General features: G+C 44.5%; 5 protein-coding genes across 6 annotated transcripts in view; 3 read left to right on the forward strand and 2 right to left on the reverse strand.

Annotated features, from left to right (window-relative positions):
- Positions 1-12,240, forward strand: part of tube1 (tubulin, epsilon 1) — a 54,754-nt gene extending 42,514 nt beyond the window's left edge. Inside the window, exons 9-12 of the mRNA XM_070554586.1 lie at positions 6,486-6,626; positions 11,302-11,442; positions 11,625-11,799; positions 12,031-12,240. Of these exons, the coding sequence (XP_070410687.1) occupies positions 6,486-6,626; positions 11,302-11,442; positions 11,625-11,799; positions 12,031-12,201 (628 nt within the window). The 3' untranslated portion in view covers positions 12,202-12,240. The remainder of the gene's footprint in view (positions 1-6,485; positions 6,627-11,301; positions 11,443-11,624; positions 11,800-12,030) is intronic.
- A 1,680-nt stretch (positions 12,241-13,920) lies between these two features.
- Positions 13,921-77,844, reverse strand: ccn6 (cellular communication network factor 6). Its single transcript, XM_054732428.2, has 5 exons — positions 77,660-77,844; positions 37,322-37,586; positions 14,785-15,018; positions 14,449-14,642; positions 13,921-14,377 (listed from the first exon to the last, which is right to left on the reverse strand). The coding sequence occupies exons 1-5, from the start codon at positions 77,702-77,704 to the stop codon at positions 14,096-14,098; spliced, it is 1,020 nt and encodes a 339-aa protein (XP_054588403.1). The 5' UTR covers positions 77,705-77,844; the 3' UTR covers positions 13,921-14,095.
- Positions 38,535-41,622, forward strand: LOC139071870 (uncharacterized). Its single transcript, XM_070555212.1, has 2 exons — positions 38,535-39,526; positions 39,622-41,622. Exon 1 carries the CDS (start codon positions 38,669-38,671, stop codon positions 39,359-39,361), a length of 693 nt encoding a protein of 230 aa, XP_070411313.1. The 5' UTR covers positions 38,535-38,668; the 3' UTR covers positions 39,362-39,526; positions 39,622-41,622.
- A 26,320-nt stretch (positions 77,845-104,164) lies between the features above and the next one.
- Positions 104,165-144,179, forward strand: part of si:dkey-119m7.4 (solute carrier family 22 member 6-A) — a 44,462-nt gene continuing 4,447 nt past the window's right edge. Inside the window, exons 1-9 of one of the 2 annotated variants that reach the window (XM_054732436.2) lie at positions 104,165-104,716; positions 108,360-108,463; positions 108,575-108,729; positions 114,728-114,896; positions 122,184-122,307; positions 122,866-122,969; positions 129,357-129,568; positions 129,681-129,789; positions 130,860-130,990. In XM_054732436.2, the coding sequence (XP_054588411.1) occupies positions 104,354-104,716; positions 108,360-108,463; positions 108,575-108,729; positions 114,728-114,896; positions 122,184-122,307; positions 122,866-122,969; positions 129,357-129,568; positions 129,681-129,789; positions 130,860-130,974 (1,455 nt within the window). In that variant the 5' untranslated portion in view covers positions 104,165-104,353 and the 3' untranslated portion in view covers positions 130,975-130,990. The remainder of the gene's footprint in view (positions 104,717-108,359; positions 108,464-108,574; positions 108,730-114,727; positions 114,897-122,183; positions 122,308-122,865; positions 122,970-129,356; positions 129,569-129,680; positions 129,790-130,859; positions 130,991-144,179) is intronic. The other variant, XM_015953880.3, reaches the window with a different exon arrangement.
- Positions 134,030-137,345, reverse strand: LOC139071650 (uncharacterized). The gene is made up of 4 exons (XM_070554453.1): positions 137,273-137,345; positions 135,933-136,026; positions 135,740-135,866; positions 134,030-135,685 (listed from the first exon to the last, which is right to left on the reverse strand). The coding sequence occupies exons 1-4, from the start codon at positions 137,343-137,345 to the stop codon at positions 134,045-134,047; spliced, it is 1,935 nt and encodes a 644-aa protein (XP_070410554.1). The 3' UTR covers positions 134,030-134,044.

The following is a 144,179-nucleotide window of genomic DNA, read 5'->3' on the forward strand; positions in this document are numbered from 1 at the left end:
AACTGTGGATTTTAAACAGTTTATAGAGTAATCTGAAACTCTTGAAAAATATTTTATCAGTTCTATTGAATGGGAGAGAGAGGATTGTGAATGCTGTAGAAAGAGTAACATCATCTGCATGAAGACTGATCTTATGTTCTATTTTCTGACATTTAATGCCTTTAATACATGTTGTTTGCCTAATTGCTCAATAAAGATAGCAAAAAGTGAGGGGGAGAGTGGGCATCCATGCCTGGTCCCCTCTGAAGACAGAAGCTAGCTGATATTTGGTCGTTCGTCCTGACACGTGCTGTTGGCGAACTGTATAATGTTTGTAGCCAGTTTATGAAGAAGTTCCCAAAATTAAATTTATGTAAAATTGCAAATAAGAACTTCCAGTTAACTCTATCAAAGCCTGTTCTGCATCTAGAGATAATGTACTAGTTTCTATGTTTCTACTGTAAGAGAAATATATTAAATTATGTAAGTTAGTGGATGATTGTCTACCCTTAATGAAACCAGTTTGGTCAGGGTGTATAATGAAGGGGGTTACCTTCTCTAATCTTTTTGCCAGGGCTTTACAAATTATTTTGAAATCAACATTAATAAGAGAAATTGGGCGATAGCTGGTAGGAAATGCAGGGTCTTTGCCTGGTTTTAACAAGAGACTAATATTGAGACCAATATCCTACCTATGTGCATTCCGAGGAGGAGCCAGAGCCGGGAGACCTGGGGATGGACTGTCCAATCTGTGGGGCAGAAGTTGCTGAGGTATTCAAACAACTACACAGCGACTGAGCCCTGGGGGTGGATGAGATTCGTCCTGGTATCTCAAGGCTATGGATGTGGTAGGGCTGTCATGGTTGACACGTCTCTGCATTATTGCGTGGTCATCAGGGGCAGTTCCTGTGGAGTGGCAGACCGGGGTGGTGGTCCCCATCTTTAAGAAGGGTGACCGGAGGGTGTGTTCCAACTATAGGGAGATCACATTCCTCAGCCTCCCTGGAAAGGTCTACTCCAAGGTACTGGAGAGGAGGGTCCGATCGATAGTTGAATCTCAGATAGAGGAGGAGCAATGTGGTTTTCGTCCTGGCCGTGGAACTGTGGACCAGCTCTATACCCTTGCAAGGGTGATGGAGGGGGCATGGGAGTTTGCCCAACCAATCCACATGTGTTTTGTGGATCTGGAGAAGGCTTATGACCGTGTCCCCAGGGGCACCCTGTGGGGGACGCTCCAGGAGTATGGGGTGGGTGGCCTTTTGTTAAGGGCCATTCAGTCCCTTTACCAGAGGAGCGTGAGTTTGGTCCGCATAGCCGGTAGTAAGTCGGACCTGTTCCCGGTGAGGGTTGGACTCCACCAGGGCTGCCCTTTGTCACCGGTTCTGTTCATAACCTTTATGGACAGGATTTCTAGGCGCAGCCGTGGTGTGGAGTGTGTCGAGTTTGGTGGCAGGAGAATTTCGTCTGCTTTTTGCGGATGATGTGGTCCTCCTAGCTTCACCCAGCTCTGACCTTCAGCTCTTGCTGGGTAGGTTCGCGGCCGAGTGTGAAGCGGCTGGGATGAGGATCAGCACCTCCAAATCTGAGACCATGGTTCTCAACCAGTAAAGGGTGGCTTGCCAACTCCGGATCGGGAGAGAGGTCCTACCTCAAGTGGAGGAGTTTAAGTATCTCGGGGTCTTGTTCACGAGTGAGGGTAGGAGGGATCGGGAGATCGACAGGCGGATTGGTTTGGCGTCTGCAGTGATGCGGACGCTGAGCCGATCTGTCGTGGTGAAGAGGGAGCTGAGCCAGAAAGCCGGGCTCTCGATTTACCGGTCGATCTACGTCCCAGTCCTCACCTATGGTCATGAGCTTTGGGTAATGACCGAAAGAACGAGATCGCGGATACAAGCGGCCGAAATGAGTTTCCTCCGTAGGGTGGCCGGGCTCAGCCTTAGAGATAGGGTGAGGAGCTCGGACATTCGGGAGGGACTCGGAGTAGAACCGCTGCTCCTCCGGATCGAAAGGAGTCAGTTGAGGTGATTTGGGCATCTGGTCAGGATGCCTCCTGGACGCCTCCCTGGGGAGGTGTTTCGGGCATGTCCTACCGGAAGGAGGCCCCCGGGTCGACCCAGGACACGTTGGAGAGGTTACATCTCCAATCTGGTCCGGGAACGCCTTGGGGTCCTGCCGGAGGAGCTGGTGGAGGTGGCCGGGGAGAGGACGGTCTGGAGCTCCCTAGTTGGGATGCTGCTCCCGCGACCCGGATAAGTGGAGAAAGACAACAAACTACTACTAATATTGGCTGAATTCATGTTTGGTCATAGCCTTCCACTCTCTTCGATTTCCCTCACCATTCTAAAGAATGTTGGAGCCAGAATGATACAGAACTCTTTGTAGAACTCTGCTGGGAACCTGTCTGGACCTGGAGCCTTCCTACTGGGCATCAATTGAAGGGCTTCCTGAAGCTCAGCTGAGGTTAGTGGCGAGTCCAGGACTGTAACTTGGCTGTCTGATAATTTAGGAAGTGTTATCCTGTCAAGGAACTCATTGATCTCGTTATCTGATGGGTTTATCTGTGGTGAGTACAAAGTTTGGTAAAAGTCTCTGAAAGTGTTGTTTATTCTTTCAGGATCATAAACTATATTCCCGTTTGAGTCTTTAACAGCAGATATGGTAGTTTTATCTTTATTAATTTTTATCTGGTTAGCTAAAGTTTTTCCTAATTTTTTACTATGTTCAAAGTTTTCTATTCTAATTCTATTCTATTCGAATTCCATGAAGTTCTAATTTAGCTTTACGTAATTCTCTCATTAACTCTTCTTCTGTGGATGCCTCTAAAGACTTGATGATTTCTTCTAACTCCTGAAAACGTTTGTTTTCCGTTTTTTTCTTATGTGATGAGAAAGAGATTATTTTACCTCTCATCACTGCCTTTCCTGCCTCCCAGAGAACAGATGCTGATGTTCCAGGCAGGTCATTATGTTCTAAATATAAAGCCCACTCCTTTTTAAAAAAATCTATAAAACCTTCGTCTTTAAGCAGTGATGTATTAAACCTCCAGTTTTTGCTTGGTGGGATTGTCTTTTTATTTACCAGAGTTAAAGAAACGGGAGCATGGTCGCTGACAACTATGGGGTGTATCTGTGTCTGAAATGTCAGCCAACAGTGAGCTGTTGACTAGAAAATAATCCAAACGTGAGTGACCCTAACAGGCTTGGCACTTAATGTGTGGTGACCTCTGACCTTAAGGCCTTTCCCACATCACATGTCCCTCCCTTCCAAGGAATTGGGGTTTCGGGCAGACTTCTCTTCAAGTTTTTGGACCAAACTAGAGAGGCCACTTGGATGTAGAAGATGGTGATATGTCCAAGAGAAACAAAAGTTGCAGATGAAGAGGGGGGTTATCCAAACAAACACCACACACGGCAGAGACGCCAGCATACATTCCAATCGGAGAATTGTAATCCAAACATAGCGACATCCACAGGAAGAAACCAACACCGTATTAAAGACCAGGAGGACAGGAACACTGGAACCCCGGTGAATATTCCAGAACAATCTAGGAGAGGAAGCCGAAGGCAGTAGATGACAGTGATGTTTTGTACGGTAGAGCTCACAACATTATTGCCATCATTATGGCGCTTACACTTTAGCTTCGGTACGGTCAGAGGTTTGGTGGGGCTGGATGGCGTAAGCATAAGGACTGATGTCCAGTGCGCAGGGTGTGAGTGCCAAGGTACAACCCTGGTCCGCTGCAGTGAAGCAGAGGCATTCGCAAAGTGAAAGAGACATGATAGAAACATCTGACCCAGTGTCTAAGATAGCATCACAGGTTAGCGACTCTTCTAGAGTCACAGGGATGTAAGGTTTCCGGTTTGGACCTTTACGGATGATTTTACACAATAGTGTATGTTTCTCAAGTTTGTCCAGCGGGAAGGGGTTACTTGACCTGCCGACAAGTGCTGAGGATGGTTGAAAACCAGTATTGATGGGCGTGACCTCACCAGACACCACTGGGGCCATAGGTTGTGTCGGCCCAAGCAGGGCATGTGGCCCACTTGGCTAATGGGCCATTCCCATCTGTACCGGGTCGGTCGGGTAGCGTAGGTTGTTTACATATCTGGGTGGCCTGGTATTTTTCCGGGCCAACCAAGGCTCATTCTCAGCCCTCTTCTCGAGGGGGTCTGCTTCAGGCCGACCAGGGCCAACACACCCACTGCTGACAGCACATTCACACCTTCCATTAGAGCAAGCCTCTGATTGGTGGGTAGAATCAGCCCACAAGGGCTTAAGACAAGGATGTGTGGAATCAACCGGGCCAGGCTGGGGCAGACTGGGGCTACCCGGCCCGGGCCGACCCGGTACAGATGGGAATGGCCCATAAGCGACCCACTGAGACAGTGCCAGATAGGCCAGTCCACCCCTGCACGCCAGCCATGTCTGTAGGCTTTTTATCTTATATAGTTCATAAAAATGAATGTCATACTATATTTCTAAACTAATGATGACACAGAACACATAATGATGAATGATGGTTGAAACAAGATAACTGAGACAATAAATGAAATGATGGAAAGTAAGCTTAGATGTTATGTAGCAAAACCTGATTAAATGTCAGAAAACAGTCTGGCTGTTTGGTTTAACAAGCTGTCAATTAATAAAACCATCCCACACCAGTGTACAGAATCTATGAACCCTTGTGGTGAAGGATCCCGGTGATCCAGGGGCCGGAGGCCTGTACGGACAGGCTGCTGATGGAGTTGACTTCTGTGGTATTCGAAGCTTGTAGTTCCACCTCAAACAATGCTGGTCTGGGATACCCTCACGGGGAATGCTGGCGGTCAGATGAAGTTTTGCATCTGATTCAGCGTTGCAGTTTTGCAAAGAAGGTTTGACCTTGAAGGATGGTTCCCTAGGCTTTACTGACCCAATCAGTTGAACTGGACAGCTTGCTAGAACTCAAAGATTCCAGTAAGTAAATTTTCTTTTATAAACTGTTGTTTATTATTTTGGCCAAATCTGAATTTGACAAGTGGGCGGTTATCGAAGACATCAGACACCACTCCTTTCTCAAACACTTAAGAGAGGTTATTTCACCTAATGTGGAGTAAAAATGTTAAACATTCATAATCATATTATTAATGTGTGAATGCACTCATCAACAAATCATTATTAAATTCCACCAAACAGATGAATCAGGTGTAAATAATATCTGAAAGAAGTCATTATAGGAATGAACTTTCATAAACACATTCATAATCGACCTCCTGGTGTCAGGCTGGCACCACCTGTATGTTAAAGAAAGTTCACGTTCGGCCATTTGATTAAATACAGGCCTTGAGCCACGCTGCAGCTGCTATGAGGCAAGGACCTTGGGTCATCTAGCGGGGATTGGAGGAGAACTGCTGCTGCTCCTGTGTGCTAATTTGTTTCATGTGATGTCATAAATGGGAACTTTTTGAAACGGCTCCTTTTCCAAAAGCACTACTAAGCGTGACTAGGGTTGGTGTGGTTCAGTCTTGGTGCTGTAGCGTACCCAAAGGCCAAGTATTTACATCACAAATGACCAGAAACTAACTTTTGATACATTTAAATTTCTTGGAATAAACATCTGCAACTATCTTCAATGGAAAATGAATACAGAACAAATCCACAAGAAAGCTCTACAACGGCTTTTCCATCTCAGGCAGTTGAAGCAGTTTAAAGTACGTCGTCATCATTTACGCCTGTTCTACACGGCTATTGTTGAAAGCATTCTTACCTCATCCATTACTGTATGGTACAGCGCACTGGACAAGCTCTCCAGGAAAAAATTAGAACCAATCATCACCACAGCATCCGAACTCACTGGAACGCCTCTCCCCTACTTGGATCTCCTTCACCACTAGACACTACAGTGTGTTGCAGCATTCTCTCTGACACCTCTCATCCTGCACGTCCTGCTTTCCAGCTGCGGCCCTCTGGTAGACGATATAGGTCAATTGCTTCAAGAACAACTTGGTTTACGAACAGTTTTATTCCCACTGCCATACGATTTCTAAATGACGAGGGTCGCTAAGCTTGTCTGATCTTCTACAGTATTGTGTGTTATGTGTCTCAATGTGTCTAAGTGTATGTATTAACGGAACCACGCTCTGTTCAAACCATGTACTGGAAAAATGTTCCACCGGCTTGCTGTGTGGCCATTAAAGTAATCTGAATCTGAATTCTTGTTGGGTTCTTTACTCACGTACCGAGCTGTTAAAGGCTGAGTAGTGCTGTTGGAAAAATGGCTCTAGACGCCCGTGGTTCCTAGAACCACACATGGTAGAATGTATTGTCATGTTTGGAGTGTTTATAGTGGCAGTAGAGATCCAACTGGAAGCACAAAAGAATGAAAAAGATGATTTTTGCAGAATATGTTCCCTTCAGGAAAGGGAGTGAAGAAGAGTCCCTCATGGGGGAAAAGTTTTGCTTCAACCTCTCTGTTTTATTTCTCCAAGCTTTTTTTTGGTCCTTTATGTTTGTTTCCTTTTTTGCAGCTCTACACGTTTTGAGGGTTCTCTTAACATGGATCTGAATGAGATTGCAATGAACCTGGTTCCATTTCCTCGTTTGCACTACCTGGTGCCCAGCCTCACCCCTCTGTACTCTTTGGCAGATGTCAGCATCCCCACTAAAAGGTTTGCATCTTTCTGTCACTGTAACGTATTTTACTTGTCATGCTGGAACGGGCCAATCAAAAGGCTGTTGGTTGGATCTCAGCCTCCCCACCACATGCCAAGGTGTTCTTGGACAAGGCTCTGAGACTAACTGATTGCAATAAGTTGTAATAAAATTTAAGTAATTATGAAATGCCAATCATTTACACTCTTCTCCAATAAGAGAACTGGCAGATTAAATTAAAGCGTCACTTCAATTCTAGTTTTTCAATTCAATTCAGTTTATTTACATAACAACAAATCAGGACCAGAGTCGTCTCAAAGCACTTCACATAATAAACATTCCAATACAGGTCGGTTCATTAAGCCAATCAGAAAAAAAAATCCTATATAAGGAACCCAGCAGGTCGCATCGAGTCACTGACTCGTGTCAGAGTCTTTACAGCAATCCTCATACCAAGCAAGCATGCAGCGACAGTGGAGAGGAAAACTCCCTTTTAACAGGAAGAAACCTCCAGAGAATCCTGGCTCAGTATAAGCAGCCATCCTCCACGACTCACTGGGGATGGAGAAGACAGAGCACACACGCACACACACACACACACACACACACACACACACACACCAAGCAATGTGTCTATGGTTATATTGTGATTTCTTAGTAAATATTCTGTTTGGTGAGAGATTATTGTATTTATCCTCGTGAATCTATAATTAAACGGGTAAACTAGTAGTAGCACATTCAACGTCAAGGAAAGCAAAAAGTTATTATCAGGAGAGGGAGAATGTTTAAGTGGTTAGCAGCAGTGTGCTAGACGATGGCCCCCTCCATGAGGCCACCACAGCTCAGCAGAACATCATTGTAGCTTCTTCTGGGGAGAAAAACACTTAGAGAGAAAATAAAGTTAACAGCTGAAATAGCAGGAAATAATACAGTTAAAGAGCAGATTGTAGAAGAAAGCAGTAGAGTGTGAAAAGTGGTCAGTGTGTCCTCCAGCAGTCTAAGCCTATAGCAGCATAACTACAGAGATAACCATTTAATTGCCCCATTCTGAGAAGCAGAGGGCAGCGATGGAAAGGAAAACTCCCTTTGGACAGAAAAGCCTCTTTCATAAAACGCCATCAGTTTGCAGCAAATAATAATAATAATACATTTTATTTGGAGCACCTATCAACAAAGTCGAGGTGTATTAGTTAAGTTGATGATTGTCAGATTTACACCTCGTTTCATCAGGGGAACGGTCTCTCTTTGATGTCTCTAGTGTCTTAAGAGGTTGTCTTGGTTTGCAGCAAACTAGCTGCATGCTAATGAGGTCAAACAGAGCTCATTATTTTTCATCCCAATAGCAAGCAGTGCGCAGAATCCGAAGTTGGTCTGGGCTATCTCTCCCTTTCTGAAGCCAGTTGTCACTAGCTTGGGGGTGAGAATTGACTCTGGACTTAAATTTGATGCTCCCATCAACTTCGTGATCCGATCCAGTTTTTTCTGTCAGCGACGCCTATCCAAAATCAAACGTATGCTGTCGAGAGTCTACCTAGAGCGGGTACTCCATGCATTTGTAATCTCTAGATCAGATTATTGCAGTTCCCTCTATGCTGGGCTTGGTCAGTCATCACTGTGTCGTCTTCAGAACAGCACCGCCAGGTTTCTGACTGAGGCCAGGAAGTGGGATCACATCAGTCCTGTGCTGGCCTCCCTACACCGTCTTCCTGTTTTTTATTGGGCACGTATTAAACTCCTGGTTTTTGTGTTTAATTTCTTTCAGGTAGACGCCCCTCCTTACTTAGCGGTGCTCCAGAAGAGGCATTTGTCTGCCGCTGTTTCTGAGATTGTCACCTCATGCCACATTGGCCTCTTTTGACCCAGGCTCTAACTAAGTTGGGAAGGCTAGTCTCCTATCAAAAGCTACGTCCTGCTGCCTCGTGTCTATAAGGAGGCTTTCTCCTCACTGGCCAATTTATACTAACATTATAAATGGCAGCCTGCGTTCATGTTCAGTTCCGATTTCTGTGAAAGATGCAGCGATACAGCCGATAATGAAAAAGTCAGGCTCTGATATGTCTGTTTTGTAAAATTATACGCCCATCTCTAAACTTCCTTAAAACTCTAAATTGCTGAAAAAGGTCGTCTATCAGCAGTTGGTGTCTTTTAGACGTTTCGGAGATGTTTGAGATGTTACAGTTTCGATTTAGGGCTGGATATAGCACAGAGTCTGCACTGTTGATGGTGTTAAATGATATCTTTGTAGCTATAGATCAGAGTGAAGCTAGGGTGCTGTTGTGATTGGACTTAACAGCAGTCTTTGACACAGTCGACCCTGACATTCTGCTGGATCGCCTGGAGCGAAGGGTCAGGATCACAGGGTCGGCTATTGAGTGACTGCCGTCATATCTCTTGGGTAGGAGGTTTTGTGTCATGGTGGGCGATGCTGTGTCACCTTGCTGACTTATGGCATAGAGTGTGAGGAAATAACGATCTTCCCACATAATCCAGTCCTCTCTGACCACTTTCTGATAACCTTTGAGTTTTTTATAACTGAGTTCTCGAGACATGAAAGTAAATTTCACTATAGTCGGTCTCTATCTGACAACACAGTTACATCTTTTAAATCAACTGTTCCATCTTTACTGTCCTCAGCATCTCAGAGGAACGTAGCAGAGGGCAATATTTTCAGTTCTAGCCCCTCACAAATTGATGCCTTAGTTCATCATGTGAATTCCTCTTTACGTGTGGCATTAGATGATGTTGCCCCTTTAAAAAAGAAGGTAATTAGGGACAGGAAGTTGGCTCCCTGGTTTAATTCTCATTTACGAGCCTTAAAACAAAACTCTAGGAAATTGGAGAGAACATGGCGCTCTACGCACCACGAGGAGGCCTACCTATCCTGGAAAAATAGTCTTGTGCTTTATAAAAATAAGCTTCGACTGTCTCGCTTAGCAGGAGGAGGTAGGACCCAAAATGCAGAAGCCCAGAATGACTCGAGGCAAGAGCAGTTGAAAAGTAGGTAAAATCCTTTTATTAAGGTGGAAACACAAAATCACTTAGAGATGCAAGAGTAATCCAGAAAACTGAAAATCAGGAAGCCAAAAAACAAAAGCTCAGTTATGAGCACAAAGACTAGAACCTGACGAGGGAACAAAACAACGCTGACTCACAACGATGGACCGACAAACACTGAGGGACAAGACGGGCTTTTAAACACAGAGGGAGGTGATCAGAGGAACAGGTGACAGGTGTGAGGGGTGAGATCTGGAGGGAAGGCAGGCGCATTAAATAAACTAAATGGGAGAAAGAACTAAGCAGGAGGGAAGGTAAACATTATCCTATAAAACACGGAATAACTAAACCTAGAGACTAAGGGCAAATATAAACAACTAATAACTAGAGGGAAGCCTAGTGGGAGCTGGGAATAATAATGGGACATAAGAGGAGAACCTGGAGAACAGGAGGAGGCTGGGGACAGACGGACACAGAACATGACATCGACAAACTAGAACTGATTATTCCTCAGCGTTAATTGAGGAGAATAAGAATAATCCTACATTTCTTTTCAGTACAGTTGCTAAACTTACTCAGAATCACAGCTCTGAGCCATCTATTCCCTTAGCCCTCAGCAGCAATGACTTCATGGGATTTTTACAAGTAAAATTAATTCTATTAGAAACAAAATCTTTAGCATCCTCCCTAATGTGATTTCTTCTTCCTCAGTAAGTGAGGCAGCATCAGAGGTGACTGTAGAACCTCATCTGTGCTTGAACCGTTTTGATCCAGTTGAGCTTTCAGAGTTATCAAAAATATTAGCTTCATCTAAACCTTCAACTTGCATTTTGGATCCAGTCCCAACCAAATTATTTAAAGATGCATTTCCTTCGGTTACTGCCCCCATTCTAGATATAATCAATCTATCCTTAGTAGGTGGAACAACAAGCTCCAAATACCACAGGAGTCAACTCCATCAGCAGCCTGTCCATGCCCCTGGAGCACCGGGAGCCTTCACCACAGGGGTTGCTAGATTGTGCACACTGGTGTGGGATGGTTTTATTTACTGATAGCTTGTTAAACCAGACAGTCGGACTGATTTTAAAACCCAGACATCAGTTTTCTAAGATACTTAATCAGGTTCTGCTACACAACATCTAAGCTCATATCCATCATCCCATTCATTGTCTCAGTCATCTTGTTTCAACCATCATTCATCATCGTGTGTTCTGTGTCGTCATCAGTAGTACAAATATAGTATTACATTCATTTTATAAACTACTTTTGCCTCTGACTCAAATTATTGTGAAGTGTTCTGAATCCCTGGTCTCACCGTAATGACCTGGTTTCATCATCAATCAAATAACAGATCAACAATATTGATCATTCATATTTATATGGAATATCACATCTTATTGATCATTCGTTAAAAGTAAACACTTGCATCACGTTACAGTTTGGTTTGCACCGGGGCCCAGCTGTCCACTGTAGTTTGATCAACTCTGACACTTAGCTGCTCTTTATTAGTAAATATTATTTTCTAAGCTAAAAGTTATAAGATAAATATGATACACATTTCGGGAACTATGATCCTCCCATCATGTGAACGGCCTCTTTTGTTTTTGTGAAGCGCCTCATGATTTTTATCTTGAGAGGCGCTAGAGAAATGATATTTTCTTCTTCTTCTTCTTTCCTCTGCTTCTCTTGTGCATGTAGGCTGGATCAGATGTTTAGCGACGCCTTCAGTAAAGACCACCAGCTAATCCGAGCCAATCTAAAACACAGTCTCTTCTTAGCATCTGCGCTCATGGTCCGGGGCGACGTGCACATGTCTGATCTTCGCAGAAACATCGAGAGGTCAGAATACAGCTCACACACACACACACACACACACACCCATTTACCCACGATACCTCCTTCAGCAGCAGCGATTCACGACCGCTTCATTCACAACCATCTGGCTCCTTTGCTGCTCTTCTAATGTGTTGCATGGGAGTCAACTCATGTGTGTCAGAGGACAAATGTGCTCTCGTCCTCAGGTTGAGATCCTCGCTCCCATTTGTCTCATGGAATCAGGAAGGCTGGAAGACTGGACTGTGTTCTGTACCACCTGTAGGCCACTCCCACTCAATGTTAGCTCTGAGCAACAACACCTGTGTGAAGGCCACGTTCATGGAGTTGAGGGACAGTTTTACCAAGCTCTACAAGAAGAAGGTGATGTTCTACCTGAACCTCCTCCAGGTCCTCATGTGGGGTTTGTGCTGTACATGTTTCTGTATGCTGGAGTGTTTTGTTTTCACGTGTGGTCTGGCCAGTGCTTCATATAAAACTACTAGAGTAGATGAACAGCTTTAGGTTGGTCTTTGTTCTGGTAGTTGCAGCTTGCCTCAGAAGCTGACAGTGTGTTCGTGAACACCAGCTAAACTGACGCTTTTGCTATTTCAGGCTCACTTACATCACTACCTGCATGTGGATGGGATGGAGCAGAGCATCTTCTCAGAGGCCCTTTCCTCTCTCACTGGACTGATCGAAGACTATCACCATCTGGATGTCTCTAAGAGTAGACTGCAGCGTGATACTCCCAGACTCAGGATTGCCACAGGAAGTAGCTCGTAGCATTAAACCTCTGACAGTTAAAGGCTTTGGTGCAAATTATCCTTCTTTCTTTGTAGTTTTTTTGACTTGATGAAAAGTATTTCTACTTCCACAAAATAAAGAAAAACAAACAAGAATCAGTCATTATTTAATGCCCTTTTAACAGATGTGGACAAAATAGTTGGTTCCCTTCAGTCAGTGAAAACACACAATGGTCACAGAAATACCTTGAATCGGACTAAAGTATTAATAAAAATCCCATAAAATTTAACCGATGACAGTCGAAGCATGGCTGAACATCAATGTTTAACAGAAGGAACGTGTTAATTCAAGGTGTGTCCATTACTTAGCATCACAGGTGTCTCCAACCTTGTAATCAGCCAGAGGGCCTAAATATATATATATATATATAGATGTGTGTATATATATATATATATATATATACACATCTATATATATATATATACATACACATCTATATATATATATATATATATATAGATGTGTATGTATATATATATATATATATATATATATATATATATATATATATATAGATGTGTATGTATATATATATATATATACATACACATCTATATATATATATATATATATATAGATGTGTATATATATATATATATATATATATATATATATATATATATATATATATATATATATATATTTAGGCCCTCTGGCTGATTACAAGGTTGGAGATACCAGTATATATATATATATACACACACACACACTATATATAAATATAGGGCTCCGGGTAGTATCTCCAAGCAGCTAGATGTTCCTCTGACTACAGCTGTACATATTCAGAGATACCAGATCCATGGGACTGTAGCCTCTCTCTGGACGTGGCTGCAGGAGGAAAACTGATGACAAATTAAAGAGACGAAAAATCTGAATGGTAACAAAAGAGCCCAGAAAAACTTACAGAGATCCATGGTGAACTTCAAGCTCAAGGAACATCAGTGTCAGATCTCACCATCCATCAACGTTTAAACCAAAGTGGACTACACTGGAGAACACCAAGGAGGACGTCATTGTTGAAAACAAATGACAAAAAAGCCAGACCACAAAGCTTCAAAGCCACAACACTTTTGGGAGAATGTCCTCTGGACCTTTCAGCCAAGGCACATCAGCTCTGTGTTCACAGACGGCAAAATGAAGCATGTCAAGATAAGAACACCGTCCCAACTGTGAAACATGGAGGAGGCTCTGTCATGGTCTGGGGCTGCTTTGCTGCACCTGGAACAGGGTGTCTTGGATCTGTGCAGGGTACAATCAAGTCTCCAGACTATCAAGGGATTCTAGAGAGTACACACACCTTTGTATGAATGAATGATGGATTCACACACACACACACACATTTGCTAAGGACATGCAAACACTAAAACCCTGAGAACTGTAGAAAGCCGACTGGAAGGAGAACTCTTGAGTAACAAGTGAAACCATAAGTCAGTGTTCTCTGTAACCTGATGACTAGATCCAAGTTGTTCAGAACCGACACGTTTGAGGCTGAAACAACCAAAATAACAACAAACTAACAATGACTTCATAGAAAGGACAAACATGCAAATACGTTTTGGTTTCATATGAACATCGTGTAGGATGAGTGTTAGACCAGACTGTGTGTTTTCTTCCACACACTACCCACTGAGCTTTAACCAACCAAATGAGGTCGCTTTTCAAAGCACACTTTGGTGCTCACCATTTAGATGTCTACCAGTTGGATTTAAAGGTATGGTGTGCATTAGGGGAAGGGTTATGGTATAGGTGAGACATAATGTAGTCACAAACATGAAGGGAAGTCAATGGATGGTCCTCACTATGATAGGACAGATATGTCTGGTGTCGTTGTAGACGTGAGACATACGTTTGTGAGTTTCTGCATCTCCGTTGCTTACAGCAGCCACAGGTCGGAGAACATGTCACCTGGATCACTGCACTTCCTCTGGCACACACATGATGTAATCCATTGCATCTTCCACTGTGTGCTTGACCCCCCCTTGCAGGTGAAGTTGACCTTGATCACTCTGGACTTGTTGGGGACGCAGCAGCGCTGATCTGTGCAAACACCACAGTAGGTGGGTCGGAACTTCTTGGTGCTGGTGCAGCTAGAGAGAATCAGCTTCTCCGCCTTTTTGGCTTGGACTTTTGGTTGGCACGTTTTTCCCACTGTTATCTAAGTGATGTGAGAGAGCACTGATTGGTGGATTCAGGACACACAAGTACACACACTTAGCTGGCAATTACCTTCACACCCATGAGCAGGCTCTGGTCACACGGTCGCAGCAGGCAAAGGCGGCGGTCCTTCCTCATCTCACATTTACTGTTGTTGTTTTCCACTCGAGTCGAGATGCCCAGGCCACAGGACTTCGAGCAGGGGCTCCAGGGTGTAGTCTGGACCAAGCAGTTGTTCTTCCGGTCCCAGCGAGGCTTCCTGTATGCTTTAAGTATGAAATGAGTATTGTGTCAACACTATCCAACAAAGAGCACTGATCAGGCCCTCTGACATGTTGAGACTTTGTGATCACAACTCAATGCAACCTTTTACCTGCCTACAGGTAACTAGTGTTCAGAATGACGCACCTGACATGTAGGTGGTATCTTGTTTGTTCTTTGGGCTCTGACCACTGCGAAGACCAGCCGGCTTGTTGTCCAACATCAGGTCAGAACTAGAAAGACCTGCTGGCTTCTGGATGAAAGCAGGTGTACAACCGATAGCCCCGGCAATACAGGTGCACTTATAAAGCGGGCTGGGCTGGAAGGCTTCTCCGTTTTCATAGTGGGCCCCATTGAGGTCACAGCCAACTGCCACCATGTCTAGGGAAAGGACGGGAAATGTGTCAGCACTGCAGGCTTCACTGTATTCTCTCTGGATTTAGTGTTTTTAGAGCTGGTTTAACCATCAAGCATGACTCCTGAACGATGAAGCACACTAGTTAGAAGATTGAACACAACATTTACATGATAAGTGACCTGTACCTGTACAACGCTCTTCTGACTGCAAAGTGCTTTACACTACAGTGAACCTTCCATTCACTCACACATTCACACACCGTTGATGATGATGAGTTATGTACCCTGTGGCACAGTGACATAGGGGAGGCGAAACTCGTACAGATGTAAGTGTCCCAGAGTCAGGAGCATGCACTGGGCTGAAATCCAGATGCAGCTGGATTCCTGCCAGGTAGACGCAGAACTGTGTTTCAGTTGTGAAACAACTGAAAGGTGAGTGTTGTTACTTTATTGTCCAGGCTGTGGGTGACAACAGAAAGTGCTACGTTCTATCCAGGTGTTACTTTAGCTCATCATCCTCACCTGTCCGGATGCCATACATCAACATTCAACCAAGGTCAACGCTAAAATAAGAGGCTAGATTGTGTTTCTACACTTTTACATCGCTTGTTCCACCCATGTCCTGTTGATGTGGTTCAGGCGAGGCTCTACGTTGGGGAAGAGGGGGCATTGCATCCTCAAATTAACTTCATGGCCCATTGTAAATAACAGTGTTATGTTTGTCCACACTGCTTACCGTTGTTGCAGTTACTTGGATTGTCCAGTAGGTCTCACTGTGGTTCTTTTGGACACTCTCGCTCTCGGTTCTGCATGCATGTGTTCATGTTTGCAGCTTTTACATGACAGCCACACTGGACTGGTGTAGCATACCCAAAGGTCATGTATTTAGATAAAAAATGACCAGAAGTTTACTTTTAATTTCCAGACAAACTGCATCACACATCCAGGGTCACATCACATCTATCTGGCCTCCAAACAAGGAAAGCGAGGATCTAAAATGTTGCAACTAAACCAGTTAGCCATATTGAGTGCTGGAAGACAAGGTCTCATGCAGGAGTCGAGACGGTCTGCACTCTCACTCTGAATAAAGTTAATCTTCCCGTAATCATAAATGACTTTTTATAATGTGATGATTTCAAAACATCCCTCAGACGTGTCAGACGTCCAGCCTTCCTTCAGATACAAAGACTCTTTGTGAGAGAACGTTATGTGAGGTGAATATTAACATTAATACCAAGCCCTCATATTACTGGTATGAAACTGAAGCCAACTCAGAAGTGACAAAAAATGCAGTTCCAGCCTCATCCACTAGGAGCTGGTGTCAAATCCTCATTGACTCCCATGTTAAAAATACAAATTTCACAGCAGAAATAAACATGTTTACAGCCTGGTTCCAAAACATGTTTTAGGTTGTCCTAACGGTTGTAGCTAGGTAGCTACAGCCGTTAGCTTAACTCCCACCTCCGCGTTAGCTTTGGGTTAGCTTGTAGCTACATCGCTTCAGTTCGACGGGTGTCGTCATTTGATCCCAGCCTTACAGCCCCACCCTCAGCTCCACCTCTTTTCCCTTTTATGGAATTGTCTGGGCTTGACGGAACCTGTGACACGGTCAAAATGGCGGTGGTGGCCACCTCCCATTTTATCACAAAAACTTATAATTGGAGCCTATGGAAACGAAATGTCCAGTATATATGTCGATGATTCATACGTATCTTATTATAATGTGTATGAATGTAAATATTGATTAACTTGTTAAATGAAACACATACTGATTTGGTGTAGAGAAGATCTAAAATGGATCATTGTAAGAGCAATATTCATTTTTAAGCCATCATTGAAGCACAGGTTATTCAAACATTTGATTTAAACATCTTGTTCATTTAATGATTATAAATGGTCTATATTTGATATAGCGCCTTCTAGAGTCCTGGAACCCCCCAAGGCGCTTTACAACACAACCAGTCATTCACCCATTCACACACACATTCACACACTGGTGGGGATGAGCTACGATGTAGCCACAGCTGCCCTGGGGCGCACTGACAGAGGCGAGGCTGCCGAGCACAGGCGCCACCGGTCCCTCCGACCACCACCAGCAGGCAACGTGGGTTAAGTGTCTTGCCCAAGGACACAACGACAGCGACAGACTGAGCGGGGCTCGAACCTGCAACCTTCCGATTACGGGGCGAGCGCTTAACTCCTGTGCCACCGTCGCCCCGATTATTTAAACTTATAAGCTGTAAAGGCACGTAGGAACTTCGAGGAGGTTAGCTTTTATTCCTAGTGAGGTTGCAGCTGTCTGGCTTCTGCATCAGGCCAGGGTGAGATTTTTTTGTCTTCTGGTACAGAAACCAGAACTGGGCAGAACGTTCTGGATTTGGAGGCCAGACAGATGGTGGGTTTATGTCTGCAAATGAAAGGTTACTTTCTGGTATATTTGTTGGTGTTACATCTATAAAACAACACTTCTTAAAAGTGACCTCACTTCCTATTTTCCCCAGTTCCTCCAGAGCTCCAAGTTACAGACAAGCTCAGAGCTCATGCTGCATGACCATCTAATAGAGAACCAACCAGGTTTTACAGTGCAATAATGTTAGCAGCATATGGAGGTGTCAGAGTGGTTGGTATTAATCTGATAACTTGTTAAATTACATCCAACAAACAGCCAGATGTATTTAATAAACCAGACATCACCTTTCTGAGTCACTTAGAAAACTCTTAAACACACCAGGTCATGTTTCATCACAGTTCATTCATGGTCTCATTTAACATCACTGTGTCACCATTTGTAATCATTAGCCTTTCGTCATCATTAATATAGTCATAAATAGATTTTTATAAACTATATTTTTGTTTTTGTGTCAGATTATTATAAAGTGTTGTTTCCCTGAATTAACCAAAGTTTAATCAGCAATCTAATAATAAAGGTTCAATAATATTGATCATCCATATTTTCATTGAATATTACATTTTATTGAATACCTTTATATTCTATTGACAATTTGTGAAAGGTAACCACTTACTAAACGTTAGACTGTGCACACCAATATGCACGCACACACACACACATTTCCTTTTACTGTTAGCCGTATCATTAGTAGAACAGGGTTAGATGGTTTGCCTGGCACAATGTTGATCGAAGACCACTTTTGCCAGCTGTTGTTGGCTTTTGCATCACACCACTCACGGATTCACGGAGAATTCTGTAAAATCAAAGATAAAATGTTAACTCCTCTACAATAATTGTTGACCTGTTGCACTAATAGTCACACTTGTGTTGCACAATATCTTGCTACATCTGAGCCAGCCTAATGCCTGGTTCATGCTTCTCCGTCAGCTCCGCAAGGGACAGACACGCACGGATTGACGGAAGCGTTTTGCTCTCATACTTCTCCGTCTCCTGGAGAGTGTTGCAAAGCAATTCCGCGCCAGGACAACAGAGGGCGTAGCGCTGTTCTGTGGTATCGTGTGTTTATATTGTGTTTCTTGTGTATATAAGAGACTTTTAACACGGACATATTTGTCTCTCATCCTCCTCCACCTCTTCGTGCGCTCCCCACCTCTAAACCCACGTTTCCTGTCATTTCCGTCCACAAATAAAACGCTTGCTGCACATCTTTTCACTCCTCCAGTCACGGGAGAATGAAACGTTCATATTTTTAGAGTTTTTTTCGCGAGGTGTTCTTCAAGCTTCTCAGTGTCTGCCGCTAGTTATCCTCGGCTCTCGTTGCAATGGCGGCGCTGTAAACAACAGCGGCGTCCTGACCAATCACAAGCTTGCGTAATCCGTCTCGTTCGACGGATGTTTAAAAAAGTGGGCTCGACTCCGTACGTACTTGCGTGCCTGCCGGAGCCCTACGCAAGGACGCATAATGGCGTTGCGTGTCTCCGCACTGACGCAGACGGAGAAGCATAAATCAGGCTTAATTATTGCAATTTTCTGTGAGTTATTAAACAAATTCAGTATTATTGTCTAGATGAGTATTCCCTAAAGCACAATAAAATATGTATTAACTAATGCTGCAGTGTTATTCCAAAAAGATCAAATGAATGAACAATAAATTAATTTTAAATAACTTGAGTTCTTGGTCTGGGCCACTGTTGTAGGTTTGATGTGCAGGCCCGAGCTGGAGGGACCGCCTTCATTCCAAACTGTGAGTAGTGGGCTGTTTGAAGTAGTAGGGCCCCAACATGGTTGCAAACCCCCTTTTCCTGCCACACAGCTACAGGAAAACGCCACCAGACGCCCACTGTCAACAGCTACTGATATCTGTGCAAAAAATAATGGAAAAAGCAACGTTGCTAGAAAATAAATGTAGAAACACAAAGTGCTCGGTAGCAAGGAGAACATGGAACTTGTGGTGTCTTAGCTCAAACCTCTACTTTGTGGGGCTCCTGGTTTTCCTTTGTGAGCGGTTCTTAGCTCTCACAAACATGTGGCCATCTAATATATCTGATACTACGAAGACAAACATGTGTACAGAGCACACAATACAAGACAAAACTGCTAGGCTAACTGACGACAGTATTTAGCTAAATGAAAGCCATGCAACCATCAAACAGAACGAACTGATGCTACAATGCTGCCAGTAGACTACACTAAATGGTTGAGTTAGGCTGTGTCTGTCATACGATATCTAAAATATTTATGTTTTAATACTAAATAACAATGCTAATGCTTCATAACTATAAATCACAATTCAGTCTAAGCTAGTTTGGCTAACGTGATAGCCCTCCACTTACCTTGGTATTTTTCAATAAACTGCTTTTGAAAAAAATGTTATCCTTTTTTTTTTCATTTCAGTTCCTTTAGTGAAGGTTTGTTTCTCAACAAATCTTTCCACATCGCCAACAGAAATACTCGGCAAGTAGGGATGCACCGATCCAGTTTTCACTTCCGATTCGATTTCCGTACCTGAATTTAGATACCTACTGATGCCGATACTATTCCAACACTAGAGGTCTATTTGCTTTAATATCAGTATGATTATTATTATCTTACGGTTGATTTCATGAGGCTATAATAAACTCTTCTCTACACTCAAGTATATGTACTTGAGAAAGCCCTACAAGCAAGAGTCCAACAGCACCACGTCCCAAAAGGTAACTTTTGGTTAGAAAACAGCAAAATGTCCATCCTGAAAAAAAAAGCAACTTTAATGTTTTAAATGAATGTTCATTAAATTTCATAGCAGGGTTACTAGATACTAGTGCAATATAGACACTCAAAGAAACAGACCCTGTCATGAACCAAACAGCCCAGACACCAGCCTCGTTGCAGCAGCTGCTGTAAGACTATATTGGGCTGGCTGCTGTTCTTCCCGTTCGTCCTTCTGTGAAGGCGTTGATGTTGACGGCGTTGGCGCAACAGTGTCTTCCGCCGCATCTTCTACCTCGTCTTCGGGTCGTGTCTCCTCCGGGTCTTGCTCGGGCCCGGCCTCTGGCTCTGCTGACTCAAGCAGGCTTACGGCTGTCGGACGGCTGCCTGAATAGCCCGACAGAAGCTGGCGTTAACGTGACGTAACCAATGTAACAGTCTTTGTTTAAGATAAATATTGTCACTATTTTTAGTTAATTCATAAATATTGAAATAAACTGTAGATAGGAGTCCTTTCTACAAATTCTATCATAGGGCATTTGTACATTTTATTTTTTATTTATTTATTTTTTATTTTGTCCCTCTGTCTGGGCCCCATCCAGCCAATCAGGCCCTAGGCACGTGCCTACTTTGCCTTTGCGTTAATCCGGCTCTGTTTGGATGACTACTGCCTGGGTGCCTTGTGCCGGTTCATCATGTTGCTGCAGAATTTTGTCACACAGACTGCTAAAGCTACTCTTCTTTGTGCTTGGAGGCGAACCAGCTTCCATGCAAGCAACCTTCTCTGCTGGCTCTGGTTCTGGCTTCCTTGTCCTTGCTGATGCTTTGGCCAGCGCTGGCTCCATCTTCTCAAGCTCTCGCTTCAGGAGATCCTTTGCCGTCCTGGCAGTTTCTCCCGCTGTAAAGAATCTGACACAAAAAACAAAACGGTTGAGTACAACTTTATTTGTTTCTGCTGCAAGAGCCTGGCCTGCATGCAAATACCCAGACCCATGCAGACAATACACATCATATTTAACTTTTTCTATTTAAAACTTATCCAATATTAGTAAATAATGCATTAATAAAATATGCCTCACCTGTCCTTGTATCGAGCTTCCAGTAAAGTGGCAACAGCGTAGAGGAATCCACTTCCGATGCTGCTGAATTGCCTGTTGACAGGTTGAAGGCGCGTGATTTTCATTGTTTTGATGCCACTTTCGGTACTGTTCTCCTCGGCTGGCAGGCGTTTTAAAACAGAGATGGCTGGGATTACGTCAGCTGCAGTTGAGGTCGCTGAGCTGATTTTCCTTGTTAACTCCTCGAAGGGTTCCAGCACGGTCACGGTGTTTTCCAGTAAACCCCACTGCTTGGCTGATAATGTTGCCGGTAAGTTGTGGTCGGCAGCATAAGCACAAAGAGCTCACTTCTCTGTCAGAAGGCGCTTGACCATATAAGAATGAGCTATTCCATCTTGTCTGGACATCTTGAACAAGACGAGCTGGGGTGGTCGTGGTTTCTGCACCTTGCATTTCACACTGCAGGTCTTCCCAGCGAGACTGCACCAGTTGTGGATGCTTGAAATGTGCAACAATCTTTCGGCGGTTTGCTAATGCATCGGTGACACTGCGTTGTGACATCAGCCCCTCGTGCACAACTAGCTGCAGCGTGTGAGCAAAACATTCCAGACTAGGAGCTGCTATGTCTTCCAAAGCAGCTCCTATGTTGCTTGCATTGTCCCATAGAATGACATGTGTAACACACTAGTGTGGAGTCCCATTAGAAAGTGTAAAGGCTGAAATGAGGAAAAGTGACACTGCTGTCTTTCTGTTGGTTGCAATTACAACACCAGGCCACAGGGTGGCGCCTTGAATAGTGAGGCAGAGTAGCAGGGTTAAGCTTGGTTTATGCTTGACGCATTCACTTTCCACGCGGTGATGCGGCTCGCGGATGGAACGCGCTTCACAACTCACAGCGTTTATGATTCATGCGGCTCGTCTCTGCGGTGAGCCAATATTCTCCCAAACTGTAGGGGGCAGCATGGAGCTCTACAGCATGCATCCAACACTACACCGTAGTAGAAGTAGAAATTACTGTTTACAACATGGCATTCCAGCATTTTTAACAGCGTCCTCGTCTTTTCCGACAGTGCGAGCTATTTCTCTCCAAGAATTATTAACAACATGTTGATCACGGTGATCTCTGAGAGCTGAGTCATACAAATCTCTGTATTTACGAGCCTCTGCCATACTAGTTCTTGCCGGTCCGCCATGTTTTTCCGCGTCCGTCCGTCCGCGTGGTTAGAAATTTTCCGAGGTGCGCGCTGCGGAAATCTTGGGCCGTGCGGAGACGCGGTGGAGGGGCGTGGTTGTTAAAATGACGCAAAATGGCGCAACTTTTCCGCGCGCAGCCGTGCGGACCTCACGGACGCGTCAAGCATAAACCAACCTTTAGAGGTCCCCTTCTCCAATTTGGCGGGAGCAAGGCAAAGACTAACAGCACCTGTTGTCTCATCTTTTTCCTGTTTTACAGGAACAGTTAATCTTGTCAACAGGCCCAACTCCTGGGGCTTGTTACACATGCACTTTTTCCAGAGGAATCCCCCAGTTATTTAGCATCTCGGTAATGGCGGCTGTGATTGAAACTCGGTTGTGTGAACCCCTGCACTTTTTCACCTGAATCACTGCACTACAGAAGCTATGTGTATCTGAGTTAACTCAATACACTGTAAGACTTATCAGTGACATTGGGCAGACATCTGAAATCCTAATATCTGTGGTAAAGCTCAGGGCTGGAACTTCTTTTAGCTTATCGGCTAACTTGGTTGACACTCGGTTGTATAGTTCAGGTAGCGCAGTCTCTGATAAATATGTCCTGGAAGGTAAACTGTACCTTGTCTGCAAGTGTTCAATCAGGCTGCAAAATCCCTCGTTTTCCACCACCGATAACGGTTGGTCATCGAGTATGATGAAGTTGAGCAGCTTCTCTGTAATCCCTTTGGCTTTTGCGTTGTCTGCGGAAAGTTTACTTTGCTTTTTAAATGACTCCAGAAGTGATTCTTGGCGTCCTTTTTCTTCTTTCTCTCCCCTAGTTAAAAGTCCTCGTGCTCTCTCGGGTGGTGTTTTTCAAATGTTTGAAAGTTGCGACAGAGGTTCCACCTCTCGGAACAACAGCTTTGCAAACATTGCACGTTGCTGCCTTGCTTTTCGGCGTTTCGAGTGTACAATATTTCCACACTGCGGACATGGTGTGTTTAAAAGTTCGGCGTTACTCATGCTAACCCGCTACCTGTAAACCACAGTGTGAGTGGACTTCCTGAAATGAGGTGCGTAGCCAATTGTGGTAGAGCCCTTCCAGCCAATCAGAGGTGAGAAAGGCAGGATCTTCCCTGGACATCCTACGATTCCAAATAACATGCCCGAGATCACTTAGGATCCCAAAAGACATAACTCTGGATCGGAAATTTGTCCAAGTTGGGTCGGAATTTTCCAATCCGTGAATTAAGTCTATATCAGAGTCCCATACAGATACTGGATCGGATTGGCCCCATCCCTGTTGGCAAGGCTGGAAGTGGAAACACGATCCATGCTGAATTAAGTCTAACAGAGAGGAACGAGATAACCTGACGAAGACACACTGCCAGATTTTGTGGAAAAAATCTATTACCATGTTTTTGTTTCGTAGAATCTACATTGTCATCCGTCCGTCAGGGGGCCCTGTGGGTGCTCTGGGGTACCAGGCCCTCTTATATGGGCTGTTAGGTCCCTGTATGACCGGTGTCAGAGCTTGGTCCGCATTGCCAGCAGTAAGTCGGGCTTGCTTCCGATGAGAGCTGGACCCTTTGTCACAGAATCTCTTCATGACCTTTATGGACAGGATTTCTAGGGGCAGCAAAGGTGTGGATGGGATCTGTTTTGGAAACCTGAGGATCAAGTCTCTGCTTTTTGCAGAAGATGTGGTCCTGTTGGCTTCATTAGAACGTGATCTCCGGCTCTCATTTGAGCGGTTCACAGCCAAGTGCAAGAAGTGCTCGCTGCAGAACCACAAAGGCGGAATTGCACCAGAAGGTGGAGCTGCACCAGAGTCAGCCCCGCCCATTCCATCAGAGTCAGTCCAATTCCTTCCAGTTGTCAGACTTGATAGCATTCTGGAACCAAAGAGGGTGTTATAGCTAATATCATCTAAAATGCAAGATTGAGGACGGAGTTGAGAAGTTAATTGAACAGATTTTGTAAAGGTTCCTTATAATTAAAAATCTAACTTTTGGAACTTTTTACCGTGTTAAATTGTAGGTCAGGTTTTCACAGCATCTGTCTGCATTCCTTCGTGGGGGTTTGTAGCCGCTCAAGGCTACCAGGGCGTCAGATTCGGATAACAAGACTTTATTTGGGTCAGGCTGAGATAATTTTCCTCTGTGCCTTCAGTCTTTAAGCTGATCATTCCAGTCCTTCAGTGAAGCCAATTTTGGGTTTTTTTAAACTTGTCCATACCGTCCGGTGACTCTCTCCGAGATGACATCCATTTTGCGCACTAATACCGGTATCGCAGCTAGAACATTGTCCAGCTTACGATTCACCCCAAGTAACGTCCCAGTCTGTGAGGTCTCCACACGGACGGTGCTCTCCGTGGGTGCGGGTCGCCCTCCAATCGCTCCCGTCTTCCCAAATTTCAAGAAAACCAGATATCTTCCCACTCCAATCAGGAGAAATCCAGTGATCATCAGGCCGAATATCCACACGTCTTCGATGTCCTCAATGGACAGCTGGGAGAGGCATATGATCTTCCATTCCCTCCAGGAATCCAGCATATACCCCGCCGGGTGTGTCCCCTGTGGACATGTGGGAGCCCCCTGCTCCGTTCTCATTGTTGAAAAAATCTTATCAATCGTGTTGAATGACCAGTTTATCAAATCCATTGTTAAAAATAGGGTTTTCCGGAAGAAACGCAGAGAAGCGCTCCGTGGGCAGACAGGACAAAGAGCCTTGGGAAAAAAAGATAAGGGAGCGAAAAACAATCATTTATTGGTATACCGTTTAAAATATAATAACTAATGTGTTTGTTTTTTTATTTATTTGTTTATTTAGCCAGTGTGAGTCCATTTGTGAGCAGAGTTTTGCCTTGGCCCCCAAAATGCCTTGAAACGACCCTGGGTCTGTGACTGAGTTTTGAAGGTGACCTGAATTTAGGGTGACCAGATCCCAACTTGCCAAATGGTGGACAGAGATACTCAGTGTGGGACAATGTAAAGTTCCAATCTAATGAGAAGAAACAAACAAACAAAACGTATATTCTGCCTTTTAGCCCAGTTCCTCTCAAGTTATCACAACATAACTCAGGCTCTTTTGGGCCTTCTGTAGTGGCTCTGATCATTTTAATAATATAGATCGTCCCACAATAATAAACACATGCAGGTTTAAGCAGCTTTTCAGAGTTTTCATTCAATGTTTTCCACAACAGTATGACAGTAAAAGTGCTAGTAATATTATTTAGATCTATTTATGTTTGTTTTGAATTAATTTCCCACTAAAATCAGCATCTCATAGAAAAAATATCCATACTTTTTTGCTATATTTTTCATAATTCAGAAACAAAAGTTTTTTTAAACATGACAACAAATCTCTTCTGATTTTAGGTGAGAGAATAAACATCAGATTCTAATCTCTAAAAAATCTGATCTAATCTAATTATAGACTTTCTTAGAGTTACTTTTTGCCTCAAATATCTGAGAATAAGTGATCAAAACTTCCATTTATTCTCATTATTTCTTCACTGTGCTTTAACAGCCTCAGCGTGTACGCAGGTATCTGAAACCGCAGCACCTTGTCTGTGTTAGAGCCTCCATTGTGTTTATCACGGACCTGTCTAATTACTGGAAAACCTGCTTCTGACCTCTTCATATCAGACTCCGCGCTGAGACATGAAGAACGACGCAGAAACAACAAAGACTCTGTCGAGTATCTCTGAACACCTCCAAATCTGAGACCATGGTTCTCGACCGGAAAAGGGTGGCTTGCCAACTCCGGGTCGGGGGAGTGGTCCTACCTCAAGTGGAGGAGTTTAAGTATCTCGGGGTCTTGTTCACGAGTGAGGGTAGGAGGGATCGGGAGATCGACAGGCGGATTGGTTCGGCGTCAGCAGTGATGCGGACGCTGAGCCGATCTGTCGTGGTGAAGAGGGAGCTGAGCCAGAAAGCCAGGCTCTCGATTTACCGGTCGATCTACGTCCCAATCCTCACCTATGGTCATGAGCTTTGGGTAATGACCGAAAGAACGAGATCGCGGATACAAGCGGCCGAAATGAGTTTCCTCCGTAGGGTGGCCGGGCTCAGCCTTAGAGATAGGGTGAGGAGCTCGGACATTAGGGAGGGACTCGGAGTAGAACCGCTGCTCCTCCGGATCGAAAGGAGTCAGCTGAGGTAGTTTGAGCATCTGGTCAGGATGCCTCCTGGACGCCTCCCCGGGGAGGTGTTTCGGGCATGTCCTGCCGGCAGGAGGCCCCCGGGTCGACCCAGGACACGTTGGAGAGGTTACATCTCCAATCTGGTCCGGGAACGCCTTGGGGTCCTGTCGGAGGAGCTGGTGGAGGTGGCCGGGGAGAGGACGGCCTGGAGCTCCCTAGTTGGGATCCTGCCCCCGGGACCTGGACCCGAATAAGCGGAGGAAGATGACGACGGCGTTTAATTCACGACTTTGCAGCATTTTCTCCTCCGTGCTCTCTCACGCTTGTTTTGGTGGTTCGGGCACGCTCCACACACGCTCCGGATCTGCGTTAAAGTCCCGCCTCTGTTTGACTGACAGCGACAGCCAGATTTCTCCACAGTTTCTTCTATAAATAAGATTGAAACTCTAAACGGGAAACTGCGAGACATGAGTCTCAATTTGTTGGGCATGTGAAAAGTCATGAAAATGAAGGACTGTCCCGCACAAAGCGAGACATCTGATCACCCTATCTGAATTGTATCAGATGTATAAATATTACATGTGTATAATTATTGCTTTATACAAATAAAAACATGTAGTGGAGATAAATCTACCTACATTTTACTTTCAAGCTTTGTTTTCTTGTTTTTATTGAACTATTTTCCTGTCCTGTCTGTCTCTCATCTTCCTGCATCTCCTCTAAACTCTCCAGAAAATCTGCTGCCTGGATTCTTACTTTTTCACCTCATCAGTTACTTTTGAGCAGATCAAAGGATCTCCTGACCGCAAAGCGTGGTGCGCGTTTCGATGCTGCGTCGGTGAGGTGAAATCACCGCAGCACACGATGAGCGGAGCGCGTCAGGAATGGTTAAAAGACAGAGTACCAGAGGATATAAACAGATATGAACGGTCATGGGTTAATAATAATGTTGTGTTGCGCCACCTTGAGAATGCATCGGGCGCCGGACGCAGTGGGCGCACCAACGATCAGCACTCTGCGCCCTCTCCGCTCAACAGAACCCCGCTACGCTGAGAGTCCATAAATATTGTAATATAGGCAGAAACTGGATCTCTCCCTGAAAGATATCTAGCCCCATAAGTCGATCCCTGCTCCTGGTTGAAAAACCGGACATTTTGCTCAACGTAGGAAACAAGTGGACATGTCCGGGGGAAAGAAGATGTATGGTCAGTTTACAATAGCACCAACCGTAGATATGTACCAACTAGCGAGAAAAGCTATTTTTGATCTTTTTCAGCAGCGGTTTTCGGTGCACCGCTGCGGATACAGCACCCCTGTAGTGGCACAACGCTGCAACTGCAGTTAAAATAACATCCATATAGCTGGGGCAGAGTGAAATCAGGCTGGGGCGGCACAAAAATAGCTGGAGGCGGCCGCCACGCAAATTTGAACGCAGGAAAAACCCTGGTCCTGCACTCTCTGCGTAAAAGCCTAGCTGCACTCCTCAACCTACTCGAAGCTCCTACAGGACTTTACAACTTAAAAGTTAAAATAATCACATGTGATGAATTAACATGATGTTTAAATAAAAGGTTTGAATAATCTGTGCTTCAATCAATGAATTTGAAATGAATATTGTTCTTACAATGATCCATTTATATCACAAATCAGTGTGTAATGATTTAACAAGTTACTCGTTGTTTACACTCAAACACATTACAATAAGATACTCATTAAGGTTAATATTCACCTCACATAAGAGTTTTAAACATTCTCATTCACTAAGTGTTAACAAACTTTTGTATCTGAAGAAGGCGTGGCTTTCTGAGGGATGTTAGTAAATACTCAGAAACGTGTCAAATTCTGATTGGCCAAACTTGGCCAGAACGTATAATGTGGTGGTTTATTAAAACAGGAACTACTTCCTGATGAGTTCAGTTTCTAGCTGGCTCTTGAACTGACCAATTTGGGAACAAGCGTCTTTGAGACATCTCTTCTGACCTACAGTCAAAAGCCTCTTTGCAAGCTGATACAGCCAAACAGCTCTTTTAAGAGCCAAACATCCACGTTGGACGCTGTAAGCATTCCAGCTTCCTGTTGTGACTCGGAGACATCTCAAGACCGGACGGGTCGTATCGGAGCTAATCTACGCCTTCGGGTAAATTGAGGTCGAGGTTCACCGGACTTCTGACGGTCCTGGATCTGCACTGGGGGTCTCCTCAAGGGTAGTAGACACAACAGATCGCATCTGATGGCTTTTATAAGTAAACAACTCTCTAGTTATAACAAATAAATTCTTTTACAACCCAGGCTTCACGATTTCTTTCAAATTCAAAGAATGGTTTTGCTAACACATCAAGCTTTCATTGCATTTCTGCACATTAAATCACTCCATATCCATTACACCACATCTCATTATTCACATGTTGTCATGTGTAAATTATTAGTTTAGGAAAAAGAATTAAATTAATTTTATAAACCATATACTGACTCTGACTTAATTAATACGAAGTGTGTTTATGGTCCCTGAAGAAGCAAAGAACCCAAGAATCTTCTGATTAACATTCAAAGATCAATCATATTTTTATGGAATAGGGGTTGCATGACTTAACTTTTTTTAAAGTCGACAGTCAAGTAATGAAAATCGAGTCGACTTTGACAAGTCGTTGATGACATCATACACCCAAAGTGGCGCGGGGGTGGTGGTGGTGCGGGGGGGGTGGGTGGTGGGTGGGTGGGTGGGGGGGGGTTCGCTGGAGTTTTTGACAATTAAAATTGCGCCCACATTTTCAAAGTTAAACACATTTCTTTTAACAACGGTAGTTTCTGCTTCAGCCCTCCCCCCCCTCCCCCTGCTTCAGCCCTCTCCCCCCTCCCCCTGCTTCAGCCCTCTCCCCCCTCCCCCTGCGCAGCGGCCACAAACTCACTGATGCGCCTGCAGCCTCTCGGAGTTCCTGCTGCTCTAAACATTAAAATAATTATTTCATTTTCTGTTCCTCACTTCTGATTACCTTCAATGGTGTCTGTTTGTTGCAACCAGCAGGTACAAAAACTAACTTGTTTTTATTTGACTATTTTTCTGTCCTGCCTGTTTATTATCTTCCTGCATCTCCTCTCAATCCTAAAGAGAAACTGCTACCTGGGTTCATATATATTCACCTTATGAGTTACCTTTGAACTGCAGTTCTAAAAGATCTACCGACCGCAAAAACAGCGGAGTGTGTGCTGCTCGCCAGCCGCATCAGTGAGGAGGGTCACTGGAGGACAAGGTGATGCGCCCCGCTCCACAGCAGCGAAAAGCATCAGACACAAATAAAAGAATAAAAGACAGAAAACATAAAAGGAAATGAGGCGACATGAACGATCGCGTGTTAAATTAGTTTTTGAGGTGGCGAAACCTGATTTGATAACGTTACTGTGGCCGTGCTCAGGACGCAGATGTCTGGAGCGCGTCAACAATCAGAGCTTTGCATGCACAAGCTGGTTAAGGTTAGGATGGGGGTGAGGGGAAGGTTAAAATGCAAGAGGGTAAAGGTCACATTTTGGTCAAATGTCCGTTTTACGGCGGGTGTCAGTACCGACGCTCTGGCACAGCGCATCGCCTCCCAACGCGCAGGAGCTCGTCACCTGCTGCCTTTTCCGAGGACTGCATCTTGCCGGTCATTATCACGTGACAGCGACTAGTCGATGACAGGCATAAAAAGTCACTACAGAGCAGAGAAGTCGACTAGTCGACTAGTTCATACAACCCCTAATATGGAATCATCACACCTTATTGGTCATAATTAACTAATGTATTCCACTACACTCTAAATCCGAGACCATGGTCTTGAGTCACAAAAGGGTGGAATGCCTTCTCCGGGTTGAAGATTGGATGCGCTCATGAAGGCAGGCGTAGTGATCAAACATCCCTCTACCTCAGGTCAACATCTGTAGTTGTTTTAGTAGGGATGGGAACCTTTGACATTTGAATCGATACGGTACGAATTCCCGGTACCTCCGAATTTATACCGGTACTTAACGGTATTGATTTTCGATTATTTTAAGTGTTTCATAATTATTTAAATCTCTTTTTTAATTACATATATATTATCTTCCCAATATTTAACCATAATTGATAAATATCATGATAAATAACAGACAGCTGTTTGTATTTTATCATCGTGGTGTTGTACAAAATTCTTCCACATGAGAACCTTTAACAACAACAGTTTCTAAATGATGCAAAAACAAACCCAGCTCCATGTACTCCTAATCCTCTTCTAATCCCTCTGGAATAACTCTGATGAGGAGACCATGTATTATAAACTACAAATGAAACTAAAACAAACTTCGATACCATATAACAGTTTGTATTTTAATGTTGTGGTGTTTCACTAACAAACCCAGCTCCATGTACTCCTGTTCCTCTCCTTTCCCCTCTGGACCAACTGTGTGATGGTGGGTTCTTGTAGTTTTATAAACTGTGTGATGGTGGGTCCTTGTAGTTTTATAAACTGTGTGATGGTGGGTTCTTGTAGTTTATAAACTGTGTGATGGTGGGTTCTTGTAGTTTATAAACTGTGTGATGGTGGGTCCTTGTAGTTTATAAACTGTGTGATAGTGGGTTCTTGTAGTTTATAAACTGTGTGATGGTGGGTCCTTGTAGTTTATAAACTGTGTGATGGTGGGTCCTTGTAGTTTTATAAACTGTGTGATGGTGGGTTCTTGTAGTTTTATTAACTGTGTGATGGTGGGTCCTTGTAGTTTTATAAACTGTGTGATGGTGTTTCCTTGTAGTTTATAAACTGTGTGATGGTGGGTCCTTATAGTTTATAAACTGTGTGATGGTGGGTCCTTGTAGTTTATAAACTGTGTGATGGTGGGTCCTTGTAGTTTATAAACTGTGTGACGGTGGGTCATTGTAGTTTATAAACTGTGTGATGGTGGGTCCTTGTATTTTATAAACTGTGTGATGGTGGATTCTTGTAGTTTATAAACTGTGTGATGGTGGGTCCTTGTAGTTTATAAACTGTGTGATGGTGGGTCCTTGTAGTTTTATAAACTGTTTGATGGTGGGTCCTTGTAGTTTTATAAAATGTGTGATGGTGGGTTCTTGTAGTTTTATTAACTGTGTGATGGTGGGTCCTTGTAGTTTTATAAACTGTGTGATGGTGGGTCCTTGTAGTTTATAAACTGTGTGATGGTGGGTTCTTGTAGTTTTATAAACTGTGTGATGGTGGGTCCTTGTAGTTTATAAACTGTGTGATGGTGGGTCCTTGTAGTTTATAAACTGTGTGATGGTGGGTCCTTGTAGTTTTATAAACTGTGTGATGGTGGGTTCTTGTAGTTTATAAACTGTGTGATGGTGGGTCCTTGTAGTTTATAAACTGTGTGATGGTGGGTTCTTGTAGTTTTATAAACTGTGTGATGGTGGGTCCTTGTAGTTTATAAACTATGTGATGGTGGGTCCTTGTAGTTTTATAAACTGTGTGATGGTGGGTCCTTGTAGTTTTATAAACTGTGTGATGGTGGGTTCTTGTAGTCTTATAAACTGTGTGATAGTGGGTCCTTGTAGTTTATAAACTGTGTGATGGTGGGTCCTTGTAGTCTATAAACTGTGTGATGGTGGGTTCATGTAGTTTTATAAACTGTGTGATAGTGGGTCCTTGTAGTTTATAAACTGTGTGATGGTGGGTTCTTGTAGTTTTATAAACTGTGTGATGGTGGGTCCTTGTAGTTTATAAACTGTGTGATGGTGGGTCCTTGTAGTTTTATAAACTGTGTGATGGTGGGTCCTTGTAGTTTATAAACTGTGTGATGGTGGGTCCTTGTAGTTTATAAACTGTGTGATGGTGGGTTCTTGTAGTTTTATAAGCTGTGTGATGGTGGGTCCTTGTAGTTTATAAACTGTGTGATGGTGGGTTCTTGTAGTTTTACAAGCTGTGTGATGACGGGTCCTTGTAGTTTTATAAACTGTGTGATGGTGGGTTCTTGTAGTTTTATAAACTGTGTGATGGTGGGTCCTTGTAGTTTTATAAACCGTGTGATGGTGGGTCCTTGTAGTTTTATAAACGGTGTGATGGTGGTCCTTGTAGTTTTATGTAAATTACCAATGGTCAAATTTTCACCTACTAAATGACCAGAACGTAACTTTTCATTTGCAGACACAACTGTTATTTATAAGCACTTATCACGGACATAGAATCTCGAAGTGCTTCACATAGATCAAAATAAATCATAAAATCATAACAATCTCAAAATAGACATAACATCAGAAAAAATAATGTCAGAAATAAGCGACTTTACAACTTATAAGTTGGAATAATCATGAGTTGAACGAACAAAATGTTTAAATCAAATGTTTGAATTGACTGACGTCTTCAAATTGAATATTGTTCCTGCAATGATCCATTTCAGATCTTAACTACTCCAGATTAGTAGGTGTTGATTTAACAGGTTACCGTAAATCCTCTAATACAGGCCCGGGCCTGTATTTGACTCAAGCTCATCAAGCTCCAGGCCTTTATTGGAAAGAGGGCCAGTATTAGAGGCAGGCCTCCATTTCTATTTGAGCAAAATGAACTAATGGTTCGCTGGAGTTTTTGACAATTAAAATTGCGTCCACATTTTCAAAGTTAAACACATTTCTTTTAACAACGGTAGTTTCTGCTTCAGCCCTCTCCCCCCTCCCCCTGCGCAGCGGCCGCAAACTCACTGATGCACCTGCAGCCTCTCGGAGTTCCTGCTGCTCTAAACATTAAAATAATTATTTCATTTTCTGTTCCTCACTTCTGATTACCTTCAATGGTGTCTGTTTGTTGCAACCACCAGGTACAAAAACTAACTTGTTTTTATTTGGCTATTTTTCTGTCCTGCCTGTTTATTATCTTCCTGCATCTCCTCTCAGTCCTAAAGAGAAACTGCTACCTGGGTTCATATATATTCACCTCATGAGTTACCTTTGAACTGCAGTTCTAAAAGATCTACCGACCGCTAAAACAGCAGAGTGCCGCTGCTCGCCGGCCACATCAGTTAGGTGCGTCACTGGAGGACAAAACAGGTGTGTGTGTGTGATTTCTATAACAACAGCAGCGAAACGCATCAGGCACAAATAAAAGAATAAAAGACAGAAAACATAAAAGGAAATGAGCCGACATGAACGATCGCGTGTTAAATTAGTTTGTGAGGTGGCGACACCTGATTTGATAATGTTACTGTGGCCGTGCTCAGGACACAGATGTCTGGAGCGCGTCAACAATCAGAGCTTTGCATGTGCAAGCTGGTTAAGGTTAGGATGGGGGTGAGGGGAAGGTACAATTGCAAGAGGGTAAACGTCACAATTTGGTTAAATGCCCGTTTTACGGCGGGTGTCGGTACCGACGCTCTGGCACAGCGTGTTGTCTCCCGACGCGCAGGAGCTTGTCACCTGCTGACAGCAGGCTGCTGTCTTTTCCGTGGACTGCATCTTGCCGGTCATTGTCACGTGACAGCGACTAGTCGATGACGGGCATAAAAAGTCACTATAGAGCGGTGAAGTCGACTAGTGACTAGTTCATACAACCCCTGCTACTGCTCCCCAGTGTTCTGCAGCATAATCAGCACGTTCTCTTTGAACATGATTTCAAATTTTAACCTCCTCTTCGGCTCCGCACGGTTTAAGTTACCCTCGCGGTCTATCACTGGCAAATCAAAAGTGAGACGATGACACAACCGCCCCCCGTACTTGCTTGTTACCACATTCCACCCGGCCACAATTAAAAAAACGGCCATTATTCACCTCCGCCGACTCCGACACCGGCCAAAATATGATACCCGGCCATTAATTGAATACAGGCCAATATTAGAGGATTTACGGTAATCTAATCTCATACACAGTATAATAAGATAATTATTAATGATAACATCCACTTCACATAACATTCTCATTCACACAAAGAGTTAACCATCTTTGTATCTGAAGGAAGGAGGGACGTTCTGCCCTCAAACGTGTCAAATTCTGATTTACCAAATTTATAAACAATGGTATTTAATAAAACCGGCATTACTTTCTGATTAATTCAGTTTCCAGCTGACTTCCGATTCGGCCAGTGTGCTTTAGATGATTGTGACTGAGACAGCTAGTCAAGTCTAACTCAGAATGTTTTCCCCTGCCTGTTTTGGATCTCAATGAGATCTTGGATCATCTACCAAGAAAGTTCTGCGTAAACCATTCTACCCAGATCAGTACTCATCATCGGACAAGTTTGGGAGCTTGACCTGGGTGTTGGATGACCAGAGAAGATCTGGCACGAGGTTTTATGGAACATTCATAAGTCGTGTGAGGTTCATTATTATTCAGTTCAAAGTGATGCGCCGTTTTCATTGGTCCAAAGACAGACTTGTCCGACCCAACAGACATATTGGTGTTCTACTTTTGGTACACTCATCCAGATTAGTAGGACCTCTGACCTCTGTACCGCTTTGTTTCTACCCTGGTGGTGATGAGCTACGATGTAGCCACAGCTACCCTGGGGCACACTGACATAGGCGAGGCTGCTGAACACGGGTGCCACCGGTCCCACCAACCACCACCAGCAGGTAAGGTGGGTTATGTGTCTTGCCCAAGGACACAACAGCAGAATTCTCTGGTTGGAGCCGGAGTCAAACCTGCAACTGTACAATTACTGAACAACCCAACTATCTTCTGAGCTACTGCTGCCCCTCCAAGATATAAAGCACGGGGCACATCAAAACAAAACCATTAAAAACATTTTAAAATATATAAAACAAAATGGGGGAAAGGAAAAAATTTAGATTAAAAAAATGTGAAGAAAAAAAAAGAAAAACGCAATCATGGCATCTTGATGAAGACAGAATTGAAAGAAACAGCATGAGGAGAAGGTACTCATGAAAAATGAGCAGAAGGTCACCTCAAAACCAGCCTGAACAAGTGAGTCTTCAGCTGCTTTTAAAGGAGACCACTGAGTCCAGTGATCTCAGGCTCAGGGGGAGAGAGGTCCAGAGTCTGGGGGCCACAGCAGCAGATGATCTGTCACCTTTGACCTTTAGCCTGGTGCTGCACAACCAGTAGGCTTTGATCACTGGACCTCAGGGACCTGCTGGGGGTGTAGGGACTAAGAAGATCACCAATGTAAGATGGTGCTTGTCCATGTAAGGCCCTATAGACCAGAACCAGGATCTTGAATGAACCCTGAAGTTGACTGGCAGCCAGTGAAGCTGGAGGAGAAGCGGGGTGATGTGGGGGTGTTTGGAGGACTTGGTCAGAAGCCGAGCACAGGCGTTCTGAACCACCTGTAGACGGTTCAGGGAGGTTCTGCTCAGACACGTGAAAAGAGAGTTCAGACCAAAATGACCATAGCCCTTTTTTTTTTCACTCATTAGGCGCAGGATCGCTCGCTACCCTCGCTCACAGCAAGCTGGGCTTTCTATTGTGGTGGCTCTCTCACACGGGCCCTCACCTACATTAGCTGGTTATGTGGTGAATTACAACATTAGAAATCCTAATGTTTTAATTCAATTCAATTAAAGTTTATTTCTATAACAACAAATCAGGACCAGAGTCGTCTCAAGGACCTTCACACAGTAAACATTCCAGTACAGGTCAGGTCATTAAGCCAATCAGTAACAAGTTTCCTATACAAGGAACCCAGCAGGTTGCATCGAGTCACTGACTAGTGTCAGAGTCTTTACAGCAATCCTCACACTAAGCAAGCATGTAGCGACGGTGGAGAGGAAAACTCCCTTTTAACAGGAAGAAACCTCCAGAGAATCCTGGCTCAGTATAAGCAGCCATCCTCCACGACTCACTGGGGATCGAGAAGACAGAGCAGACACACACACACACACACACACACACACACACACACACACACACACACACACACACACACACACACACACACACACACACACACACACACACACACACACACACACACACACACACACACACACACACACACACACACACACACACACACACACACACACACACATGCTTCACTGGTGTGTTTATTGTGTTTATGTGCTGAAACGAGTCAAACCCCTTCTCCACTTAATCAGGTTACTGGTACGGAAGCCTGGAAAATTCCTCAACCTTATTCTTCCCAACTGACTGATCTGATTTAACAGGGTAGACTTTAATAATGCCACAGCGGGGCCATGCCCTCATACAGCAGCACACACACTTCGAAAATAATAACAAGATTACAGTAAAACTGATTCCAGCCATGTTTGCTTATATAACGTCAATAACTTCATGCTGATGAACACATGAACATAATCGTTTGTGTGGTGGATGCAATTAAATCATGACGGTAGCTGAACATGATAGATGTCTTCTTGGCAGGAAATGATAGCTGGTGATATTGTGAATGGCATGATGTTGATAACCCCTGGTGTTTAGGAATTACTGAGACATGGAAGTATGCATCCTTCAGGTTTCTGCATATGAACCAGCCTTTTAGGTGCATGTAATCCAAACCTTTTCATTCACAGTGAGCATGCTGAATTGCATCACTGCAATAAAACGGGGGGGATCACCCCCCCCCCATACTCTTTTTCAAGAAAATACCACCTTTGGAACTAGCTTTTATCCTTTTTGTAATTTTTACTGTAAGTTTTTTATTCTATTTTTAGCTTTGACATCAGTACAGACAGCAAAGTAGGAAGTATTTATGACAGTAAGGCTTTGATTTGGATCGAGAGGCTCTTTCTGATTTTCATCTTGATGGACAAGTAAAAAAAATACTTTCTTCTTCTACGTCTTCAGTGTTGTCCTGCTGCTAACGTGTGTCACACTGACCCATCTAAGCACTGACTCACTGCTTTACCTGCTTTGTTGGGTCCTCCTGTCACCTACTTTGACATCATTTAGAGAAATTCACTCACATGCACACACGCCGACCTCATATCTTGGTTTATCTGATGAGAAGTCACAGTACATGCCCTTGTGTGGATCACACACATCCCTCTCATTGCAGGACTCTCCAATCTGCCGTGCACAGCTCTTGCAACAGCCACAGCCATCCAGGACAGAGCTCACCCCGGGGGAGCAATAAGACCTCTCGCCACATTTGCAGGGCCACTGGCAGAACTGGCGACGTTCAACTGGAGCCTTCCCTCTTTGGGGGGGCAGCTGATGGCCACTGACATTCTGTTGAAAGGGGAAAAACAAAATGTTGTTTGAATTTGCTTCACATTATGATGCAGCTTTCAGACACACTGAATTGGCATTTATCTTAACACGAGAACTCCCAGTGCCAACTGGCACTATCACCCCCCCACCCCAGCTCAGGGGTAGGGAACCTGTAGCTCTTCTGATGACTGCATGTGGCTCTCAGATAATTCACAGAAACCACAGTGTTAAGCATAAAAAACATTCTTGTGCATTTTAACAGCCATCCATTTTCTACCGCACCTGTTTCAGCAACACGTTCTCACTCCCAGCGCGTCAAAAACAAACACTTGGTCAGCCACCCTCCGCGTCAAACCCCTGATGCCAAACGTGCTCTTTTTCATCACTTATGTGCGAAATGGGGGTTTTCTCCTTTCTGACTGCAGATCCTAATGCAGCGTAAAACTGACGCGGTGGGATGTCCGCTGATGCGGCACCGAACCAGCTCATTTAACCACACCTAAACCTTAACCTTTCACTATTTATAACCTTCCCCCACCCTCATCCTAACCTTCACCCTCTTGCTACCTAAAACGTTACTCTCACTGTGACCAAGCGTTTGTTTCCCATGCATTCGGACTGAATTTTCGGATTTGCCGCCCAGGCAAGGGTTACAAATACCCCCTACTTCTAGCCTGCACCTTGGTAGTTGAAACCTCCCCGTTGCGGGTACAAACCCAACTAATTTTATGTGGGAAACAAACGCTTGGTCACTGTTAGGGTAACGTGTTAGCTATTAAGATGGTTAAGGTTAGGATGGGGTGAGGGGAAGGTTAAATAACAAGAGGATGAGGTTAGGGCGAGGTACAATGAGCTCGTTTGGTGCCCCGACAGGAGACATCCCGTTGCATCAGTTTTACGCTGCATTGGGATCTGCAGTCAGAAAGGAGAAAACCCCTTTTTCGCACATAAGTAACAAAAAAGGGCACTTTTGGCATCAATGAGCTAGAGGTGATGAGAAAATGTTGGTCTTATTTAAAATTGCACACATTTAGTTGTATCCAGTGTTTAAAACATATATATGGCTCTCATGAAAATACATTTCAAAATATTTGGCTTTCATGGCTCTCTCAGCCAAAAAGGTTCCTGACCCCTGCTTCCAACCTCCCCTGTTTCCCTCGGACCAAGTAAGTGCCGCCTCTTCGGTTCCACAGTTTCTCCGTGGGGCCCGGCGTATGTGGACACAGACCGTCGCGGCCCTGGGACGTACGGCCGAGCGCAACAAGACAGTTGCTGACCGGCACAGACGTCCTGCTCCTCAGTACGTTCCTGGACAACGGGTGTGGCTGTCCGCCAGGGACATACGCCTGAGAGCCTCCAACCGGAAGCTCTCTCCTCGTTTCATTGGTCCCTACACCATTGCTGCAGTCCCTAGCCCCTCCACTGTCCGTTTAAACCTTCCTTCCTCCCTTAGGGTCCACCCTGTGTTTCATGTGTCCCTCGTCAAGCCTGTTTTGTCTAGCACCCTGTGTCCCTCTCCTGTTCCTCCTCCTCGTTTCTTTGAAGGTGGCCTGGTTTATCCGGTCCGGCGGCTCCTCAACGTTCGTCCCCGGGGACGGGGACGGCAATACCTTGTTGACTGGGAGGGTTTTGGCCCCGAGGACAGGTCATGGGTCCCTGGGTCTTTCATTACGGACCCTTCTCTCATCACAGATTTTGAGACCTCCAGGGCCTCGTCTTCTTCCTCCTCCTCCTCCTCCTCCTCCTCCTCCTCCTCCTCCTCCTCTGCTAGGCCGCCAGGGGGCGGCCGTTGAGGAGGGGGGTACTGTCAGGATCTGGGGTGAGTCTGCACATTCCTCTAATCACCTTAAGTCGTTGCAGGTGGGCGGCTCCGGAGAGCGGCCAGCTGCGGTGATTTCCCTCATCAACTACAAGGAGCTGGAGATCACTTCACCTCGCCGGAAGATTACTCACCTTGGGTAGCTCTTGCCACTATAGAAAACTACAGCTTTTTTCTTGCCTTATATTTGTCCGTCGTTGTTGTTTTTGATGCCCTCTGCCTTCCCTTCACCAGGAATTCTCACCACGAACCTTTTCTACAATAACCTGGTTTTCATCTCCAAGCCTGATCTCCCTCCTCACCCGAACTGACCCGCTCTCCCACCGCTCACCTCCCTTGGATTTTGGATTCGCGCTGACGTTTCTCACCCCAGTCCTGGCTACCCTCCCAAGCTCTGGATTTCAGCCCCCACAGTAAGATCCACTACAAACGGAGTCCTGCAAATTCTATTCCCCGCTGCCCAACCCTGACAGTGTTTGTCTCAACAGACCCAGCCCTGGAGCTGTGCTCAACATCACCGCCACACCTGGCGGTGCACCTTTAGTTCTCCTTAAAATAAAACATTTATTTTTTCCTACCTACGTCTCCTAGTGTGAATTCTGCATGTCTTGGGTCAGGAAACTTCCCTCAGTCATGACACCGGATCTCCCACACCGGATACGTTTAATGGAGCCAGTTGGGGGATTTATTTAGGTTTTCCCTGTTTTTAACATAACTGACCTGTGTAGCACCTCCTTTTTAATCTAGTATATTTTTATCTGTATGTTTTTAGATAAATTAAATAAAGGCCATTATTGTATTTAAGAACACCAGTCTGTTGCTCTGTGGGTGCACGGACCTACGTCCTTTTAGTTCCCTGGAGCCTACTGGCTCTGCGGTGGTGTTTGTTATGTTATGAGATAGTTCAGGAAGAACTCAATTACCCAGAAGGCAAGACAACAAGGGGGAGAACGCCATGGATGATACAGGAGCGGTGGCTGGTGTTAAATAAAAGATCTGAAAAGGAGTTTTCACGCCTCGTTTGCTTATTATAAGATTAAGCAAGACAACACAACGTTTGTCACACAGGACTTGACTTCATTAACACAGTTAACCAGAGTCGTGACAGAGGCACCATTCCCAGGACACAGTGGTGAGTAGATCTGGCAGTCATCAGCATAAAAATGAAACTCAGCACCACGGAAGACGGACCCCAGCAGAAGCAAATAAATGGCAAATAGGAGTGGACAAAGAGCTGAGCCCTGCAGAACCCCCCAACGCAGAGCCCCCCAGGAGGAAAACACTTCCGCCATTTTCACACAAAACCTCCTACCATGGAGGTATGACGGAAACCATTAAAGTGGTCCCCACCCACGGCTCCAACCGATTAAGCAAAATATCTTGGTCAGTCGTATCAACGGCTGCAGTTGGATCTAATAACAGCAGCATACACACACATATATGTGCTTTTTCTCCTAATGACAACAGGCATTGTGTTTCCTGCATTGAGCAGACTCATGTGGAGCATGCATCACCATTAAAACCATTGTTTGTTTGCCTTAACAGTAACTCTGGAAAGATTGGGTCAGTGTCTCTCTGATTCTTGTTAGCTGAACATCTGATAATGTCTCCTTCGGTACCCCAGGGCACAGACGTCAAACTCAGGCCTTCGAGCCAAATTTGGCCCGCTGTCTGTTATTTGGCCCGCAAGATCAAATATCAAATACATATTAAAGTGGCCCGCTGGCCGATTTTGCTGCAAAGACTACAAATCCCATAGTGCTTTGCGGCGTTAGCGCATCTGACGAAGCTCCCCCTCCTTTTTGTTTACATTCATTAGCATCCATGCTGCTAGCATCAGCATCTGCAGCGATACCTCCTCAGTCTTGGACGAACTGCAAACATTCCTCTTAGTTCACTCAGCGATTAGCTGACTTTGAAGCCCAGAAATGAATTTTAACAGCTCAGTAATCTGTTCGACGCAGAAAGCTCACCAACCAACCTCCTGATGGAGCTGGTTTAACTTCAGTTTAGCAACACGCCCAAGTCAGTATGACTCTACGGTTGCTGTAGTGTTTCATCTTCCTTCCCTGACCTACTGACCAACCGCATGGTCCAGCTGCTCAGATGCTCTCCATGTTCAGCAGCACTTATCTATGTGAGCACCTGTTGTCTGTGATGAAGATGAACAGAACAACACGGCTCCTTCCTCAGCTCAGAGCCAACCCCATTGGTGCAGGTGTCTGGCTGGAACAGGTGAGCATCACAGTAAGTCAGAGGGGAGCACACTGGGCTGGATTATTTAGGTTTTTATGCACTTTTTCTGCTCCAAAGCATGAAAGTTAATAGGTGAGATTTTGCATTTTCATATAAGAGAGTTGCTGTTTTGTGGGTTTTGTTGTTGGCCCGTGAAAAAATATTTAATCTATTTTAAAACAGGAACTGGAAAGATTACGGATACATAAATAGAATAGAAATAGATTAGAAAATCGCTTTATTGACCCTCAGTGGGGAAAGCTTGGTGTCACAGCAGCAACAACGTTCATTACAGGAGTAAAAAATAAGAATAAAGAGTAAACAACAAGAAAACCTAAAACAAATACTTCAGAGATTCAAAATATGAAAGATTTCAAAATTGCAGAATTTTTACACAAATTAAGGAACGGAAAAAAAAGATTGAGACATAAGTAGCACATCCCACAGAATTGTGTTTTTTCTTTCAAATTTGCTTTGGTTACTCCACATTCAGTTACTGCAAACTAAGTTTGCTTCCAAATGAAGCGGTTCAACCACGCAGATCTGTAGATTAAGGAAAATGTGCACACATGCTGTCACTTTTTCAAAGGTCCTCGTGGCAGGGGTGAGGTGGTGCTCACTCCTCACCCCTGCCACGAGGACCCAAGGGATAAACCGTCAACCCTGCTCAGTGGCCTGCTTTCCTCGCGGGGTCACACCCATCAGGACAGTGGGAGGGTCATAACTTTACCTGTGGAGTTACTCCACCCTTTTTCCCAAGTCTGGGCTCCTCTTTCACACTGGCTTCAGCATCTCCTCAAGAAGGGAGAGTGCTGATTATTCATGACCTCCGGAGCTCGTTGCTGACCTGCACACAGCCACAGTAACATGCTCAAAGTGGCGCCAGCAAAAACAACAACCTAACACACGATTCTTTGTTTCTGCTCATATTTTCTGTCTTTTACTCACGTCTGACACGCGCCGCCTCAGCACAGCTCATAACCCGTGCTCTGGTGGCATCACCTCTGCCTCGGCTGTGGCACAGAGATGTATACACCACAATGTGTCAAAAAAGAATTTATGACCCTTTGATCTATCTGTCAACTTATGATTTTTATCCTTTGATGTTTAATTTATTAACTTGTTGTTTTATTAGGACTTTGATCTTTATGTCAGGAAAGGACTTATGATAGGATGTCATTTGATAGTGACTCATTTCCCTCTGGGATTAATAAAGTATCTTTGAATTGACATAATCAACTTCCACACTACAGTCACCAGCCGTGACCCCTCCTCGCTCCACACGTCTGGTAAGGAGATCATTAGAGTTAGACTTGCAGATGAGAAATGAGTTTCACATTCGATCCAAGAAAGACACCTCCTCCACCACATCACTGCAGGAAAATGTCCATAAACCTTTCAAGGAGCAAGTTCAAGGGGCAGAACCAGTTATCTGTGCTGAATGGCCAGGGTGCTAAAATCACCTGCTGAATCACACTGACTTCAACGAACCGATGGACACACACACACACACACACACACACACACACACACACACACACACACACACACACACACACACACAGAACCAGAATCTGATAATAGTCTTTTACGTGCACAACCAGAACCATTTGAGTTATTTTAAGTGAATAATAAAGCCTGGTTTATGCTTCTCCGTCAGCTCCGCAAGGGACAGACACGCACGGATTGACGGAAGCGTTTTGCTCTCCTACTTCTCCGTCTCCTGGGGAGTGTTGCAAAGCAATTGCCCGGCAGGACAACAGAGGGCGTAGCGCTGTTCTGTGGTATCCTGTCATGTATCGGTCCAAGATCGTGTGTTTATGTTGTGTTTTTTGTGTATATAAGAGACTTTTAACACGGACGTATTTGTCTCTCATTCTCCCACCTCTTCATGCGCTCACCACCTCTAAACCCACGTTTCCTGTCATTTCCGTCCACAAATAAAATGCTTGCTGCGCATCTTTTCACTCCTCCAGTCACGGGAGGATGAAACGTTCATATTTTTAGAGTTTTTTCGCGAGGTATTCTTCAAGCTTCTCCGTGTCTGCCGCTAGTTAAACTCGGCTCTCTTTGCAATGGCGGCGCTGTAAACAACAGCGGCATCCTGACCAATCACAAGCTTGCGTAATCCGTCTCGTTCGATGGATGTTTAAAAAAGTGGGCTCGACTCCGTACGTACTTGCGTGCCTGCCGGAGCCCTACGCAAGGACGGATAATGGCGTTGCATGTCTCCACACTGACGCAGACGGAGAAGCATAAATCAGGCTTTACTCTGGTGTGTGTGTGTGTGTGTGTGTGTGTAATGAATTATTATGATACGTAAAGTTTTGCTCCTGCTTCAACTTATTACCCCACGTGGATACCTTACTAATTTGCTGACTTGTGTGCTTCCAAAGAGATTATGCCAGACTGTTGAAACCATAGACTGTTCTTCGGAGTGGGGTTTGTACCTCACCACTGTTGGCCTCTTCCGGGGGGAACTACACCTTCCCTTGTCATCGGGGTCCCTTTAGGACTCTGGTTTGTTCAACGCCAGGCGGTCTCTGCACGGACCACTGTACCATTGAAAAGGGGGGATATGTAACAGAAAGAATGACTCTTATTTTTCCCTCCTCTGCACAGGACTAGTCTGCATGATATGGTCTCAAGGTCTCATGCATTCCTTCTAACCTGCTTATTTTCAGCTCAACAGAAGAATGAAGAATGAACTCTTTTCTTTTAATTAATCATAGAACTCTATTTTAATAAAGCTAATGCATCAAAGTGTTAGTCAATGAATAAGATGTGACCGATCTCTGAAATCAAAATATTAATTACTTTATTATGATCCTATAGAATATAATAAGTAATATGACTTTAAATGTTCCAACAGGACTCATTTCACGTAGCGTTAAAAGACATGACACATTCCTTTCACTGATCCAATCAGAATCTGACAGATCTGACGGAGGCGTGGTTCTGATGGTGTTTGGTAATTTTTCATTCGACAATAAACCATAACATCCGAAGTATAAAACTATGCCACGTCATCTCTAACGCCAGTTCAAAGCGTTCCAGAGAAAGTGACGGAGTGGCCAATCCTGACCTCTGCTCTTCAACCGAAAGAACCAACGACAAGCTGAAAAATGTGTTTATTCCAACTGCGGCAACAGTTTTTTTCAGAATAAGAGCTGAACCATCAAGACCCAGGCTTGGGTCTCACCAGACGCCAAAAAACTGTTGTGTACCCGGAAGTAACTCACAGAATGGACTGATCGGAACTGCTGCTTTTCCTACCGGCTCAGTTCCAGAGAGGGTCAAGCTGGACCTCAATATTCCTGATCTGAAGGGTAGGTAGACCGGCAAATGGTGTTGCATGTGTTTATGAACCTCCTAACCAAAGCTTAATGCAAAGACATCACCTTCAGTTCCCGTCAGAACTAATCGCTTCTTCGGATTTGCTGGTTCTGATTAACATCACACGTCATCCATTCACCGTCTCATCCACTATGGTTACACCACACATTTAGTTTTAAAGTCAGTCTAGTTAAATTTTTAGTAATAAAATTCTTAACTTTTAAAGGGACTTTAGGGAGTTTTGAATTTTTATGCTCGCGATTGCCCCCTCAGGCCAAAAGCGTAACGGCAGCTTCAATAGGAGGCTCGTGCATGAGGCGCGCATGCTGTACGTGCACACTCCTTAACGAAAATAACAGCTGAGACGAAGCTCTGTGAAGCTGATGGGGGTCAGCTTCACAGAGCTCTGAGAGCTGACAGTCCCTTGTGTGTGTGTGTGTGTGTGTGTGTGTGTGTGCGTGTGTGTGTGTGTGTGTGTGTGTGTGTGTGTGTGTGTGTGTGTGTGTGTGTGTGTGTGTGTGTGTGTGTGTGTGTGTGTGTGTGTGTGTGTGTGTGATCCTGGTGAAGGAAACTAGAACCAAGCTGCTAAAGGAAGAACAGCGAACAGGTGATGCTTGAATAACTAAACTGTGTTATAGAGTCTGACAGCTGCTGGGAAGAATGGGCTCCTTCTTATACTATGGGTGTCAGCTTAGACAACACCCTCTCCTCCCCAGCCAGCAAGCTGGACTTCCCTGGACAGTCCAGAACAGAGCTGACCTGTCCCCGTCTCGATTCCAGCCGTAACGGATGGTGCTGGGTCGTACGAGGAGTCTCATGGAAATGTGGGGAAAGTCTTCAAACTCCAGACGACGTCTGTTGGCTGCCCTGAACCTTCTCACTGGATCGAATGAAAATGGCCGACAGAAAGAAGGTCCATTTGTGTCAACAGCCACGCTCCGGCGTGTCACCGTTGTCTGGAAGAAAACAGAAATAGTTATGTTGCTTGTTACACTTGATCCAAGTAAATAAATAATTTAAGACCGGAGGTGTCAAAAGACCATGCAGCATCTGTCCACAATAATTACTTAGTCTGGCTTTTAGACATATCTCATATTTATACAGCAGAGTTAGGATTTTAAGGTTTAAAATATATGTATAGAAATAAAAAATGACGTGTTTTGAGGTAGAACGGACATTTTATATAAGTTGTAATAGAAAATGGCTGGACTGGGGTGTCAACATGCTTATGAAAGTGCTGCCATGTGTGTGAACAGGGCTGCTTTAGCATAAACCATAAATGTAATGTTCTTTACTTCTGAGGGGAGGCCTCTGTTCTGGTAGGGAGCTGCATCCCTTATGAAGAATACCTAGGAGCCCCTGTTTAGCAGGACACATCCACCGTCTGTCTCTGGTGTGACACTCTGCAATCAGTAAAACACATAGAAAATGTAATCCGATTACAATAAAAGCTGGACCTTATGCTTAACATAGAAACTATACGTTTATATAAATCAGTGATGATGTGGTGGGCCACTAGAAAGTTCCTCTAGCTGCACATAAGTAACAGGATGCAGGCTGGAGCGACTATATGTTTTTGTTCATGTAGAATAGAATAGAATAGAACAGAACAGAACAAAAAATAGAACAATAGAATAGAATAGAATAGAACAGAACAGAACAGAACATAAAATAGAACAATAGAATAGAATTATAGAATAAAACTGAATATAGAATAAAATAGAAAATAATAGAATTATAGAACATAAAATAGAACAATAGAATAGAATAGAATTATAGAATAAAACTGAATATAGAATAGAATAATAGACTAGAATAGTAGAATAGAACAGAACAGAGCAGATGAATAGAATAGAACAGAACAGAATAATGGAATAGAACAGAACAGAACATAAAATAGAACAATAGAATATTATAGAATAGAATTATAAAATAAAACATAATATAATGTAGAATAGAATAGAATAATAGACTAGAATAATAGAATAGAAAAGAATAGAATAATGGAACATAAAATAGAACAACAGAATAGAATAGAATTAGATAATAAAACTGAATATAGAATAGAATAGAATAATTGACTAGAATAGTAGAATAGAACAGAACAGAACAGATGGATAGAATAGAATAGAATAGAATAGAATAGAATAGAATAGAATAGAATAGAATAGAATAGAATAATATACTAGAATAGTAGAACAGAACAGAACAGATGAATAGAATAGAACAGAACAGAATAATGGAATAGAACAGAACAGAAAATAGAACAATAGAATATTATAGAATACAATAGAATTATAAAATAAAACTGAATATAATGTAGAATAGAATAGAATAATAGACTAGAATTGTAGAATAAAATAGAACAGAACAGAACAGAACAGATGAATAGAATAGACTAATAGAATGGAATAGAATAGAATAATAGAATAAAACAGAACAGCATAGAATGGAACTATAGAATAGAATTATAGCATAAAATTGAATCATAGAATAGAACAGAATAGAATAATAGAATTGAATAATAGAATAGAATAGAAGAGTGTATTTATACACATAGGCAGTAATCTAGTATTATTACCTTCCACCACTAAAACCACTAAAAAAAGAAGAAAAACGGGTTCCAACTATGCAGCATGCTGCAAGAGACACATACCATGTAACTCCGGTATAGCACCAGTATTAAACACGTACTCAGACTGAGATGGTCATGTTTGCACCGAGTGGTGCTCTTGCAGTTACTCAGTCGTTGATGCGTGGCTTTTCATATGATGCAAAGGATGTTGTTTCCACTTTGGGTGTTAAGATTGAGTCTCAGCTCAATTTTGATGTTCAAGTCAATAATTTGGTTGGAGTTTGTTGTCCTAAGGAAGCTTTACAAGGTAAAATCCTTTTTGAACAGGGATGACTTCCAGAAGCGTATCCAGCATTTACGACATCTCGTTTAGGCTACTGCAATGGTCTTTTCTTGGGTGTTAATCATAGATGTATTGCTAGGCTGCAGCTCGTCTCCTGACTGGCACATGTAGGGTTGATCATATCGCTCCAGTTCTTGCCTCTCTACACTGGATCCCAGTTAAGTTCCATGTGCAGTTTAAGATTTTGGTTTTAGCTTACAAGCGTTTGAATGGACTTGCTCCTAGCTATTAATCTGAACTGCTCATGCCATATGTTCCATCTCGTGGGTTGCATTCGGCTGACCAGCGTAGGTTGAGTGTACCTAACCCAGGGGTTGGCAATCACAGAGCCATTATTACCCGTTTCCCACAGTAAAGAAAACAACGGGAGCCACAGCAGCACTTCCACTTGGGCCCACCGTAAGACAGCCGAGAGCTGCTTTAACTGATCACAACAGGTGGCAGCGACCCATACCGTTCACTCAAGTATGTGAAAGTTATCTTTCAACAGAAGATGATTGATAAAACAGTTTGTATAAATGGATCCAGAAGTTGTAGCCGTCTGTGCCTACAGTGTTTTTCACCTGTTAGTGGTTTCAATAGCAGGTGCTGCTTTTTGACACCTCACACGTCTCCTTTTAAAACACGTTTTGTCATGTTCTGTGTCCCTCTGGTCCCCAGCTCTCTCTAGGTTTCCCTCATGTCTCCCCCTAGTCACTCCCTGGCAGTTCCTATTTGATTTTGTATTAGTTGTTTATATTTGCCCTTAGTCTTTAGGTTTAGTTATTCCGTGTTTTATAGGTTAATGTTTATGTTCCCTCCTGCTTAGTTCTTTCCCCCATTTAGGTTATTGATGGCACCTGTCTTCCCTCCAGATCTCACTCCTCACACCTGTCACCTGTTCCCCTGATCCCCTCCATCTGTGTTTAAAAACCCTGTCTTGTCCCTCAGTGTGTGTCGGTCCATTGTCTTCTGTCAGCGTTGTTTTTGTCCCCCTCTAGTTACTATAGATGCTGGCTCATGTGAGAGCTTTTGTTTTTTGTCTACAGAACTTTAGATTTTTGACCTCGTGTCCTACAGTCTTTGTTTTTTCAGTTCTCATCCTAATAAAAGGATTTTTTATTTAAACGACCTCTCCTGCCTCGAGTTGTGGTGTTCTGCGTTTTGGGTCCAATCCTCCTGCGCTCGCAGCGTGACACGTTTAAACTGTTCAGAACACAAACCCAGGCTCTGTCTCGTTGGATTGTTGTAATTCAACTTTGTAATGAATGAAACGTTACATTAAACAATGTTAAAGGTGACAAAAGGATCTGATTAGTTTGTTTTCTCCGCATTTACAGTGACAGAGATAACGGCGCAGAGCACATGGCTGTGGTGTTAATCAGGTTTAACGTTTCTGTTTACAACAAGTCATAGAATAACTTTTCTAATTTTACAGTGTGTTCAACATCATGCTCTGTGTACTTACAACATGTTTACAGTGAACGTACAACATGTTTACAGTGTACTTACAACATGTCTACAGTGTACTGACGACATTTTTACAGTGTACGTACAACATGTTTACAGTGAACTTACAACATGTTTACAGTGTACTTACAACTTGTTTACAGTGTACGTACAACATGTTTACAGTGTACGTACAACATGTTTACAGTGTACTTACGACATGTTTACAGTGTACTTACGACATGTTTACAGTGTACGTACAACATGTTTACAGTATACTTACAACATGTTTACAGTGTACTTACAACATGTTTACAGTGTACGTACAGCATGTTTACAGTGTACTTACGACATGTTTACAGTGTACTTACAACATGTTTACAGTGTACTTACGACATGTTTACAGTGTACTTACGACATGTTTACAGTGTACGTACGACATGTTTACAGTATACTTACAACATGTTTACAGTGTACTTACAACATGTTTACAGTGTACGTACGACATGTTTACAGTGTACTTACAACATGTTTACAGTGTACGTACAACATGTTTACAGTGTACTTACGACATGTTTACAGTGTACTTACAACATGTTTACAGTGTACATACAATATGTTTACAGTATACTTACAACATGTTTACAGTGTACTTACAAAATGTTTACAGTATACTTACAACATGTTTACAGTGTACGTACAGCATGTTTACAGTGCACGTACAACATGTTTACAGTGTACGCACAACATGTTTACAGTGTACTTACAACATGTTTACAGTGTACGTACAACATGTTTACAGTGTACTTACAACATGTTTACAGTGTACGTACAACATGTTTACAGTGTACGCACAACATGTTTACAGTGTACTTACGACATGGTTACAGTGTAGTTACGACATGTTTACAGTGTACTTACGACATGTTTACAGTGTACTTACAACATGTTTACAGTGTACTTACGACATGTTTACAGTGTACTTACGACATGTTTACAGTGTACGTACAACATGTTTACAGTGTACTTACAACATGTTTACAGTGTACTTACGACATGATTACAGTATACTTACGACATGTTTACAATGTACGTACCGTGTGTTTACAGTGCACGTACAACATGTTTACAGTGTACGTACAGCATGTTTACAGTGCACGTACAACATGTTTACAGTGTACGTACAACATGTTTACAGTGCACTTACAACATGTTTACAGTGTACTTACAACATGTTTACAGTGTACTTACAACATGTGTACAGTGTATTTACAACATGTTTACAGTGTACTCACGACATGTTTACAGTGCACTTACGACATGTTTACAGTGTACTTACAACATGTTTACAGTGTATTTACAACATGTTTACGGTGCACTTACAACATGTTTACAGAGTAAAGTGATGTTAAATGCTCTACAGTAATGAATAATGAGTTAACACAAATGTTCATGCCAGATCTTATTTATACTAGATTAGTCTATTTGTGGGATTTAATTATGATTTATTGATAAGTATATTCTAGGCATGCTTCCATCAGGTTTCTTGCTGCCGATCACCGATACTGATTTCTAAGAGTGCTGATCACCGATATTGATAACATGGATTGACCATACGTTTTCTATGAAGCTCTGAGTGCTACATGATCTGGGAATAAAGGAACAATAACATCACCTTAAATGGCCTGTATTAAAGTATCATTCCGGAGTTTTCCCTTTACAGAAATTATGTATAATCTGTCCATAATCCATAAAAGTGATTGTCTCATCATGTACTGTGATATAATGTAAGAAATACGTCTGTTTTGTTGCCAAGCACGCCCCCTGCCCCGCAGAGCTCCAAGCAAAAGGAAACTGAGCGCCAACCAGAACTAACCAATAGCGTCAGACTACCTCTCACATACTTCAAATGTAAGGAATACCTCGGCTGATGCAGAGTTGATGAACTTTTCACGGACATTTTTCTGCTCTGCACTAGGGGTTGTACGAACTAGTCGACTAGTCGACTTCACGGCTCTGTAGTGACTTTTTATGCCTGTCATCAACTAGTCGTTGTCACGTGATAATGACTGACAAGATGCAGTCCTCGGAAAAGACAGCAGGTGATGAGCCCCTGCGCGTCTGGATCGAGGCGGAGGTGACGCGCTGTGCGGTACTGACACCGGCGGTAAAACGGATATTTAACCAAACTGTGACATTTTCCCTCTTGCAATTAAAACTTCCCTTCACCCCCATCCTAATCTTAACCAGTTTGTGCATGCAAAGCTCTGATCGTTGACGTGCGCTCCAGACATTGCGTCCTGAGCACCGCCAAATCAGGTGTCACCACCTCAAAAACAAATTAAACATGCGATCGTTCATGTCGGCTCATTTCCTTTCATGTTTTCTGTCTGTTATTTGTGCCTGATGCATTTCGCTGCTGCGGAGCGAGGCGCATCACCTGTTGTCCTCCGGTGACGCACCCCCAAGATTCCACTATCTCCACTCCGCTCCGGCATGAACTCCGCAGCAAAAACGGTCCCGTTGTAGTCGGCCGGCGAGCAGCGGCACTCCGCTGTTTTTGCGGTCGGTAGATCTTTTAGAACTGCAGTTCAAAGGTAACTCATGAGGTGAATATATATGAACCCAGGTAGCAGTTTCTCTTTAGGATTGAGAGGAGATGCAGGAAGATAATAAACAGACAGGACAGAAAAATAGTCAAATAAAAACAAGTTAGTTTTTGTACCTGATTGTTGCAACAAACAAACACCACTGAAGGTAATCAGAAGTGAGGAACAGAAAATGAAATAATTATTTTAATGTTTAGAGCAGCAGGAACTCCGAGAGGCTGCAGGCGCATCAGTGAGTTTGCGGCTGCTGCGCAGGGGGAGGGGGGAGGGGCTGAAGCAGGGGGAGGGGGGAGAGGGCTGAAGCAGGATGCAGAAACTACCGTTGTTAAAAGAGATGTTAACTTAGAAAATGTGGGCGCAATTTTAATTGTCAAAAACTCCAGCGAACCTCCCGACCGACCCCCTGCCTCCCCCCCCCCTCCCCCCCCCCCCCCCCCGCTTCCGGCGTATGACGTCATCAACGACTAGTCGAAGTCGACTCGACTTTCATTACTTGACTGTCGACTTTAAAAAAAATAAAGTCGTGCAGGCCCTACTCTGCACACCTATTCCACCTTCCTAAGGATCCACTGATTTTCCTCTTTCCTGTTCACTCTCTCTCTTTACATTTTTAATTACAATTGTCTATTTTTGCTCTTTTTAAACATTTTTAATCATTTTCCAAATTCTTTTTTATATTTTACTTTTTTTAGAAGCGCCTCGTGATTTTTATCTTGAGAGGCGCTATAGAAAAGATTTTTTCTTTCTTACAAGTCTCTAAAATAAAAATATATGAGAACACAACATGAGATGAGAATAATAAAACAATGTGTTTTTTTCTGTTAGTCGGTACAGAAGCACATTTATAAACAGAAACGTGAATTCATCATCTTAAAAAAATGGAGATTATTCGTGTGATATGCTTGTCTGCCACTAGATGATGCCATCGGAAAAGAGAAATACTCCGGAAAGAGACTTTAAATTAGACAACAAATGTTTAAAAAACTACTTGCAGCACAATCAGTGTGTTTGTTTGTGACCAGTACTTCTAAGCCTCCTGCTCACAGCCCAGTTTTAGAGCTGAAAATGTCTCTGATGAGACGCAATAACCAGAAAAGTCCAGATGTTTTCATGATGATCCTGTCCAGGATGACTGAGGATCTACACCTACACGCTGAAGCACGAAGACTGAAACACTTAAACGTAGCTGCTGTCAGTAACATTCCAGCAGATTTAAAACTTTAAAAGCTCCAAACACAACTAGCCCAACAAACAGCCCAGATGGGAAACAAGGCCATTTAAATTGTAATAAATTAAGATACAATGATATATGAACTTTATTTTACAAGAGCATCTGACCTTCTCTGGTGTCTGCAGGAAAAAACAAACCCTTGAACAAATGTAGTTGAGGACCCCTGGAATAAATAAAACAATAGGCAAAATTTCCTACATGGAATTTGAACTCACAACCTCCATCCTGTGAGCACGTTCACGCAGGGCAGCTCTTCTAAAACAAAGTTCAAGTATTATTTTATCTTAATGTATCAAAAACCAAAAATTGCTTTGTTTACAATCTAACCTGGTTTGATTGTAGCTGTGCTCGGGGAATGCAAACCATCACTGACACTTGGGACATGAAACTCCAAAGGCCCCCAATTGGGAGGCGCCAGGGCCCAAAGGGTTAATCAGGTTCTGCTACATAACATCTAAGCTCACATCCATCATCCCATTCATTATCTCAGTTATCTTGTTTCAACCATCATTCATCATCATGTGTTCTGTGTTGTCATCAGTACTACAATTATAGTATTACATTAATTTTACAAACTACTTTTGCCTCTGACTCAAATTATTGTAAAGTGTTCTGAATCCCTGGTCTCACCGTAATGACCTGGTTTCATCATCAATCAAATATTAACTGATCAATAATACTGATAATCCATAGTTATATGGAATATCACATCTTATTGATCAGTTAATAAAAGTAACCACTTCCATCACGTTACAATCAGAATATCAAACCTGATTTGAATAAGATGCTTAACCAACCGTGTGTAACGGAGCTAACAAGCTGCTACGTCCTAAAGCAGGACAACACTCGATAAAGCGGGCCTCCAGGACCAGGACCGCGTGTCCCCGTTAACGACATGTCTTTTAGTTTACTAAAAAGAAACACAGTTGTTTGGGAAAAGCTGTTAAATGAAAGCTGGCAGTTAATTAAAGAAAGATGTCTCAAAATCTCCCGGTAGCAAAGTAATAGCATGTGTTAACCGCTAGTGATACCATAGAACTACACACTTTAGGTACAGATGATGGTTGAGTTGACTGAATAGTTGGTGTTGGAGTATCAGTCAATGTGTAAAGCTGGATTCATAGTGTCCAAGACTTGAGAAGAGTCCTGCGATAAGTGAGAAGGGCCTAGCTTGGAGCTAGGGGTTGTATGAACTAGTTGACTTCACTGCTCTGTAGTGACTTTTTATGCCTCTCATCGACTAGTCGCTGTCACGTGATAATGACCGGCAAGATGCAGTCCTCGGAAAAGACAGCAGGTGACGAGCCCCTGGGCGTTGGGAGGCGACGCGTTGTGCCAGAGCGTCGGTATCTGACGCCCGCCGTAAAACGGACATTTGACCGAATTGTGACCTTTACCCTCTCTTTTTTTTTTACCTTTACCCTCTTGCAATTTAACCTTCCCCTCACCCCCATCCTAGCATTAACCAGCTTGCGCATGCAAAGCTCTGATCGTTGACGCGCTCCAGACATCTGCGTCCTGAGCACCGCCACAGTAACATTACCAAATCAGGTGTCGCCACCTCAAAAACTAATTTAACACGCGATCGTTCATGTCGGCTCATTTCCTTTTATGTTTTCTGTCTTTCATTTGTGCCTGATGCGTTTTGCTGCTGTGGAGCGGGGCGCATCACCTGTTTTGTCCTCCAGTGACGCACCTCACCGGTGCGGCCGGCGGTCAGCGCGCACTCCGCTGTTTTTGCGGTCGGTAGATATTTTAGAACTGCAGTTCAAAGGTAACTCATAAGGTGAATATATATGAACCCAGGTAGCAGTTTCTCTTTAGGATTGAGAGGAGATGCAGGAAGATAATAAACAGGCAGGACAGAAAAATAGTCAAATAAAAACAAGTTAGTTTTTGTACCTGCTGGTTGCAACAAACAGACACCATTGAAGGTAATCAGAAGTGAGGAACAGAAATTAAATGATTCTTTCAATGTTTAGAGCAGCAGGAACTCTGAGAGGCTGCAGGCGTATCAACGGGGGGGGGGGGGGGGGGGGGGCAAGATGCAGAAACTACTGTTGTTAAAAGAAATGTCTGTCAACCTAGGAAATGTGGGTGCAATTTTAACTGTTAAAACTCCAGCCACCCCCCACACTCAGTTTTAGCCGTTTCAGGTGTGTGACGTCATCAACAAACTAGTCGAAGTCGACTCGATTTTCATTACTTGACGGTCGACTTAAAAAAAAAAGACTGTCATGCAGCCCCTACTTGGAGCTAGGGCTAGCCTAGCAGACTTTTGTTCTATGACAGTATGCGGGTGCGTTTGGTTTAAATATGGCCGAGGCTGGAAGAGGTGGAGCTCATGTTCAAAGGGTGATGGCGAGCAGGTTGGAGGAAGAAGGGCTCCACCTTACGATATTTTTACGAGAGGTTTCCCAGAAAATCACATTTTTACACTTTCTAATTTACATAAAAATAGGTCACACATGGCTTTGACACCTACTTTTGACCACCCCAGCTGTTTTATTCATCAACAACAACAAGGAAATTGTTGGTTTAGACTCCTAGTCTCCTTTAACTAGTTTGCCTTTGTCTATCTAGACAATATTCTCATCTACTCCCAGGATCCAACCCAACACCAATGCTACGTCCGACCGGTCCTTCAGCCTTCATTCGTCAGAGCAGAAAAGAGCAAGTTTCACAAGTCGTCCAACGCCTTCCTGGGTTACATCTTTGAGGGAGGGCAGGTGTGCACTGATCCAGAGAACCTTCTTGGACTGGCCCATCCAGGAGAACCACAAACTACCACAACGTTTCCTAGAGTTTGCTCATTTTCACAGAAGATTCATTCAGAATTACAGCCAAGCAGTCTCACCTCTGACATCACTCACCACTGTTAAGACGCCCTTTTCCTGGTCAACAGCGGACAAGAAAGCCTTCCTAACCATTAAAGTTCTGTTCTCCAAGCCAGACCCCCTCAAACAAGTCACTCTAGAGGTGGATGCCTTAGATTCGGTGATTGGTGCACTTTTCTCACAGTCCTCCAGCAAAGACGCCATCTTTGTATTAGCTGTCTATAAACGCCACCCTTCTGCATTATTTTCTCACAGCCTCACTCCAGCTGAAGGAGGTCAGGGACCGAGAACTGCTAGCTATAAAACCTGCTCTAGAGGAGTGGTGTCATTCGTTGGGGGGTGTGAAACATCTGGCCACGATGTGGACTGATCATAAGAACCCGTCCTACTTACTGTCTCTCCAGATCGCCCATGTAGGGGAGGAGGATCCCGCACCCATCCTTCCTCTGCTCCTGGAACATCGAGGACCTTGTCACCAAGGCTCAACAGCAGGAACCTGATCCAGGAACTGGGCCACCTGGACGTACTTTTGTTCCTTCCTCAGTTCGAGTCAAACTTCTCCACTGGTACAACTCTTCTTTATTCTCCTATCATCAGCCGGATGGTGGTGTTAATCTCCTGCAAATTCTGGTGGCCCGCACTACATAAGGATGTCCGCGAGTATACTCTTCCCGCCCTGGATGTGGATGGCCACCCAGCTTACCTCATCTGCCGCATTGTGGACTCCCATCAGCGGGGCTGAGGTGTTCGGGACCTCGTTGATTGAAAGGGGTATGGTCCAGAGGATCGCCAGTGACTTATCTGCTCCTTAGTTCTCAACCTCTCCCTGATGGTGGATTTTGAGGCCTCCTTTCCTCGGGCTGCTGAGTGGTGGCCGTTGGGGGACGGGGTGGCGTCAGGTCTGGCTTGGTTCATATCTGCTTCACCAGGCTCACACTGTGGTGACACACACCCACATAGTCAAGCTCCTCCCTATATTACTGAACTGTTAAAGCCTTATGCTCCAACCCGAGCCCTCAGGTCCACACACCAGAACCTTCTAGAACAGGGGTGTCAAACATACGCCCCGCGGGCCGAATTTGGTTGGGTTAAATTTGGCCCACGAGATGGTTGTATAAACTTTATTTTTATACTTTACAATGTAGAGTGAAAATAAACTCTAATTTTTCAATAAAAAACCTGCTGTTCCCAATACGTTCACTAGATGGTGTAATTTGATTGTGTTAAGCAAGCAAGCCGTTTATCCTCAGCCAGAGCAAGTACGTCAACCAAGTGCAACAGGTGTTCTGACAAGTTACTTTGTTTTGCCCCTGATATCTAATCCAGCGTCTACATTTTGTGCTTCAACCCAAGATGTCTCTGTCAAAAAGGAGAAAAGTGGACACAGAGTGCAGGTCGTTCCAAGAAAAATGGACATCCCCCTATTTTTTCATGGAAGTGAACGGAAAAGCTGTCTGTTTGGTGTGTTCACAGCACGTTGCAGTGCTGAAAGAATATAACCTTCGTCGCCGAAAAATATGACAAATTTGGAGGACAGCGGAGAAGAGAGAAGGTGAATGAACTGTTGGCCGGACTGAAGAAACAGCAGTCTGCGTTTACTCACAGCTGAGATATTAGTGATGCTAAAGTGTAAGCTAGCCTCCTGATTGCTAATGAAATTGTAGTGGCTTCAAAACCATTTAGTGAGGGGAAATATTTAAAAACGTACATGATGAAGGCAGTGGAGATCGTGTGCCCTGAAAAGCGCCAAGCTTTTGCAAATATCAGCCTGACCAGAAACACAATTCGACAGGATTTCCGATATTTAAGCGGATTTGGACTGCCAATTGAAGGAAAAAGTAACGTCCTTTATTACTTTTCCAGTTGCTATTAATGAAAGCACGGACATTACAGATGTTGCTCAACTGGCGATTTTCATCCGTGGAGTTGATGACACGTTGACCGTCACCGAGGAGATTGATGGATACAACAACAGCAGCTGATATTTTCACTGCACTCGTTGGAGTCCTGGACAGGGTCGGAGTGCAGTGGTCATCCCACGCTGTAAGCCTCGCTACAGATGGTGCGCCCTCAATGACTGGGAGAAAAGCAGGTATTAATTTACCGGTCCGGCCCACTTGGAACTAGATTTTCCTCAATGTGGCCCCAGAGCTAAAATGAGTTTGACACCCCTGCTCTAGAAGTTCCAAAGACCAGATATAAAAGTCCAGGTGATCGCTCCCTCCAGACTGTTGCACCCCGACTTTGGAATGGTCTTCCTTTATCCTTAAGTAGGGTTGACAGTCTGGACACTTTTAGAGAACAGCTGAAGACCCTTTTCTTTAAAGCTGCTTTTACATAAATCTGTATTTTCTTATTTTAACTCAGATTTGTATCATCTTTCATTTGTTTTATGGTGTTTTAAAATTACATTTTTTCTGTCTGTTTTGAGATCATTATCTGTTGTTTTGATATGTGTGAAGCACTTTGTGACTCTACGGCTGTGATAAGTGCTATAGAAATAAAATGTACTTGCAGTACTTCACCACTGAGTCAGCAGACGAACGCTCCATGCAGCTGTGGCGAATCTACAATCACACACTTGAGAATAAATGACCATCCGATGCCGAATCGTTATCCAGTGTGGTAAAGTCTGTGTGCTGGCTTTCTCCTTTAGACTCCTGTGAATCTCCTCAAGTTGTTAATCCTCCTTGTTGTCTCTCATAGTTTCTCCATGTTTCTTGTGATCAGTTATCTCCATCGTTCTCAAAGTAAACGCTCTCTGGAAATTTCACTCCACATTGGTTGCAGCCTCTTCTTCTCTTCTAAGTCTGATCAGCTACACCTTCTCATTGGACCCTAACCTGCCAAAACCTCCCGTGCGTCACCTGCCTGCCCTCCGACCGTTACTGTACCCTCTACTGCACACTGGAAGCTTCAACGGTGCGGAACAGCAACTATATATATATATATATATATATATATATATATATATATATATATATATATATATATATATATATATATATATATATATATACCGTAAATCCTCTAATACAGGCCCGGGCCTGTGTTTGACTCAAGCTCATCAAGCTGCAGGCCTTTATTGGAAGGAGGGCCAGAATTAGAGGCAGGCCTCTATTTCTATTTGAACAAAATGAACTAATGGTTCGCTGGAGTTTTTGACAATTAAAATTGCGCCCACATTTTCAAAGTTAAACACATTTCTTTTAACAACGGTAGTTTCTGCTTCAGCCCTCTCCCCCCTCCCCCTGCACAGCAGCCGCAAACTCACTGATGCGCCTGCAGCCTCTCAGAATTCCTGCTGCTCTAAACATTAAAATAATTATTTCATTTTCTGTTCCTCACTTCTGATTACCTTCAATGGTGTCTGTTTGTTGCAACCACCAGGTACAAAAACTAACTTGTTTTTATTTGACTATTTTTCTGTCCTGCCTGTTTATTATCTTCCTGCATCTCCTCTCAATCCTAAAGAAAAACCGCTACCTGGGTTCATATATATTCACCTTATGAGTTACCTTTGAACTGCAGTTCTAAAAGATCCACCGACCGCAAAAACAGCGGGGTGCTCGCTGCTTGGCGGCCGCATCAGTGATCGGTGCGTCAGAGGACAAGGTGATGCGCCCCGCTCCACAGCAGCGAAACGCATCAGGTGCAAATAAAAGACAGAAAACATTAAAGGAAATGAGCCGACATGAACGATCGCGTGTCAGTACCGATGCTCTGGCACAGCGCGTTGCCCCCCCCCCCCCCCCCCGAGCGCAGGAGCTTGTCACCTGCTGACAGCAGGCTGCTGTCTTTTCCGAGGGCTGCATCTTTCCGGTCATTATCACGTGACAGCGACTAGTCGATGACAGGCATAAAAGTCACTATAGTGAAGTCGACTAGTTCATACAACCCCTGCTACTGCTCCCCAGAGTGTTCTGCAGCATAATCAGCACGTTCTCTTTGAACTTGATATGAAATTTTCGCCTCCTCTTCGTCTCCGCACGGTTAAAGTTACCCTCGCGGTCTATCACTGACAAATCAAAAGTGAGACGGATGACATAACCCCCCCCCCCCCGTACTTGCTTGTTACCACATTCCAGCCGGCCACAATAAAATAACGGCCATTATTCACCTCCGCCGACTCCGGCACCGGCCAAAATATGAGACCCGGTCGTTAATTGAATACAGGCCAATATTAGAGGATTTACGGTATATATATATATATATAAATCCCGACTGTCAGACATAAATGAACACGTCGCAAAAGGCGCATGGGTGATGGACCCGTTTCTTCCAAAAGAAGAGGATGTGGATTATCTTCAGGAGGAGGACAAGCTCATGGATATCAAGTCAAATTCTCTCTTGAAGAAATTCTATGAGGAATATGGACACATGCAGTTTTGACATGGAGTTGCTCAAAGACTTGCGCTTCACGCAACGACCAGATTCATCCTGCCGTTCGTGGAGGTGGCCGGCCCTGTGTGGTCGGGTCCTGACATGTATGCTGCCGGGGAGAAGGCAGGAACATGCAGCAATGCCTGACTCGGGTTCGGGGCCTCGGGTAGACCTTGGCTCCTCTGCTGTCCCATCACAGGGGAGGGGGAAGTCCAGGAGGGGGAGGACCCAACCTTACCTTGATGTCCTATGTCTTTTATAGTCCGTAAGTTGTGCAAATGTAGGGATGGGCGTAGATATTCTGCTGGGGTGGGAATGGGTTGGTGCCCTCGGACTTCGTGAGGTTCTGTGATGCTGCTGCTTTGGGCCCTGGCAGGGTGGGCTGGGGTCTTCGTGCTCTGGGTGCCATTTTGACAACAGAGGTGCCTATTGGGGCCAGTGGGGGAGCTGGTTCCTTGGAGGGCTAAGCCCAACCAGCCATCCCTCCCTATCCCCACAAATTTCTCTCCTCCTGCTCCCTCACATCATCACACAAACATGCTCATAGGACCTTGGAGGGTGGACAAGTCAGGGAGTGCGGGTATGGACCCCATTTCCGCATCCCTGTGGCAACCTGCCCCCCAATTTTATCTGCACCTTAAACACTTCCACCAACGACATTCCATGCAAACACACACTTAGGGCCTTGGGAGTGAGCACATCCAACGGCATTTGGCAGGGGGACTTCTCAGCCTCATCCCAAGTGCCGGTGCCCACGTCCAATTTTAAACTGCACTTAGACACTGAGGGCTGTGGGTGCAAGGCATCAGCTGGCATAGGCTAGATGATGCCCGCACTGCCCATGGAATACACCTCATCAACACTCACTAACACCATATTGGAGCAGGCGGAGGGAGACTAGGGGTCTTAGCCACCTCTGTTGTCGCTTGGCTTCCTGGGGCTGGAGGCTAGGAGGGAGATCCGGCCGTCCGATTGGGGTCTGGGGTGGTGGATTGCTGTGCTCAGCATTGGGCGGGGGAGCCTGCTCATCAGCACCCCAGTAGAAAGGGTCAAACTCTGGTAACCGGTGATGGTTGTACCCAATGTGCAGCAGTACCGGGACCAGAGTTAATAGGGTGTGTATGGGGAGCATGAGTGGGTGTCCGGCGTGCATTTTTGTAAGTCTTTGGTTGTATGTTTATGTGTGAGCATGAGGGAGGGAGCGTGTGACTGTGTTTGTGTATGACTGTAAATGTCAGGTGGGGCCTTTGACTCCTCCCTTCTCCTGGGACTTCTTTTGATGATTTAGATCTTCGTCTCCCCTCTCCCTGCCACACCTGGTGTGGAGTGCAGTGCCTTGGTCTGCCTGGGTCAGGTAGTTTAAGATTTTTGGCATCTGCCTGACCAATCCTGGTGGCTGCCTGGTGGGGTCTGGGTCCCTGGACTCTGCTGGGTCCCCAGCGGGGGTGGTCGCCCCTGGGTCCCGGGTCATTTGGTCCCGGGATTGGCCGGCTAGGGGGTGGGAGGCTGCGGGCAGGCCTGTGGGCTTGCCGCCGATATCTCCCGGGACTCTGCCGGCTGCTGGTTGTGGCCCCCTGGAGCGATCCTCTGCGCCTCTCGAGGGGAGCGGGGGCTTTTCTGGTTGCAGTCTCCCTGGAGTTCCTTTGCTCTGGGGCAACTCCTGTATCTCTGGGACTTGGAGCTCCCTCCGTCTCCTGTACATCTTTAGGGGGCAGATCTGTGGCCCCTCACACTCTCTAATGGACGCTCCTAGAGAGAAACCTTACATATACAAGCACGTGTACACACACAGGTACTCACATGATTCTCTCATAAGTATAGACTTGGGCACTTTCAACACATGTCTTAAGGCAATGTTGGGCACTTAATGCCCTGTGATTTATTATCGTGTGATTGTTCAGTTAAACAATGTTGATTATATATTTCTTCATCAAGCTGACACAGTGATAGCTTGATCTTGTTGTATTGTTGTTGTGTCCCATTTTTTTGTTTGTTTTTTGTTTATGTTTTTTTCTCTTTCTGCAAGTCAAGAAGCACACTCTTGTTCATTATTGTTTATTTTTGTGGAACCCCCCCCCCCCCCCCCCCCATTACTGTTATCTATTAAATCAAAGCATATTAAAATGTGCTTGAGCAATTTTATCATTTCTTAATACTGTTCGTACTGGAAGAGAGAAAGGGAGGAGGTCGTCAAAAATTTGACTGGTAAAAAAGGGGTCCCTTGGGAAAAAGGTTGGGAACCATGGCTCTCGCCAATCCAGGAGTTGCTTGACTGAGCCTGTGGAATCCTGTCTGAAGGAAACATTGGGTGTTTCTCAGTGTCAATGCTTACAAGGACGCTGTCCTTCCTTGGTCAAAGAAAACAGTTAAATGGAACAGACTTGCATCACGTGACCGCAGCTTTCACGGCGGTCACGTAACGTCACATGACACGGGCGATAACGTTATATTTTATATATATTAGTTTCAATTTACATATATAACAAGCCTTTTACTTTTTAAATTGTGTATATATTTGTCAAATTAAATATATGTGAGTTACTACGCGCTAGCCACCGAAGCTGCAACTACTAAGCAACTAACCAACTGTAGATAACTTCATTGTATCTAAAAAAAAACCATTTTTAATTAGTTGACTTACTTTTAAACTTGAAATTTGCCCCCAAAGTAGCTAATGGCTTCTCATCCGCCATCCTTTGGAAAATACCGCAGTGTATTCTGGGTAAGTTTTGACCAAGGCTAGGCTACAAGACACCTCTTGTGTATCCTTGCTCAGCTAGCTAAATGGCTAACAAATGGAAAACACACGCCTCGGTAGAACATGAACATTGGAACACGTCTTGGCGGCTCCTGATGACGTATCTCCTAGGCAACCGGGGCAGGGTCAAGACATCAAGGCGAGGTTCCTTGGCATTGAGAAGCACTCATTTATTTGGCAGTCATCGGCGTACAGATGGAAATTGACATTGTGCTTCCAAAAAATTGAACCAAGGGGCAGCAGATAGAGATAGAACAACAATGGGCCCAGAACAGACTCCCTGAGGAACCCCCCAGGGGAGACTGGCACAGGTTGAAGAACAGTTGTTGCCTAGCTTCACACAGAAGCGTGTCTCTAAGAGATAGGACCTAACCCATGAGAGATGGCTTCGGGGTCACATTTTGTGGTTTGTACAATTTTCTATGCTTTTTCTAGATAAACATATTTAAAACCAACCTACTGAATAATGGTCATTTTTTGGAAGTGTATCAGGAAGAGAGTGTTACTGGTCTTCCTCCCAGGCAGAAAAGAACCAGAAAATTAAGGTCTGCTAGCTGGAGAGGATCTTGAAAGGAAAGGAGCTTTCTACAAACCAGCACCAGCAGCTACCTTGTTTTACGTGTTGGACTGACGTATGCGAAACACAGTTCTTCACTGTCTGGAGGAGAGGATTTTGATTGTTAGAGTAAACGCACAGAACTTAAAGTTGACTAAGGACTTGGCTTACGCACATTTTGGACATGGAGATTACCTGCAGTGCTGCTGCTGAGAACAATACAATTATGAATTCCTGCAGCATTATCACTTGTACCGCTTTCTGTTCAAAGCAACGAGCCGGCTTATGTAAATGCTTAAGACTCACAAGGCACTTTGCATTGACCATTTATGGCAGAAAGTGGGCGTGTTGAGGGCGGGATGTGACTCAGAAACAGCTGAGAACCTTTCTAGTTAGTCTCTGATTTATAAAGCGGAGATTACGTGCAGCTCCATGTTTTAAAGATCACAAACCTACTTGGCGTAAGTACATTTTTTTGCTGAGCTCAAGTACGGTTTTAGTACGGATTCTAAGCCATGTTTTATAAATGAGACCCCTGGTGTTTAACTTGAAATGTTGGTGTTTTATTTCCACAAATAACACTAGCCTGAATAAGTTGTGCTGTGTGGTGGAATTGCTAATGCTAACAGTTAGCTTCTACTAGCCCAGATGTTCTCTGCTCTCTGTTTCCTGGACGCTAAACCAACAACAGCCTTCCCCATCGTGAGTCAGATGGGTGAGTCCATGAATGTTAGTGACAGTGTGACGTAGATCTGTCAGGATTTTCTAATCCTAGAGTGTCACCGTCTGTTTTCTATCAGAAGCTACTGCAGGAGACAAGTGTAGGATACAATTTTCTATCAGAAGCTAATGCAGGAGATAAGTAGGGATGCACCGATCAGGTTTTTTGCTGCCGATCACCGATACCAAAGAATGCCGATCACCAGTACCGATCACCGATACAGATCACGTGGATTGGCCAGAAATTTTCTACAACATTATAATGAGTGCTACAAACTACATAATCTGGGAATAAAGGAAATGCAACCAAATCTAAAATGGTCTGTATTAAGGTTGTCACGGTGTGAAAATTTAACCTCACGGTTATTGTGACCAAAATTACCACAGTTTTCGGTATTATCGCGGTATTTTTTTTAAACGTGTTACATTTTCACATAATTAAATAAACCCTGTATGTCAGGAAATATTGTCCTCAGTTTGTGTCTAAATTTTGCCTGAAATGTGTTATTTTGTAATTATGTTGTTTATTTGTTTACATTTTTCCCCTTTAGTCTTTAAAATACCAATATTTGCCCATAACTTCTTATTTTATGTCTGTTTGATGTCATCATTTTAAAAATATTAGATCAGATGATACTCAGTACTCAAGTAGCCTTCTAATCAGATACTTTTTTACCCTTACTTGAGTAATAAACCCTATATCAGGAAAATATTGTCCTCGGTTTGTGTCCTTCCAGTGAGCTTTGCAGATGTGGGAAAATGTCATCAGGCAGTAATCGTTGTTAAATTCATAATTATTCTCGGAGAGAGACCAACTCCTATCTGCCCCTGGGAGCCCCGTAATGCATAGCGTCATTTCAACATGGGGGTGTCCGCGACACGGTTTATATGCAGGTAGCGGCGCTGCGGCTGCTTTATATAGCCACTCGTTGCATTCTCCCTCAACCCAAATCCTCGGATCACGCATTTTAGCTAAAACGCTAACGTTAGCTTGCCTTGCGTTGACTGTAGAGTTGTGGGTGATGGTCACGCAGGTGTGTCATGAGATTTGAAGCGTTGCTGCCTTTCACAGACACTTTTTCTGCACGTGCTGCAAACAGGACAGCCGTCTTCTATCAACTCCCTCGGCATTCTTCAAATATCTAAAAGAAGCCCGTACTTTCCACTTTGTCTTCTTTGAGGGATAATAAATGTCCTGAGCACTGCCGTCCCCTCCTTTGGCCATTATTTCAGCTTTAGCTTCAAGAAAGTTTTGGTTGTAAACAACAAAGTGTGCATGTGCCGCCGGCAACTTCAGCAGATGATACGGTGGCTGGTAAGGGTCACCGCGCCTACACTGCAGCCATGGTAATCCACTGAGATAATATATATTTTTAAAAACAAGACGGTTATTATTATTGTCAACTTTTTTACTGGGGTTTACCGCTACACCGGTTACCGTGACAACCCTACCTGATCTGTCTGCTTTGATCTATTTTGAAAACTCCGATAGGGGCGCTATCGGCCGATTACGATCAAGTGCCGATCCATCGGTGCATCCCTAGAGATAAGTGTAGGAGACTATTTTCATGTTCAGTCTGCATTAAACACTCAGAGTGACCAGTCATTTTAAAAAATCGTAAGTTAATAGTTTCTCAGTGAAGGAGCTCTTTAACTTATTCAAATTTGATCATTAATTATTTTATGTCACAGTTTCATTATGGAGTTCAACACACAATAGTACAAAAAGTGTTGGTGGAAGTACGGTATCCTACTTTCTCTGTGGAACCTGCAGCAAGTGGTGTTGCACAGTGTTGGATGCTGACATCCTTTCTGAAACATAAGAAAAATGAAATTAATATTATACTTCAGTTGATAGTTGTTTTCCCATGCGAACGTTTTATATAAAAAAGATTTTAAAAATGAATAAATAAGTCTTTTGGTACAGGGTGGTTAATATAGAGTTTGTTTTAGATAAAACACACATATATGAACATACATACATATACATACATACATACATATATATATATATATATATATATATATATATATATATATATATATATATATATATATATATATATATAGTATAAAATATATAAATATATATATCGCCATGTCTCTGCCCTGCTACACACACAGGCACTCATCACCTGAGGGATATTTTTGCTGCATCGTGGAGCCAAGCACGTGTTTCCTGGTTCTGCTAGCTAACATGCTATTAGTCAACATGATTGGTATTAATGTTAACAAAACACAATTACATGTCAGGTAACTTTGTAATATGAATTGGACCATAGCAGTGGCACTTACTCTACATAATGTAAAAGAGTTGACATTCATGAAAATGCTCTGAAAAATGAACGTGTTGTAGCTAGAGCTAGCTGCTAATTTGCTCTAATTGGACTAGCTTATGATATGGAAGCAGATTTGGCCTTACAGAGAATTCACAGAGATTATCACAGCTACAGTTTAACAGCCTAGTGCACAATCAAATGCAGGTATCTATTTTTTTTTTTACCATAATTCAGTTAAAACTTACCACAACGATGAGCTGGGCAGAGCAGGCTAGGCAAAGAAGCAAATGGCGCTGGCCCAGATAACAATTGTTCTGGAATGTACCATTGTTGAGTCATTTCCATGAACTCGGGGGAAGAAAAAAAAAGTTTTGTATCTGTGTATCATATGTATTTATTCCTCATTCAATGAGTTCATTCATGAATTTGTAAGTTCTCTCAGGTAGGAACTTTTGTGCGGTGTGCTGGCCGGCCGGAGGCTATAAAGGAAGCACAACATGGTGGGCGCAAATTATAAGCAGGAAGGCAGGAACTTAAACAGTTTATGTGCCGCCAACCTGACTAATGTGGTGGATCAAATGAGAGAGAAATCCCAGAGCAGCAACCAGTAAGTGATGCTACACTAAGGTTTATCCAAGTACTGACGCTACCGTAGCTAAATGGGTCATTTTCCTTACGCCGGCCAAACATCCGGCCGCGTATGCCTGAAACACATGAAATTTTTGTAAGAGTTAGAACAACTTAATAACTTGTCAAATAATTGCTTCAGCTGTGTGTACAAACACACAGCTGAAGCAATTATTTGGACACCGTTTATCATGTATTTAACCTTAAAGATGTTATGGGTTTGGTGTTTAAAAGATTTTGAATGGTGTGAAATGATATATGTACATTTAGACGGATAATTTTGATGAAATAAGCTACAAAGCAAGACTTAAGATGGGAACATGGAGGAAGAATTTTGAGGTATGTGATCAGCATTCTTGATTGAGCCTTCTCCTAAATGTTTGTTTAAGGTTTTTCACCTGACGCTTCATCAGACGTCTACACCTCGCAAATAATTACCACCTTTTGTTGTAAATAACCTATAGGTGAATGAACGGAAGTGCAAAGGAGGAAACGACTGTTGGTATTAATGGATTGAAGTGGAACCCTGTTAAGTCCCTGGGGGTATTAATCCCCAGAAAAATACATTTTTACAATGGATACAAATATCACAATCAGTTGTCCACAGCTCTATTTGTTTTGCATATAGGAAACCCCCTCCCATCTAATGGTCTCACTGGGAGAGTCGACATCGCGCCAGGAGCGCAACAAGGAGCTGGGAGCCGAGTAGACGCTCCCAAAGCCCGGAGCATCGACAACGGCGGACTTGCGGATCTTTGATCGTGATAGGCCAATGAAGCCTGATATCCTCATGCAGCTTACCTAGTTATGATTTTGGTGCTAGACAGGCTGGAGGTGCCTTCACTTTGGAGTCGCTGTACTGCATGTTTCTTGCAAAAAATGGTAAAACGACCCATTACAGCAGGGGTCCTCAATTGTAATGGTCCAAGGGCCACTCAATAAAAAGACCCAGAAGAAAGACGCCCAGACCGGGGGGTGCTTCTGCTGGAATGTCGGACGGGGGTATCCCATCTGCGCGGCAGACGGGCTTCTGTGTGAGGCTGTAGTCGTGCCGGTCGCCTGTGGAGAGATCTTATATAGACTGGGACTCCATCTTTTAGTTCTTTTTAAAACACAGAAAGGTTTTATTTACCTGCATCGTTTCGTTTGCAGCTGCAAACTTCGTCAGGTCAATAGATGTTTAAAGAAAAATATAGACTGGGACTGTTAACTCTGGACCTCTCTCCCCCTGAGCCTGAGATCAGTGGACTCAGTGGTCTCCTTTAAAAAGCAGCTGAAGACTCACTTGTTCAAGCTGGCTTTTGTATGACCTTCTTCACCTCTCTCTCTTTATTCTGCTCTCCCCACCTATTCCACCTTCCTCAGGATCCACTGATTTCCCTCTTTCCTATTCACTCTCTCTCTTTCTTAACATTTTTGTAATCACAATTGTCTATTTTTGCTCATTTTAAATAAATTTTTAAACATTTTCTAAATGCTTTTTTATATTTTTACATTTTTTGTGAAGCGCCTCGTGATTTTTATCTTGAGAGGCGCTATAGAAATGATATTTTCTTCTTCTTCTTCTTAAATTACAAGCAGAGCCTCAGACCGCTGCGATTGTAACCGGGCGCTGTGGCCTTTTACATCAGCTCATGATCGGAGAAAAGCGGGACATTAGCTACATGCTAACTTGAAGCTAACAAAGTTTTACCAGGCGTTTTTAGCACAAAAAACACGGTAGAGCGACTCCAAATTAATGGGCCATTCCCATCTGTACCTGGTCGGTCCTGCCCGGATAGCCCCAGTCGGCCCCAGCCTGGCCCGGTTGATTCCACCCATCCTTGCTTAGGTATGCAAGGAATGCAGTCAGAGACATTTTTAGCTTCTAGATAATCAGCATGATAATGAATGATAATGAACTGAGCATGCCTTAAGCCCATGTGGGCTGATTCTACCCACCAATCAGAGGCTTGCTCTAATGGAAGGTGTGAACTTATCAGTGAGCAGTGGGTGTGTTGGCCCTGGTCAGCCTGAGGCAGACCACCTCAGAAAGAGGGCTGAAAAACGGTCTCATTGCACCCTGAAAAAAGGCAGGCCACCAAGATATGTCAGCAAGCTGTGCTGTCTGGGCCGGGCCAATGAGGCTTGGTGTTCCAACCCCGAGATCCCTCAGAAAAAACACAGAAAGACACTTTACAATCAGGGCATATAGCCCTAGCAGACCTGTCTGGTGGGGCCTGAGAGGAAGCAGGCCCTGATGGTGGCATAGCTTGTCTGCACCTGAACGATGACATAGCTGACATGCTGGAGGAGGGGAGGGCGTTGCGAGCCATTTCTCTGTTCTCCACCAGTGCTATAATATTATTCACAGACTTACACAGAACATCATGAGTCCCTAACATGTCCCTTTGTATGTCAGAGTCATTAATCCCATTAATCAGAACATCACGAATAATATGATCAGAATAGTCAACTGACTGCCCGCATCCGCACACAGCGTTGTAGGCACAGGTTTCTGCCTTGCCACGCACCCTGGCGGCAAATGCATGGAAGGGCTCGTCACGATCCTGGCGTAGTTGAAGCAGTTCAGACCTCAGAACGCATGTGGCAACCTGTATCACAGCCAGAGAGCGCATGGCAGCCAGCAGAGTCTCAACCGGTCCAGTTGCAGTGATTTTGATCTATTTTAGCCAGTTTTTACCTTTTTATTTATTTATTTTTAACATATATTTTATCAGTGTTTTATTACTTACTACTCTTAAATAAATAACACATATTTTCTTACATATTTATTTTAACTTGTAATAATTATTAGTTTTAATTAGTCTTCACACTTTGTTGTACAATATTATTTAAATGTAATTATATGTTTCTACTTGAGCATCTTTTAATACTGTGTTTTATTTAGATTTTTATTTATCAGCTGTTTATGTTTAATTTGTTTCTTAACTGTTACCATAGTCTCATTAGTAAACTAGTGTGTCCTCTTTGGGGGCCGGCTGCCCCGGGGGCAGCGGTGGGCTGTGGCGGCCGGGGTGCTTCCCATGTTTACTCTTGCCAAGGCTATTGCTGCCAGTCTTGGTGCCCCCGGAGCAGTTGGCTCCTTTGGTGGTGTTTTTGTCTTCTTTATATATATATATTAAATCTGCACTCAGTCAGCTGCCCTTTCTCTATTGTGTGTGTGTGTGTGTGTGTGTGTGTGTGTGTGTGTGTGTGTGTGTGTGTGTGTGTGTGTGTGTGTGTGTGTGTGTGTGTGTGTGTGTGTGCGTGCGTGTGCGTGCAGGATTTTCATCTGCTTGGGACGGGATTGAGGGTGGGAGGAGAGAGAAACAAAGGGGATCTCTTATGTGAATCTGTGTGGGAGGGGTGGGAAACCGACTGCTGTTTGGTTGTTTTTAATATTGTAAAGCGCTTTGAGCTGCATTTGCATGAAAAGCACTTCATAAATAAATTTTGATTGATTGATTGATTGATTGATTGATTGATTGAGTTGCAGCATCCGGGTTAGCCTTTAGCAAACTGTCCCCAAGTTCTGGACCGGCACACTGACACAGCTGGAAGGGGGCCTGGGCATCACCTATGCCCGAGCCAGCACGGAAGAGCGGCGTGTAAAAACGTTCCATTTCTCGATGGACATGCCGACATCCACTCTCGGTCGATCCAGCGCAGGGCCAGGCAGGCCCGGGGCCCGAACGGGCGCAGCGGGTTCGGTCTGGCTCTGATGGGCCAGGCCATGGTTTGCCAGCAGCACCATGGCGAGAGCCTCGGACACGTCGTCGGTGGCGAACGTGCAGGTTGGAACGGAGCATCTGACGACCACCATGGCTCCTTCATGAAGAAATACACTCCTCGATGTCTAATGGCTTTATTGACAAGGATGAAGGAGCCCTGCGGCGATATACTAAGCTGAGTGAGCAGAAGCTAACGGCAGTGTGAAGCAGCAGCATGGGCTGAAGGCCAAAGCTAAGCAATGCGATAAGATAGGTAAATAAATGCAGCGCGGCTTAGCATGCATACTGACAATGTGACCATTACATTAGCTTAACAAGCAGGTGAAGACTTACAGATACAAGTCGAACAGTAGCATGGATAGACAGCAGTGTGATGGTTGAGCAGCAGCAACCCAAATGAGAAGCAGCAGTATGTACATGACTTCAGGCACGTCCCTGCAGGGGATAGTCACATGTACGTGACTTCAGGCACATCCCTGAATACACCTTTTTCCCTCGAGGTTTGATTACAGCACACCCTAGTGGCCAGTGGTGACCTCTGCAGGAGGTGAAGAGGGTTGGATGGAGGACCTTTTGTGATGGCTTAGGGCCACCGACCCCTGTGCGTTCCTTGTGGGGCTTGGTCCGCAGGATGTCCGGTGCTTGTGTGAGGCACACAATGCCTGTGCTTCATGTAGGGGACTGTGTGGCTGTCGGAGATCGAGAGAAGGCAGACCTTTTGGTGGCGCATTTCCAAAGGGTCCATAGTTTGGCGAATGTTTCGGCTGAGGAATGTGCTCTGCGGGAAGGGTTGGTGCGGGGTTTTGCCGTGGATTTGTGGGGGGATGGGGATGGTCCACGGGATTTGAACCTCCTTTTTTCTATGGATGAGCTGAAACGGGCAGTGCGATCTGGGAAGGATACCAGCTCAGGAAGGGACGGCCTGGGGTACCCGCTACTCCAACATGCGGGTGACCTCTTTCTTAAGGAGGTCTTGTTCCTGTTCAACTCAGTGTGGGAATCTGGTTGGTTGCCTGCAGAGTGGAAGCATTCGGTAATTGTGCCTTTTCTGAAGCCTGGTAAACCTCCTGGGATGCCTGATTCATATAGGCCTATAGCCCTGATGTCCGTTGTTTGCAAGGTGATGGAGCATATGGTCGTCTCCCGCTTGGTCTACTTTCTGGAGCAGTCAGGATTTTTTACCCGGTGTCAGAGTGGCTTTTGGCGGGGGCGCAATACTATGGACGCAATAGCACCATTGGATTTGGATGTTCGGAGGGCTTTGGCCAATAAGGAGGTGGTTTTAGCTGTGATTTTAGACATTGAGAAGGCCTATGACATGTTGTGGTGGGGGCCTCGTGATCTCTCTGTTTAATGCTGGGGTACCTGGGCGGATGTTGCGGTGGGTCGATGGTTTTTTGAATGACAGGACCATCCAGGTTTGGGTGGGTTCTGCTCTCTCATTGTCTGTCGGGGTGGAAAATGGTGTCCCGTAGGGTAGTGTGATCAGTCCGGTCCTTTTCAACGTTTTGGTTAATGGGCTGTTTGATTCCTTGAGTGGTGATCTGGGGAGGTCTCTGTTTGCTGACGATGGGGCTTTCTGGAAACGTGGTCAGAATCTTTCGTATGTTTTTCGTGGGGTGCAGAGGGGTTTGGAGGCCTGGGTGAGGGGTTGGGGTTTTAAGCTGTCCTCCGCTAAACCCAAATTTGTGGTTTTTGGCTATCACACGAAGGTCTCTGGAAGGGGTTTGCTACTGGATGGGTTGGAACTGGAACGGGTTTCTTCTTATGAGTATCTTGGACTGTGGTTTGATGAGAGGCTCACGTGGGGGTGCATGTTCGTAATTTAGTGGGGAGTGTGTTGAACATTATACGCTGCCTGGCTGGGAAATCTTGAGGGGCGGACAGGAATTCCTTGTTGCTAGTGTATAGGGGCATGATTAGGTCGGTTTTGGATTTTGGTTGTTTCGTTTATGGATCGGCAGCACCCACTACTACCGCAGCCTTGCGGGTGTGTTGTGGGGCCTTCCGCTCGGCCCCGGAGTCGGCCCTTCTTGTTGAGGTGGGTGAGATGCCCTTGTGTTTCCACCAGCTGCAGCTGCTGGGGTTACAGTATCGGCTGAGGGTCAAGGGTATGGGTGAGTCCTCCCCTGCGGAGGCATTGTTGGGCTGTTTTTGGGGGTTTGAGTGTGGAGGTCGGCTGGCTCGTGGGGGCTTTCCGTATCTGCTGAGGTGCCAGGCAGTGGAGCTAGGATTCCTTGAGTGGCCTGTGTGTTCCTGAGGTGGATTGCTCCTTTCTTGAGCGGGGTCTCGTCAGCGGAGGGGCGTTTGAGGTTTATGTGGGGGAATGCTGGGGGAGTATTTGCAGCTGTACTCTGATGGATCCAAGGACCAGGAGAGTGGCAAGGTGGCAGTGGGGCTGGCTGTGCCTGCTTTAGGGTATCGATGTGGTCGTAGGATAGAGGATAGGTGCGCTGTGTTCTCCGCAGAGTTGGTGGCGATTTGGTGGACCCTGCAGTGGATTGAAGCACGGTTGCCGTCCCACTCTGTCATGTGCTTGGATTCTGCGGCCGCTCTTTTGGTGATGAATAGGCAGTGTTCCCGGTCTAGGCCTGACCTGTCGGCGGTGATTCGGATGCAGCTGCACAGGTTGTTGGTATTGGGGTGTTTGGTGAGCTTTGTGTGGGTGCCTGTTCATGTAGGGGTGGTGGGCAACAAGGAGGCAGATGCTGCTGCGAAGGATGCGCTGTGGCATCAGAACGTGGATGTGAGGGTGGGGTTGGGTCTACCAGAGTGTCGCTCTGAGATTGGTCGAGTGGCTCTAAACACGTGACAGGCCTCCTGGGATGCGGGGTTGACTGGGCAGACGTGTTACGGGCTGTGACGTCATGTAGGTGCCCGTGGGCTGGCCCTTGAGTGTGGGAGGAGGGATTCTGTGGTTTCGACACGCCTGAGGTTGGGACATAGCTACCTTAGGGGAGGTTTGTTTTTGGTGGGTTGACATCCGGCTGGCTGTTGTGCTTGTGGGAAGCAGGAAACGGTTGCTCATGTTCTACTGCACTGTCGTCTCTACGTGGTTGAGCGGCGGGCCCTGTTTAGTTTCCCGGGGACAGTGGGTGTGACTGTGTTTGGCCTGCGTACTTTGTTGGGGTTGGAAGATCGACGTGTTGAGGGGGCACTTTTGGATTTTCTTCGAAAGGTGGGCCTGTACGAGAGGGTGTGAATCTTGGGCTATTGGCCATTGTTGCTGGGGCAGCAATACTCCTTGAAGGCGTCTAGCCTGCCGTATCTCCCATTTGAAGAAGAAGAAGAAGAGCCAGGGAAAAGAGCAGCTGGGATGGCAGACAGGAGAGCCAGCTAAGAGGCACAGACGCACCCTGGAGGGTGGCGTTTCGAGGACACATTCGCTTGAACCCCCCAGAACAGAGGAGCACCCGGAGCACAGTCCTGGAGGATGGATGGCGGCCAAGTGTGGAGGAGCGTGGGCGTCCCTCTCTCTGCACATGTGCGGTACAGGTGCCACTGTGTCTGGTCGGGGCCTGGGACGGAGGGGGGTGACGTGTCCACTGAGCATGGCTGTGCCAGGGAGCTGCAGGAGAATCGGAGGGGAGGACCATAACCAGAGGTTAACTGTAGTCTGCCAACGTGACAGGAGAACAGCTGAGTGTGACGGCCACACAGGCGGACCCTGATGGGGACCTCGGCTCTCTTGGACTGGACAGTGAGTGAGAGACAATTTTTACAAAAAACAGAAACTTTGTTTTTAGTTACTGGTGATGCACTATTTTAAATTTTGTAAATTAAAGCACCTGTTTTCTACCCGTTTCTGTGACTGCTGTTTCCTCCTCGGATCAGTTGGTGAACCTTTGAGTTCAGCCCTAGCTGACACTGTTATTCAACAAGTCTCCTGTACAAAACTACGGCATCTCAGTTATTCCAATTTTAATAAAATGTATGGAATGCATTATGAGTATTATCATCGACTGAAATCAAGAACGTTTAATAATTCTATTGTTTAATTAAAAATAGGTTACCTAAGCCATCAGTTATTAAAACGTACAATATTTAAAATGAAACTTTAAAAATGAAGAAAACTTTCCAGAAATTAGACTGAATCAATAACATTTTATAGTTTTTATTCTCAGTCGACATATTTGACTGATGGTTTGCTGAATATTCCACAAACAAATGTATTTAACTTTGTGTTTTATTGATAATTTTAACACAAGTCTCTGTAGAGTAAGTTGTTTAGTCTAAATAAGATGAAGCGTTTATTAACATGTGACCCTGTTTCATGGTACCTGTGTATTTCTATTATATGTAGATGATTCTCCAAGAGCAACAACACACAAGATGATAGTGACGGAGCTCCAGCCTCTGTCCATAGTGGAGGCTCAAGATGTTCAGCTATCTGTCAGGCCTCTTGACCCAAAGTGTCTTCCAGCTAGAAACCAACTCATCTGTACAAAGCTATAACCTAGATACGACTTTCTATTTAAATGTTACAATCAAAAATGTTTGAGCAACGTATGGGATTGGCGCCGCTGATGCTGTGCCTTGTTTTACTTGGGATCGGATCAAGAAGGAAATCGGTGGTTTCTCACACCCATACCGTGTTGCAGTAGTGGTTCCAAACTACAGTTAAAGTGCTGAGTTGTGAACAAGGTGTAACTATGCATCCAGCGATGTACAACGGCACCATAGGTCCCCTCTGTGTTTGGCACATGAAGGTGTAGGTCCTCACCATCTGGTCCATGGTGTCTTATGGTACTGATGACTTTTTTCTTTCCACTTTGCTGTCAAGCATTGTGGTCAGAATCATCCACACACAGATGGCAGCTAAACAGCTTAGCAAACTGTGAGTGACTGCCACTGTTCCTAACAACCTTTTGAACACCTACACTGATGTATTTTCCCCAAAAAGCACCTAGAAATGTTTCTGATGACCTTAAGCTGCTTTCTGTTAAACCTTCCAGTCAATAGTGCCGGCAGAATTGCAAGACCCAGCCTGCTTCTTCCTAGGAGGGGATTGATCTGTGCACATGCAGGCTGAATGATTCTGTTGCAACCAACCAATCATCAACCGTACTCGAACGGGCAAATGAGGAGTGTGCAGCTGCAGACACAGAGCTAGCTGACTTACGCCTGCTGTAGTTTCACGCTGACTGTTTACACTCCAGGTGTGAATGTGCTGTCACTGCGCCTGCAGCTGCCAGGCACTCTGGCCCTTGCTGCATTTGGCATTGCCCCCCCCCCATTACAAAATGACAAAATGACTAATGAAAGGCCGTTTAGGTTTGTAAATTGGTGGGTACATGTCGTATGAACAGGCTCTGTCAACGATAGCAGAAGTACATTTTCTGCAGTCATCAATGGGGTCGCCTGATGCTGCACTTCTCCTGAGCTGATGATAGCCAGACCACTCGAGGTTCTTGATGAGCTTCGGTTTGAGAAGCTTCACTCAGCACAAGCAGCTGTAACAGGCAGAGGTTCAGCATTTGCTCTGTTATGGCCGGCCACCCATCATTCACTAACCCTTACTGAATCCGACAGACGGGTAGAGCTGGGCCAACATGTGCAGAAGTTTTCTTATCCATATATTTCAACATTAGTTGGTAGCATGGACTGACCCTGAGAGACAGTAGTCTACGTGATACGCAGGTTTACGCTGTGTGACCACTAGAACAGCTCCTGCCTTTCACACTGACAAAGATGCGAATCAGCATGGCTCTGTGACGTGTGCCCTTGACCACAAGGGCACACGTCACCAGAACCGTTACTGCGGGTCACACACACACACACACACACACACACCCGTCTTTATGCCTGCACCGTGCAGCCAGCGTCTGTCCCCTGAGCTGCCGGCTGCTTCGCGTCCTGTTACAGAGTGGTTGTTAGTCTGCTGCAGCTGCAGCTCCTCGTCTGCTTACCTGAGCAGGAAAGAGGAGGTTTATTTATTCTAGCTTTTTCTGAACCGAGGCACGATGCTCCTGGTTAGGAAAGCACCGCTCTGCCACCCAAGCAAAGGAACAAGGAAGCTTAAACACGGCTGATGACTGACGTGGTTCATTTCTAAAGCTGGTTGCTTTACAGATGACGTTATTTGTGGGGTTTGCACAGTTTGTTGAAACTATTAGTGTTTGTAAAGTTTTTATTCTCTTTGTTTGACGTGTATTTGTCTTTAGCTGCTACAATGCATTTGTACATTGTGTATTTGTTACATGAAGCTTTATTCAGATGCATATGAATCACCTGATGGGCTGCAGTGGAGGGCTGGACTACCGGAGACTATGTCAGACCGGTGAAAGGCATCTATTAACTGATAATGTCCACTCCACATCCATGCAGATCCATCCTCTCCGCTGTCTCATGAGGAGCAGCATCTTTATGACCACATTCCCACTTTGGAGGGAAGTAAACTTCCTCGTTTGACATTTTCTTCCTTGTTTCCTCTTGATCTCATGAATCTTTCCAAACCTCTTTGGAAAGCTGTTTAATTACATGTTTACATATTTTTCTCACTTCTTCCGTGGATGTCAGGTTTCAAACACCTACATCATGCAAACATCTCATCTTTTTTTCCCAAAGAAAGTAAAAGTAAAGTTTTGTGGCATGAAGTGCATCAGAGGTCCAGCCTAAGTGGAAAGAGTTTTCTCCTCTTACCTGAGCAAAGATGAGCAGGATGGAGCAGCAGAGGGGCAACAGCATCTCTTCAGTGTGAAAGATTGTCTGAAATCTCAGAAGCAATGTGGAGAGCCAAAAGGTAGGCCCGATGGAGGATTGGCTGGACTGGGAGAGGGAAAGTTAGTCAGGGTGGGGACCTGATGGAGAAGGGAGACAAAGCGCCCCTCTGTCGAATCTGCAAACACACCTTTCCTTGCCTCGCAGATTCAGAAGGGAAATATTTGCCTTCATAACGGCTGAAGGACTCAGAGGCCTTCAAATTCTGCCCCTGTGTTTATTCTTGGTGTGTGAATGTCACTGATGTTGGTGGTGGTGCCAGGAGGAGCTACGTCTTTGACCCGCGTGGACACATGCAGCACAGGACTTACTGGGCTATTTTTAAACTGCTGTACAAAACCTCAGTGTGTGACTCGGTTCTTATGACTGAGTCCTTTCACTGCGCTGATACTGGTGAGTCTGGTGAAGCTGTGTGGTGTGGCTCAGTGTAAACAGGCCTTTGCTCTTTGGAGAGCAGTGATGGCTAACCCATGTGGGTTGTTCCCCAGACTAACGTCTTAGACACTTATCACCCCTAGGGGAGGCCAAACTACCATTCTTATTATCATTTCCTCCCTCAACAACACCCAATGACGCTAAAAAATTACTAAATACACATTCTGTAGGGACAGCAGCAGCTCAGGAGGTAGAGTGGGTTGTCCAGTAATCAAAAGGTTGCAGGTTCAATCCCAGCTCTGGCCAGAGAATGCTGCTGTTGTGTCCTTGGGCAAGGCACTTGACCTCCCTTGCCAGCTGGGGGTGGTCAGAGGAACTGGTGGTGCCAATTCAATTCAGTTTATTTATAAAGCGCCAAATCAGGACCAGAGTCGTCTCAAGAACCTCCACACAGTAAACATTCCAGTAAAGGTCAGGTCATTAAGCCAATCAGTAACAAGTTTCCTATATAAGGAACCCAGCAGGTTGCATCGAGTCACTGACTAGTGTCAGAGTCTTTACAGCAATCCTCATGCTAAGCAAGCATGCAGCGACAGTGGAGAGGAAAACTCCCTTTTAACAGGAAGAAACCTCCAGAGGATCCTGGCTCAGTATAAGCAGCCATCCTCCACGACTCACTGGGGATGGAGAAGACAGAGCAGACACACACACACACACACACACACACACACACACACACACACACACACGCACGCACGCACGCACACACACACACACATATACACACACACACACACACACACGCACGCACGCACACACACACACACACACACACACACACACACACACACACACACACACACACACACACACACACACACGCACACTCAAAACATGTATACCAAGTAGTGTTCCATGGCAACATGGTGACTTCTTAGTAAATATTCTATTAGAAACCAACTCTTCTGGAGTTCCTAATGTAACACCAGTGTGAGAGTTACTATATTAAGTCATTCGCTGCCAGCGTTTCTCACCGTTTTTACTGTTTTTTAAGAGTCACAGAATGATGCACGCTAGGATGATGTCGACGCCAAAACAACCAAAACAACCAAAACAAAGCGGAGACTCACCTCTTACATCAGGAAGAATCCGCGCGTTTCGAACTTTATCTGTTCTTTCATAATCCGTTGTTGAATTGTTTTCGGCAGAAGCTTTTCCGGTTCGCGCCTCACCTTTATTACAGCAGCGGCCCAAAACGATCTCCTAACACATGGATGTTCTGCTTCCTGATCACGTGACGTGTGACGTATGCAGATGAAGATCGGCTTTAGAGCTGAGATGTTTGTTCTCACGGTGCGGGGGCTCGTCCGACGCCCACACAGTAAAAAAATGCAAATGACGACGTCATTGGCAGTGAATGAGTTAACACTTAGACTGGTGTTAAATATTCAACTCATGAACAGTTGGTTCAGCCTGCTCAAGGTTTTTAATGATGTGTATTGTAGCTACTGACTCTGCTGACTGTGTTGTCCTTGTGCTTTTAGATTTGACAGCTGTGTTCGATACTGTGGATCATAAAATCCTGCTTTCCCACTCGCAGCAGCGGGTGGGCATTAGGGATGTGGCCCTGGAGTGGCTCAGGTCCTACCTGCTGGGCCGGACCTTTTTGTGTGCATCTTAGTGACCACGTGTCTTCCTCCACTACCCTCTCATGTGGCGTTCCACAAGGCTTGGTTTTGGGCCCACTCTTATTTTCTGTATATTTGCTACCACTTGGCCTCATTCTCAGAAAACACGGCATTCCTTTTCACTGTTATGCTGATGACAGCCAAATTTATGTTCCCCTTGAAAATAAAGATTCACATTCTATTGCGTCATTACTTATGTGCCTTGATGATATTAAGGTTTGGACAGCAGTAAACTTTCTAAAAGTCAATAACGAGAAAATGGAAGTAATGATTTTGGCAGTTCTACCAGCTCTACTGAGATCCCCAGTGTTTATCTAGGTTACCTGGCCCAGAACAACAAGCAGCTCATCACAAACCCGGTTGTGAAAGTAGATTCTGACCTTAAATTTGACACATAGTTTATATCAGTGGTTAAATCCAGCTTTTTTCAACTGAGGCAACTTTCCACGCAGCTTTTTGAAACAGTAATTCACGCTTTTGTCACCACTCGTCTGAACTATTGCAATGCTCTATATGCAGGGGTTAGTGCATCTTCAGTGCCCGACTCCAGTGGGTGCAAAATGTTGCTGCTCGTTGTTTTTAGCCGGAACTCGTAAAGATGAGCACATAACCCCTCCCCTAACCCTTCTAATAACACCTGAGCTCCATCACGTCTGAGACTGATGCATCAGTGTTACAGCGGGACTAAAGACATGGTCAGAAACAGGTTACAGTTGGATGATCTAGGAAGGTAGAAGATCAGGACGTCTGAGCGGTGAACAGGTGAGCAGACCTGCAGCAGCGAATCTGCGGGTCTGCAGCCGTAGACTATTCATCACGTCTTCCTCGTTCTTCACGGCCATGATGTGCTTGGGTGAAAACATCTGCCTCTTTAGCTCCCGATCAGCTGATGACAGCTTCAACACACCGCGCTGTTGAATTAGTAGCGCATGCATTTTCTCATCAGTAACGAAAACGGTGTTATGATAAAAGAACACAGCAATTAATTAGATTACTGGTTACTGAAAAACAATTTTTTTAGCAATGCCTTTATTTCAAACGACGTTATTCTCATCACTGGTGTTACAGAGCAACTATATTACTCTTTTTAGTGTTAAATTAACTCTACATTTGCTTAAACTGGACCAACTCCCCATTCGTTGACATGAACAGCCTCTGATCTGCACGAGACTGAACGTGGCAATCAACAATCACGCCCTTTAGCCAACGAGGCACAAACGGTTGGTGAGTGTTGTATAAAATCACCACAGCGCCCCCTACATACCTTTAAAACTGTAATAATTCCTACAGACGAGGTCGCAATCACACAGAGGCACCCAACACAATCCTGTGGTCATTGGTTTATATTCCTTTAGCTCCGCCCCCTGACAGATAGAAGGCTCTGAATAACACATGCATGATGCAAGTCACACCAAACTACACACAAATGATTGTTGTTGACCTGCTAACTGCTCCATGGGATATTATTGTAAATTTGGGACAGCGCCCCCTAGATACTATAAAACCTTAGTAACTTCTACCTGTCACGGTGGGGTCCAGGCAGTAATCCAATCGCAGGAATAACACACCTTGGTTCTGGTTCAGGGTTTTTAACAACTAAAATTCACCACACACAGTGGGAAAAACTGATCAGAAAGTAACTAACATGAAGGCACACTGGCTCTTATCAAGCAATGCAGAAAAGACAACGCCACACTGAGGGCTGGAAAACAGTGGCTTAAGGGCGGTAGTTGGGCAATTGCAGTCAGCTGCGACACTCCGGAGAAGCCTACGGGGGGCAGGGCACCTGGAAGAAGCTGCAGCTGACCTGCACAAAACAGAGAAACAGAGATGATCAGAAAACCAGTAAAAGAAACCAAAACCTGAATAAAAAGGATCAACCCGTAACATTACCGAAACGCTTCAAACTACGTCAAACATGGTGGGAGTCATCACGCAACTGCAATCAACACATATGTGCTCACTGGTTCAAATGACTTCAACTCCGCCCACTTACAACCCTTTGGCTCTAGATATCACATGCAACGTCTGATTGATGCCAAAATGACAGAAAACCATCTCTGATTTCATTTTAATGGGTCACAGCGCCCCCTAGATGAGTTCAAATCATAATAACTTCTAAAGACAACGTCAGAATGGCATCAAACACACAACTTCTTATTGACCCCAAACCGACACAAAACCATCTAGGTCAGCCTAAGATGACCTCGATGGTATATTAATGTAATCTGTCACAGCGCCCCCTACATAACGCCATATATTCAAAACTTCTAAGATAAAGGTCTGAAATGCTTCAAACATCTGCTCACTAACATTTCTGTGTGAGGCCCCCAGGCCACCCCCCATCCCCTGATGTATTCTTTCTGTCTGTCTCAGAGCTGAGGACAAGACTGGGACATGTGGGGAAACGTGTCAAAAACGTGTCTTCGTCTTTTCTCAGAAGAGCAGAAACGTGTTAGCAGAAGGGAAACAAAGGCTTTGCTACATTTAGAAAACATGCAGCCACCGTGGCGTACAAGGGCCAGGTCTGCCAACACCGGTAATGTCCACAATCACCGGCACTTCCATCAGGAGATGTCGGGAGTGCAAACGTCAGCAAAACGACAAACAAGCACATCAGACTCTGTTCATCACTGGCAACGAGTGAAGAGGTAAATGTGTAAAAGAACAAATAATCTTCATCACATATGACAATCATATGTTCATTTTTATAATAATATTAATAATAATAATGCTGATAATTGTAATAATAATACATTTTATTTAGCGGCACCTTTCAGGACACCCAAGGACACTTTACAACAGAGGGAAAAATAAATAAATAAAACAAGATAAACACAGTACAGAAATATGTAAAGACACTAGGATGCTAAAATAAAATAAAAACGGATGCGTTTAAAACTATTTTTGAGGTTACTCATCAGTATGCTTGGTGGAAAATGGCAAGGCTTACTTCTTGTCCAATCAGAAATAAACGAAGGTGGAAAAACAGTTTTAGGAGCTACAGACGACCAGAGACGATATCCATTTCTCAGACCCCCACTCACAGACCAGTCTTTCAGAACCCAGCAGGTTGCATCGAGTCACTGACTAGTGACCGAGACAGTTGTCAGCTGCTACACGACCTAGCTGAAGTGGTAGATCTGCATCTTAAGAAAACAAAAACAAGTTTATTACTCACAAGAGCCAAGACTGGAAGCAAATCTAAGGTTGTTTTTGAACACGTCCTATAATGTACCTGTCCTAATCCCACTTCACACCTCGAGCTTGTTGAAGCAGGTTTTCTGATGATTTCCCAGCTTGGAGAGCTGATTTAAAGGATGAAAGCATACTTGTGAGAGAGCAGTGTGTGAAAGCACGACGTGGTCTAGTTATGTGTGTGTGTGCTTGAGGCAGTGGCCCTAGGCGCATCACACCTCTCAGAAGAATAATTACACCGTTTAGTGTAATCGCTCACGCTTCACCTCAGAGAGAAGTTTTAGTTCCACATTCCAGCTCTGCTGAGACAGTTTCCTGGTCTGAACCTGTCACTCACTCTCATTCATGCACAGGTCTTTGTGGCTTTAACCTAAGAAAATACATCTGATGCTTTTGTTCGTTTTCAAGAGATACGCTTAAAATATCAGAAGAATTATTTAAAGAGAACATGTGACCTATGATGTCACCTTTTAGTTCAAAAGTAGAATCAGAATAATGCTTTCCTGCCAAGTACGAGGGAGAGTGTTTGGTGGATTGGTGCAAATGCACCGGTGAAGAAGACGAGCAATCAACATGAGAAACCTAACGTGACTGTTGCAGATCTGTATGGTTGCCATGGTTACTGGGTGTTCAGGAGTCCTACAGTGGTTTGAGGTTTGAGGTTCTGGTCTGGATGGACTTGAACCTCCGGGGTTAACGGACTGTTTCCATGAACTGGATGGGACGGGTCATCTGAACACACAGTTCCAGTCCTGCCCAGTACGACCGTCTAGTTCGCGATCCATAAACTTGTTTAATTACTCCATACCAGAGACACACGCAGGCCCTTCTGTGGAACATCACACTGCTGACTCACAGGCAGGCACCAAAAATTGATTTTGGCTGTATTGATATACAATATTGAGCTTATTTGAACCTTTTTCAATTTTAACCCCTTTTTAAACCGTAACACATCTCATGAATACGTTTGCATGCGTTACATAAACATCCAGCTGTGTTGTGCAACTGTCCACCTGGAGATGACTCTGGACTGACCTGGTCGTACTGCAAGTTAGTCTACGGACTACGGTACTTGGGGACCTCCGTCCCCCCGATATCTCGGATCCAAAAGGGCATCTCCACTTGGGTACGGAGAACACAGTGAGATTGCGTCTGAGGTGGTTTTTGATAATAATCAACTCATAGCTTAATGCAAACCAAAATCTTTTACATCCAGAATTCAGCTCTCCTAGATACAGAAGTTCTGACTAACATCTCATTCACACATAGGGTCCATCCATCACAGTAAATGCTTAGTTAACTTGTCATGTTTTAATTGTTTGTAAAATAAATTCAATCCCCTAATAAATAAAGAATCCTAGAATCTTCTGATTAAAGCCAAATAAAGACCAGGCAGGTTGATATTCTATATCTAGATAGAGTGTCACAGCTTATTGGTCATAAGTGGAGGTAATATATATATATATATATATATATATATATATATATATATATATATATATATATATATATATATATATATATACATATATATATATATATATATATATATATATATATATATATATATATATATATATATATATATATAAACTAGTTAACTCTATGAAGACCTCTGCATGCCCCCTCCACATCTTACCCTCATCTTTGTTTAAAAGTGCTTTTCAGTCCATCGGTCCCAGCGTGCTCTCTATAATTAATGCTTCTCTGGTCTCTGGTCAGGTCCCTGCTTATTTTAAGAACGCTGTAATCCACCCACTTCTTAAAAAACCGAGTCTCGACCCCTCTCTCCATAGCAGCTTCAGACCCATCTCTGAACTTCCGTTCATCTCCAAGATCTTGGAAAAGGTTGTGGCTAAACAACTCACAGCTGCTCTTGATGAACATAACATCTATGATAGCTTCCAGTCAGGTTTTCGTAGAGCTCATTCTACTGAAACAGCTCTTCTTAGGGTCTCTAATGACCTTCTGACTCACAGTGATGCAGGGGACTGTTCTGTTCTGGTCCTGCTGGACCTGACTGCAGCCTTTGACACTGTTGACCATCACCTGCTACTGGAGAGGCTGAGAGACTGGGTAGGCCTATCAGGATCTGCTCTGGAGTGGTTCTCCTCTTATCTCTCTGAGCGCTGCTTTTCTGTGGCCGTCTCCAAGTTTAGGTCCTCCACCACCTCTCTTACCCATGGTGTCCCACAAGGTTCTGTGCTGGGGCCTCTGCTCTTCCTCCTCTATCTGCTTCCTCTTCAGCACATCCTGAGATCCTTCAAAGGAATCTCATACCATCTTTATGCAGATGACATCCAACTGTACATCTCCTTTAAGCCCCATGAGATGTCTAAGCTGCAGCTGTTACACACCTGCTTAGACTCTATCAAAACCTGGATGGTGGGAGCTTTCTTCAGCTGAATGAAGATAAGACTGAGACCCTCATCTGTGCCCCAGACAAGCTGGTTCCCGAAGTCAGAGACTCTCTTGGTCAGCTTGCTTCTCTCACCAAACCTTCTGTCAGGAATCTTGGTGTGACCTTTCACCCAGCTCTCACCCTGGATTCTCATGTCAGTTCTCTTGTTGGCTCTTCCTTCTTCCATCTCAGGAACGTTGCTAAGCTGAGTCCCATTCTGTCCTGCTCTGAACTTGAGACAGTTCTCCACACCTTCATCTCCTCACGCTTAGACTACTGTAACTCTCTTTTCACGTGTCTGAGCAGAACCTCCCTGAACCGTCTACAGGTGGTTCAGAATGCCTGTGCTCGGCTTCTGACCAAGTCCTCCAAACACACCCACATCACCCCGCTTCTCCTCCAGCTTCACAGGCTGCCAGTCACCTTCAGGGTTCATTTCAAGATCCTGGTTCTGGTCTATAGGGCCTTACATGGACAAGCACCATCTTACATTGGTGATCTTCTTAGTCCCTACACCCCCAGCAAATGAGGCCAGAACAGTCTCAATAAGAATTAAGTCACACAACATTTTCCACAAAAGCACACGTTCATTCAGAAATCCACACTCTGTGTTTCACACATATAACTCGGAGGAACACAAATGCACACGCTCATTCGGAAATTCACTAAATATAATGTGAAAAAAATAAGTCACGCAGCATTTTCCACAAATGCACACGCTAATTCTGAAGTTCACACTCTGTGGTTCACAAATATAATTTGTAAGAACACTTGTACTATAAACTCACATCAAATCAAATCAAAGCTTTATTTATAAAGCGCCTTCCGCAACCCTGTCAGGAAGCCCAAGGCGCTGAACATGGTACAGTACAAAGTTAAAGAAAGTGAATAAATCAGACAATAAAAGCAATTCAAATTACAGATTACAAATTACAAAAAAGGTGAAACATTCTAGTAGAAGACAAATGTGTAAAACAAGGGAAAAAGTGAACTAATGAAAACTGTGAGATAAAATCAACATACAAGAGGGCCAAATTCAAACATGTTCAGGAAACGCCAAGCGGATGAGGTGTGTTTTTAGGCGACTCTTGAAGACTGGCAGAGATGGGGACAGCCTAACTGAGGGTGGCAACTGGTTCCAGAGTAACGGTGCTAGTACTGCGAAAGCCCGGTCCCCGCGAGTACGACACCTAGAACGAGGGACAGCGAGCAGGTCTTGGTCAGAGGAGCGCAGAGCGCGTGATGGGGAGTGTCTATTCAGGAGCGTGGCTAGATAGGGGGGAGCACCATCCTGGAAGAAATCAAAAACAAAGACGAGGAGTCTGAAGTGTGAACGATAGCAAACCGGAATCCAGTGCAGGGAGGCCAGAACCGGACTGATGTGGTCCCGTTTCCTGGTCCCAGTCAGGAACCTGGCTGTGCTGTTCTGCATAACCTGTAGGTGATGCAATGATGACTGACACAACCCTGCATATAGAGAGCTGCAGTAATCAAGCCTAGAAATTACAAAAGCATGCAGTACCCACTCCAGGTGGGCTCTCGACAGCATATGCTTGATTTTTGCAAGGCGTCTCAGGTGAAAGAAACTGGACCAGATCACAGAGTTGATGTGAGCATCAAATTTAAGTCCAGCATCAATTTTCACCCCCAAACTGGTCACAACTGGTTTTGAGTAGGGAGAAAGAGGCCCAAGATCAACATAACGGTCCACGTTCCTGCTGTTGGGGTGAAAAACAATGAGCTCTGTCTTTCCCTCATTCAGATGCAGACCTCGTTAACACAGGACACAAAGGACTGGCTAGAGTGACCTTTCTCCTGACACAATGGAGAGTAAATCTGGCAATCGTCAGCATAGAGATGGAATGATAGGCCATGTTTACGAAAGATTGACCCCAGAGGTAGCAGATAAATGGTAAACAAAAGAGGACCAAGGATCGATCCCTGCGGGACCCCCCAGCAGAGCCCCTCCCAAGAAGAAAAAACATCAACCAGTTTAACACAGAATGTCCTGTTGTGGAGATACGATCTAAACCAATCCAGAGCTGACCCTTTGATCCCAACCCATCGTTCCAAGCGATCCAGTAGAATCACGTGGTCAACTGTGTCGAAGGCTGCTGTCAGGTCTAACAACAGAAGCACCACAGATGTACCCAGATCTAGTGATAGATAGATGTCATTTAGGACCCTCAGTAGACCCGACTCTGTGCTATGTGAACCTTTCTGCGTTTGTGAGTGAAACCCTGGATGCAGAAACTATTTCAAAGTTTGTGGACTGTATGTCTGTAAGGTTAGAGACCTTTAACCCAGATCCATCTAACGTTGATCACTATTCACAACACTTTGATGTACTTTGTAATCAGGTCTTGGACGTGGTTGCCCCTCTCAAACTGTGCAAGTCTCGGCCTAGGAGGGAGCCATGGCTCTCTGATGTCACACGGGCTTGCAGGCGGACGTGTAGATCCTCGGAGAGAAAGTGGAAAAAGGATGGCCTACAGGTCTCGCGTGAGTTGTTCAGAGCATCTCTGGTTGCTTATCAGGATGCAGTGAAGGCCGCCAGAATGGCCTATTTTGCAGACATCATTGAGACAAACTCCAATAATCCTAAGATTCTCTACAAAACGCTAAACTCTGTTCTGGTGTACCAGGAGCCTAGCTCCATGTCTCCTACAGCTGCTGGAAACTCTGAAGCTTTTCACAAATTCTTTGTTGATAAAGTGTCGGGCATTAGAGCAGTCATTTCAGGTAACTCTGTTGACCCTGTTCCAGTTCATCCATCACCACCCACCCTGAGCTCCCTCAATACTGTTTCATACTCTGAGCTGAGTAAGCTAGTTGCGAGACAGAAGCCATCTGGCTCTCCACTTGACGTTCTGCCACCTCGTCTCTGGAAGGCTGCCTTTCCGTGCCTTGGCCCTTCACTTGGTCAGATTATCAATGGGAGCCTCAGCACAGGTGTGGTCCCAGCAGATTTGAAAGCAGCAGTTATTCGGCCGACCCTGAAGAAACCTGGTGTTGATGTCTCTGTGATAGAAAATTACAGGCCTATCTCTACCCTGCCCTTTACATCTAAACTGCTTGAGAAAGTCGTTTATCAGCAGCTGGTCTCACATTTAGCTGACTCTGATCTGTTTGAGGTTTTCCAATCAGGGTTCAGGTCTGGCCATAGCACAGAGTCGGGTCTACTGAGGGTCTTAAATGACATCTATCTATCACTAGATCAGGGTACATCTGTGCTGCTTCTGTTGTTAGACCTGACAGCAGCCTTTGACACAGTTGACCACGCGATTCTACTCGATCGCTTGGAACGATGGGTTGGGATCAAAGGGTCAGCTCTGGATTGGTTTAGTTCGTATCTCCAAAACAGGACATTCTGTGTTAAACTGGGTGATGTTTTTTCTTCTTGGGAGGGGCTCCGCTGGGGGGTCCCGCAGGGGTCGATCCTTGGTCCTCTTTTGTTTGCCATTTATCTGCTTCCTCTGGGGTCAAGCTTTCGTAAACATGGCCTATCATTCCATCTGTATGCTGACGATTGCCAGATTTACTCTCCATTGTGTCAGGAGAAAGGTCACTCTATTCAGTCCTTTGTCTCCTGTGTTAATGAGGTGAAGTCTTGGCTAATGGCCAACTATCTACATCTGAATGAGGGAAAGACAGAGCTCATTGTTTTTCACCCCAACAGCAGGAATGTGGATCGTTATGCTGATCTTGGCCCTCTTTCTCCATACTCAAAACCAGTTGTTACCAGTTTGGGGGTGAAACTTGATGTAGGACTTAAATTTGACGCTCACATCAATTCTGTGATCCGGTCCAGTTTCTTTCACCTGAGACGCCTTGCTAAAATTAAGCCTATGCTGTCGAGAGCCCACCTGGAGCGGGTACTGCATGCCTTTGTTATTTCTCGGCTTGACTACTGCAACTCTCTATATGCAGGGTTGTGTCAGTCAACACTGCATCGCCTACAGGTTGTGCAGAACAGCGCTGCCAGGTTCCTGACTGGGACCAGGAAACGGGACCACATCAGTCCGGTTCTGGCCTCTCTGCACTGGCTTCCGATTTGCTATCGCTCACAATTCAAAATCCTCATCTTTGTTTATCATTTCTTCCAGGGTGGTGGTCCCCCTATCTAGCCACACTCCTGAAAAGACACTCCCCATCACGCGCTCTGCGCTCCTCTGACCAAGGCCTGCTCGCTGTCCCTCGGTCTAGGTGTCGTACCCGTGGGGACCGGGCTTTCTCAGTCCTAGCACCGTCACTCTGGAACCAGTTGCCACCCTCAGTTAGGCTGTCCCCTTCTCTGCCAGTCTTTAAGAATCACCTAAAAACACACCTCCTACGCTTGGCGTTTCCAGAACATGTTTGATTTTGGCCCTCTTTTATGTTGAATCCATTCCACAGTTTTCATTGGTACACTCAATCCATCCACTCAATCCAAATGTGTTTCACACATTTGTCCTTTACCAGAATGTTTCATCTATCTTGTAATTTCCATTTTGTATTTTGTAATTTGTATTTTGTAATTTGAATTTCTTTTATTGTTGATTTATTCAATATATTTACTTAACTGTACCATGTTCAGCGCTTTGGGCTTCCTGACAGGGTTGCGGAAGGCGCTTTATAAATAAAGCTTTGATTGATTGATTGATTGATTGATCTGTGTGGTGCATTCACGAAATGCTTCTCATTTGTGAACCTTCCTGCATTCGTGAGAGAAATCGGTCTGAATTTTGAGACTCTCCTAACGTCTCAGGCCAACAAACATCACCATTGGCTAATGAATCTGTCAATCAAATATATGAGTCTGCCAGGGCTGTTCGCTTTCAGCCAATCATATGGCTCCTTATGTTACGGAACAGATCCGCTTTGTGCATGCGTATTGCAGTTCACACGGCAGAGCGGGATGGACCGGTCACAATCTGTGAGTAACAGTTTTATCTTATTCCCTCGTTGTAATTGATGCAATGTTATAGAATTATGAGTAGAAGCGTTCTTCATGATCAAGTAAAATGTTTTATGTTAAATTCAGTCCAGACGTTACGTGAAGTCTGGTCCATTCTTCATCTAGTTTAACATCAAGCTAAACTCAAGCGAACATTTGTTTAGTTAGCGTGTCTAGGTACCATTTTTTTAGGCCACGGTTGTCAAACTCAAGCCTTGGTCTATTTTTATTTGCCCCGCGAAATCAAATATCAAATATATAATATTAAAACTGGCCCGCCGGGCGATTTTGCTGATAAGACTACTAATCCCACAGTGCTATGCTGCGTTAGCGCGCGAGACGAAGCGCACCCTCTTTTATGTTTACGATCATTAGCATCCATGCTAGTAGAATCAGCGTGTGCAGCGTTACCCTCAGTCTTAAACAACTGAAGATACTCCTCTAAGCGCCCAGTTTACTCAGCGAGTTTCCGACTTTGAACGCCTAGAAAGAAGGTATCTGGCTGGAACAGGTGACCATCAGAGTGGAGCGAACTGAGCTTTAAATATTTAATTATCATGAACTTTTTCTGCTCCAAAGCATGGAAGTAAATAACTGAGATATTTTCATAGAAGATAATTGCTATTTTTGGTTTTTGTTGTTGGCCTGTAAAAAAAGATTCAACTTACTCTAAAATGGGAACTGGACAGACTACAGATTGAAGAATAGAATAGAAAATCCCTTTATTGTCCCTCAGTGGGGAAACTGTGATGTCACAGCAGCAATAACGTTCATTACAGAAGCCAAACAGGAGAGTAAAACATAATAATAAAGAGTAAACTAAAAGAAAACATAAAACAGACAAACTTAAAACATCCAAAAGGTAAAACAATCTAAATACTGAATATGTACACATTGTAAGGAGTAAAAAGAGTAAATAAAAATTGAGACATAAGTAACGAGTGATGCGTTTTATTTAAAATGTACTTGCTCGTGTGTAATTTGGTCATATCAGATTCTGTGTTCAGATGCAAAAATAAGTTTCTTTCCAATTGAAAAACAAGACATCTCTAAATAAACTTTTCAATAAATATTGAGTTTGGCCCACGACTTTGTCCCAGTTTTTAATGTTGTACCATTGTGAATTTGAGTTTGACACCCCCGCTTTAGGCTATGCAGTAATAAGGAGACAGACACTGGCTGAGCCGGTGCATAAATGTTTTGCTGATAAGACTACTAATCCCGAAGTGCTATGCGGTGTTGTCGCGCAAGACGAAATGCGCCCTCTTTTATGTAAAAAAAATATTTTTCTTTATAAAGCACATCTTAAAAATCAGGGTAATGACATCTGGCACATAATAATTTACAAATTAAGCACTTAATCATTGTATGTAATTGTGACTCAGTTAGTGTGTTTTTCTTTTTACAGGAACTGTCACCTTTGGTGATTCGTACAGCTCAAGCCTTATTTGATTTATTGGGCAACAAGTTATCATTGGCCCCAACTTCCTCACAAGGGACTGGCCAGAGTAGAGCCCTGCACGGGCCTAAAATCTGAGCCCATGTCCGGCCCGGCCCGAGGGGGTGGAGCCCCAGCCCGACCCGGTCCGAGAAGGTTTTCAGGATTCTCTGGCCCGAGCCGAGCCCGACATTTTTTTTAACCTTTCATAATGTTTCAGCGTGATAGAGTGCTCCGCGGTCTGATTATATGTGGGAAGCGTTCTGCAGTAAAAAAAAAAAAAAGAAAAGAAAAGAAAGAAAAACGGCATTCATGCAGCTTTTTTTTTCTAACAGAGCGTGTTTTTCGAGCGGCAGATGAAATTTACGAACACTATATTAATTGGATGCGTTTGTAAACTTAATCTGCTCTGAAAATGCGCTCTTGTGCAATTAGAAATAAAAGCAGCGTTCTAATTTTCTAACTATAGAGCGCATTTTCAGAGCGGCAGAATAAATAAACGCCCCCTATTAATATCAATCAATCAATCAAAGCTTTATTTATAAAGCGCCTTCCGCAACCCTGTCAGGAAGCCCAAGGCGCTGAATATATCATATATATTATATATGATATAGATATAATATAGTGTTTGTAAATTTAATCTGCTCTGAAAATGCGCTCTTGTGCAATTAGAAATAAAAGCAGCATTCTAATTTTCTAACTGCAGAGCGCATTTTCAGAGCGGCAGATTAAATAAACGTTCCCAATTAATACAGCATTTTTTAAACTTAATCTGCCGCTCTGAAAATGCGCCCTCCAGTTAGAAAAACCCCAGCAATGAATGCTGTATTTTTTTAACTGCAGAGCGAATTTACTCACAGAGAAATAGAACGTTGCCGTTTTCATGAGAATAAACGAATGGCTTCTGACATCAAAGTGGACATAAAATGGCATGTTAGAATAGGGGCGCATGTTTCAGTCAGAAGTTTGAGAATTCGTTTATGTAGGTGCATTTATAAACCACACACACCTTAACTGAGCTAACGGTGCGTGAGAAGCAGGCAGGTGCTGCTGCGTTTGTTTCAGTTTTGTTTATGAATTCGATTAAAAATAAAGGCGCCCGGCCCGGCCCGTGTCCGAGGTAATTACACAGTCGTTGGCCCGAAGCCCGGCCGTTGGGCCGGGCCGACCCGCGGGCCTAGGGCTTCAGTGCAGGGCTCTAGGCCAGAGTGCATGTCAGAGCATGCCAGTTTTGGCAGTAGGCAGCGGCCAAAGTACTGCTCTTAGTGCACCTGCTGTACCCAGTGCTCCTACAGTGAGGCAGGCCTTGAAAAGGTGATGCATTTCTAATTTCATACATTTGGTAAAACAGGATTAAAACGCAAATCATGTTAATTTATGGCAAATGTTTAGTGGTATTAAGGGGTGCCTATCTAAAACAGCCATATGGCCAGCTCACTAATGAATTCTAATGACTGAACATTAATTTAGAAAACCTTGTGTAAACAAGTACAAACCTCACATTTACACTACACTTAGTGCTGTCCAACAAGTTTATGAAGCTATCTATGACTGTTTAATCTGCAACATAATTGTTTACTGTATGCAATGCGGACTCCTTGCTTAATCTGTTTTTCAGCAAGTAGTCCTTGACCTGAAAAATGTTGAAGACACCTGTATGTCCAGTATCAAAAAATTATTCCCACACCAGGCCATTTCCACACATCTTTAATAAACCTGCTGATCAGCCAAGGGGGAAAAGACGATTCTCCGCTCCTACCGCTTCTGTTGTGAAAACAAATAACTTTCATGTATGTGTCCTTCCAAGACCCTCTGAATTCACACCAAAGGGCTCAGCAGAAGAACTACAGCTTGCCACTGCTGGTCTTGGAAAAAGGATTATACGTTTGGCAGAGAACTGGGGACACAGTGATGTAATTAGTCAATGCTATGAGTACATTTTCATCTGTTGCTGTTTTGTTGGTTGTTTTCTCACAAAAGTTTAATTTTTTTACAGATTGAAGCTCAACTTTGGAAGGAATTTCCCAAACTGAAGAGCTTGAAAGGAGGCTTGATGTTTTACAAGTCCACAGGTAGGATTACAAATGTCAAGTGATTATTTTATTTATTTCATGTTAAAAGACCAAGATAGGGGTGTTGGTGGCTTTGTGGTAGAGCAAGCGCCCTATCTACAAGAATGATGCCACAGCTGTCCAGGTTAAACTAGAGTCATGGCGCTTTTTGATCCATGTCTCTCCGCCTGTCTTCCATTCATGCTCATCTGTTCTGTCAGTTAAAGGCGTAAGAATATATTTTTTAATTTTAATTTAGATAGATGGAAGCATGTTGGAGGCAGGGCAAGGGAGAGCCATCTTTACCAACTGTACACTCCACCTCCCTCTACTCCCCCACTTGTCCAGATTTAGGCTAACATCAGATTTTAACCATAGGCCCTATCAAATAAAAATGTTTTAAGCCTTTTCTTAAAAGTAGACAACGTGTCTGCCTCACAGACTAAAGCTGGGAGCTGGTTCCACAGGAGAGGAGCCTGATAACTAAAAGATCTGCCTCCCATCCTAATTTTAGATATTCTGGGAACCACCAGTAGGCCTGCAGTCTGACCCCGGGTTTCCACGGGAGCCGTCAGCAGCACGTTACTGCAGCAGCATGTCTTGCTCGCATACGCTGCTGCTTGGCCCTTTCCTCGAGATGCGAAGCAGCAGGGGAGCAGCTGTCACCGACAGAGCATGAAGTCACACGCGTGACTTCGTCAGTAAACACAACAACAAGCAGGAGAAAACTACAACATGGTTTGTGTTTTATGTTCTGTCCGTTTTATAATCGCCAATACGGACCTGAAAAACAAAGGAGACCGCTAGCTAGGTGATAACTTCTCACGGGGCCGCACAGTTAGTAACTTTTTTTTAAGTAAAGCAACCGGAAGGCAGTACGTTCTTTATTCTGAAAATCTCGGTAGCTTCTCTCCATTTCCGCATCCGATTTCCTGTCTTTCCTTCCCCAAAAATGTCGAACTTGACCCATTTCAGAGGCGTCGCGCGTAGAAAATAGAACCGGCGCGTAAAGGCCGCAACATGCTGCTCCTGAGACGCGGCTGACTCGCGCTGCTGACGGCTCCAGTGGAAAAGGTTCTGTTGACCACAGGGGTTCCTATCAGCAGCTGTGACGTGCTGCTGCAGTAACGTGCTGCTGACGGCTCCCGTGGAAAGCCGGGTTGAGAGTAAAGTGCTCGGTTAGGAACGTATGGAACAATCAGATCACTGATGTATGATGGAGCTTGATTATTAAGAGCTTTATATGTGAGAAGAAGGATCTTAAAATCTATTCTGAATTTAACAGGTAGCCAATGTAGGGAAGCTAAGACAGGAGAGATATGATCTCTCTTTTTAATTCTCATTAGAACTCTAGCTGCAGCATTTTGGACAAGCTGAAGACTTTTAACTACATTCTGTGGACTTCCTGAGAGTAATGAATTACAGTAATCCAGTCTTGATGTAATAAATGCATGAACTAGTTTTTCAGCATCACTCCTGGAAAGGATGCTTCTAATCTTAGCAATATTCCGAAGGTGGAAAAAAGAAATCCTACAAACCTGATTAACCTGGGATTTGAATGACATGTCCTGGTCAAAGATAACACCAAGGTTCCTTACTTTGTTCTCGGAGACTAATTTAATGCCATTCAGGTCAGGTGATTGACTAAGCAATTTCCTTTTCTGGATTTCTGGTCCAAAGATGAGAACTTCAGTCTTGTCTTGATTTAAAAGCAAAAAGTTTAGAGTCATCCAATGTTTTATGTCCTCAAGACAAGCCTGTCATCTACCCAACCGATTAGGTTCATCAGGGTTAATGGATAAATATAGCTGAGTGTCGTCAGCATAACAGTGGAAGTTTATCCCATGCTGTCTAATGATTTTACCAATTGGGAGCATATATATAGTAAAAAGAATTGGTCCAAGCACCGAACCCTGCGGTATTCCACAAGTAACCCTGGAGTATGAAGATGATTTGTCATGTACATTTACAAAATGAAATCTGTCAGACAGGTAGGATTTAAACCAGCCTAGCGCTGTTCCTTTGATCCCTACAACATGTTCAAGTCTTTCTAAAAGAACATTGTGATCAACTTCTTCTTCTTATCTGAGGCCATGACAATATCATTTGTAACTCTCACTAACACAGTTTCAGTGCTGTGATACTCTCTACAACCAGACTGAAATTCCTCAAACAGATCATTAGTGTTTAAATGCTCACATACTTAGATGGCCACTATTTTCTCCAGGACTTTGGATAAAAATGAAAGGTTAGATATTGGTCTATGATTCATTGGGTCATCTGGATCCAGAGAAGGCTTCTTAAGTGAAGGTTTGATTACAACAAAATAAAATCCTGTGGTACATATCCATTTACTAAGGATAGATTGATTATATCTAGAATGGGGGCAGTAACAAAAGGGAATGCTTCTTTAAATAATTTGGTTGGGATTCGATCCAAAATGCAAGTTGAAGGTTTAGATGAAGCTAATATTTTTGATAACTCTGAAAGCTCAACTGGATCAAAACTTTTCAAACACAGATGAGGTTCTACAGTTACCTCTGATGCTGCCTCACTTACTGAAGAAGAAGAAATCGCATTAGGGAGGATGCTAAAAATTTTGTTTCTAATAGAATTAATTTTACTTGTGAAAAATCCCATGAAGTCATTGCTGCTGAGAGTTAAGGGAATAGATGGCTCAGAGCTATGATTCTTTGAAAGTTTGGCAACTATACTGAAAAGAAATTTAGGATTATTCTTATTCTCCTCAATTAACGCTGAGAAATAATCAGTTCTAGTTTGTCTAAGCTTATTTTTATAAAGCACAAGACTATTTTTCCAGGATAGGTAGGCCTCCTCATGGTGCGTAGAGCGCCATGTTCTCTCCAATTTCCTAGAGTTTTGTTTTAAGGCTCGTAAATGAGAGTTAAACCAGGGAGCCAAATTCCTGTCCCTAATTACCTTCTTTATTAAGGGGGCAACATCATCTAATGCCACACGTAAAGAGGAAGTAACATTATGAACTAAGGCATCAATTTGTGAGGGGCAAGAACTGAAAATATTGCCCTCTGCTACGTTCCTCTGAGATGCTGAGGACAGTAAAGATGGAACAGTTGATTTAAAAGATGCAACAGCGTTGTCAGATAGAGTCCGACTATAGTGAAATTTACTTTCATGTCTCGAGAACTCAATTATAAAAAAACTCAAAGGTTATCAGAAAGTGGTCCGAGAGGACTGGATTATGTGGAAAGATTGTTATTTCCTCACACTCTATGCCATAAGTCAGCACAAGGTCCAATGTATGATGGCAGGAGTGGGTGGAGCTATGTATTCTTTGGGTAAATTCAATTGAGTCTAAGATATTACTAAAGGCTACATTGAGGCTATCATTTTCAATGTCCACATGAATGTTGAAATCCCCCACTACAATGACCTTATCAGTATTTAGCACCAAATCAGATAAAAAAATCAGAGATCTGATCCAAAAACTCAGAGTAAGGGCCTGGTGGACGATATAAAACTACAAACAAGAGTGGTTTTACAGTGTTGCAATCTGGATTAGGAAAACTAATAATAAGATGTTCAAAAGAACTGTAACTGTTAATCTGTAAGGGATTGATTAATAAGTCCGAATGAAAAATGGTTGCTACTCCTCCTCCTCGCCCTGTACTTTGAGCAATATGATGATTTAAATAATTAGGAGTTGACTCGTTTAAACTAACATAGTCCTCTTGCTGCAGCCAGGATTCTGTGAGAGAGAGCAAAGAGATCTTATTATCATAAATCAAGTCATTAACTAACAGTCTTAGAAAAAAAGATCTAATGTTCAACAACCCACATTTAATTTTTCTAGTTTTCTGCTGAGTAGAATTTGTTGAGATTTCCATGATTTGCTTTATTAAGCCTGATATTTAATCTGTGTGATTTTGGCCGTGGGCAGGACACTGTCTCTATGGGGTAGTGGGTGGGTAACAGTACAGAAGCTGCAGAGGGGTAGGGATGGGTACCTTTGACATTTGAATCGATCCGGTACTAATTCCCGGTACCTACGATACCGGTACTTAACAGTACCAATTTTCGATACTTTTGAGTGTTTAATTTTTTAATTCTCTTTTATAATTAGATATATATTTTTCTCAATTTATAACCATATTTGATAAATATCACAATAAATAACATACAACTGTTTGTATTTTAACATCGTCCTTGTAGTTTTATAAGCTGATAATTAAACTGAAGCAAACATCTTTACTGTGAACTAAATTTACTGTGTATCTTCATTCCTTTTACCGTCCTTTTTCTTTGATTTTTCCTACTGGGAAGTTAGAATTTCCGAGGAGAAAGCGAACGCACCATTAGATGATAACAATGGTGGCATAGGAAGCTAACATATCAAGCTACGTTATCTTAAACAGTTTATTTAACTGCTGGAGCAGATTAAAACGATGATGCCTCACACTTAAATCATTGTCACTGGTTTCATCTTCACCCAATCACCCGTCGCATTTAGTAAAGTGAAGCCAAACTTTGGTGCGCGTTCGTGTTCTTCTAGTCAGAATTTCGGAGTTCCGAGGAGAAAGCGAATGCACCATTAGTGAAACAGAAGCTAACAAATCAAGCAAACGTTATCTTACAGTTTATTTACCTACCGGAGCAGATTAAGATGAGGATGTCTCACTTAGATCGTTGTCTGTCGCTGGTTTCATCATCACCCAGTTACCCATCACATTTAGTGAAGTGGACCCAAGCTTTAGCGTGCGTTCTTTCTACCCATGCTGCTCTGTTTACAACTGGCTCGCAGCAACCGACGTAACGCTCTTGCGCATGCGCAGCTGTCTAGGCAAGTTCTCGTTGTGAAGGATGGGTACCGAAACGAGGCACCGTTTCAAATGAAGTGAATCGGTGCTCGGTCGATACCTTAAAAAGTACAGAATTCAGTACCCATCCCAACAGAGGGGTGTGCTAAACTACGACTCTGCTTCCTGGTCTGGACCCTGGGTAGTCATGGAGGACTAATAAAACTGGCCATGTTCCTAGAAAGAAGAGCTGCTCCATCCAAAGAGGGATGGATGCCGTCTCTCCGCATCAGACCAGGTTTTCCCCAAAAAGTTTTCCAATTATCAATGTAGCCCACGTTGTTTTCAGGACACCACCTAGACAGCCAGCGGTTGAAGGACAGCATGCGGCTAAACATGTCGTCACTGGTCCGATCAGGCAGGGGGCCAGAGAAAATTACGTAGTCCAATACTGTTTTGGCAAACTTGCACACTGAAGCAACATTAATTTTAGTGACCTCCGATTGGCGTAACCGGGTGTCGTTACCGCCAGCGTGAATAACAATCTTACTGTATTTACGCTTATCCTTAGCCAGCAGTTTCAGATAAGATTTAATGTTGCCCGCTCTGGCCCCGGGTAAACATTTAACTATTCAATTCAAGTTTATTTATATAGCGCCAACTCATGACAAGAGTCGTCTCAAGGCACTTCACATAATAAACATTCCAGTTCAGGACAGTTCATTAAGCTAATTAGAAATAATCTTCCACCCCCGGAACTTCAGCCAAAAATCGAGCAAGAAATTGCCTCTTTTTGCCCATCAGCCAAGGCCAACATTAGAAACCTGGGAGTTATTTTTGATCCAGCTTTAAGTTTAGACTCACACGTCAAAACCATCTCCTGCTCTTGTTTCTTTCAACTGAGAAACATTTCAAAAGTCCGTAAACTGGTTTCTACTGCAGATCTGGAAAAAATCATCCATGCCTTTGTGTCATCACGCTTAGACTACTGTAACGCTCTTTTTACTGGTCTCAGCAAAACCCCCCTCTCACGCCTTCAAGCCATCCAAAATGCAGCAGCCAGACTCCTAACCAAATCCAGCAGATGAGCTCACATCACTCCAGTTTTACAGTCCCTCCACTGGCTCCCGGTAGAATATAGAATACAGTTTAAAGTTTTAGTCCTGACCTATAGAGCTCTTAACAACCAGGCTCCAATCTACCTATCTGAGCTTTTATCCCCACACACCACCTCTCGGAACCTTAGATCCACATCTGAAAACCTCCTGGCTGTTCCTCGAACCAGACTGAAAACCAAAGGAGACAGGGCCTTTCAGACTATTGCACCCAGACTTTGGAACAGTCTACCTTCAAATCTCCGTCTCTCTAACACTGTAGAAGTCTTTAAAAACCATCTAAAAACTCACCTTTTCATCCAGGCGTTCCCTCCCTAAATGTTTCAAAAAGATGGCTTTGTTCTGGTTCACACCTTCACTTTGTTTATACTCATGATTTTATTTTCTACGTTTATCACTGCTATTGTTTTTCTGATGTTTTTATTGGTTAGAGGTACCCTGATCTTTATCATGTTGTACAGCGCTTTGTGATGTTTATCTGTGAAAGGCGCTATATAAATAAACTTTTACTTACTTAATTACTTACTTACTTACTTACTATATAAGGAACCCAGCAAATTGCATCAAGTCACTGACTAGTGTCAGTGACTATACAGCAATCCTCACTATGGTTGCTGGAGTCTCTAATGCCACGTTTCTGACTATGGAGCTGCCAATGATCAGAGTCGGCTTGTCAGTGGGTGCGTCACTGAGCGGGGAAAATCTATTAGAAACGTGTACGGGTTGGTGGTGGCCCACAGGCTGGGTTCTTTGCTTCCTGCGTACCGTCCCCAGCCAGCCTGAGGTCCCGGCTGCTCGGGTTCTGCTGGAGGATCGCTACGGGGTGGTTCTGAGCTAGTTAGCCCCGCACTAGCTAAGTAGCTACGGCTGTTTTCGGGTTTTTCAACAGCGTGGAGCCGGGCCTCCAATTCCGACACCCTCGCCTCCAAAGCTACAAAAATGCTACATTTATTACACGTACCATTATCACTAAAGGAGGCAGAGGAGTAACCAAACATCTGACACAGAGAGCAAGAGATAGGAGACGGAGAAGCAGAGACAGAAGTAGCCATAGCCGTGCTGAGGCTAAGCTAACTGGACGAGCAAACTGTTCAACAACAAATAAACTGCGTGCGAACTCAAATGGTTCCCTAAAAGCTAGGTGGAACAACAGAAAATGTGTGTTTTAGCGTGCTTATCTGCTAAAATAACTCCTAGTACAGAGAAATTAAATCAGTTTTAGCGAGCCACAAACACCAAACAGCTACACGTAGTGCAACACTGAAAACAGGAAACGCCTTATCGCCAGGGAGAAGCAGCCAGACAGAAAGACCAGTCCTCCGGATCCACTGATTTCCCTCTTTCCTGTTCACTCTCTCTGTTTCTTTACATTTTTGAATCACAATCGTCTATTTCTTATTAATTTTAAACATATTTTTAACCATTTTCTAAATAATTTTTTATATTTTTACATTTTTTGTTTCTTCTGAAGCACGGTTGTTTTTACGCCAAAGCTTCAGTTTCAAATGGACCATCGCCACCGCTCAGGACCCTCGGTGACACTCACTCACCTTTGGCCCATGTGTGGCTTACATCAAACACAGGAGACTTGCGGATGACTGGACCGTTTCCTCGAGCTATGGTGCGCCATAACTGGTCTCCCATGCACAGCCAATCACACTGGCCATATGCGTTACGGAGGCAGGACTCGAGGAGAGAAGCTCATCTAACCCTTTCTGCACCTCTAGAGTAACGAGACATTGATCGGCTTGTTGTTCTTTAGCTTAGGCGGTCAGATTATTGGTGGGGATTATTGGGTCATTGCTGGATTTTGGTGGGGACATGCTATCTCCATCCATGCCAAACCTACACCCATGAAGCAAGCATAGGGACAGAGGACAATGTGATGTAATGTCCTTCATTCTACTAAAGCAGGGCTATTCCGTTCCGGGCCTGGAGGGCCGGCATCCAGCATGTTCTGGTTTTAACCTGCTTCAACACACCTGATTTCAGCCAGCAGGTGAGTAACAGGCTTCTGCAGCGCCTGATGAGCTGCTGCACGGGCAGGGGCGGACTGGAACAACCATCCCAGGCCACCGCCCACTTTACACTGAACACTAAAAGGGAGCCAGGTTGGGTGTTTTACAGCTTAGCAGGCACAGATTAAATAACCAGCCTCCACAAAGGCAACTCAGACTAATGATATGATTATAATACATCAAGCCTATTTTAAATTCATCCCTAACACCCTAAAGTTTACATTTAATCATCTATTTATTTTCACTGTGGTGATTTTTAACATATCAGTAATATATAAAAACCATACAATAGGTCACAATATTATGTTTTAAACACAAAGACACAGCAAATCTCCCTGTCTTAGAAATGGTTTGATCCTGCTCACCTTTCCAGACTCTGAGGCATCGAGCCTCCTGATTGGCTGCTATGCCGCTGGTAGGACCGTCCTACAGAAAGCAGGAACCTTGGTCACCCTGAGTCGACATAACTTTTCTCGGGTCCTGCTGACTGAGACTCCGTCTGGCATTTTGACTGTCTCCCATTTCATCTTTGAATCTTGTAAAGACTGATTGTGAGGTGATTAAAGCTGCTGTCAATCAAGCTAGGAGGCGGGACTTAGGGTTAGGGTTAGACTGATGGGTCAAAGCTGGTGCTACAGAAGCCCAGTAATACGGTTCTAACACAGACATGGTGCTTGTGTTGCTTCATAGCCAAACCCTCTAGCACTGCTGAAATAATTTAATTAAAGCCTTGATTATTTATTCTGAGACAAAAAGTCAGAACATTAAGTTTAAATCTGTGGTCGTTGTTTTCTCTCCCCTAAATATCTGCCGTAGGAGATAAACCGCCATTTTGTTTTTGGTAGTTTTTTAAATTAAGAAGAAAAAAAAGACAAAAAAGTTTGGATTTATTTTTCAGCGGGATGTTGATGTTAGTGGATAATTATGTGAAGATAAGTATAAATTGATCTAAAACACATTACTGGTTAGGGTTAGTGTCATTCTGTTGGGGAAATTCAGACAACGCTAAAAGCAGGTTCCACTTTCATGGTTCCTAATATTAAAGGGTAATTCCAACCAATGTTCCGCTCACGAGCGTCTTTAATCTTTAATCTGCTCATGTTTTAAAACTTCAACACCTGGACCAGTGGTTCCCAACCTGGGGTTCATCATCCACCAAGGGGGTCCCCACCACATTTGTGAGAACACAGCACATCCCAGCACCTGCTGGTTTTATCTTGAGAGGCTCCTTCTTCTCCATGTTGGTGCTGAGATGGTGAGGTTACTACACAGGATCAGAGTTAAACCCAACCCACAGCCAGGGGGTCCTCCAGGACAGATTGGGAACCACTGACCTAGACGCTGTAACCTGGACCAGGTTCTGCTACAGTGTCAGCAGAACCTGGTGAACATAAAGATTGTGCTTTTATGGTCTTTCATAAGCGTGAGAATGAAATTGTGTTAAAATGTAGAACATGTTGAGTTTCATCTCGTCTGACGGGGCAGGTCTCTGGGTGCTCAGACAGGCTCAGGCCGGTGTGTACGGATGTGGTCCCACATATCATTTATGTACACACCAGTAACAATACTGGGAGTTCAATGGTTATGAACCAAACATGATAGAAGCCAGAGGTGAAGGTCCATGCATCTAACAAGAAACTTCATTACTGATCACCAGAGCTGCTGTAGAAGCTGATCTCCAGTCCAGGTCCAGTCAGAAGGATCCTCTCTTCCGTCACCATCAGCAGCAGCTGGATGTTCATGACTACAAAGTGGTTTTCCAGCATCATGTCCACCGTCTGCAGCGCTTTGCCAGACCCGACAAAGTGAGAGGAGGCGGTTTGCTCCGTTTGCCCTGAAGAGCTGCACGAGGGCTTGTTCATTTAGATATTACGCTCGTCATGACCGTCGGCAGGCTCTGAGCGGGCCAGACTACAGGTTAGGGTTCTCCCGATGACCAGTCTGCCACTGTGCACAGGAGACTCATCCCTGGATCAGGTGTGTGTGAGCAGGGAAACCACTGAGGCGTGCTGGTTCTCCACATTCGCTCTGTGTGTTGAGTCATAACACAGTGAAGTAATTAGATGTTTCTTTACCTCCAGCTGACGTGTTTCAGCCAGAACTTCTGCCTTTGCTCATGTGCTGATCCTAACCCTCCTGGCCCAGGGTTGCATGTCCATGGCCTTAACCATAGACAACGGGGTGCATAAACTGGTTACCAGCATCAGCCTGTGGGACTCGTACTGGACCATCACAGGTGTTTTGTGTGATTTAAAGCCTGCTGAGAGGAGTTCCGTACCCTAACCCTCTGGTCAGGACGAGCTTCAGCGTGTTCACACTGCCACAAACTGCTTACCCAACGTACTCTTGTGAAACTTTGAGGAGGAGAAAGCCAGCTTAGCTATCACATAGTGGCTCCTCCCACAAACGGCAGACGCCACCTTCCTGCTCTAGGCTGTCTCACGTCACTCTGGGTTTAGCTGGCTTCCACACCGCCTCACAGCTGCAGAGCCGTGCCCAACGCAGGTGTGAGCTCCTGCTGGCGGACCCGTCTTTCAGCTTGGTGTGTGGCACAGACAGCGACTCCGCCTGTTATCTGCTGAGGAATCTGTGCTAGTTGGACTTTTTGATCAGTTCCAACAATGAGCAGGGAAATGAATTTCACTGAAATCCTCAGTGTTATTGGAGGCTTCGGGAGGTTCCAGAAGATCTTGTATGTGTGGATCTGCGTGCCTCAGATCTTTCTGGCATTCCACATGCTGGTCTCAGTGTTCACCGGGGCTGTTCCTCTTCATCTGTGTCGCTCTCAAAGTCACAGAGTGGGCTCGCCATCCTCTCAGAACTTCAGCCTTGTGGCTGGTCCTGGTGGTCAGATGGACATGTCCTGCACCATGTCCCTGAACAACAGCGGGGCTGCAGTTCTTAAGGATGGACACCCGACGGCGAGCTGCTCGGAGGGCTGGGAGTACAGCCGAGAGACCTTCCAAAGCACAGTAGTGACTGAGGTGAGTGAATGAGCAGCAGTCTGCTGAAACCTCAAGCTTCTGTCTTTACAAAGTATTCACTTGTCCTTAAAGGTGTGGTTCACTCATTTAATGAATATATTTGCAGTGGTCTCTCTTAGGATTGAATGCCGTGTAAGTCGTACTTGCGGGTGAGGTGGGGAACGCCGGTGCACCACTTCCAGGTACTAGAAGAGAGCCGCGTCACAGCTGGGCTTCCGACGGAGCGTTTTGGTCTTTTCTCCGACATGTGGCCATTTCGCCCTGGATTGGGTAACAGCAGCGTGAAACTTTCATCTTCACGAGTCATACGGGTTTTAAGGAGGTCTGCCGTGTGGAGTCGCTAATGCTAACGGTTAGCTTCTACCAGCTGAGACGTTGTCTGCTGTTTCCTGGACGCTGAACCAACAACAGCCTCTCCAGATGGGCGAGTCCACGAGTGACGTTGTAGCGTCTGTTGTCTGTCAGAAGCTGATGCAGGAGACGGGAGACGGTTTCATGTTCAGCATGCGTGAAAACCTCAGAGTGCTGATTATAATCAGAAGTAAGAGTTTACGGTTGTTTTAGGGTTCCACACAACTTCTCCATGCAGCTGGGGAATGTGGAGCAGCTCAGCAGATTTATTACAGTGTACTCTGGTGATATGTGAGACGCAGCTCAGCATGGCGAGGGCTAAAAAATGGACCCTGGCTGAGTATGTGTGGAACATGAGAAGTGGAGGGTTGGGTGGCAGCAGCAGTGAGACGGCCAGAGGGATGACATGGGCTGGTGTAATGTCACATGCAGCCATAAACGGCGCATCTACACTCAGCAGGGTAGCCAGGCCAGCAGGCACATTTACGGGATCCTGGAGGTGAATGAGTCTTGAGCCGAGCTCCAGATGAAGTTGTTCCTGATTTGAGGGAGCTGTCTGTGCTTCTGCAGTTAAAGGTGTGGGAAACTCGTTTACTCCATACAGCTGGAGTGGTCTCTCGCAGGAATGAATGCCTTGTAAACCTACTCAGGGCAACAAAAGCCCACGATAGGGGTTTCTACAGGAGCTAAAATAGATTGTGCTGTAATGTTGCAAAGCACTCTGGGATGCAGGGTCATACAGGCAAGTGGGCATGTTTAAGTTTCCTATGCGGGGGGGGGGGGGGGCATTTCAGAGTTACCCCCAACAGGGTCCCCCCAGAGAGAGCAGCCGTCGGTGTTGCTAGATCGGGCCATTTCCAGAACAGCTGGGCTGTTTGCGGGTGTCTGTTTTTACAACGCCGCCGCCACGGCATCAGGGAGGCGGAGCTTATCTACGAGTGGTCAGACTAGGCAGTGATGTGGCACAATCGTGTGCTTTTTTATAGAAGACTCAGCATAAAGGAGGTATGGGGGCGGTCTCAACGATGACATAACGTTGACATAAACGTGTTTTTATTGCGTTCAGAGCGATGGTTACGCTTTTCTAACAATCCGCCTGCCCCCTCACTTCCTGTGCAGTCTCTGCTGATCTGACCTCCAGCTCTCATGAAGAGACACTCATTGAGCGCTGCAGCGCTCCAGTTCGCTGTCTCAGCTGATTTTGTTCCAAAAGCAAAACTTACCCATGCTTACTTTAGTTTTAAGTGAAGTTGCCAGCCGGAGCTCGGCAGAAACTCCCCAAATTATCACGACACCTTCCTCTGTTACGCTGTGGTGCAACAGCCACGTATAATTAAGCAATATCACACGAGAGGGAGTGCGTTGTTGCTGAATATCAGCACTGGTGTGGTTCTGTCGTAGGCACGAGGCTGCGCGCGGCAACGCATGACCTCGAGTGCGATAGTGCTTTTATACAACAGTTCTACCACTAGTTTCCTACCACCCACCTCCGTCAATCCTCATTCTCAACTCTGAGATGAGAAGAAGTACCGAGTTCTTTTACAAGTGGAAGATGATCTTAGAGTCTGTTTGTCATCCATCCCTCCAAGAACAAAGAAGCTGTGGGGTGAGACAGGCTGATCCCTCTCACGAGTCGCTGATGAACCTGACGACTGGATCAGCGGTGTGTAAGAAAGCTAAAGCTAAACGTTCTTGATGAGGCTACGTTTTCCTGTTTTCTGCCAGAACTCAACACGCTCATTGTGTTAAAATAGTCTTCGAACTCACAAATAAAGTAAAGTGGCTTTAATGAAAGTGTTTCAGTATTTTCATTTATGATTTTGGAAGATTTCAAAAAGACGATGAATAATTTAGCTCAGTGTTTAAAAATGTGTTGATTAGGACAATGTCTACATTACTATGAAAAAGAGCAATTATGTTGAACATTTTGAAATAAAATTCATCTCTACAGGGTCTGGGAATACAAAAGGCAGTTTGGAAAACCTTATCAGATTGAGGATTATTTGGGGGTCCAAATCTCTACCCCCATAAGGGGTCCCAGGCCCCCAAAACTCTGAGAGCCCCTGGTCTACGAGTGGTTGTGTTAAGGGGGGGGGGGGGGGGGGGGTAATCCAGCACACTGCTGCTAACCCTAACTCTCTCCCGATAATAACTTTTTACTCTCTTTGACATTGAATGTGCTACTACTAGTTCACCCGTTTAATTATAGGTTCACTAGGATAAAGACAGAAGTTTAATACACCACCTCTTGTCAAGCTTTGACAGCTTAATTGATCAATTGATGGTCTTTGATGACCCCTTTAATGACCTCTTTGTTTAATTAGGGCTTTGATCTTTAATTCAAGTAAGGATTTACGATGTAAGGAAGTCCCCTTACCTTTTTTCTGCACCCCTCCCCGCATAGCTTCATGCAGTCTCCACTCCCTTCAACCCGAGGCCGTACTCCTAATGGACAGACCTGGCGTCTCCTTCCCCCACCCCACTTCTTTGATTTAGGAAAAAAAACCAAAAACTTTTTATTCCTATAATATTTTATCACAGCCAGACATAACATCTGCACCAGCCCCCTCGGCCCACCCCTTTCAGACGCACCTCTACTGAGAGGGAGTTGTTGTGTTGATTAGATGCAGGAAGGTGTGACCTAGACTGAAACTGCTCAGGAATAAGATTCAACGCTACATTATTGGTGCTGGAAAGATGAAATCTAAGCCCCTCCCCTATTTAAAGTGGGGTTTTCACTTTTGACAGAAAAACAGAAGCTCATTGGCGTCGTTTATGCAGTCCGATGTTTACATCAGGGAAACTAAACAACAATTACACAAGAGCATGGCACAACACAGGAGAGCCGCCTCTTCAGGTCAGGACTCTGCAGTCCACCTTCACCTTTGAAGATGACAAAGTCCACCTTCTGGACAGAGAAGATAGATGGTTTGAGAGAGGAGTGAAATAAGCTATCTGTGTCAAATGTGGAAAACCTACTTTAAATAGGGGAACTACAGCAGCACCAACACTTAGAGAAGAGGAAAAATAAGATTACCGGTAAACACAACAAAGCCAATAAAGTATTATTGTAACCTTCAACCACTAAAAACAACAAATAAAAATTAAACTTGTTTCCGTAACTATGCAGCACAGAAATACTAATGTACATCAAGTACTGAATACAACACATACTGATTATTGCACTGATATTATTGTGTACCAGTATAACTGGGAGTTCTACACTCTCACTGTAGGAGGGATGAATGACCGACGGTAGCTGAAGCTGAAGATGTTCTCTTCCTTGTTGCAGTGGGACCTTGTTTGTGCCAACTCCAGCCTGAATAACTTGGGGTCTTCAATCTACATGTTTGGTCTTCTTGTTGGAGCAGTTGTATTTGGACATTTGGCTGATAAGTAAGTGAACCGGTCCTTACAGGAAAACAGTTTCTGTCATGATTTTCGTACAATATATTATCACTACAGGATGTGTGGTTGTGCAGATTTCTGTCATTGTGTCTTCGTCAGATATGGGCGCAGGATCATCATTCTCACTAGCTTGGCTATTCAGGCTACATTTGGTGTTGCTGCAGCTTTTGCTCCAAACTTTTATGTCTACACGGCCCTTCGCTTCATGGTGGGAACATCCATCTCTGGTGTGATAATGAATGCCTTTGTACTAGGTCAGTATCTAAACTAAACAGTTCACTGACACAACACTCCATACGCCACAGAGAGTAGAATCAGACCTTTAGTCCATGCTTTCAAAGGTCACTGGAACTTTAATCAGCTCTTTTTATTAGACTCGAATGCCTGGTAGTTCCTTTAGATCATGTCTAGGTATTCTGATTTGAGATGAACATAAACAATATTATTCCATCTTCCATGACACATGAAACCACTTTTATCTAACAGAGCATGTGTCAGAGTTCAGCCTGTAGAGCAGGGCTATTCTATTCTGGGCCTCGAGGGCCGGTACCCAGCACGTTTTAGTGTTAACTCCGCTTCAACACACCTCCTTTCAATCAGCAGGTGATTAACAGGCTTCTGCAGAGCCTGATGAGCTGCTGCACAGCTGATTCAACCACTGAATCAAGTGTGTTGGACCAGAGAAACCACTAAAACATGCTGGATACAGGCGTTAAATCGGCGTTTTAATTCCAACTGACAAATAATTCCAGTCAAAGCATTCCCTTTTCATGGGTTGAAATCCCAGACTCCTGTCTGAAGCTGGTTCCATCAACCGGACTAAACCGGAGTGATCGATTCGCCATCACTTTTCCCGTAGTAAAGCATAATTCTGTGTTCTGGTGTGTTTATGGTCCCTGAACAAGCAAAGAACCCTAGACTCTTCTGATTAAACATTCAAAGATCAGTCAGACTAATATTTCATATTTATATGGAACAATCACATCTTATTGGTCATAATTAATTTGCAGTCGTCACGCTATAAAGTGTGACCCCTACAAGCGGCGCCACAAGAACAGGCAACAGTGGAAGCTTGGAGACGTGCATTAGCAACCCTTCAACCATTCTCAGCATGACACGAACACGAAAGAGAGCACGGAGCTCACGAACGGAGTCAAGCACGACAGAAGAAGGTAGATGAGCTGTTGGATCAGAAAGGTACAGGATCATCCTGCTGATAGCAGGGTCCTGGGACTGAAGACTGGCAAGTTCGTTCTCAGAAAAGACAGGTTGAACGGGCACAAATCCATTGGATGGTCGAGGGGAAGGACGCAATAGTGGCCTGTGCTCGAGTCACGACACACACGCGGGGTGGGTCCGACTGAGAAGACACATCGTCAGGGTGCCGCAAGAGGTTGAAGGACAATGGGGTACCAACAGCCGCACCTTGTTTGGCAGGAGAGTCTGTAAGATCGGTCATTTCTTTATCAGTTCTGGGTGCACGGGAATGTCCTTTGAATTTATGCCAATAGACCTCCATGTCATGTGAAGTCGCTAGGGCATCACATGACATGGACATGTTTAACAGGCTTCCGGTTAGAGGTTAAGAGCCCATTACTTTTCCAGGAGGGTAGATGACAAGTGAAACTGAGATGCGCCTAGTCCTAGTCAGTGCTGTTGCAGGGTGGAATTAAACCCTTCATCAAGAGGCTGTCAATGAGTTCCTAAACTGGTCCATAGGACACCAGGGGAATTGTATTGATGCACAAAAGTCGGTGGTATCCTGACCTCATGGATGGTGGTTAACCCACAGTCCAAGGAGTCAACTGAAAGAGTCTTTGTATTTTAGTAGAAGTTGCCGTAGTCTGTCTCGCTCGACCTCATTGGTAAGAGCATCGCCTAGGTCCACCACCTGTTAAATGTGAGAGAGAACATCAGAGGCGGCTCTGATGGAAGCTGTGGTTGTGGCGGTGGAGGCTCTGAGCTCGGTGGGGAGCACGTGGTTTCCCCATGCTCAGGGTCACCAACCACAAGGCAGTGATGGTCAAGGTCAGGAGGCAAAACGATGGGCCGGGGGTCTTCAACACCTGCCCAAAGTTCACCCCATCATGATCGACAACAGGAAAATGAAGCTTTGATGGAATTGCTGGATTAAAACATGCCTGTAGGTGGCGGTACTGGTTGGGTGGAAAGAATTTGGTCAGAGAAGAAGAGACACAATTGCGTCACTTCCTGTTCTACCGATCTCTTCAAAATAAAAGGACAAGCAATGTTGGCTGTTCTTTTAAAGTTGTTGGCATAAATGCGGCGGTTTATTAAACCAAAAATGTACCCTGAAGGGCTTTTGAGTAGAGAAGCAGACACGCGGCGGATCGTCGATAAAACCCTTGAAGGAGCTTCAGGGGTGTTATCTTCTGTGCTTAACGTTAGCAATGCTATCTGGCCTTGCAACATCGGCTGGATCAGGATCTGGATAGAAACCAGAACGTCGGTTGAAATTACAAGGAATGTAACCCTTCGACTTACGGCTTCCCTTTTCATGGGCTCTCGTATCACCTGCCGGAAGGGGGATTAATGGTGGCGCTGAGACTCCAACGGAAAACCCAGTGCCCTGCGGAGGGGACGCCACCTGCCGGGGGGGGGCTAATTACATCACTGATCCTACACCACTAGGGACACACATGGAGACCCCAACCCATCTAGCCAGGGCCCAAAGCAGCACCATCGCAGAGCCCCACAGAGTCCGAGGGCACCAACCCAGCCCCACCCCAGCAGAACATCTACTCTCATCCCTGCACTTGCACAACTTCCAGAATTTTGAAGACATAAGACCTCCAGGTAACAACAAGATTTTTTCTTCAACCTCAACCTACATTCACCTCTCATGTCAGCTCCCCTAACATCGCGCTTCCATCCTTCTCGTCAGAAGATGTTCAGCAATGTCTTCTTTCCCGCCTACAAGTCATTGAAACCAAACTTGCTCAACTAGAATTCAACTGGGAGACAAATGATCTTGGAGATAACGACACCCTTCCACCTACTCTGGTCGAAGGTCGCAGGACCTCGGATGATCCACAGTTGGTCAGCACCTCCGTGCCTCTCAATAAATCTCAGAGCACCCCTCCCTGGAACACCCTTGGTGCAAAGTCAAAGAAGTCAGCTCTGTGGGGAATAAGAGGAGGTAAACTGACTTCACTCCATGATACCACAGATAAAAATGGCTGGCCAGCCGCCACGACCTCATAATGAACAGAGCAGCCCACAACATTGACAAGCTGGCAAAATGAGGAACACCAGAGGAACATCTCATCAGACAAGCATTCAGCTGCTAAACAGATTTACGCCGCTGCTAAAGCAGCCAGACTGGGAGACGCTTGAAGGCTCACCCTCTTCATCCCAGAACAGAAACCAGAACAAACAGCAAAAGAGTTCTGACGAGACTTAAATGGCCATTACTCTAAAACTTATAGTTTTGCCATGGATTCCATTTGTGTTTAATATCATGTCCTGACAACTGTAAAGCACATTGAATGGCCTCTGTGTTTGAAATGTACTCCATAAACAAAGCTGCCTTGCCTTGCCTCTGCTGTGTAGTGACGGTACTGCGGTGGGCTTCAGCCTGACCTTATGCTTACTTCTGAAACCCATTTTCTGCTCACTCAAGTCACTTTCATTGTGGTCTTCGTGAAAACGCGCACCACACACTACGGAGCTCGAAGATACACTCCTTGTGGTGAAATCTTGCCATCCAACTTGAACAAACCTCACCCACGCTCAAAAGAGAAATCGATGAACTCATGTCCAGACAGACAGGAGTTGAAACAACCTCCACATAAATGAACTTTCACCATTTTGACACATTTGAGAGCTTTATGCTAATGCTGTGGTGATAGTATCCGCTGTCTAGCCCCTCCTACATCACGACGTCACATGACAGACCATGACAGGAATGTCACACCCCTCCTCCACTCCAGCATAGCTGCAGCCGCCACCCCTCACCTGGACACTCTTACTCCTCTTTCCTCTAAATCACAAGCTGCGTTCCTTGTGAAGGAAGAGGATGTCTGCAACATCTTTAGGAGACAGAACGTACGGAAGGCACCAGGCCCAGATGGAGTAACTCCTTTCTGCCTCAGGACCTGTGCTGTCCAACTAGCACCTGTCTTCACAACGATATTCAACAGATCGCTGGAGCTGTGTGAGGTTCCATCATGCTTCTAAAGCTCCACTATCATCCCAGTACCTAAGAAATCCTCCCCTACCGAACTGAATGACTACAGACCCGTGGCTTTGACATCAGTAGTCATGAAGTCCTTTGAGCGCTTGGTGCTGTCCCATCTTAAAAGCACCACAGGCCACCAGCTGGATCCCCTGCAGTTTGCCTATAGGGCAAACAGGTCAGTGGATGATGCAATTAACATGGGGCTGCACTTCATCCTGGAACATCTTGATCAACCAAGGACCTACGCAAGGATATTGTTGATTTTAGCTCTGCTTTTAACACCGTTATACCAGAAATCCTCACCTCAAAGCTCTCTCAGCTCACTGTTTCCCCTGCTATGTCAGTGGATTTCCAGCTTCCTGACAAATAGGAGCCAGCATGTGTGGTTGAACAATGTTACATCTGGCACAAGGCTGATCAGCACCGGTACACCACAGGGGTGTGTCCTTTCTCCACTGCTCTTTTCATTGTACACCAATGACTGCACCTCTAATGACTCAGCTGTAAAAATCCTGAAATTTGCAGATGACACCACTGTCATTGGGCTCATCCAGGATGGTGATGAGTCTGCTTATCAGCGAGAAGTTGAGAGGCTGGTGGTCTGGTGTAGTCAGCACAATCTTGAGCTTAACACCCTTAAGACTGTGGAGATGGTCGTGGATTTTAGGAAGCTTACCACAGTGCTGCCCCCCCTCACATTATCCAACAGCCCAGTGTCAATGGTGGACTCATTCAAGTTCTTGGGAACTATCATTTCCAGGGATCTGAAGTGGGAAACAAACATCAACTCCATCGTCAAAAAGGCTCAGCAGAGGATGTATTTCTTACGGCAACTAAGGAAGTACGGCCTACCACAAGAGCTGCTGATCATCTTCTACACTGCTGCAGTCGAATCCATACTTTGCTCATCCATCACTGTCTGGTTTGGGTCAGCCACAGAAATGGACAAATGCAGACTACAGCGTATTATTAAAACAGCAGGAAAAATCATTGGTGCCCAACTGCCCTCTGTCCAGGAACTGTACATCAGCAGGAGCAGGAAAAAGGCAGAGAATATTGTCCAAGATGCCACACATCCTGCATCTACTCTCTTCCATCTCCTCCCATCTGGCAGACGCGATAGATCGCTGTACACAAAAACCACCAGACACAAGAACAGTTTCTTTCCTTCAGCCATTTCTCTCCTGAATCTGTAGATTCTGTTACCGTCCTTTTACTATAGTTTTTAATACTTATTCAGTATGCTTATGGATATGAGTTTGTGTGTATATACATATGTATATGTGTGTGTATGTATATATGTATAAATATGTGTGTGTAAATGTACATGTGTGTGGGTATGCATGTTCTTATGTGTTTTTTATGTGTTTTTTATTCTCATGTATTGTGGTTGTTGTCTGTTTTAGAGAGCGAACATCTACCGAAGCTAAATTCATTGTAAATGTACTTTTACTTGACCAATAAATCTGAAATCTGACAGACATTTGCTATCTTTGGTGTGTTGTTACTGTGTTTAGTTTCTAATTCCATTTTTGGTTCTTTTAAAAACACAGGAAAGGTTTTTTTTCTTTACTTTGCTGACGTACGTTTCGTTTGCTGACTGCCAAACGGAGTAGGAAGTGATGCCACCATCAGCGTCAGCTCTGAGGATGTTTTGCAGTCGGCAAACGAAATGTTAGCAAGGTAAAGAAAAACCTTTCCTGTGTTCGAATGTGTGTTGTTAGCAGCTCCGCCCTCTCGGTCTGCTAGGCAACAGCATTTGTTGCATTTTTCAAACAGGAAGTGGGAGTTGAGTAAGAATCTGGTAGGGGGTGACTTGCTCTTTAAACAATTACTGCACACTTTCTGTAAATCCTTTATCCTGTGTTTCACTTCTCAAATATCACTGTGTGTTTCATACATGATGTACTTAACTGGAATGTTTTATCGTAGCAACCAACGATGTATACAGGAAACTCAAGAAGGTTAACAAGACTGCCCAAACCTTCATGTTCCACTGTGTGTGTGTGTAAGCACAGTAATGAACTGGATGTGTTTCGGTTCTTGTGTAGGAACCGAGTGGACGGGTGTCAAACATCGAATGCTAGCTGGTATAATCACAGACTACTTCTTTGGCTTTGGCTACATTTTATTGGCTGGAGTGGCGTACCTCATCAGAGACTGGCGGAAGCTGCAGCTTGCTATATCAGCACCTGGCTTCCTCTTCATCATCTACATCTGGTGAGTGGGCCGAATCTTGACCCAGTAGAGGAGGTAGAGGTTCTTCAGTTCCTCCAATAGGTTTCTGGGAGCATCCTAAGAATATCTTTGCAACTGGATAGCTGTGTCAATAGGACTGGGTGATTTGGCCTAAAGTCTCTGATTTTATTTATTTTTTATTCGATTTACAATTTTTTCCCCAAAAATATTAGCTCCGAACAAAATGTGCAAAATAAATAATACATAAACTCTAACTAACATTAATAGAGTGCAAACTTTGATTAAAAAATTACCCGTGCCATTTGTGTCCCTGAATGTGAACATGGATGAGTTGCAGAGCATGAGATCTGTAGTACTGCTGGACAGAGGTGTCTTCAGGGATGTGAATGTACGTAGAGGTGTATGTGTCTGTAGGTGTATACACGTGACGTGCTTGTCTAGAAAACACAAATAAAAGGGAGAAGAAGAGATCTCCATTACTGTTTATAATTAACGCATCTATCAGCAGACAGCAATACGTGTTTGAATTTACAGCTCTAGTACTGTGATCCCCACCACCACAATACGTCCACCAGATGGCACTATCAAGCCACAAACCTGCAACAGGCTCAACTGGCCAACAGAGACACCTGACTCTGCTCACCACCAACATCTAGGGTTAAATCCAGCCAGGTAAACGGGATGAATCGCAAAGCAAACATTCACTCAAGTACACACACAGCAAAGATACACCCACAAAACCCCCAACACCTCTCAACTGCCCAATCAACAATCAGCTGAGCACGCTCAGGATGCCATATTCGATGTTGAGGTGCATGATGGGACATGTAGTATGATAATGCTAAACAGGGGACTTTTAACAAGATCTGTGCTTAAGTGGCTGTCAACATTCAAACATTTTTGAGAAGGAAAATCAGCCTGTCCCCTGCTTCTGGCCTGAGTCGAGCTCTACTGCATGCTACAACTCCTCCCCTCACACTGAAGAGCCTCTCAGATGGGGCACTTGCTGAAGGGATACTGAGGTATTGCTGGCTTTCACATGACGCTGCATCTACGTCACCAAATGCAGACGGTAGTCCGGAAGTAGCCGGCGCTGCACAAAACCCGATTTACTTTGGTGACTGGGCGTTAAAATGCAGAAATTCCACGTGGAGCACGGTTATTACAACCACTCCAACCGGAACAGAGACAAATGTTGTGTTCAAGTCCTGAACGTAGCGCGCCACAAAGGACTTAATGAAAAAATAATGTAGTGAAAGAAGACCGCAGAATTGGATCAGTAATCTACGGCTTAAAACTGGAGCTGAACCAGCCGCTGCTGGGGTTTACAGCGATCACTTTCCAACAGCTAAGAGCTTACTGAGTGTTTTATTAAACAGTTGCTTAGAAACAGCCATAAAAACCACAGGCTAACAAACTGTTTCATGTCCTCACTGCTAATAGCTTCCAGAGTGCTGCTGTTTTAGCAGTTAGCTTATTTTTGTAGCATGGTGTTTATACCTTGTTAAAATCAAACAAACGTACCAGAAATTCGGATTTAAAAGGCATAAAAAGTTAGTTACAATTAGATCCTAGCACCTACTGATTGTTAGCATTAGCGATAGCAATATTATCACGATCTAATGAATTAAAATAGCACAACTCGCTACTTACCCGGGCAAAAACACGACAGCGGTCATTTAAAGCTTCTCCGGATCACTGACATGTTAGCCAACCTGAAATAAAACAGCTGCAGGCTTCCAGGTGTGGAAAAGTCTGCCGTTCGGTTTGCAGTGCCATACGAGGAAGACCGTCTGTTGCTGATCGCTTCAGTGCTGCGTAAATCCTCCACAGTGAATGAAAAGTGTGACTTTTAAAACTAAACGGGTCATAACCTAAAAGATGTATTGAGTAAAATCACTTTCACCCATCACGCACGGCTGCAGACGTACACGAGTGAAACCCAGCAGTGTGTTGGTCAGGTGACCGAGCCTTGAGAAGTTTGGTTTGTTGCTCGTCCACCATTGCAGTGGATCAGTGTCAGGGTCTGCCTCTGGCAAGGGCAGATAGGTTGCCAGTTCAGTCTTTATTTCAGCTTTGCTTGAAGAAGGTTGCTAAGCTCCTTTTCCTCTTGGGTCTGGCTGAGACCTTGCCTCTTGTCCCACCCGCACAACTGGGCCAGGCTGTGGTGAGCTTTCTTCAGTGCAGAAGTTCACTGACAGCTCTTCTTTTGATGTGCTCCACCTTCTCTGTCTTGACGTAGGGCATCAGGAACCCTAGATCCATCAGAGGTCCTATCAAAGAGCTCATCTTTGACAGGATCACTGTATTTCTCAACCAGATATCCCAGCATACTCCTTTTTTTAAATCATTTTTGAAAGCTCCGTGTTGTCCTCAGGTTGCAAAAGACTGGTTTTGAACAGATGGATAACAGTCTTGATGTATGAGACACTAGTCACGTTTAAACGCGCCAAACTTCCCCAATCCGATTCAAGTCTTGGTTGATTGGAAATCCCGAATCTCTGTTTACGCTCACACTAACTGGAATCATCCAGTCATGCCGTGAGTTTATATGCACCAAGTGTCCAATCAGAGGTTGAGCACGCACAGTTTTCTTTATCAAAGAAAAAAAAATGCAAACAAACGTCATGATACAAAGACTGTGTTCATCATGTGTCCATCATGTGTCCATCATGTGTTCATCATGTGTTCATCATGTGTCCATCATGTGTCCATCATGTGTCCATCATGTGTTCATCATGTGTTCATCATATGTTCATCATGTGTTCATCATGTGTCCATCATGTGTCCATCATGTGTCCTTCATGTGTTCATCATGTGTCCATCATGTGTTCATCATGTGTCCTTCATGTGTCCATCATGTGTCCATCATGTGTCCATCATGTGTTCATCATATGTTCATCATGTGTTCATCATGTGTCCATCATGTGTCCATCATGTGTTCATCATGTGTCCATCATGTGTTCATCATGTGTCCTTCATGTGTCCATCATGTGTCCATCATGTGTCCATCATGTGTTCATCATATGTTCATCATGTGTTCATCATGTGTCCATCATGTGTCCATCATGTGTTCATCATGTGTCCATCATGTGTCCATCATGTGTCCATCATGTGTTCATCATGTGTCCATCATGTGTCCATCATGTGTCCATCATGTGTTCATCATGTGTTCATCATGTGTCCATCATGTGTTCATCATGAGTTCATCATGTGTCCATCATGTGTTCATCATGTGTTCATCATGTGTCCATCATGTGTTCATCATGTGTTCATCATGTGTCCATCATGTGTCCATCATGTGTCCATCATGTGTTCATCATGTGTCCATCATGTGTCCATCATGTGTTCATCATGTGTCCATCATGTGTCCATCATGTGTCCATCATGTGTTCATCATGTGTCCATCATGTGACCATCATGTGTTCATCATGTGTTCATCATGTGTTCATCATGTGTCCATCATGTGTCCATCATGTGACCATCATGTGTTCATCATGTGTTCATCATGTGTTCATCATGTGTCCATCATGTGACCATCATGTGTTCATCATGTGTTCATCATGTGTTCATCATGTGTCCATCATGTGTCCATCATGTGTCCATCATGTGTTCATCATGTGTCCATCATGTGTCCATCATGTGTTCATCATGTGTTCATCATGTGTCCATCATGTGTCCATCATGTGTTCATCATGTGTTCATCATGTGTTCATCATGTGTTCACCATGTGTCCATCATGTGACCATCATGTGTCCATCATGTGTTCATCATGTGTCCATCATGTGTTCATCATGTGTTCATCATGTGTCCATCATGTGTCCATCATGTGTCCATCATGTGTTCATCATGTGTCCATCATGTGTCCATCATGTGATCATCATGTGTCCATCATGTGTCCATCATGTGTCCATCATGTGTTCATCATGTGTCCATCATGTGACCATCATGTGTTCATCATGTGTTCATCATGTGTCCATCATGTGTTCATCATGTGTCCATCATGTGACCATCATGTGTTCATCATGTGTTCATCATGTGTTCATCATGTGTCCATCATGTGACCATCATGTGTTCATCATGTGTTCATCATGTGTCCATCATGTGTTCATCATGTGTTCATCATGTGTCCATCATGTGTTCATCATGTGTTCATCATGTGTCCATCATGTGTCCATCATGTGTCCATCATGTGTTCATCATGTGTCCATCATGTGACCATCATGTGTTCATCATGTGTTCGTCATGTGTTCGTCATGTGTTCGTCATGTGTTCATCATGTGTCCATCATGTGACCATCATGTGTTCATCATGTGTTCGTCATGTGTTCGTCATGTGTTCGTCATGTGTTCGTCATGTGTTCGTCATGTGTTCATCATGTGTCCATCATGTGTCCATCAAGTGTTAAACGAACGGCATCTCATCTCCTCTGTGTTAACATGTTTTACACACACAGTCACCCAGAATATTTACCTGAGGATGTTTTTCTACCCATCAGCCTCCTTAAACCCACACCAGGTGTGTGTAACCGATGTTCCCCGGACTTCCTTACAGCACCTCTCATCCACCTGCTGCAGAAACACCTGCTGCCTTCACAGAAGCAGACCCGTGCTGCAAACCCCAGATGAATCTGCGTGTTTCCAGTACACACATGAACATGTTTGTCGAACGGTTTGTGCAATAATCAGATGTATATGTTACTTCCACAAAGTTCTGGATTGGATATCACAGAAGTGGGGACTCTTGCCGTCTCCTTTAAAGGCCGTCGTTAGTTAGGCGTCATTCATTAGGTCAGGTAGTCTAAATGACGAGGCTCTGCTGCTGCACACACGCCCAGTGGGCGTTATTTACTCCCAACAATCCGAATGGCTGTGTACATGCTCGTCTATCGGAATGATGATCGAACAAAACCACCTCTCTCAATCAGATTGAAATTTCATTCCGATCGGGCCGAACCGGATCTCAATATTCCGATTGACATGTTTTTTATCTGATTGGGTGTTAAATCTGATTAAACGTGTCCATGTAAACGTGGCTAGTGACACACATTTCCCCAGACAGTGCATCTTTAAAGTCTCGGAGTGCTTTAATCGCCTTGTTTACCGACACCAAATCCTTGATGTCTTGCCATCTTAATGGCACAAGCTCTAGCCTTTTCCTGTTCCGGGAATGGCTCAATCATCTTTTGCCGGGAAGCCCGTCTGATTGGGTATTCTGCTTTTAACTGCTGAGGTGGAAGGCCAAGCTCTGACTGAGCTACACCCAGCTCTGTTCTTTCCCTCCAGCAGCGACCATCTTCTTACTCCAACGGCACGATCTACGTGGGGATTTCAACACTGTTTCCTGTGTGATGAAGGATAAAACACAATGACACACATCGCCATTGGGGACTAATAGATTTGCAGCTTGACAGCACCTGTGTTTGACCATGACGCACAGCATCTAACCAGGGCATACCCATGCTGGACCCTCCTATTTCAAATATTTTTTGGGTTATTCTCCTACAATCTCGAAAAACAACACATTCTCCAGCATCTAATGTCACTTACGCCCCTCGGGGAAGGGTGGGGTGGGGGGGGGGAAGGGGGGGCACGCCCCACCACTTGGGTACCACTCTCCTAGATGAAAGTAGCTAATGACAGGAGTAGTGGTATAACAAAGTCTAGCTTGTCTGGTTTGGATGAGAATAAAATTGTCACGTTCCGTGTCCTTGTGACCCGCTTCCCTTCACATCTCCACTCCTTGTGTCATCTCTTTAGATTAGGTATTAACCCTGCCTTTTCGTGTATTTAGTTGTGTAACTCTTTAGGTCTTTTATCTTTAGTTGTCCGGTGTCTATAGTCCCGTAGTGTTCAGGTTAGTTCATGTTCAGTAGTTTTTGTTTTACAGGTTTTTAGAAGAAGAAGAAGAAATCATCATTTCTATAGCGCCTCTCAAGATAAAAATCACGAGGCGCTTCACAAAAACAAAAAATGTAAAAATATAAAAAATAATTTAGAAAATGATTAAAAATATATTTAAATTGAGCAAAAAATAGACAGTTGTGATTAAAAATGTTAAGAAAGAGAGAGAGAGAGAACAGGAAAGAGGTAAACCAGTGGATCCTGAGGAAGGTGGGATAGGTGGGGAGAGCAGAATAAAGAGAGGGTGGTGATGAAGGTCACACCAAAGCCAGCTTGAACAGGTGAGTTTTAATGTGAGAATAAAGTAGAACGTATGGAGCCAGCAAATCCCACGCATTGTTTATGAAATACGCCGATAAACTCATGTAAGGCTGCAAAGTCTGACTGGCCCACATGTCGGCTGTTGCTGAATAAAAGGACCGCTCCTCCAGTTCCCTGTGGACTTTTGTTGGTGTGTTGTTGTACAGCTGTGGCGAGACTGGATCGCTCCTATCTGGTTTTAAGCCAACCCTTCTTCTCTAAGGTGTATGTCGGTACCACGTCTTTGGCTGTGTGCAAAGCTACTGCTTCGTTGATTGAAGTTCACCGTGTTCCTTTCCTGTCATACGCTGTGCCTCGTGCAAAGGATTAGGCTACAGCTAGCTGTTGTTAAGCTAATGCTTGTTAATGATGACCGCGGTTTTGTTCGTCTCGGAGAGGCTAGCCCTTTTACTGGGCAGGAGGCCTCTGTTTCAGGTGTTGGAACAGGTTTGTGGTGCTGATCTTTGACTGCGACAGTCCCAAGCAAATGCTGCAGCGTAGGAGCTCTTGCTCCACGCCTGACGCAGCAAACCCAAACCACTGCCAACCGAAGGATTTCATTCCTTTCTTAGGAACAAACTTCCCACTCTCACCGGGGCCTTGGTGAGGCTCGCTGTTGCTATGACGTTGTCGCAGTTATGTAAACTAATGCTAAAGAAACTCTGGGGAGCCGAAAAGATGCTAATAAATAAATATTCCATTTACTTATTGTTTAAATCTTCGGCAACAGAAAATTCAAAAGCAGTAATGAACTGGATTTATCACCCAGGCCTAAGTGAGAACTTCTCTGGTGTGTTTAGTCTCAAATTCCATCTTTCAGTTTTAAAAAGAACCGAAAGATGGAATTTGGGACTAAGTGAGAATTGTTTGGTTGTTGTAGATATTATGTTCAGCACAAGAAAATGTCATGCTGGTTTGTACTGAGCTTGACTTGTTGTGCAATTTCCTTATGATAATTCATGTTTGACACACGCAGTGGAAGGAAAGAACGATGGCTGCGTTCCAGCAGGTTGTTGACTGAGTCAGTCAGAGTGCCCTAAAGCACTGTCAACAATTGTTTGTAATTCATTTTGAGTTGTTGGCTGATCAACTGTTCTGCTTTCAGGGTGTTGCCTAAATCAGCTCGTTGGTTAATGGCCAACAACAGGAATGAGGAAGCGTGGGAAATTATTGTGAAGGCCGCACAGATGAATGGGAGGCTTATAACCAAAGACCTGGAAATGTGTCAGGTAAGATCCCAACAACTGGTTTCCTCTTGCTGACGCTTTTGAGTTTTCACAGCCTTCTACGGGAGAAGCTGCAGAGTTCTGCTCCTGTCTGGATCCCTTCCTCCTTTGCAGCATAGCCAGAGAGGGAAGTCAGTTTCAGTTCAGTCAAGTTTAATTATATAGCACCAAATCAGGACCAGAGTCCTCTCAAGGACCTTCACGCAGTAAATGTTCTTCACAGCAATCCTCAAACTAAGCAAGCATGTAGCGACGGTGGAGAGGAAAACTCCTTTTTAACAGGAAGAAACCTCCAGAGGATCCTGGGTCAGTATAAGCAGCCATCCTCCACGACTCACTGGGGATGGAGAAGACAGAGCACACACACACACACACACAGACACACACACAGACACACACACACACACACACACACACACACACACACACACACACACACACACACACACACACACACACACACACACACACACACACAGCTGGGGCCTGAGCGGTAAGCTAGGCTCTGCAGAGATAACAAATGTAACCCGCGCTGCTTCCTCTGCATTTCATTTTTGACAGACCTACCAACCTAAAGACAAAACCACGCTGAAGAAATACTCCTTCCTTGACCTGATTCGAACCCCTACTATGAGGAAGCAGTCTCTGATTGTTTTTTATCTCTGGTAAGTACTAGCACTTCTGATTCAGCATTCAAACTACGGTGGGATGCAAACGTTTGGCCAGCCTTGTTAATAATCTTCATGAGCTTCTTGTGTGAAGCCCGGATCACACTGTGTTACTGAGACACGAGTGGGACCTCTAGGAAACATAAATCTACAACGCTACCGAAGTTTAAGAGGACTAGTCCTCTGATCAAACTAGTAAACGGTACAAAAATTAAAATATTAATATCAAAAGGTTCCAAAACAAGGCAAGCAGCACAACCACAAAAGCAAACTAAAGGAAATTTACTCCAAAAGCTCAGATGATGATGATGATGCCAGAATGAACACTTAAAATAAGCCTGTGCTGGGCCTCAGAGGACAAAGCAGTGCAGCCCACCCTCCTGCGGTGCGCGTCGTCCTCGGGGAGCCACAGGACACACACCCCCCCCACCCCCACCCCCTCGGTCCGGCCACTCTGGGCAAAAAACTCCCGCAATAAAGGTCCCCAGCACCAGACCACACAAAGAGCAACAGCGAACTCCAAATTCTGCCAGGAACTGATCCTTTACTTATGCGCGGGGACAGAGTGAGGGGCTCGACACACGGGAGGCGAAAAACGACCGCCATCAGCGAAATTCGCCGCTGTCGCTTTTATTACCTGACACACGGGAGGCGACCTGCGGCAGCGGCCAGCGGCAAAGCCGTCTACGCGTTCTGTTCCATGGCGAAATGGAAACTTCCGTTGTTTTGCTTGGCTGTGTCAGGTTGGAGGGAATTAAGGTTATTTAAGCGGTTCAGAGTTAATAAAGCGGTAGATATGATGTTTCACAAGGTGCTGCTAGAGTTATGTGAAATCTCACTTCTGATTTTACTATAAAACATAATAATAATCAACTTCTCCTCCATGTTTGCTCGGAGATGTACGGAGCATCCTGTCCGCTCATTCGTCAGTAGAGTTGGGCATTGAGCATCGATTGGAACCGGTTCCAACTGTTCATTTTTCCCAGAATCGTTCAACGTTTTTTATTTCGATTCCTAGTTTCGATTCCTAGAATGCCGACGGAAGAGGAATCCGCGGCCGATCTCCGTGAAAAATAAACGTGATCTGCAAATTGTGATCAACGCTTTTCAGAGCTGATCACACCAGCTGTCTGTGTGCAGCACCGAGTCCCCCCCCCCACCCCCACCCAGATACAAACAAGCGTGTCTGTCGAACCTTTACTCCGTAACGTAAACTTTAACTCCTGCAGCGTAGAGGAAACGTGTTAAATACGTCAACACGGTGGATTTAATAGAAGCTTAAAGAACAAACTCTGGACGGTGTGAGGTGAGTTTGTCTCACTGCAGAAATAAAAACACACACGGAGCGTCAGCAGTCGGACGCAGCCGCTCACCAACACTCGTGTGTGTGTGTGTGTGTGTGTGTTTATGTTTATTCATTTAGCAGACGCTTTTATCCAAAGCGACTTATAATTGATAACCTGTAGGGCATGTTGTGATCAGTGGGGGAAACCGGAGTACCCGGAGGAAACCCACGCAGGCATGGGGAGAACACGCAACTCCACGCAGAATGGCCGCAGCTGAGTTTCGAACCTGCAACCTTCGTGCTGCAAGGCAACAGTGCTAACCACTGCGCCACCATGCAGCCCAGTGTGTGCGTACGTGTGTGTGTGTGTGCATGTGTGTGTGTGTGTGTGAGCGTCAGAAGGCTGAACAATAACCTGTAGAATCATTAAAGTCATCATGCTAGAGCAGCTTCTCTGTGGTGGACCACACCAGCTTCTGCCACCATAAATAATAATAATAATAATAAGAAGAATAATAATAACATTTTCATTTCCTTTCTGAACTGTTTCTGTTGAGTTTTAAGGTTTAAAATCTGTTAGATTGTTACTGACAGCAGCTACGTTTAGCCTTGCTCTGCCTGAGTGTTCACGGCTCCCGGGTCAGTGGGTTTAAGATTTTTGGAGTCTGCCTGATTGATCCCGGTGGCTGCCTGGTGGGATCTGAGTCTCTGAGCTCTGTTGGGTCCCCAGCAGGCTGGTCGCCCCTGGGTCCTGGGCCGCTGGGTCCCGGGCTCGGCCGGCTGGGGGGTAGGAGGCTGCGGGCAGGCCTGTGGGCTTGCTCCTGTTTATTGTTGTGTGTTGTTTTTCTGCAGGTCTAGAAGCAGACCCCTGTTCCTCATTGGGTTTTATCCATATGGAACCCCTCCCCCCAATTATAATAAAAAAATTAAAGCTGCAAGCAACGCCGTTCGGCCCTCGCAGCTCCACGCCGCTCCGGCCTGGCCGGCAGTCTGGTGCACCCGGGCATGTCTGCTGAACAGAAACGTCGACCACCCTGACACCAGAAACCGCGAACGGTCTCCTCGTCTGCACCTCACCCTGACTCAGCATCCCCTCTGAGCCCACCATTAAATTACACATCTAACCACTAGGGGATAGTCTATCTTTACCACACTGGTGGTGTGATCACACAGAGCAAGTTTAATGCTATTCTGACCACGTTTTTTGAAGTAATTGAAGGTTGAATTTATCTAGGGGGCACTGTGACCAACTACAGAAAAATCCCATTGAGGTCAGCTTTGGTTGACAAAGATGGTTTTCTGTTATTTTGGCATCAATCAGACGTTGTGTTTGTTATCTAGAGCCAGAGAGCCGAAAGGGGATGGAGCTACCAACAACCACATCAATGTGTTTGGTGCAGTCATATGATGACACAAGCCAAGTTTAATGCCATTCTGACTTTGTATTATGAAGTAATTAACTCTTAATCTTATCTAGGGGGCACTGTGACCAATTACATAAAAACCCCATTGAGGTACTCTTAGGGAGTCAAAGATGGTTTTGGGGTAGTTTGGTATCAATCAGACGTTGCGTTTGTTTTCTAGAGCCAAAGAGCTGAAAGGGAGCGGAGCTAAAGGGATTTGAACCAACAACCACAGTCACGTGATGACACAAGCCAAGTATAATGCCATTCTGACCTTGTCTTTAGAAGTTGATGAAGTTTGAACCCATCTAGGAGGTGCTGTGACCATTTACAACTAAATCCCATAGAGGTCATCTTTGGTCATCAAAGATGGTTTCCTGTTAATTTGGCATCAATCAAACGTTGCATGGGTCATCTAGAGACAAAAGGCTGGCTGTAAGTGGGCAGAGTTAAAGTGATTTGAACGAGTGAGCACATACATGTGTTGATTGCAGTTGTGTGATGACTCCCACAATGTTTGATGAAGTTTGGAGCTTTTTTGCAGAAGTTACAAAGGTTTTATTGTATCTAGGGGGCGCTGTCCCAAATTTAGGAAATATTCCATGACGCAGTTTGTAGGGTGACAACAATCATTTGTGTGCAGTTTGGTGTGAATTGCATCATGCATGTGTTATTCAGGGCCTAATATCTGTCAGGGGGCAGAGGTAAAGCAATATCAACCAATGACCACAGGATTTTGTTGGGTTCCTTTGTGTGATGACACATAGCAAGTTTGGTGCAGATACAACCTCATCTGTAGGAGTTATTACAGTTTTAAAGGTATGTAGGGGGCGCTGTGGTGATATTATACCACGTTCACCAGCCGTTTGTGCCTCATGTTGATTGCCTTGTTCAGTCTCGTGCAGATCGGATGCTGTTTGTGGAAGTTACAGTCAAACGTAAGGTCACGGCGTCACGCCAGAATTCGCCATGGCATCAAAGCCCCTCCCTATCTGCAAAGCTGTCAGAACTGAATGGCCATTACAGCATCATGAAGACAGTGCATGACCTGTCATGTTGACTAAGGCCCTGTCCACACGTAGCCGGGGATCTGCCAAAACGTAGATATTTTTCTACGTTTTGGCCTGTCATCCACGCAAAAACGGAGTTTTTTCACACGAAAATGGATCTTTTTAAAAACTTCGGCCAAAGTGAAGATCTGCGTTTTCTCCGTTTTGGGTGTCTGCGTGTGGACGGACAAAACCAGAGTTTTAAGATCCGCAATGTCACTTTCCGCGACAAAAAATGCTGACATCACGTGTGCGACCTGTGTTTACACTAGCCGACATCATGGATGCCCTCAGAGCTGCGCTCTGTCACTACCCGATCCATCAATTGTCCAAGTGCTTTTTGCTTGTTTGTTTTTGCAAGCGGAATTACTGCTCCTTGTGGAAGACCACAGACGAAGGACGAGGTTAAGAACGGGGGAAGTACTGCCGCTACAGGTCTGGCATGTCCTTAACAACATATTTATCCGGGTATGTGTGGACAGAGTTTTGTTTTAAAACGAGGTGGTGTGGACGCAAGTTTTTGGAGGGGCGGATATTCGTTTTCAAAAAACCCCGGCTACGTGTGGACTGGGCCTAAATTAGAGGGGACAAATATGGGCATTTCACCATAAAACAATCAACTTCCGGTTGTCAGGGGGTGGGGCTTAGGTGATGTCAGAAGTTTGAAGGTGATCGGTGAAAAGGGCGATGGGGCATCATTCTCCAAACAACGTGTGCAAAAACCACTAAATCGAGTACTTGGACCAAAATAGCCGACCACCTGTGTGACTTTGCGCTTGGCTCCAAGAGACTTTTTTTGTAGACACTAAATTAGCATACCAAATTTCGTAATCCTCAGTCAAAGGATGGCGTGGGGCTAACAATTTTAATGATCCTAGGGGGCGCTATTTAAGAAAATAGGCCACGCCCACCAGATTTTCACATCAGATTTTTTGGGGGACCAGAAGTTTAGTGGCGATATCTTTAGAAATGACGAAATTGGAGGCAAACGTATGGCCATGGCGGTACGCCTGACTTCGCCGTTCCGCCACAGCCCCACCCTCTTTTGAAAACTCGCATAAAGTGACGCCAAGAAACACCCACTTGTCTTGAGTCACCAGCTACAAATTTGTGGTGATTAAGTGAAATGGGGCGATTTGGGACCTATCACTGTAAAACGTGGCCTTTTTGGTCCTGAGGGGGCGGGGCTTGTGTGATGCCATCATCCGACCATTCAGTTTAGTTTGTGGCTGGATGACGAATGACCACAGAAATTTTTGTAACTCTACTGAATTTGAGTATGAAGTTATAGCCATTTATATTTTTTTGGCGAGTAATCGAAATTCGAGGCCTGGACACGCCCCCTCAGCATATACAAACAGTCAGTTTTATTTTTTCTATTTAGTCACCCATCCCTTCTGAGCAATTTCCCACAACTTTCGAGACGATCGTGCCAAAAATGATCGAGTAAATGAATCAGAAGTGGACCTTAGAAAAGGCCAAAACGGGATCAAAATCACCATTTCAAACCAAAATGGCTGACTTCCTGTTAGATGTTGACCATGGTTGCAAGAGGCTTTTCTGTGCAGACTGTTGAGTACTACATGTCTACAAAATTTCATGACTGTACGATAAACTATGCTGTATGGAGGGGGGTATTTTTCACATTCTAGGGGGCGCCGTGGAGCTAGTTTTATTGAGATTTTTTTGGGACCTTTAAAATACAAAATTTTACACCACGCCTGACATGTGTGCAAAAATTCTTGAGTTTTTGGGTATGCTGAGGCCTCCAAAAAGACAATTTACTTGGCGGAAGAAAAATAAACAGAGCAGATACCATAGGCCTTCGCAGCACTTTCGCTGCTTGGGCCTAAAAAACAAATCTTTATCATTTGCAATAAAATTTGTAAACATGACAGAATATGACATCATACCATCAAAACATTAAAATGTATTTCTCTCCGGATGTGTACTCACCAAGCTCAGATTGTCACATCTATTGTTTTACTCTCAGCTGCGAACATTTTCTCCCTTTAGACATAACTTTTAGTGGAATAAACATCAGTTATTTATTTCAGGTTAGCCAGGGGTTGTTCAAAGAGAGGACTCTGATTGGTTCTTTTCTCATCTCGTCTAGACTGGTTCTTTTTTCCGGTCTCCCATCCTTTCTGTTTTTTGACTGGATTTTAATTTCTGTCTTGTCGTCTCTTATTTGTCAACAAAAAATGTCGGTCAATGTTCATCATAATTTAATCTTTATTATGCCAATAAAGATTAATGGCATGAATGTTTTCATTTTCATCTCGTTTTAGTCTGCAAAAAGTAATTTGTCACAAAAAACTAACAAATATTTAGTCAACAAAATTAACCTCGGGCTGAAGGAACCCGCTGTGCCTGTGCTGGGCTGAATGGCCTCCATCAGTATGCTGCAGGGCTGGTCACCACCAGTATTTGAATGAATGAATGAATGAATATGTTTCTCTGTAGTGAAAAGCGCTCTGGAGTCCTCTGACTCTGAAAGGCGCTATGAAAGGTCAGTTATCCTTGATCGAAAACAGGTGAGGAGTGAGTTTGCGACAAATGTGTGTCTAAAGTTCGGCTGTTTGCCAACTAGGATAACAAACAGAAGTTAAACTAATTTATGACATTTTTCTTCTTTGTGTTGCAGGTTTGTTAATGTTCTTGTGTACTACAGTCTGTCCCTCAACATTTCTGACTTTGGCATGAACCTCTACCTGACCCAGATGATCTTCGGTCTGGTTGAGATGCCCGCACGCACCATAACCCTTTTCACACTCAACCAGTCCAGAAAATTTTCTCAGTTGGCGTTTCTTGGAGTTGGAGGCTCTGCTTGTCTTTTGACCACTTTCATTCCAGACAGTATGTAGACTCATGGCCCTGGACAAATGGGCACCTTCCAACACAAATCCATTACCTGCTTGATTTTCATTATTTTTGAACAGATGTGTTTTGCCCTTGCCCTTGTCCTTAGGCCTGCCCATTGTCAGAACAATTCTAGCTATGATTGGGAAGTTTGGAATCACAGCTTCGCTGTCCATCATCTATGTTTACTCAGCTGAAGTGTTCCCCACGGTAATTAGGTGAGTGTCCCCTGCATTCGCCCCTGTCACAGGAGACCATCCTTAGAAACGGTGTGCTGAACCTGAACATCATAAAAATTACCCTAACCCATAATTAATAACACAACATGTTCTAACCCTGTTTATTTTAAAGTTGTGAGACGTTTGTTTAATCATTACATTTCTAGTGGTCTCTATCAGTCAATCAATCAGATTTTATTCATAAAGCGCTGTTCAAGCAAAGTGTGACACAAAGTGCTTTACAGACTTAAAATGACCCCAAATTCCCGTAGCAGGTGGAAAACACACACACACACACACACACACACACACACACACACACACACACACACACACACACACACACACACACACACACACACACACACACACACACACACATCAGTAAAAATTTATATTTGGCTGAGTCCAGATGAGCCAAGTAAGGTAAGACAAGGAAGCACCATCAGAGGAGCCGTCTGCCCCGGCAGCATCAGGTCTTCCACAATAAGTCAGGGCGCTCAGAAGAGGGGGAGCGTAGACCCCCACCTCCACTTAAGCACTACCTGTAGAGCGCCCAGGAAGCAACAGTCGACCACCACCCCCGGGGCAGAGGGCCCCTTCAGGGAAAACACCGGATTAAAATGAGTAAAAATCTAAAAATGAAAGAGCTAACATAAATGACAAAAGTAAGAAAATAAATAAATAAAATCATATGGACAGTAACATAATAATTTAAATAATGAAACTGGGCTAAAATATAATCATATAAAACATGCAAAGCCAGTAATAAAATATAATCATGTAAAACGACAAATCAAACTATAGTAAATAATTAGACGGGGGGGTCATTTTTCCTTGGCCCCCAAAATGCCTTGAAACGGCCCTGGGTGTGTGACTGAGTTTTGAAAGTGATCTGAATTGTATCAGATGTATAAATATTACATGTGTATAACTTGTTGTTTTATACAGGTAGAAACACGTAGTGGACATAAATCTACCTACATTTTACTTTGTTTTCTTGTTTTTATTTAACTATTTTCCTGTCCTGTCTGTCTCTCATCTTCCTGCATCTCCTCTAAACTCTCCAGAAAAACTGCTGCCTGGATTCTTACTTTTTCACCTCATCAGTTACTTCTGAGCAGATCAAAGGGATCTCCTGACCGCAAAGCGGAGAGGCGTGTCGATGCTGCGTCAGTGAGGTGAAATCACCGCAGCACAGGTGATGAGCTCCGCAGTAGCAGAGCGCTTCAGGCACAAATAAGACAGAAAATAGAGAACATGTGCGGACATGAACGATCGTGTGTTAATTATAGTTTTTTGGTCGCACCACTTTGAGAATGGACCGTGCGCTGAACAACGCAGCAGCCTGGAGCGCACCAACGATCATCGCTATATGTGCTCTCTGCTCAAAAGAGTCAATAAATGATGTAATATAGGTAGAAAACTTTTTTCCGGCTCCCCTGGATGTGTAGGATATCCAGCTCCCCCAGAATTCGATCCCTGCTCCTGGATGAAAAACCGGACATTTTCATCAATACAAGAACCGCCCGGATGCCCGGACAGAGAGTGAAAAGTGGACATGTCCGGGGAAAAGAGGACGTACGGTCACCCTAGTTTAATATAAAGTGGGAGATTACAGATGTAGTATTTTGCTCGTGCCCTTGCTTTCCTGGGCCTGGGCCCTTTAGAGTTTGTGGGCTGCAGGGCAATTGCCCAGTTACCCATATGGATAATCCGACCTTGCTTGTGGGAATAGGGTCCAGAACACATGTGGTGGGTCTCACGGAGGAGAAAACTTTATCAAGAGTCTCAGCTTCGACCAGGACAAAACTGTCCAGCATTTCCTCTGGCATAGACACACATTCAGATTAATCTAAAACCTTATTACTTAAGGAGGATAAAATATTCCTTCTGATAGTATCTACCTTCCCTCTGAAGTAGGCTGCAGACTCCTCACAGAGAGCATCTGAGGGGGATCTTAAGGGTTTTCTGAAGTGAATTGGAGGTACGGTTTAAAATGTTGTTTATGGTGGGAAAAAGTATTCTGGGATTGTATTTATTGTCTAGAATGAGTTTGGAAAGGTATGCATTTCTTGAATTTCTCACTGCGTCATTATATGATTTAAGTAGCTCTGTATTTATTTGATGATTTATAGTTGTTTTATTCTTTCTCCGTCTCTGCTCTGCAACCCTGCAATTTCTCTTTAGTTTCTTTAGATTTTCATTTCTCTACCGTGAAGCACGTTTTGAATAAAAACTTTTTATTTTAAGTGGAGCGAGCAGGTCGAGAGCGGATTTCAGTCTACTGTTAAAATCATTGACAGTAAAATCACAAGAGGCAGTTACCGGAGTGGGAGGGATCTTTCTAAAATCTTCAGGAAAACCAGCAGCCACTTCAGGGGTGAGATGATGCTGCCTTACAGTTCTCACAGAGGGTTCCTGCTGGATAAAGCTGGTGATGCTAAAGAACACACAGTACTGATCAGAGACAGCCAAATCAACAGGACACACTGGTGGACAGGCCCTGGGTGATGACCAAGTCCAGGGTGTGTCCTCTGTTGGGAGTCGGTTGCATGACATGTTGACTAAAATCCATGTAATTCAGAATATTTAAAAACTCCTTTGAAAACAAATCAGAAGGATCATCTATATGAAGATTAAAATCACCGGCTAAAATGATCCTTTCAAAGCAGTTGTGCAGGATTGATAAAAACTCTGAAAATTCTTGAATAAAAATGGTACTCTGCTTAGGAGGCCGATAAACTGTGACACATAAAATCTGAGGAGAGCTAAAAACTGCCGCTGTATATCCAAAAGTGATAAAATGATCAAATAAAACTGGTTTGGCAGAAAGTAATGATCTAATAAAAGCAGTACCGCCTCCCCTTTTGCTACTCCTCGTTGAAAAATAAAAATTAAAATCTGGCAGAGAGGCATCTGTGAGAACAACAGGTGCATCTGAACTCAGCCATGTTTCTGCTAAAAGCAGACAGTGAATTTGTAAAATCAGGTCATTTATTAAAAATGTTTTGTTTAGCAGAGAGTGAACATATAAAAGAGCCATATTAATGGTAACTGATGAAGGAGTGACTGTATTAACGGAAGTTGGGACTTTTGGTAACTGTCTTAGATTATTGGGTTGGTTTTATTTGGTTTATGGTTGTTTGTCTGCTCTCTGCTGATAATAACAGGTATGAATGAGGTATGGCAAGGTCCAAGTCCGATATGTGATTCACTGTTAAAATCAGGGCTGGGTTGGTAGGAGCAGGGACCAGCTACACATCAGGATGTAGGAGCAGATGAGGCCGGTGTAGTAGACACGGGGGGTCGTGGACAAGCCAGGCTATTTGTTAGAGTACGGGTCCCCTGCCTATTTAGGTGAAGCCCATCTGCTCCAAACAGGTGTCTCCTGCCCCAGAAAATGTTAAAATTGTCTATAAAACCAACATTACGGGTCACGGTGGCAGAGGAGAGCCAGGTGTTTAATGATAAAAGTCTGCTAAAACGGCCGATTCCTCTGCCCATAGTGGGAGTGGGGCCAGAGATAAAAACAGACAGGTGCATAGTTCTTAAAAGATTAAAAAGGTGAATAAAATCAAGCTTGAGGAGCTCTGACGGCTGCTTACGGATGTCATTGCTACCGGCGTGGATGATGATTCTACTCACTGTTGTGTGTTCTGGATCAGGTCTGGGATGTGTCCTGCAATGTCCATCACTGTAGCTCCGGGGTAACAGAAGGTCAGGGCTCCTCTCATCCTGACGTTACGGATGATGGAGTCCCCGACGATGAGAGTGGTTGGTGGTGGAGATGGTGGTGGTGGTGGTGTGTCCGCTGGTTGAAGCTGGGCAGAGGACCTTTCCAGGACCTGCTGAGTGATGGGCTGAGCTCCCCCGGGACTGCAGCGACGAGAAGTTGGTGCTCCTCGGCGGGTCCCAGCTTCAGTATGGGAGGGTGGCGCGATGTGGAGGTCCGTTGGTGTTCAGCTGGTCCCGCAGCTTCTGTTCAAACCTTTTATAATTTTGTGTTTTCATCAGATTTAGCTAGTATTTCATTTAAATATCATCTTTATTCATTTCATGAGAATGTGTGTTGCTTTGTTTATGTTTATGTTTATGTATTTAGCAGGCACTTTTGTCCAAAGCGACTTACAAGTGATAATCGGCATGTTGCCCTTGAGGCTAACAACAACAATAACAACAACATTGACATCAGTCATGGAGAGGAGGGAACAAGGAGTGGACAGTAGAGAGGGGGATGGGTGCAGGGAGGGTGCTAGTTTAGAAGATGCTCTCTGAAGAGCAGGGTCTTCAGGAGTTTCTTGAAAATTGAAAAGGAAGCTGCAGTTCTGGTAGTGCTTGGAAGGTCATTCCACATTTGTGGAACGATGCATGAGAAAAGTCTGGATTGTCCTAAACGTGGTGTAGGCACTGCTAGCCGACGATCCTGTGATGACCAGAGCGGCCAGGCCGAGACGTAAGCCTTAGCAAGAGGATTCAGGTAGATGGGAGCCGTACCGTCTCGGACTTTGTATGCTAGTGTTAGCAATTTGAATTTGATGCGTGCTGCTAGCGGTAGCCAGTGGAGCTCAATGAACAGAGGGGTGACGTGTGCTCTTTTTGGCTGATTGAAGACCAGACACGCCGCTGCGTTCTGGACCATTTGAAGAGGTCTCACAGTACAGCCTGGAAGACCAGTTAGAAGGGCGTTGCAGTAATCGAGGCGGGAGATGACAGTAGATTGCACCAGGACCTGGGTGGCATGTTGTGTTAGGTATGGTCTGATCTTTCGTATGTTATACAGCACAAAGCGGCATGAACGAGCAACAGAGGCAACATGATCTTTAAAGGTCAGGTGTTCATCAGTCACAACACCCAGATTTCGAACTGCCTTTGAAGGAGCCTGAGATAGGAAGTCATTTCGGATTGAGATATTGTGCTGTATGGGTGGTTTTGCTGGGATGACAAGTAGTTCAGTTTTAGAGAGGTTGAGTTGGAGATGGTGGGATTTCATCCATTTTGATATGTCAGAGAGACAGTTTGATATTCGTGCAGAGACAGTGTGGTCGTCCTGTGGAAATGACAGATAGACCTGGGTGTCGTCTGCATAGCAGTGGTAGGAGAAGCCATGTGATCGAATGATCTCACCCAGTGAGGTAGTGTATATGGCAAAGAGAAGAGGTCCTAGTACTGAGCCCTGGGGGACTCCTGTGGCAAGATGGTGCACGGTAGAGGATTGTCCAAGCCAAGATACACTGAATGATCGTCCTGTGAGGTAAGATTCAAACCAGGCGTGTGCTTTCTCTGTGATGCCCATGGTAGAGAGTGTGGACAAAAGGAAGCCATGGTTGACAGTGTCAAATGCAGCCGATAAGTCGATCAGGATAAGCACTGAGGATTTACCTGTCGCTCTAGCTTCTTTTAAGGATTCAGTCACTGCTAACAGAGCAGTTTCAGTGGAGTAGTCCTTTTTGAACCCAGATTGGTAAGGGTCAGCAGACAGTTTTGTGAGAGGTATTCTGTGATCTGCTTGAAAGCCACCCTTTGAATGATTTTGGACAGAAAAGGGAGGAGAGAGACAGGTCGGTAGTTCTCCACATGATTTGGAGGAAGAGATGTTTTTTTTTAGCAGCGGTTTAACCTGAGCATGCTTGAGAGAGGTGGGAAATGTACCGGATGTCAGTGATGCATTGATCACATGTGTGACTGCTGCGGCTACTGTAGGAGCAATAGCTTGGAGCAGCTTAGTCGGAATGGGGTCAAGTGGGCATGTAGTAGGGTGGCTGCACCTGAGAAGCTTGGACACACAGTTCTCAGTGACAGGGAAAAAAGAGGAAAATGACACAGTAGAGCTTGAGATGGTTGGGCTTGAAGGAGTTTGTGGTAGTGAATGTTCAGGAGTGGCCAGTTGAGTGAACTGTTTGCTTATAGCTGCCACTTTGTCAATGAAGAATGAGGCAAAGGTGTCAGCTGATAGATTGTTGGTAGGAGGTGGAGACGGAGGGTTGAGCAGAGTTTTGAATGTTGAAAATAGTTTATGAGAGTTAGAAGAGCTGAGAATTTTGTCAGTGTAGAAAGCTTTCTTTGCATCAGTGATGCTGGCAGAGAATGAGGACAGTAATTCATGAAATTTCAATAGATCACCAGGATATTTTGTTTTGCGCCATTTCTGTTCCGCAGCTCTAAGACTGGTGCGAAGAGACTGGAGGGTATCATTTAGCCAAGGGTGTGACTGAGAGGATCTAGCAGGTCTAGTGGCTAAAGGACACAAGTTATTAAGACAAGAGCAGAGTGTGGAGCAGAGTGACTCGGTGGCATCATTCACTTCATAAGCAGAGAATGTGCTGGGAGATGGAAGAGTGGAGGCAACAAGAGAGGAGAAGTAGTTGGGTGCCAGATTGCGGAGGTTGCGGCGGAATGAGACCATTGGGGAGGAAGCAGTGGACCTCCCTTGTAGAGTCGTGCTGAAATGGATGAAGTAATGATCGGAAAGATGCAGCGGTGTGACCGAGATTGTGTCTATGGCACAATTTCTGGTGAAAATGAGGTCGAGTGCTTTTCCAGCTTTGTGAGTTGGAGGGCTTTGTAATAGTTTTAAATCAAATGATGACATTAGTGATAGGAAGCCTGATGAGCTGGGATTGTCCAGGTGAATATTCATGTCTCCAAGGACCATTGTGGGACAGTCGTGCTCAGGAATGGAGGAGAGCAGGGTGTCGAGTTCATCAAGAAAGTCTCTGAGTTGACCTGGTTGAGCTCTAGTCAGAGCATGTCCAGGACTCATAGTTATGACAACCAAAAATAATTTTTTCAGTACAGTTACCTGGATGACATGGTATTCAAAGTAGTTGTATTTAGTGATGGGAAGCAACTGACTGTATATCCATTTATTGGAAAGTAACATGCCCGTTCCACCACCTCGGCCAGATGCACGAGAAGTGTGGGAGAAAGTGTGGTTAACTGAGAGAGCAGATGGGGTGGCATTGTCACATGGTTTGATCCAGGTCTCAGTGAGAGCCAGAGCATCGAGTGACAGGTGGTTTGCATATGCGGCAATGAAGTCTGCTTTGTCAACTTTGGCAGTTCCAAAGTCCAAAAGACAGGTGGGTGTCTTTGGGGGGGAGTTGGTTTTAGCGAGCGGAGGTTTTGAAGGTTGCGAAAGCGGTTTGCTGTGTATAAACTTCCTCTGAAGCCTGTGATTACAGGTATAGGATAATGGCACATTTTGCAAGGTGTCGATGGAGCAGCGTCTGGGTCGAGCTTGTTTGCTCTGTGTACCTGCTCTGTGGACATGCGCAGGTAGACACGTACGTCTTTACCCCGGAGTGTCTTCACACCGAAGGGGCTGAGACACAAGGGCTGACGCATCCGCTGACGCTTCAGTTATGCCACCAAACTTATGCTGTGCTACTAGTTGTAAACAGGTGTTCATGCAGCAGTCCGGTTGGCAACAAGATGGCGCCTGTGCTTGGCTTAGCCGCAGTCACCGGCCACTTTTTCAAACTTTTCTCCACTAACCTCCTCTTTTCCACCTTGCTCCTGTCTGCGTTTCTTTTCAGTAGTGTCTCTGCTACCATCTCCTATGATCGCCAGACTCTTTTGTCCTTCCGTTCATTCACGATCGCCCATGATGCACCGAGGATTTACCATCGTGTTTGTTTACCTGAGCGGTGCGCTGGCCCGGAGGCAAACGATGATCCAGAGCTGCGCACCTCTAGCAATGTTTTTCCCGTCCCGGGAAAACGTTGGAGGAAAAGAGGTAAACGAGCAGGAATGCAGGTGAGAATAAGACTTCTCTTAAAACGTGGTTTATCTAGTAAACATCGGCGCGATCTTCTAGCTTCTTGTCCTTTGTTGGTGACCTGAGCGCCACTTCCGCATTCCCGCCAGGCCGCGTTGCAGCGCGGTTCATCTGTCCAAGTTTTTTAAGGTCGGTTTATCCTCATTCCTCAGTGGTTTCTCCTCCTGTTCCCTCCATAAGTGGTTTTTATAAACACCGTGGATCTAACCCTGCTAATTTACGTCCACTAACTCCAGCTGTTTCTGATTCCTCCACCTCACTCAGCATGGCTCTATTAAATACCCGCTCTGTTAACAATAAATCTTTCCTGCTCAATGATCTAATTCTCTGTAAAAACCTGGATTTTCTGTTTCTGACTGAAGTTTGGCAGCAAACATCTGATTATTCTGGTCTGATTGAACTCTGCCCGAGTGGTTATTCTTTTCTTAGCCAGCCCCGGGGTTCTGGTCGTGGTGGAGGCCTAGCTGTTGTTTTCAGAGACCATCTTCCATGTAGCTCTACAACCTCTGGTCACTTTACTTCCTTTGAACTGCAGCTGATTAAAGTCGGGCGTAAGGACCCGTTCTACTGTGCTGTGGTCTATCGTCCACCTGGTCCAAACGGTTCTTTCCTTCAGGAGTTTAGTGACTTTCTATCCTCCACTGTGAAGCTGTCCAGACTGGTGATTGTTGGTGATTTTAACATCCATGTTGATGATCCCTCTGATCACTTTGCCATGAATTTCTCCAGCCTCATGGACACCTTCGGCTTTACCCAGCATGTTTCTGGCCCCACACACACCAGGGGGCACACTCTGGACCTTGTTTTTACCCTGGGTCTAAATGCTGACAGTGTTTGTCCTGAGGACGTTTATATTTCAGATCACCATTGCATTTTCTTTAACTTGTCAGTTTCTGCGTCCCCACCTCCCGCTCGCCGTATGGTTAGTTCTCGTTTTTTTAATGAGAGCACAGCTAGCTAATGTTCTGCTGCTTTTGATCCACCCTGTTCTTCTGATAACGACCCAGATTCCTTAACTTCCCAGTTTAACGAGCACTGCCTCTCCATTCTGGACAACATCTGTCCTGTCAGAACCAGATCAGGTCCTGCAGTGAACCCTACTCCCTGGTTTAATGACAGCCTTCGCAGCCTGAAGCACCAATGCAGAAAAATTGAGCGTTTGTGGAAGGAAACCCGTCTCCACGTCCATCTGCTGCATCTAAAGGATCTTCTGACATCCTTTAACTCTGCAGTCAGAGACGCCAGGGTTTCCTATTTCTCCAATCTGGTGTCCCAGAGCAAAGGGAACCCCAAGGTGCTGTTTAACACCATCAGCAGCATCGTCTCTCCTGCCTCTCCTACAGCCTCCATCCACTCTGTTGCAGACTGTGAGAACTTTCTGTCTTTCTTTGTGGACAAAGTCAATAAGGTTAGATCTAGCATCTCTCCTTCAGCCTTATCGCCGCCTCTCCCGACTCCAACCAGGCCCATCATCCTAGATAGCTTTGCTCCTGTTTCTTTGCCTGAGTTAACCAAACTAGTTAACTCTATGAAGATCTCTGCATGCCCCCTCCACATCTTACCCTCATCTTTGTTTAAAAGTGCTTTTCAGTCCATCGGTCCCAGCGTGCTCTCTATAATTAATGCTTCTCTGGTCTCTGGTCAGGTCCCTGCTTACTTTAAGAACGCTGTAATCCACCCGCTTCTTAAAAAACCGAGTCTCGACCCCTCTCTCCATAGCAGCTTCAGACCCATCTCCAAACTTCCGTTCATCTCCAAGATCTTGGAAAAGGTTGTGGCTAAACAACTCACAGCTGCTCTTGATGAACATAACATCTATGATAGCTTCCAGTCAGGTTTTCATTGAGCTCATTCTACTGAAACAGCTCTTCTCAGGGTCTCTAATGACCTTCTGACTCACAGTGATGCATGGGACTGTTCTGTTCTGGTCCTGCTGGACCTGACTGCAGCCTTTGACACTGTTGACCATCACCTGCTACTGGAGAGGCTGAGAGACTGGGTAGGCCTATCAGAATCTGCTCTGGAGTGGTTCTCTTCTTATCTTTCTGAGCGCTCCTTTTCTGTGGCCGTCTCCAAGTTTTAGGTCCTCCACCACCTCTCTTACCCATGGTGTCCCACAAGGTTCTGTGCTGGGGCCTCTGCTCTTCCTCCTCTATCTGCTTCCTCTTCAGCACATCCTGAGATCCTTCAAAGGAATCTCATACCATCTTCATGCAGATGACATCCAACTGTACATCTCCTTTAAGCCCCATGAGATGTCTAAGCTGCAGCTGTTACACACCTGCTTAGACTCTATCAAAGCCTGGATGGCTGGAAGCTTTCTACAGCTGAATGAAGATAAGACTGAGATCATCATCTGTGCCCCAGACAAGCTGGTTCCCAAAGTTAGAGACTCTCTTGGTCAGCTTGCTTCTCACACCAAACCTTCTGTCAGGAATCTTGGCGTGACCTTTGACCCAGCTCTCACCCTGGAGTCTCATGTCAGTTCTCTTGTTGGCTCTTCCTTCTTCCATCTCAGGAACGTTGCTAAGCTGAGTCCCATTCTGTCCCGCTCTGAACTTGAGACAGTTCTCCACACCTTCATCTCCTCACGCTTAGACTACTGTAACTCTCTTTTCACGTGTCTGAGCAGAACCTCCCTGAACCGTCTACAGGTGGTTCAGAACGCCTGTGCTCAGCTTCTGACCAAGTCCTCCAAACACACCCACATCACCCCGCTTCTCCTCCAGCTTCACTGGCTGCCAGTCAACTTCAGGGTTCATTTCAAGATCCTGGTTCTGGTCTATAGGGCCTTACATGGACAAGCACCATCTTACATTGGTGATCTTCTTAGCCCCTACACCCCCAGCAGGTCCCTGAGGTCCAGTGATCAAAGTCTACTGGTTGTGCAACGCACCAGGCTAAAGGTCAAAGGTGACAGATCATCTGCTGCTGTGGCCCCCAGACTCTGGACCTCTCACCCCCTGAGCCTGAGATCAGTGGACTCAGTGGTCTCCTTTAAAAAGCAGCTGAAGACTCACTTGTTCAAGCTGGCTTTTGTATGACCTTCTTCACCTCTCTCTCTTTATTCTGCTCTCCCCACCTATTCCACCTTCCTCAGGATCCACTGATTTCCCTCTTTCCTATTCACTCTCTCTCTTTCTTAACATTTTTTCTTTTAAATCGCAATTGCTTATTTTTGCTCATTTTACATATATTTTTAAACATTTTCTAAAAGTTTTTTATATTTTTACATTTTTATTTTTTATTTTTTGTTTTTGGTTTTGTGAAGCGCCTCGTGATTTTTATCTTGAGATGCGCTATAGAAATGATATTTTCTTCTTCTTCTGATTGCAATGGTTGAGACCTAGATCACCTGATGAGTGCTTTCAGGGAGGGCAGAAACAGCTCGTTTACAGCCCCTGATTGCACTTATTGTTTTCAATTGGCCCAAACCAGAGCTACTAGACAACAGGATTACCCACAGACGAGTTTCCTTCTCTTTTCCCAATGGAAGATAGTGCAAAGGAAAAGTTTAGGAAGACAAAAACAGGCACTAACAGACACTCAAGGCCCTTCGGAGTTTTGTTTGGAGAATGATTCATAACACAACGTAAAACTAGGGAGCCACCACAATTTGGACCACCGAAATATTTCATGCGAAATGATCTAAAAGTTTATATTTAGTTTTTGGACAAAAAAAAGAATCACCAAAATTGCAGTCATCGCGGAGGACAAAATAGCCCCCATGACAGCTCCATAAATCTCTGATATGTCAGATGACTGCCCACTCCAGTCATCAGATACCTGTAAGTCATAAATCCAAAGAAACCATACATCTTCTGTGTCCTTAACGGAAAGAAGGGTAAGACACAAACACGCACGCATGCACACACACACAAACACACACGTTGGCTGTCTGCCAGTATCCCTTTTATTGAACCATGAATCCTTAAAGTACATCTATAATGTATAAACGGGATCACGGTGGCACAGGAGTTGAAGTGCTCGCCTTGTAATCAGATGGTTGCAGGGTTGAGCCCTGCTCAGTCTGCTGTTGTTGTCCTTGGGCAAGACACTTAACTCACCTTGCCTGCTGGTGCTGGTCGGAGGGACCGGTGGCACCTGTGTACTGTCACCAGGGTGTGAATGTGTGTGTGAATGGATGAATGACTGATTGTGCTGTAAAGCACCTTGGGGCATTCTAGGACTCTAGAAGGCGCTATATCAATGCAGGCCATTTATAATCATTAAATGAACAAGATGTTTAACTCTAGAGGTTGCTATATCAAATACAGGCTTACCTATAATGTTGATATGAATATGTTAATGATACTTAGGAAGGTCTAACCAGTTCCTCAATTGCAGTGAGCTCTAGTAAGAGCATGTGCAGGCATTTACCATCCATACATGGACAGCTGTATGGTATCTGCAATGAAACAGCAGGTAACATGCATGAAATGCAACAGTTAATCAATTACATTGCATACTAGCATGCAAATGTAGCATATTTAGCACAATACCACAAAAGAATGATCTCACTCTGTTAACCAAACAGAAAAATTTTATAGTAATAATTAAAAAACAATATTATTACAAGAGACCCATAGATCTGCCACATCTGCAGATGATCTTAAAACACCTGTTTCCCAGCATGTTCTCTGCCTGTTAAAACTGTAGGCAAAGAGCTGTAGCTATTTTAATACATGAAAACATTAATTTAACAATATTGGACACAGTTTCAGATCCAGAGGGTAGATTTATGATACTAAAAGTATCCATTTAGAACCAAAGCTTATGTATTGTCAGCATATACTGTCCAAATATTGATGACCCTTCATTCTTTCATAATTTTTTCTCTGTACTCTCTGAACACTTGGACTGTCCACTTATCCTTGGAGGCGATTTTAACTTTTGGATGAACTCTTTAACAGACAGGCTCAGTACAGCTGGGACTCAGCGCAATTGGCAATCCACTAACATAGTTAAACAGTACATGAGTGATTATGGGCTTTGTGATGCATGGCGATTTCTTCATCCTAACCGTAGAGAGTATACTTTTTTCACACGTCCATCACTCTCATTCGCGTTTAGATTATTTTCTTTATTCCCCCCCCCCCCCCCCATGTCCCGTCTGGCTGTGAAGCAAACAGAATTGATGTCTGAATGCCCCCGCCCCCTTCGAGAGGCACAGAGGATCGCCCCGGGGGGCCACAACCAGCAGCCGGCAGAGTCCCGGGAGATATCAGCAGTGAACCCACAGACCCGCCCGCAGCCTCCCACCCCCTAGCCTGCTAAGCCTGGTATCCAGCGACCTGGGACTCAGTGGCGACCACCCCCGCCGGGGACCCAGCACAGCCCAGGGACCCAGACCCCACCAGACAGCCACCGGGATTGATCAGGCAGACGGCAAAAATCTTAAACCCCCTGACCCGGGAGCCACGAACACTCAGGCAGACCAAGGCACCACACTCCACAACAGGTGTGGCAGGGGGAGGGGAGACGGAGATCTAAATCATCAAAAGAAGTCCCAGGAGAAGAGAGGAGTCAAAGGCCCCACCTGACATATACAGGTGCTGGCCAGTAAATTAGAATATCATCAAAAGGTTGAAAATATTTCAGTAATTCCATTCAAAACGTGAAACTTGTACATTATATTCATGCAATGCACACAGACCAATGTATTTCCAATGTTCATTACATTTAAATTTGATATTCATAAGTGACAACTAATGAAAACTCCAAATTTGGTATCTCAAAAAATTAGAATATTCTGAAAAGGCTGAATATAGAAGACACCTGCTGCCACTCTAATCAGCTGATTTACTCAAAACACCTGCAAAGGCCTTTAAAAGGTCCCTCAGTCTTGTTTTGAAGGCACCACAATCATGGGGAAGACTTCTGACTTAACAGCTGTCCAAAAGACAATCATTGACACCTTGCACAAGGAGGGCAAGACACAAAAGGTGATTGCTAAAGAAGCTGGCTGTTCGCAGAGCTCTGTGTCCAAGCACATTAACAGACAGGCGAAGGGACGGAAAAAATGTGGTAGAAAAAAGTGTACAAGCTCTAGGGATAACCGCACCCTGCAGAGAATTGTGACGACAAACCCATTCAAAAATGTGGGGGAGATCCACAAAGAGTGGACTGCAGCTGGAGTCAGCGCTTCAAGAACCACCACGAGGAGACTCATGAAAGACATGGGATTCAGGTGTCGCATTCCGTGTGTCAAGCCACTCTTGAACAAGAAACAGCGCAAGAAGCGTCTCGCCTGGGCCAAGGACAAAAAGGACTGGACTGATGCTGAGTGGTCCAAAGTTATGTTTTCTGATGAAAGCAAGTTCTGCATTTCCTTTGGAAATCAAGGACCCAGAGTCTGGAGGAAGAGCGGAGAAGCACAGAATCCACGTTGCATGAGGTCCAGTGTAAAGTTTCCACCGTCAGTGATGGTGTGGGGTGCCATGTCATCTGCCGGTGTTGGCCCACTCTGTTTCCTGAGGTCCAGGGTCAATGCAGCCGTCTACCAGGAAGTTTTAGAGCACTTCATGCTTCCTGCTGCTGACCAACTTTATGGGGATGCAGACTTCACCTTTCAACAGGACTTGGCACCTGCACACAGTGCCAAAACCAC

Source organism: Nothobranchius furzeri, chromosome 9 (assembly GCF_043380555.1).
Source record: "Nothobranchius furzeri strain GRZ-AD chromosome 9, NfurGRZ-RIMD1, whole genome shotgun sequence".
Taxonomy (NCBI): Eukaryota; Metazoa; Chordata; class Actinopteri; order Cyprinodontiformes; family Nothobranchiidae; genus Nothobranchius; species Nothobranchius furzeri.

Excerpts from the sequence above, each read along its gene's own strand:
- LOC139071870 (XM_070555212.1), top strand. The coding sequence starts at position 38,669 with ATGGCTCTCTCAGCCAAAAAGGTTCCTGACCCCTGCTTCCAACCTCCC.
- LOC139071650 (XM_070554453.1), bottom strand. The coding sequence starts at position 137,345 with ATGGTAGCAGAGACACTACTGAAAAGAAACGCAGACAGGAGCAAGGTG. Across the intron at positions 136,027-137,272 it reads GAGGAGGTTAGTGGAGAAAA|CCACTAGACCTGCTAGATCC; the intron begins GTTTGAAAAAGT and ends TGTGTCCTTTAG. Across the intron at positions 135,686-135,739 it reads CTCCTACCAACAATCTATCA|TTCACTCAACTGGCCACTCC; the intron begins GCTGACACCTTT and ends ATAAGCAAACAG.
- ccn6 (XM_054732428.2), bottom strand. The coding sequence starts at position 77,704 with ATGCTGTTGCCCCTCTGCTGCTCCATCCTGCTCATCTTTGCTCAG. Across the intron at positions 14,643-14,784 it reads AGATACCACCTACATGTCAG|CATACAGGAAGCCTCGCTGG; the intron begins GTGCGTCATTCT and ends TCATACTTAAAG. Across the intron at positions 14,378-14,448 it reads GCCTGCTCATGGGTGTGAAG|ATAACAGTGGGAAAAACGTG; the intron begins GTAATTGCCAGC and ends CACATCACTTAG.